Source organism: Perognathus longimembris, chromosome 20 (genome assembly GCF_023159225.1).
Source record: "Perognathus longimembris pacificus isolate PPM17 chromosome 20, ASM2315922v1, whole genome shotgun sequence".
Lineage (NCBI taxonomy): Eukaryota > Metazoa > Chordata > Mammalia > Rodentia > Heteromyidae > Perognathus > Perognathus longimembris.
Genome location: NC_063180.1, coordinates 15,669,072 through 15,810,544, shown reverse-complemented (window position 1 = coordinate 15,810,544; position 141,473 = coordinate 15,669,072). Strand labels below are relative to the sequence as shown.

The window sequence follows — 141,473 nt, the reverse complement described above, 5'->3', positions numbered from 1 at the left end:
AGTTCAACTCAGAGTCCTCCTTGCACACAACATGTGTTCAGACACAGAAATCTTTCTCCTTCAAAATGAATAGAAAGCAAAATTCTGAGATAAGCCTTCCAGGCACACTTACCCAACAACCATACAGGAAAACAAAAAACAAAAACACCCAACAGCACCAAATAAAACTTACCAAACTTTCTCAGACCTATTAACTTAGATCAACAGAGATCTGAATAAATGTTTTAAAAAATGGAATTCCCTTGATACGCTGTGATCACTAAACGTTCATTATGGAAACACAGCAAATATGCATGAAATTTCCCCAGTGATATTCCAGCTACAAGATTAAAAAAAAAAAAAGGCATCTCACACCGCAAGCTGAGTGACAAACACTCTCCTCCTGTCACTGCCTCACAAGGAACGCCTTGCCAAACCTGAGGTCAGACAAGCCAGCTCTCCACTCCCGACTGGAGCCAGGGAAAAGGAGAGCTCATCTTTTTTTTTGTTTTGTCCACTTAGACAACTTATAAATGACTCCTCCCTTCCTCAATGCTGATGGATGCCTTTGTATAAATAATTAATCCTTGACCTTGCTTTAAGAAAGCTTTGTCTATTTAATTTGGGGTCTCTCTCTTTTTTAAATCAATACCTGGGGAACAAAACTTACTCTTGCACAGTCTGATTCTGGGTGAATAAATAAGTTGTGTGTTTCTTGTGTTCCGGGGGCCACTGGGCTGCAGATGGGGGCAGGGGTGTCAGACTGAGATGTGTCTATGTTCAAATGCTGTAAGATCACCAATCATGGAGTTATTGCTCAGTCCCTTTGCTAACTGCATGTTATCATTTCTGTGGCTAAATCCACTGAACATGCTCACATAACCACCCAAAGGTCCCAGCCACAGGTGGAGAGAGAGAGAGAGAGAGAGAGAGAGAGAGAGAGAGAGTATTGACACTGGGGCTTGAACTCAGGGACTGTGCTATCCCTTAGCTTTTTCACTCAAGGCTGGTGCTCCATTACTTGAGCCACACTTTCACTTCTGGTTGGTCAATTGGAGAGAAGAGTCCCAGAAATTTTCCTGCCCCAGGGTGGTTGTGAATGGTGATTCTCCTATCTTAGCCTACTTCATAGCTAGGATTTACAGGCGTGACCCCTGTAGCTCCTTCCTGTGATGGAACTGCCTTCCTTACCTGTGAGATGGAGACTGGGTTAGGAGAGTCCACACTAGGTTGGGGAATTTGAAAGAAGGTTTTGCTACTTCTGCTATGGAGATTTACTCAGCCTTAGGCCTGGACAAGTCAATTCCACACCCACAGGTGAAGGAAGGGTCAAGGTAAAGTCAGAGGTGAGCCTAAAGCAAAGCAGACTTGGAAGTGTGGTTTATGAACATCCTGGGAGATGAAGAAAATCCTCCTGCCCCAGATTCAATCCACTCTACGTTATTCTTGTGTGTGTGTGTGGGGGGGGTGCATGTGCATGTATGCATGCATGCATGCATGTGTGTCAGTCCTGGGTCTTGAACTCATGGCCTGGGAGCTGTCCCTTAGCTTTTGCACTCTATCATTCAAGCCACAAATCCACTCCCAGGTCTTTTTCCTTCCTCCCTTCCTCCCTTCCTCCCTTCCTCCCTTCCTCCCTTCCTTCCTTCCTCTCTTCTTTCGTTTTCTTTTTTTTTTTTTTTGTGGTTCATTGGATATAAGAGTCTCATAGACTTTGCTGCCCTGGCTGCTCTCAAACTGTGATTCTCAGGTCTCAGTTACTCTGAGTAGCTAGGATGATAGGTGTGACCCACCAGCGCCCAACTTTCAACATCTATTCAAGGTCTTATCCATTGCAGAATAACAGAGCCCAGGAAACCTGTCACACTTCGCCGATCTGCACGAAGGAGGCTTCAGAGACTGGGGGTCCCCTCGATTGGACCCCGCTTCTCCAACAGGGCGGCTGATCCTCCGTAGACCAGCAGTGCCCACAGCCCTGGGCGCTGTCCCCGGGAGGTACCAGGGCCTGGAGACCAGATCCACCACTAAAGTTAGGGGCGACGCTGATGCCGTGCCGGTGAAGGTAACGAGGTCATTTCGTGCCCAAACACTACCACCGGCCGGTATAACCAACACCCGGGAAGGCTCACCTCGCCGGTAGACGGGAGCTGGTGAGCGAGCTGCCATCACCAGAGCCGGCTGGGTCCCGCGACAAAGTGGATTCGGTCCCCTCCCTGCCCTCGCTCGCCCCCATTCCACGGACGCATACGGACGCACACACCTTGCACACCCATCCCCGTGCACGCCCTCCCCGGGAGGGCAAAACCAACCGATGCCCCGGGGAGGACGAGACGGGGAGGCGCCTCTGCCAGCGCCGGATGAGCCGCCAGTAACTTCGGCTCCGCCGGCCACCGCCGCACCATCCATCCAAGTGTCAGGTCCGAGCGCCTCGGGGAAACCCTGGAGCCCCCGGCCCCTCTCCAGCTTGGTGGCCCGACCGTGCCCGGCGCTGCCCTGGGGCCCCGCGCCCCTGCCCCGCGCGTCCCAACGCCCAGGAACTGGGGGAAGTGTAAGCACCCTGGGGGACCGAGGGCCACGAGTTCACGGACGCGCGGCCCGGCAGTGGAACCCAAGGAACACCCGAAGTCTAATTAAAGTTCCCGCCCGCCCCCCGTGGGGCCGGCTCCCCGAAGTGTGGTCAGGTCTGAGCACCCCACCCGTTCACGGACACGCAGACACAAGACGCCCCGGATCCCCAGCGCCAGAGGCTTTAAACTCCCGCCCGCGTCGGGAGGGCGCCCGGTGGGCGCGCAGTGCGGCTCCAGGACGGGGAGGGAGCCGGGGTGGGGTTGGGGCGCGGAGGCCACTTACCGGGCGCGGCCAGGGTTCCTCCAGGTTGGGAAGGGCGGGGGGGCGGGGGGGGTCCTCCAGTCTCCGATGTGGACCTCGGCCGGGAGAATCTCCGTCCCTAAACTCAAGGGCCCGGTGTCTTCCTCGGATCGGTGCAGAATCCGAGGCGATCGGCGGGGGCTCGGGGCTCGGAGCGCACGGAGGGAGAAGGGAGAAGGCACCGGGGCGGCGAGGCTGGCGGCCGTGCGGTCGGTACCGCCGGGGTGCGGTGCGTTTTCCCTCCACGGTCCCCTCCGGCCTCTCTCCCTGCGATCGGTTCCCCGTTCTCCTCCACCTGCTCCGGGTCCCCTTCCTTCCCCGCAGTGCCACCCGGATCCGGGCGGGCTCCCGGCGAAGTGCGAGCGGAGAGCCTCCGGCGAGGCTGGAAATAGCGCCGCGCCCGCCCGGCGCCCCGCCCCGTCCCCCGGTCCCCGGCCCCCGGGCCCCGCCCCACGGGCGGAGGACGGTGGGGGAATCTCCGGCCCTCCCCGGAGTTCACGGACACCGCGCCCACGCGCGCGCTGCGGCTCCCGCAGCCCCTGACTTTCTCCTCCCGGGGAGCCGCCGCTGGGCGCGGTCCGGGGAGGCCGGGGCGGGGTGGAAGGCGTGGACGGGGGCGGCGATGATTGTCTCCAGGATCCCTCGGGGACCGCCCGGACTCTCCGGTGAACTGCTGGGCTCCATTCACCCCCCCCCCCCCGCAGCCAGAGAGCTGATGTTGTTTGTTTGAGCGATGCCAACTGAGCGCCGGGCGCTGACCGGGCACCGCCGCCGCTGGGCAGGCCCTGGCCACAGCCCGGGAGGGTTTCGGTGTCTAATCAGGATCCACACGGGGTGGGAGGCACGGGGCTTTGGAAAGGACCGAGAGGCTGGTCCCGGGATTTGACTTCTTGTGGAGTATGGTCAAGGCCTTGCAACTTGTCTCCATGCATCTCCAAATCCCAGGGCCTCTTGACTCTTTGAACAGTGCTCGCTCGAGATGAACCACCCACGTTTTCCTTTGAGAGATTCTTCAGCTCCCCCCCTCTCTCCCCCTCCCCTCCCCAGGTGATGGGCTTGAACTCTAGGCCTGGGTGCTGTCCCTGATCTCTTTTACACAAGGCTAGTGCTTTACCACTTTGAGCCACCGTTCCACTTCTGGTTCTCTGGTGGGTAATTGGAGGTAAGAGTCTCAGGCTTTCCTGTCAGAGCTGGCTTTCAACTGCAACCCTCAGATCTTAGCCTCCCCAGTAGGCTATGAGCCCCAGGAATGAGCCACTAGTGCCCAGCTCGCTCTCTCTCTCCCTCCTACACCCCCCCCCCTCTCATTTCTTCTCCTCCTCCTTGTCCTTTTGTGTTATTTCTGGGGCTTGAATTCAGGGCATCTTCTTTTGCTCAAGACTGGTGCTCTACCATTTGAGCCATGATTCCACTTCTGGATTCTTTGGTGGTATATTGGAGATAAGAGTCTCCCAGACTTCCCTGGCTGGCTGGCTTTGAATTGCAATTCTACAGATGTGAGCCACTGGGTTGCTGGTGGGATTCTTCTTTAAAGTCCCTGTCCTGTCACTAGCTGAGAAATGGACTGGTCACATTCTTCCCCATAGAGAAGCAGAATTACAGTGGTGTAAGTGGTCCACAGCCACACAGCCTGAGGGCAGAGCAGGAACACAGACCCTGGGTTGTGGATGAGAATCAGTAGCCCCAGCCTGGGGTGGGGGTGGGAGAGTATATAAATCATTCTCCATTCACTCTTTGTCTTGAAGGCACATGTAGAAATTTCTGCAGAGGAGCCTTAGTATAATTGTGTGTGTGTGTGTGTGTGTGTGTGTGTGTGTGTTTGCAGGTACTAGGCTTGAACTTAAGGCCTGTCACTTAGCTTTTTCACTTAAGGCTGGCATTCTACCACTTGAGCCATGCCTCTATTTCTGGCTTTTTTTTTTTTTCCCCTTGGTGGTTAATTGGAGATAGGAGTCTCATGGACTTTCCTAACCCAGGTTGTCTTCTAACCTCAATCCTCAGATCTCAGCTTTCTGGAGAAGCTAGGGTGGTAGGCATGAACCACCAGCAGCCAGAAGCTCAGTATAACAGGTTCCTTCTGATTGTATCTGAAGGTTGGCCTGTCTCCAGCCAGCTGACCCAATGAGAGAGAGGAGGTCAGGAACCAAAGTGGATCTGTGGTTCTTGAGTGATCGAGTAGGGACTGGGGGGAGGGCATCCTGGCAGGGAGCAGAGCCACTCCTGGGAAGAGCCAAGGAGCCCCTAGGTGGCTTGGGGGGGAGGGGCTCCTTAATGCCCCCAGGTAAGCTCAGCACATTCTAGTCAGATAAGGAAAGGATAAATCAAAGCATGCCAACCCTATGATGATTTTCCTTTTATTCTTGCAACAGCAAAGTAGATTTCCATTTTTTGGATGAGGAATTGTTGGGATGGACACACGGGGTTGGGGCACCTCTGGAGCGGGCTGAGCAGAGCCAGGTTCACTAGTTCACGACAGTGCTATGATCTAACTCCACCCTCTGGTCATACTAGCAATGGGAACAGAGGGAGTATGTCATTGAAATCACTGCAGCTATAATCCTAGCTACTCAGGAGGCTGAGATCTGAGGATCATGGTTTGAAGCCAGCCTGGTTAGAAAAGGCCATGAGACTCTTATCTCCAATGAACCACCAAAAAGTAGAAGTAGAGTTGTGGCCCAAGTGATAGAGTGCTTCTCTTAAACAAAAAAGCTAAGGGACAATGGCAAGGCCCTGAGTTCAAGTTCCAGGCCTGGTGGCGGGGGAGGGGTGGGGAGGAAGAATTAAAAGATAGGAAAGTGTGTAAACAAGTTTATTTCTGAGAAAAAGAAAAAGAAACAAACTCTCCATAGAGAGAGATCCCAGAGCTGGGAGTTCAAGGATATCCTCTGGGAGGGTAGTTATAATATTTGGCTCCTCCAGTATTTCCTGGCCTGGGCTTCATTCTGGTTGGTTGATGGCTTGTGCATGTACCACCTCAGCTCTTTTCATTGGTTGAGTGGGCAGCAAGGGCATTATGGAAAGAAGAAGCATTTGCATGGGATCCCAGAGCATTATGGGAAGAAGAAACATTTGCAAGGGAACCCAAGGCATTATGGGAATAAGAAGCATTTGAATGGGAACCATTCAAAAATTATCAACTGGAAATATCATAGCAAAAAATAAAAATCAAGATTGTCTTCCACTGAAATCCATTCACAAGACTGAATCTTGTACCCTGGAGCTGGTGGCTCAGGCCTGTAATCCTAGCTACTCAAGAGGCTGGAAACTCCAGGGCATTGTGGAAAGAAAGGTCATGATGGGCCATGTATAATCTGTCATGTGTTACGTCTGCCATTTTTGTTGCTGTTATTGGCCCTGGGGCTTGAACTCAGGGGTTGGATGCTTTCCCTAAACTTTTGTGCTCAAGGCTGGAGCTCTACCACTTTGAGGCACAGCTCCACTTCCGGTTTTCTGGTGGTTCACTGGGGATAAGAGTCTCATGGACTTTCTTGGCTGGGCTAGCTTTGAACCTGGATCCTCAGATCTCAGCCTCCTGAGTAGCTAGGCTTGCCATTTTTCTTTTTCTTATTCCTATCTACCTAATGGAGGAAGCCTAAATGTCCTTCACTTGGAGGGACCCAGGACAAGTATCGCACACAGACACAGATAAACAGACAGACAGACAGACACACACACACACACACACATACACACACACACACACACACACACACACACGGCTGTGGACAGTGTGCTCAGACTTCACAGTTGTCCTCCAGACCAAGACCAGTCAGGCCGCCTCAGCTGCCCTGTGCGTCTGGGTGCAGAAGTCCTTTTGGGAAAAGTGGTTTCTCCATTAGCTTTTCCAACTGTACTTATTAGCACTTATTTGCATCTAATATTCTTGCAGACACCACTCGGAATCAACAATGCAGCCTTGCTTTTTGCCATTCTCCACATTTTCAATTTTTCACTCCGACTTCCTTCTTGTTTTGAGAGATCCTCCAGGGAAAATCCCTAAAGGAGGCCCGGGGCCCCTGGCTCTAACAGGCAATGAGTTTTCCTCCGAGATTTGCCAAGGGCTGTGTGCCCTTTTTTCAAAGTCAGGCTCAGCCTCTGTAGAGAGGGAGGTGGAAGAGCTCTGCAAATCTTTTATAAAGCCCTGTGTGCTTGCTTGCAGATGTGTGTGTGTGTGTGTGTGTGCACACGCGTGGGTGCGTGCGCACACCTCAGTGTTGGTGCTTGAATCCAGGGCTTGGGCACTGTCCCTTAGCTTTTTCCCTCCAGGCTGGTGATCTACCACTTGAGCCACAGCTCTGCTTCTGTTTTTTTTTTTTTGTTGTTACTATTGTTGGTTGTGGGTCTTGAACTCAGGGCCTGGACACTGTCCTTGACTGAGATTTTTCTTCTCTAGGTTAGCACTCTACCTCTTCTTTTTTTTTTTTTTTTTGCCAGTTCTGGGGCTTGGACTCAGGGCCTGAGCACTGTCCCTGGCTTCTTTTTGCTCAAGGCTAGCATTCTGCCACTTCAACCACAGCGCCACTTCTGGCCGTTTTCTGTATATGTGGTGCTAGGGAGTTGAACCCAGGGCTTCATGTATAGGAGGCAAGCACTCTTGCCACTAGGCCATATCCCTAGCCCCAGCACTCTACCTCTTGAGCCACCTCCCCTTCTGGTTTTCTGGTGGTTAATTGGAGATGAGAGTCTCATGGACTTTCTGGCTTCAGCTGGCTCTGAACCACAATCTTCAGATCTCAGCATCCTGAGTAGCTAGGATTACAGGCATAAACCACCAATCTTCAGATCTCAGCATCCTGAGTAGCTAGGATTACAGGCATAAACCACCAATGTCTGGACAGTTCTGGCTTTTTGATTAATTAGAAATTAAAAATCTCACAGACATTCCTTTCTGGGCTGGCTTTGAACTGTGATCCTTAGATCTCACCCTCTTGAGTAGCTAGGATTAGAGGTGTGAGCCACCCCTGACCAGCTAAAGTTTACTTCCTCAATGTCAGCCAATGAGAATGAGAATACGCTTGCCCAAGATCTCACCCCTTCTTCGTATAGGAAGATTTTGATGTCTCACTGCTGGAGTATTTCAAAGTACCTATGTATCCAAATATGAATGAGCTTATTATAAATACTTCTCTCTCTTCATGAAGATAAATTGGCTTGGCTACCTCTCTTTTCTGGCTATATGTTGTTAGTCATTAAGTAGGTGTTTATTACAGTGAGGATCTTATGATACAGTGAATGGTTCTTCCTAATTTGGAGAGCTTGCCAATTCTCCGGAACTCCTTCTGGCTTAACCTAGGTAGGCTGGTATAGGTTGGTGACATTCCAGGGCAGAGTGGCTCAGCTTCATCCAGCTTTCTGTGGGTCCTACGGGGGGGGGGGGTGTGTGTGTGCAGTCTCTGAGATCAAGATTTCTTCCCCCACATCATCAATTTAGAAAGCATTTTCAAAATTCCTCCCACACTGGGCATGGTAATGCATGCCTATAATCCCAGCACTTGGGAGGCTGAGGCAGGAGAATCAGGAGCTCAAGGATAGTCTGAGCTACTCACTGAGTTCCAATAAGACCTTATTTCGATCATATGCGTGCACACACACATACATACACACACAACACACACACACACACACAGAGAACACTTCTTCCACCCTTACCAACCTTTCCATCATGTAATAGGAAAGGGGTGGGGAGATTTAAGTATTTCCTGAATTCCTGAGATAACTAAAAACTTTTTTTCCAATGCAAACTTGAATGGGATTTTAAATTTAATGCTTCGCATTAAGAAGCAAGTTAGAGGTTTTTGAAAAGGAAGGATTGCTTTGAACTGCACAAAAATACTTCCACTGGAGAAATCTAGAAGCATTTCTCAGACTCCATACAGGCCGTGGGCATTGCGACCTCTCTGTTTGAGGCTTTGAATATAGTCTCCAGATAAACAACACACTTAGGACTGCATGTGGCCAAGACAGGAGGACCTCGAATGTCAGGTCCCCACTGACAGAGCCGGAAAGCAAGAGGATTTGCAAACCCAACCAGGAGTCAGGCACTCATGTTCACCCTTGTAATTTTTTTTTTGTTTTTGGTGGGGGGTAGGTCCTGGGGCTGGAACTTGGGGCCTGAGAGCTGTCTCTGAGCTCTTTTGCTCAAAGCTAGCACTCTACCACTTTGAGCCACAGTTCCACTTCCAGTTTTCTGGTGGTTCATTGGAGCTAAGAGTCTCACAGACTTTCCTACCAGAGCTGGCTTTGAACTTCAACCCTCAGATCTCAGCCTCCAGTAGCTAGAATTATACAAGTGAGTCACTGGTGCCCGGCTCACACTTATCATCTTAACTACTCAAGAGGCTAGGACTTGAGGTTCAAAACCAGCCTGGAAAGGAGAGTCCAGGAGACTCTTATGTCCAATGAACCACAAAACAACAACAACAGGAAGTGGCACTGTGGCACAAGAAGAGCAGCCATTGCTGTCCACTAGAGAACAGACTCGTTTAAATTCCTCAGAATGCAGTCCCTTCCTCAGACTTATTTATTGTTTTGGCATAGGCAAGTGGTACCATGAAGCTCGTGGGAATGCACAGGAGCACTGGATGCATTGATACAGGCGCTGCCTAGCTCAGCGCAGGGCTGTGGTCTCCAGTGATCAGTATGTTCATGTTGCCCTCCCAGAGCCCACACAATACCTGGTGCTAGGAATCTATTTCCTCTGAAAACAAAAGGCTGGAAGACACTACCTCCAAGGAAACAAGACCAGGAGGAGTAGGCACCAGTGACTCATGCGGGGAACCTCAGCTATTCAGGAAGCTGAGATCTGAGGATTATGGTTTGAAGACAGCTGGGAGAAGAAAGTTTGTGAGACTCTTGGTACCAATGAATCACCAAAAAAGAAACCCCCAAACTGGAAGTAGAGCTCTGGCTCAAGTGATAGAGCACCAGACCTGGGAGAGTGCCCAAGGCTCTGAGTTCAAGCCCCAGGCTGGTACAAGAAGAAAAAAAAAAGTGGAAAAGCTGAAGTGTGTTTGATTTTTCAGATGGTCTAAAATTATCCACAGTGAAAACAGATATTGTAAAAATTTACCTTCTGCTCCAATGCCCAGCGGGTAGTTGACAGACAGACCAAGAGACAGACTGACCCACAGCCTCCCAGGTGGCCTGGTCCAGATGACGATGATGACGATGACGATTAGTGCTGGTCGTCAGGCTTGAACTCAGGGCCTGAGAGCTGTTCCTGAGCTTCTTTTGTTCAAGGCTAGTGCTCTACCACTTGAGCCACAGTTCCAATTCCAGCTCTCTCTTTTGGTAATTTAGTGGAGATGAGAGTCTCAAAGACTTTCCTGCCCCGGCTGGCTTTGAACCAGGATCCTCACATTTCAGCCTCCTGAGTAGGTAGGATGATAGGCTTGAGCCACCAGCAACTGATCCCTCCTAGTTGTGATGAGTAAATTCTCATTGTTTAGAAGGTGTCTGGACTGACGGCTTTAGGAGCAGGGGCTAGGACCTTGAGGAAGATTTATAGAAGAGGGGTACCTCTGGCTCCCCTCCCCCTTCATTCTTAGGTGCAAATTCCACCTTGGACCTGGGGGATTAAAAAAAAAAAAGAGCCTTTGTTCCTGACAATGGAGGGTAGAAACAGAGCCGATGCATTTGCACTTCATTGCTGAGTGGTCCCAGATCCCAGGAAACTTCATCTTGCCAGGCCTTGTAAGGATGCCCTGGAGTTCAGAGCACTGCCCAGTGGCGTCTTGTCGGTAGCCATGGAAACAGAAAGACAGTTGCCTTCTCTGCTTTCATTCCGGAGACATCTTGCTATCAGTAGTGTTTAAAGTTAGCTCTAGAAAAACAAGACAGCCCACATCTTTCTCTTTTGACATCATACAAAGAGCCTCGTGGTGTGGCGGGAAGGCAGCCATAAAGTTTCCAGGATGGAGGCTGTCACAGGAGCTCACCCTGCCCCCATTCCTATCCAGCTTCCCCTCTGCTCCAATCTTGCAGGAATGCCTTAGGCTGAAATGAATCTTACCTTTTGTGGCTTGTTCCAGCACTGACACCTTCCCTTATTCCAAGCCTCCGGGAGGGTCTGGCTCAGTTGGATGTCAGGTGTGTTAAGATGATGCTCCTTCCCAGGTACCAGCTAGAGTCAGGCTCAGGGTCAGACCTGGCTCCCTGTTTACAGGTGCCCCAGCCACCTGCAGGCCCCCTGCACCCCACCATAGGCTGCCTAGTCAATCCTTTGATGAGAAATACTCAAATCAGAGTAGCAAAGGCCAGGAGATGAACTGCACACCATCAGGAGGAAGGCAGGCAGACAGATAGGCAGACAGACTTCCAAGTAGAAGGCAAGGCAGATCATGATGGAGTTATTCCAAGGGTTGTTGAGTTAGCTATCAGGGATCAGAGGGTACATTTGACTTGACTTCTCACTCATAACAAGAGGTGTACTCACTGAGCACCAAGGACATCACAAATCTGTATGGATCTTGATGAACACAAAGAATGTTCTGGCAGGTACAGGTGAAGGACCCTGTGTGCCTCACGCCTGTCATCCCAGCTACTCAGGAGGCTGAGATCTGAGGATCACGATTCAAAGCCAGCCGTGGGCAGGAAAGTCTGTAAGATTGTTATTTCCATTGAACCCCCCCACTTCCAAAAACAATAACAAAAAGACCTGGAAGTGGAGCTTTGCCTTAAATGGTAGAGCACTAGTTTTGAATGAAAAAGTTCAGGGACAGCTCCCCATCTCTAAATTCAAGCCTCAGGACTAGTGTGCCCACACAAATTAAGCTAACATTATCCCATGTTGAAAAACCATAAAGCAGACAGCACTGTATTAGAGAGGCTTAGGACAGGAAAGACCACTGGGGTCCGAGTAGTGTCTGTTTTGGGGTATTTTCTCCAAAAACAGCTGAGATAAGACCCTGGGTTCAGGCGGCTCCTGAAAGTAGGAAAGGCCCACAGAGAGAAGGAGAGAGGGGCAGGCATTGGAGAATGGAACTGTCAGCTGACCTTGAACTTGGGTGCACTGAAAAGATATGGAAAAGGTCATCAACAGGGTCTGCCAAAGCATAACCAGAACATAACACTCTATGCAAGTGAGCATTTACGTGCACTTTCCCCATTAAATTGGTTCTAATAAAGCATCCATCTGGGCTGGGGATATGGCCTAGTGGCAAGAGTGCTTGCCTCTAATACATGAAGCCCTGGGTTCGATTCCCCAGCACCACATATACAGAAAACTGCCAGAAGTGGCGCTGTGGCTCAAGTGGCAGAGTGCTAGCCTTGAGCAAAAAGAAGCCAGGAACAGTGCTCAGGCCCTGAGTCCAAGGCCCAGGACTGGCAAAAATAATAATAATAATAATAATAATAAATAAAGCATCCATCATCGTGTGTGTGTGTGTGTGTGTGTGTGTGTGTGTGTGTGTGTGTGTATGCTGGTGGTCCTGGGACTTAAACTCCTGGGCGCTGTCCCTGAGCTTTTTTGTTCAAGGCTAGTGCTACAGCTCTACTTCCCATTTTTCTGGTGGTTAATTGGAGATAAAAAGTCTCATAGATTTCCTACCCGAGCTGGCTTTGAACCATGATTCTCAGCCTCCTGAGTAGCAAGGATGACAGGCATGAGCCTCCAGGCCCTGGCTCACATCTATCTTTAAGTGATGCTAAAGTATCAATACTGAAAAACATCCCAGGAGTATTTTTTTTTTGAGAAGATGGTAACAATTGCTAGTGGCATAGTTTGGAGGTGACACTAATGAAAACAGACAGAACAACTAGATAGCAAAATCTAAAACTCCCAGGAAGCACAATAAAACTCCTTACCAGCCAGGTGCCAGTGGCTCACACCTGTCATCATAACTACTCAGGAGGCTGAGATCTGAGGACCATGGTTCAACACCAGCCTGAGCAGGAAAGTCCATGAGCCTTTTATCGCCAATTAACCACCAGAAAACCGGAAGTGGTGCTGTAGCGCAAGACCACTAGCCTTGAACAAAAGAGCTCAGGCCCTGAGTTTAAGCCCCACCACCAGAAGAAAGAAAGGAATTTCTCTACCCAAACACCTAAATATTAGCAGGTAGAGACCTGCCCGTATTGGTGACAAAACCCATATGACATTGGCCCGTGTGAAGAAGGAAGCAAAAAGGAGGAGACAGAGGTTACTCATTCCTGAGGACTGGAACAATCCCAAATAGGCAGGCAGTAGACACTTGCTGCAAACTATTCAATCTCCAGGATCGTGGTGCACACACGCGTGCATGTGTGTACACACACATGCATGCACACATGTGCATGCACATGGAGGAACAAGAGGGAAGGAAACAGAGGGGACCGTTTCCATAAAACCAGGAATTCCAGCAAACAAGCAGCCATGTTTCTTGTTTTGTTTCGTTTGAATACTGCAGCAGAACAACAAAGGAAGGAGCTTTGTGAAGTTGGAAAAAAGTATTGTGGACTCAATCACTTTCTAAAAGTTCAGAAAATTTAATTTTTCCAGTACAAAAACAAGCAACAGGAAAGGACCAAGGTCATCTCCTGTGCAAAGTGATTTTGCGAAAGAAAAAAAAAGTGAGAGAAAATAGTTATTTAACATCTCTATAAATAATGAAAAGCCTACCAGCAAGACAGGCCTACCAAAGCCCATGTCATGCACTGCCATTTCAAAACAGGCACCGTGCCCCATGCCTGTCATCCCTGCTACTCAGGAGGCTGAGATCTGAGGGTTGAGGTTTGAAGTCAGCCAGGGCAGAAAAGCCCTGTGAGACTTTGATTTCCAATTAACCACCCAAAAAGCCAGAAGTGGAGTTGTGACTCAAGTGTTAAGAGCATCAACCTTGAATGAAAAAGCCAAGTGAGAGCACAAGGTCCTGAGTTCTAGACCCAGTAACTGCTCTCTCCTCCCCCCACAGGCATTAAAGAAATAAAGAGATGGGGAAATTGATAGAATATGTGATCAAATGGCATAAATCATAAACCAGAAGGCTCAGAAATGAAATGCCAAATTCAGGAAGAAACCTGTTTAAAGCAAAAAAAATTATAATATTTTCAGAAATGAAACTAGAAGCCTGGTGCAGGTGGCTTGCATCTGTATCCTAGCTACTGAGATCTGAGGATCACAGTTCAAAACCAGCTTAAGCAGGAAAATCTGTGAGACTTTTTTTTTTTTTTTTTGCCAGTCTTGGGGCTTGGACTCAGGGCCTGAACACTGTCCCTGGCTCCCTTTTGCTCAAGGCTAGCACTCTGCCACTTGAGCCACAGTGCCACTTCTGGCCATTTTCTATACATGTGGTGCTGGGGAATTGAACCCAGGGCCTCATGTATACGAGGCAAGTGCTCTTGCCACTAGGCCATATCCCCAGCATTTTTTTTTTTTTTTTTTTTTGCCAGTCCTGGGCCTTGGACTCAGGGCCTGAGCACTGTCCCTGGCTTCTTCCCGCTCAAGGCTAGCACTCTGCCACTTGAGCCACAGCGCCGCTTCTGGCCATTTTCTGTATATGTGGTGCTGGGGAATCGAACCTAGGGCCTCGTGTATCCGAGGCAGGCACTCTTGCCACTAGGCTATATCCCCAGCCCCCCTGTGAGACTCTTAACTCCAATTAACCACCAAAAAACTGGAAGTGGCACTGTGGCTCAAGTGTTAGAACAAAAGAGCTCAGGGACAGTGCCCAGGCCTTGAGTCCATGACTGATCAAAAGAAAGAAAGAAAAAAAAAAAGAAGCTAAAAGAATTCACGAATGAATAAACACAAAGCCAAGGCCTTAAAAGAAGTAAAAGATGACCTGGGTGCAGGTGGCTCACCCCTGTCATCCTAGCTACTCAGGAGGCTGAGATCTGAGGATTGCAGTTCAAAGTCAGTCTGAGCAGAAAAGTCCTTGAGACTTACCTCCAATTAACCACTAGAAAACTGGAAGTGGTGCTGTGGCGCAAGTGGTAGAGCGCCAGCCTTGAGTGGAAGAGCTCAGGGACAGTGTCCAGGCCCTGAGTTCAAGCCTCACAACTGACAAAAAAAAGTAGAAAATGGAAAAATGAAAATGCACAAAAATGAAAGAAAAGAACATGACTCAGTAGATTAAAGAAGACATGGTTGACCTTGAAGCTAGGTCAGAAGGAGTCAACATGCAGAGAATAAAAATCCTCTGGAGGGAAAGACAAAGCAAGGGACAGAAGAAATACTGAAACTATATAGTTGAAGAAAACCTTTCAGAAATAAAAAAAATTATAAAGTTTGAAACTGTGCATTGAAAGATCACACCATGTGACCAAGAATATTTATCCAGACTGGTCAATGCTAAAGCATAATTTCTGTAAAATTACAGAATTTTAATGAAACACAAACACCCCTCCCCCCTGCTTAAAAATTTTTTTTGTAGTACTGGGGTTTGAACTCCAGGGCCTCATACTTACTAGGCAGATGCTCTATTACTAAACCTCTAGCCCTTTTATGTACTGGTTATGTATCAGGGCCTTGCTGTGGTCCCTAAGCTTTTTTGCTCAAGGCTGGTGTTCTACCACTTGAGCCACAGCTTCACTTCAGAACTTTTCTGGTGATTCGTTGAAGGTAAGAGTCTCATGGACTTTCCTATCTGGGCTTGCTTCGAACTACAGTCCTCAGATGTTAGCCTCCTCAGCAGATAGGATGACAGGCATGAGCCATGGGTTCCTGGCTTGTACTATTTTCAATTAGATTCTCACTTCCTGGATCATGATCCATTGATTTTAGGCTTTCCATTGTTGCTGGGATGACAGGCAGTCACTGCCCACCACACCCAGTTTCTTCTGTTGAAGTGGAAACTCATGAACTTCTCTGCCAGGACAGGCTTGGAACCACATCCTACACATCTCAGCATCCCACACAGTAAGGATGACAGGCAGAATCCACTGACATCTGTCCAACTAATAAACAAAAAATACCTCAGGGAATTGTTTCAGTCATGTTTCATCTGTTGGAGAAGATTGAGTGACTGGGCATAGTAGCACATGCATGTAATCCCAGCTATGAGGGAGGCTCTAAGTAGGGAGGATCACAATCTGAGACTGGCCCCCTAGGGGAAGAAAGGGCTAGGAGTATAGCTCAAGTTGTAGAGGTGCCTGTCTAGCAAGCATAAGACCCTGAGTTCAAATTCTATCCCCCTGCCCCAAAGGAGGGAAAACTAAGATATTTCTTGCCTTAAAATTCTTCTTTATATATTGAAACCAATAATATTGATTGAGCCAGATGCTGGTGGCTCACACCTGTCATTCTAGCTATTTAGGAGGCTGAGACCTGAGGATCATTGTTCAAAGCTAGGCCAGGCAGAAAAGTCCGTGAGACTCTTATCTCCAATTAGCCACCAGAAAACCAGAAGTGGCGCTGTGGATCAATTGATAGAATGCTAGCCTGGAGGTAAAGAGCTCAGGGATAGTGCCCAGACCCAGAGTTCAAGCCCCACAACCACCACCACCACCAACAAAAGAATTTATAGCTTTGGTTTTATTGTATAAGTATATTTAGGAGTATTAGAAAATAGAGATAAGGGGAAAAAAGGAAAAAATATCTATAATCTTACCACATAATGGTAATCATTATTAGTGTTACTGTCATGGTGGTATATTAATCAACTTAATTCTGATATAAAGACTAAAAGACAAAAGCATTAAGAATAATTATGACTACAATAAGTTGCTAATAGAGAGAGAATATAAAAAGAAGTAAGCTGTGAAATCAGAAGCATATAACAGGACTGGTACAATAGCACGTGCCTGTAATCCTCAGCTACTTAGGAAGCAGAATTAGCAGGACCACAGTCCTGGGTCTGTTTGGGCAAATGTACAATGTCCTACTTAAAAAATAAGTAGTAAGAGTAAGGGCTTGAGTTTAAATCACAGAACCAAAAAAAAAAAGAAAGAAAAAAGAACTATTCAGGGTGGGGGAGGCTGTCTAATTTAAGTTGTTATCACCTTAAAATAAACTGTTACAACTATAGCATATGGAAAAAAGTTAACTGTTTTCCATAATGATGTTGATTGAGGTTGGAGTCATGTTTTATGCTGAGATGACTGTGTGCGCAATGCGGGGAGAAAGGAACTGAATAATTGTTGATTGTTGAATATTCTAACTCTGTCCATACCTATGTCTTTTTCTTTTCCTTCTTTTCTCTTTTTGTTTGTTGGAGGGGGTGATTATGGTGATAGTGGTCATGTTGGGGCTTGAACTCAAGATACCCTTATTGCTCAAAGCTAGCACTGCCACTGGAGCCACAGTTCCACTTTGGGCATCTTGTTGCTTCATTGGAGATAAGAGTCTCACTTATTTTCCTGCCTGGGCTGGCTTCGAACCATGATCCTCAGATCTCACCCTCCTGAGCAGCTAGGATGAGAGGTGTGTGTGGCCAGTGCCTGCCAAATGTAGCTTTTAAGTGGCTTCTAGTCAGACCCTGTCAGTCACAGTGCTTATAGATCAGCCAGTGGGTTGGACAATGCTTGACAATGCTGGTGAATGGGGATACAGATTTCCTTGTTGAAGGGCAAGGAAAGAGAAAGGAGAATAAAAATCACATTTCTATGCAGGTAACCATGTTGACAGGTTTAAGTACAGTTAACCCATTTTAGAAGCATCCTTGCTGGTGAAGGTGGATCATGCCTGTCATCCTAGCTACTCAGGAGGCTGAGACCTGAGGATCAGGATTCAAAGTCAGCCCAGGCAGGAAAGTCTGTGAGACTCTTATCTCCAATTAACTACAAGAAAACCAGAAGAATCGCTGTGGCTCAAAGTTGTAGTGCTCTAGCCTTGAACCAAAGAGTTCAGGGACAGCGCTCAGGCCCTGAGTTCAAAATAAACAAACAAATAAATAAAAGCATCCTTCATGAAGCATAAACTTACTTCACTGAGTATATAATTCTCCTGCCCCTTTCCTCCCCTGCCCCATGGAAAAACAGTAATGAAGATGCCAAGGACAGGTGCAAATGGAGGGTTTTCCCATCAACAGAACATTCGATTCTAATTAATCTCTTCACAGCCAGCATTGCTGAGTCTTCATGGGGACCCCCGGACTTACCCCACCACCCCATCTCAACATTATCTCTCACAGCCTTGTCTTCCTCACTGCTGCTGTGCTGGAATTTCTCAGAAAACAAAGGAACACACACACACACACACACACACACACACACACACACACACACACACACACACACACACACACACACCCCAAGGCCGCTTCGGCTTCGCTGGGAGTCTCTCTACTTCCATCACTGAATTATTACTGACACCCGAGGCTTTGTCTCGAAGGCCTTCCCTCCATATGTAAATAGTATCCTGCTCCTTATTTATTTCTTTTCTCACCTCTTTCCTCCTCTGCCCCCGAGGTTGGTTGTTTTTTCATTTTCTGAAGATATCAGGAGGGTCACATCTCTCTTTGCTAACCAAGCGCTCTTCACTTCAGCAGCTAAAAAGAAAGAAAGAAAGAAAGAAAGAATTATGGCCAGCCCAGAGCCCCTGCCCTGGCAAGGGTGTATGTCTTGTCTGCCTTCCCCATGCTCCCAGGTGGCCACAATAATTCATGCACCAGTGACAGTTTAAAGGGACCTCTGTGAAGCCATGAGAAAATGCAAAGATTTCACAAACTCCTGATATTCCCCTATCTGATCTATTTTCCTCACTGTTTTCTCCCTTCTGTATTAAACTATGATTATCCTTACCACTGAAAAAATGACATGAGCCTAAGCCAGGTGCCAGCTCCTTAGGCCTGTAAAATCCTAGCTACTCAGGCGGCGGAGATCTGAGAATCACGATTCAAAGCTAGCCAGGACAGGAAAGTCCAGTAAGACTCTCATCTCCAAGGAAACACCAAAAATCAGGAAGGAGAAGTGTGGCGCAAGTGGTAGAGCTCCAGCACTGAGCAAAAAAAGCCAAGCAAGAGAGCTCAAGGCCCGGAATTCAAGATCAGTACTGGCACAGACACAGCAAAGACCGGAAAGCCGGAAAGCAAAGGATATGGATAAGGGATCCAGCAGGTTTCAGAACTAAGTGAATTTGATAAGATCCCTTTCTGCAGGTGTTTCCCCACAAACTGGGGCTTGAACTCAGGGCCTTGGTCCTGTTCCTTAGATTTTTTCCCCCCTTTCGCTCAAGGCTAGTACTCTACCACTTGAGTCACATTTCCATTTCCAGCTTTTTGCTGGTTAAGTGGAGATAAAAGTCTCTCACAAACTTTCCTGTCTGGGCTGTCTTTGAACCTCCATCCTCAGATCTCAACCTTTTGAGTAGCTAGGATTTCAAGTGTGAGCCATGGGCACCTGACTGATTACTGTATTTTATTTCTCAGTTGGTTCAATCAAACGTTGGTGGGAGAGAGGGAGGTATTGTTTATTGCACACCTCCAGTGCCAACAACCCCTTTATCTTCTCTTGTTCATTCACAATAGGCCTGATTTGATGAACCACTGAGCCCATCATTTAGCAACCAAAAACCTGGTTACCCTGTTTTTCTTAAGGATAGGAAGGATTTAATATGCAAACTTTCCCCAGAGGGGAACTTGTATTCTATCTCCTTGATACAATGAAAAAGAACAAAGATCAAATTGTTGGGAGTCTCTGTGAAGACGGCTGGACATTCATATTCTGCTACCAAATGTATACAAATTTTATCTATCTGTCTATCTATCTATCCATCTATCATCTATCTATCTTGTGTTGACACTAGGGTTTGAACTCAGGGCTTGGGTGCTGCCCCTTAACTTATTTTTTTTTCTTAAGGCCGATATGTTATCATTTGAGCCACAGCTCTACTTTCTGGAGATAAAATTCTCATAGATGATTTTTCCCAGTCTTGCTTTGAATCACAAAGCTCTTATATGTATTTAAAAAAAAAAGAATTTTGTTGGTATTAAGGTGTTGTACAGAGGGGTTACCATTTCGTAAGTCAGGTAATGAGTACATTTATTTTTTCGGATAATGTCACCTCTTCCCTTCTTTCCCTCAGTTTCTTTTCATCCCTGCCCACAAGTTACACAGGTAATTTTCCACATAATAGGTTTTTTGCTTGTTTTTGGTTTGGTGCCAGTCCTGGGGCTTGAACTCTGGGCCTGAGCGCTGTCCCTGAGCTGCTTTGGCTCAAGATTAACTCTCTATCACTTGAACCAGGACTCCACTCCCAGCCTTTCCTAGAGTAGTTTATTAGAGATAAGAGTCTCATGGACATTCCTGTCCAGGCTTTCTTCGAACTGCAACCCTCAGATCTCAGCCTCCTGAGTAGCTAGGATTACAAGCATGAGCCACTGGCACCCAGCATTTAGGTATTTCTTAAAAACAAATATAGCCAGGTGTTGGTGGCTCGTGCCTGTAATCCTAGCTACTTGAGAGGCAGACACCGGCAGAAGGAAGTTCAAAGCTAGACCAAAAAGAAAAGTTTGATAGACAAATCTCAGCCAGTGGGTGGGTGTGGTTGAGTTACACCTGTCATCCTAGCTGTGGCAAAAGCTCTATGGGAAAAGTTCTATGGTTCATACCTCTTATCCTTAGAAACATAGGGAAGTACAGTAAACTGATCTCAGCCCAGGCCAACCAGGACATAACATACATCAAGATCCTACTTCAAAAATAATCAATGTGGCTGAGAAGTGGCTTAGTAGTAGAGTGCTTGCCTTGATGCATGAAGCCCTGGGTTTGATTCTTCAGTACCACACAAACAGAAAAAGCTGGAAATGGCGCTGTGGCTCAGGGGTAGAGTGCTAGCCTTGGGCAAAAGAAGCCAGGGACAGTGGGGCAGGCCATGAGTTGAAGCCCCAGAACTGGCAGAAAACAAAAACAACAGAAAATAATGAATGCAAAAAGAGGCTGGAGATATGGCTCAAGTGGTAGAGTACCCGCATAGGGAGTGTGAGGGTGTGAGTTCAATTCCCAGTATTGCCAAGAAGATAAAAAAAAATCTTGTTTTGAGGCTGGGAATATGGCCTAGTGGCAAGAGTGCTTGCCTCGTATACATGAAGCCCTGGGTTTGATTCCTCAGCACCACATAGATAGAAAAGACCAGAAGTGGTGCTGTGGCTCAAGTGGCAGAGTGCTTGAGCAAAAAAGCCAGGGACAGTGCTCAGGCCCTGAGTTCAAGCTCCGGGACTTGGCAAAAAAAAAAAAAATCTTGTTTTAATAGTACTGGATCCTTTTTTTTTTTTTACTTAATAATATCTTGGAGATAATTTCATATACTAATTTATTTTTAATTTAAAAAAACTACTTAAATAAATACTATGGTGATAATTAATTATTTATGAAAAATATTAAATAGATTTCCTTCTCCATTCCATGCACCAAAATAAATTCCAAGTAGTGGTTTAAAGATTTAATTATAGCAAATAGAGAGCTCAGAAAAGAAATATGAGGTCTTCCTCATGGCAGATATTTAGGGGGGAAATGTTTTGGGCTTGACACAAATACAGAAATGATAAAAATCCAAGACTGGCCTGGTGCTCATGGCTCACGCCTGTCCCCCTAGCTACTCAGGAGCTGAGATCTGAGGATTGCAGTTTGACATGCCATATTGGAAAGCAAAGTCCACCAGACTTGTCTCGAATCAAATCAATCACCAGAAAGCAGAAGTGGATCTGCGGCTCAAGGGGTAGAGCACTTGCCTGAGTTAAAAAGCCAGGTGAGAGAATAAGGTCCTGAGTTCAAGCTCCAATGGCAGCACATATGATTTTATTTTATTTTATTTTGCTGGGTGACAGTAGCTCATGCCTATAATCCCAGCCACTCAGGAGGCTAAGATCTGATGATTGTGGTTCAAAGCCAGCCTGGGCAGGAAAATCCATGATACTCTTATCTCCAGTTAACTACTCAGAAAAAGGCCGGGAGTGGAGCTTTGGTTCAAGTAGTAGAGCGCCAACCTTAAGCCAAAGAAGCTCAGGGCAAGACTGGCACAAAAATATTTTTTTCTAAGAACCAAAGGCATCTGTTTATGCTGTCTGAACTGTTCTCTTTCTGTGTGTCTCTGTTTCTATTTGTCTGTCTGGCTCTCTTTTAATTTGTCCGGGTTTGAACTCAGGGCCAGGGCACTGTCCCTGAGATTTTTTGCTTAAGGCTGGTGCTCTACCATTCAAGCCATAGTTCCATTTCCAGCTTTTCTTGTGCTTGATTTGGAGATAAAAGTCTCACAGGCTTTCCTGCTTGGGCTAGCTTTGAACCATGATCCTCAGATCTCAGTAAGTAGGATTAGAGGCATGAGCCTCCAGCTCCACGCCTACAATTGCTTTTAAAGAACATGTCCAGCAAAGAACAATAACAGGCTATGTGAGCAAGAAGGGAGCCCTGGGTCCCCCAGTCATGGCTGGGGTGGGGGTGGGGAATGGATTTAATATCTTCATCCCACATTACAAGTGGGGAAACTGAGGCAGCAGCCCACCAATGTCCTGGGAGCCCCTGAAGGAGGCTGGGGCAGATGACAGAGCTTTTAGATTGCCCCATTGGAGACTGCAGGAGAGGGCAGAGCTGCTCAGAAAGGGGGATGTGGGCACCCACAGAACTGAGGAGGGAGCAGGACTGAAACAGCCAGGCCCAGGGCTGTAAGAGGAGGCTGGGGCTGGGGGTGGGGGGCAGATGAATCTGTGTTGTGGCTACTCCTTATTCTGCCCAACGCTGGGCCAAAGCCGGAATCTCAGGAGGACTTGGCTTTGGGTCTGGTTGCCAGGATACAGCACGGTCATGCCGAAACGTCCCTGGAAAGCCGGTTCTCAGTAACACTACCTCCCCCCTCCCCCTTCCCCCACCAGAGCTGGAACAGAAGGGCCAAGTCTCATTATAGGCTGAACAGACGTTTCTTAACAAATTGTCCTCAAGACAGTTTGACAGACAGGGACGTGCGGGCAGTTCAATAGTCTGAGATCTCAGGAGACCTGGAGGTGCTGGGGGGCCTTATACCCACTGCACCCCAGGTCTCCCCCCCCCCAGCTGGTGTCTTGCCAAGACGGCTCCCAGTATCATCTCCCTCCCCATGACACCCCCAAGGACACTGTCCCTCTCCCCATAGCTCCCCTCTGAGCCTCCAGGGAGCCACATGTTGGGAATTAACATTATGGATTATACCCCAAACTAGGAAGGACAACTAACAACTCAGGCTGAAGCTGTTTTGCAATGGTATTGATTCTGGTGCTGTAGCGCCCGGCTGGAGAGAGCCCGACTCACGACTCAAGTGGCAGAAGGCAAATGAGTTTCCTCTCCCTTCCTTCCTTCCTTCCTTCCTTCCTTCCTTCCTTCCTTCCTTCCTTCCTTCCTTCCTTCCTTTCTTCCTTCCTTCCTTCCTTCTTTCCTTCCTCCCTCCCTCCCTCCCTCCCTCCTTCTTTCCTTGGGCTTCAACTCAGGAACTGGGTGCTGTTCCTGAGCTTTTTTCTCTCTCTCAAGGCTGGAGCTCTACCATTGAGCCATATCTCCACTTTCAGCTTTTTGGTGGTTAATTGGAGACAAGAGTCTCAAAGACTTTTCTGTCTGGGTTGGCTTTGAACCTCGACCCTCAATTCTCTGGTCTCTGTCTCCTGAGTAGTTAGGATTACAAGCATAAACCACCACCGTTGGGCAGCAAAGAAGTTTATACATCACCCCACCATGGATGTCTGGGTGACAATCACAGTACCCCAAAGGCTGTTTTGTTTTGTTTTTACTCATCCATATGTAGCAAGAATAATGTATAATGGAGGGAAGAAATTACTACTTAAACCCACTCTTTTCTGGAAAATGAAAAAAACAATGATTCCAAGGACTTTGTTTTGTTTCCTTTGTGTGTATGTAATGTTTGCAAGTGTGTGCGTGTGTGTGTGTGTGTGCAAGCACACAAGCAAGCATGCATGCGCATGCACACTAGGCACTGCTTCTGTCAACATTCACCTGTGTATGGGACAGGGGCAGGAATTAATGGACCCGGGGAGCAGGTGGGGCTCAGATCTGATGGGATGGGATGGGTGAGTAGGCAGCAGCCCTCTGCAGAGGCTAATAACTCTCTCTTCTCTTGGTTGACTTGGAGAGGAGGATGGTGTAAATCACAGAGGCATACTACAGGCCGAAGGATGGAAACCTAGCAGAGGCAGCGGCCTGGCCACAAGAGCGGGAGAATATAATTCATCGCCACTCTGTCAGACTCAGATCTGCAGGAGCCTCGAGGCAGTGATTAGACTTGCAGTGACATGTGACAGATAGCTAGATATTCCTGGACATCTGGGTTCCACGTATGAGCTTTTAAATACTGTTGTTGTTGTTTAAAGTTTGTTTTTCTTGTTTTGGTCAGTTGTGGGGCTTGAACTCAGCACCTTAGCGCTGTCCCTGAGCATTTCTGCTCAAAGCTAGGGTTCTACCACTTTGAGCCACAGCTCCAATGTTGTTGTTCTTTTGTTTTGTTTTGTTTTTGGTGGGTAATTGGAGATAACAGTCTCATGGACTTTTCTGCCTAGGCTTGCTTCGAGCCACAATCCTTAGATCTCAGCTTCCAGAACAGCTAAGATCACGGATATGAACCTCCAAGCACCCAGTTTGTTTTTGTCTATTTTTAAATGTTGATAGCCAAACAATGCATGTGCATAGCTCAAAAAGTCAAATATGACTAACCAAGAGGGCTGGTGGCTCACGCCTGTCCTCCTACCTACACAGGAGGCTGAACTCTGAGGATTACAGTTGAAAGTAAGTTCTGAAGACTCTTAGCTCCAACTAATCACCAAAAGCCAGAAACAGAAGTATGGCTCGAGTGGTAGAATGCCAACCTTGAGTGGAAAAAGCTAAGGGACAGAGCCCAGGCCATGAGTTCAAGCCCCAGGATAGGCACAAAAACCAAAACCAAAATTAAAAGAACAAAAACAGGTGAATAGTGGGTGCTTCCGGTGGGGAGAAGAACGCAAGCCATTTGGAACCCAGAAAAAGCAGAGGAGCTTCTCCTCCCTTGAATTAAAATACATGTCAACAATTCTCCCATGAGCCAGGAAGGCAGCTCGTTTTCCTCTTCTTTGGTGTTTAATATTGAGTCTCAGCTCAGTTTATGATCACAGCAGCTGTCAAAGGACCTACAGGAAAATCCATTTTTATTGAAGTGGGAAAGGTCAGTTTTCATGGACATCTCTATGGTGAAAATAATAAATGCAAGACATTCATACCCCTATGACATTTAGGCTGTCCAGCTGCAATTACCCCAGGGAAAAAGCGTCTGGGATTTTCATTATGTCTTCCTGACCTGGCACCAGTGGCTCATGCCTGTCCTTTGCTGCTCAGGAGGCTGAAATCTTGAGATCTGAGGATCATGGTTCAAAGCCAGCCCAAGAAGGGAAGTTTGTAAGACTCTTATCTCCAGTGAACCATAGAAAAAGCCAGAAATAGAGATTTTTCTCAAGTGGAATAGCAAAAAAGCTCAAGGGCAGCCCCCAGGCCCTGTTCAAGGCCAAGTACTGGTAGGCACACCATATCTGTGTGCATGCACGCACACACACACACATTATGTTTCCTATTCTTTCACATTATGGTCCTTATGAAAGAGATTGGTAAGGGATGAGCTATTTCTCTCCCTGAGTCACTAGGTAGAGGGCTGCTCAAGAAATTGACCACCCCACTTGGTAGCATCAGGTTCAGCCTGGATGAGAGCTCAGAAAGCATGCTAGCATGCTAGCTTCCTTCCTTCCTTCCTTCCTTCCTTTCTTCCTTCTTTCCTTCCTTCTTTCCTCCCTCTCTCGCTCCCTCCTTCTCTCCCTCTCTCTTTTCTTTTTTTGGTACCAGTCCTGAGGCTACATTCTATCCTGAGCTTTTTTGCACAAGGCAAGCTCTCTACTACTTGAGCCACTATTCCACTGCCAAGTTTTGGGTGGTTATTAGAGAGAAGAGGCTCATGACCTTTCCTGCCTGGGCTGCCTTCAAAGTGTGATCCTCAGATCTCAGGCTCCTGAGTGGCTGGGATGTGGCACTGGCTAAAATTTCCTTTTACTTTCTTTCTTTTTTGGTCTGAGACCAGGACCCAAATTTGGTGTCTGAGGCTTTCACTCACTGGCTCTACCACCTGAGCCACACCTCCAACCCTTAGGTTTTTATTTTTGTTGTTGTTGGTTGTGGAGTTTGAACTCAGGGCCTGGATGTTGTCCATTTGCTTTTTGGCTCAAGGCTGATACTCTATCACTTGAGCCACAGCTCCACTTATGGTATTTTGATGGTTAATTAGAGATAAGCCCTCCCTGCCCATGTTGGTTTTGAACCACAACCCTCAGTTCTCAGTCTCCTAAGCAGGGAGGATTATAGGCATGAGACACAGGCAGCCTCCTGGCTAGTTGTCTTTCTTTATACATCTCATGCCTGACGAACTGAAAAATTTGGCGAGTGATTTTTCTCCCCACGCAATCTTTTTTTTTTTTTTGGCCAGTCCTGGGCCTTGGACTCAGGGCCTGAGCACTGTCCCTGGCTTCTTCCCGCTCAAGGCTAACACTCTGCCATGTGAGCCACAGCGCCGCTTCTGGCCGTTTTTTTCTGTATATGTGGTGCTGGGGAATCGAACCTAGGGCCTCGTGTATCTGAGGCAGGCACTCTTGCCACTAGGCTATATCCCCAGCCCCCACGCAATCTTAATAGGGGACAAAAATCACATTGTATGTGTGATAAGGTTAATGTTTCTAAAGAAGTGTGGAGAGAGAGAGAAAGCTCAGCTTCGCCTGATATGGAGAAATAATGGCACCCACTTCCCAGTTCTACGGCTGAAATTAATTAAAAGAACCAAATCCTAGAACTTCCTTGGGTCTGTATCCAGCTCAGGGAGGTGTTCACTGAGTGATACTTAAGCATTATTTACTCTACTAAAAAAATGACCACTTGTATCCCTGGTCCACCCTGGCCTCCTGGGTAATTTGCTGTGCGCTGGCTCTGAATTCACAGCTGTGCATAGTGTGCCTCAAAAATACAAAAGGCTGAAGGCTGGGATTCTCCTCTTGCCTTAAATTCAAAGCCCTTAGAACTCTGTGTGTGTGTGCGTGTGTGTGTGCATGCGTGTGCGTGTGTGTGTGTGTACCTGCACGTGCATATGCGCACTGGTACTGAGGCTTGAACTCAGGGTCTGGGTACAGAGAGAGAGAGGAAGAGGAGGAGGAAAAAGAAGAAGGAGGAAGAGGAGAAGGAGGAGGAGGAGGAAGAGGGGAAGTGGAAGAGAAGGAGTGCTTGAACTCAGGGCCTAGGCGCTGTCCCTGAGCTTCTTTGGCTCAAGGCTAGGTCTCTACCACTTGAGCCCCAGCTCCACTTCCAGTTTTTCTGAGTAGTTTACTGGAGTTAAGGGCCTCATAGACTTTTTTTGCCTGGGCTAGTTTTAAACCTCCATTCTCAGATCTCAGTATCGTGAGTAGCTAGTATGGCAGGCGTGAGCCACTGGTGTCCGGCTTTGATAACAACTTCTTGTGCCACGATGTCCAGGCACATTGAGGCGGGGCTGTGCCCTGTGTCAGCTGGGCACCCAGGCTCCAGGCATGGCCATGGGGAGGGAGGGCAACCTTGGCGGCTCTGGGACCAGCACGGAAGAGGACAGGAGCAGCACGTCCCCATGCCAGGCCCACCTGTCTCCAGGTAACATTGGGGGAAGCGACAACTGTCTCTGGATCCAGAAACACTAGTCACATTACGCACATGTCCGAGCACCAGCGTGTTCATCTGTACACAAGCGCATGTACGGATATCCACCTGTGCCCTCACCCAGATGTGCATACTGGAACACTCACATCTGTATGCAGATTGTGCGCCTCTATAAAGCACATGCACGGAGACACAGCACTGGGGTGCCTTTCCCATCCATGGGGTTCCTGGGGCCACCCTCTGGGCTGGCTGGCGTCCCTCCCCTTGCTGCTGGTGGGTGAGCCCAGGAGGCCGTCATGCTCCGGCTGATGTCAGCTACCCATTTGCCAACCCACAGCTCCCCAGGCTAGGCCTGGGCTCTTTCAGGAGGCAGTTGTTATTTATTTTCCCATTTTCTTCCTTCACCAGAGAGATCTCAGAAAGCTGAGGCACCTGAGGGCTTGTGCTGTGGACGTGGGCTTCATTTCACAACCTCCAGTTGTGGTGTCAGACTATGTTCATTTCAGAGTGTCAGACTTAATTAAAAAGAAAAACAAGCCAGGCACTGGCGATTCGCGCCTGCCATCCTAGCTAGCTACTCAGGAGACTGAGATCTGAGGGTGTGGTTCTGAGCCAGCCAGGGCAAGGAAGTCTGCGAAACGCTCATCTCCAATGAACCAGCAAAAAAAAAAAAAAAGGCAGAAGTGGAACTGTGACTCAAGTGGTAGAGTGAGTTTAAAAGCTAAAGGACAGAACCCAGGCTCTGAGTTCAAGCTGTAGAATTAGCACAGAAAGAATGAGAGAGAGAGAGAGACAGACAGACAGACAGACAGACACAGAGAGACAGAGAACAAAACAAAAAAATTAAGTGTCTAGATGTGGATTGTTGGATAAGGCACACACAGACACATGCACTCATAAACCAACATACACACAAGTCCTGAAATGTCCAGGAGAACACGTTTATTCCAGCGTACATACACGAGATAGACACATATACACTTGTTCACACAGACCTGCACAGACGCATGCAGAGCACAAACACATCCAAGTGTGTACAACACTCTGTGCAAACACAGAGTATACATACATGCATAGATGCCAACATGTACTGAGACGGGGCCATGCTAGAATCAGGTCTGTTGTCCTTGCAGGTGAAGCCCCAGGCCAGCTTCGGACTCTTCCCACCACATTACACTGTCTGAATTGAGCTATGTTCCTAGAGAGAAGGATCTGTGGAGAGAACACAGCTGGGGGAGGCGTGGGGAGGAGACATGCCACCTCCCAGTTTCATTCATCAGAAAGTGCCTGGCTTTTCTGGGAAGCTCCACTCTTGAAGTAAAAAAGAGGGAAGTGGACTGAGCTGCTCTGTATTCAAATGAGTATGGATTTCAGAGCATTGAATCCCAACTCTGTTGTTATCCAGCTGTGGCCCAGATGAGATTTCTCCTTGGGGGGGGGGGGGGCTATGGGGCTGGGAATATGGCCTAGTGGCAAGAGTGCTTGTCTCCTATACATGAAGCTGTGGGTTCGATTCCCCAGCACCACATATATAGAAAATGGCCAGAAGTGGCGCTGTGGCTCAAGTGGCAAGAGTCCTAGCCTTGAGCAAAAAGAAGCCAGGGACAGTGCTCAGACCTTGAGTCCAACGCCCAGGACTGGCAAAACACACACACACACACACACACACACACACACACACACACAAAAAAAAAAAAAAAAAACCAAACAAAAAAACCCAAAACACCTCATCTCTTAGATGGGGCCTAGCAAGGCTCAGGACAGGGGGGAGAAATAGTCTTGTCTTGATGGTTGAGACAGGAGGATCTCGAGTCTGAGTCTGTTCCCATGAGCTGAGCCAGAGCCCAGGGGCTACCTGCAGATGACAGGCCTCTGCCAACCATATCTGTTATATTCTTTATTTTTAATTTAATTTTATAGTTATGGTGATGTACAGAGGGGTTACAGTTACATACATAAGGTAGTGAGTACATTTCTCGTGAAACTTGTTTCCTCCTCTGTCATATTCTTTTGGTGCCATTACTGGGTCTTGAACTGAGGGCCTCTTGCTTCCACTTGCTTTTATGATCAAGGCTGGTACTCTACCATGTAAGTCACACCTCTACTTCTGGGTGGTTAATTAGATAAGAGTCTCATGGACTTTTTTTTTTTTTTTTTTTTTTTTGCCTGGGCTGGCTTTAAACCTGTATCCTCAGATCTCAGCCTCCTGAGCAGCCAGGATTACAGGTATGAGCCATCATGCCCCAGCTTACCTGTTTGCCATTTATTCTCAAAGAGAAAACTCCCCTCGCTCTTCCTTACCCTCAAGAAGTTCAACCCATTCTCATCTGAGGCTTTGACCTTTTAAAGGCTATTTCAGATATTTTAGCCCTCCCTTTCCACCTTTTATCATTAAGGCAAATTATCAGCTAAAAATGTCCCAGGCCCCGAAACAATGCAATCAGATAACAGGGGCATCTTTGAAGTTTATAAATAACTCCTGTTTTCCCTGTGACTTGTGTGCGGTGCTATATAAACCTTTAAGTGCACGAATGTCGTCCTTCCTAATCTTCTTTTACATGTAATACAACTTTTCTCATTAAAGAAAAAAAAAGCCACAAAACAAAAAAACCAGTCAGCCAATCAGCAGAAGCATCTGGTAGACCCTTGCTGTAGACCTGAAGTATTTGCATTGCAGAACAACTGTAATTTTATTCATGGGTTGGCATAGCCTCAGCCCATCAGTAATTAAGCACGAAGCAGCTGTCACTCTGCAGCATCCGAGGCAGACAGAACAGAATAATGATTCTGTATCGATGGGCTGGGCGGTAGGAGGCTGGCATGGTTGGGGACTGGCCCAGGGATGAGGCTGATGAACCCCTGATGGTCTGAGAGAGGATTCCCTAGGTCTGGACTTCAGGCTGAGCCTGATTTATCCATACTAGACTCTGCAGGAAGAGAGAGGAGGGATAGGAGAAGCAGCTTGATTGTGCACACATTTCCTACAAGCCATGTAGGACCAAATGGGCAGGGGGCAGTCCCAGCTTCTGTCACTTTGTGTGCTGGTGGAAATGGAGCATTTTTTGTGTGTGTGCTAGGAATTGAACTCAGAGCTTTTTTTTTTTTTTTGGCCAGTCCTGGGGCTTGGACTCAAGGCCTGAGCACTGTCCCTGGCTTCTTTTTGCTCAAGGCTAGCACTCTGCCACTTGAGTCACAGCGCCACTTCTGGCCATTTTCTGTATATGTGGTGCTGGGGAATCGAACCCAGGGCCTCATGTATACGAGGCAAGCACTCTTGCCACTAGGCCATATCCCCAGCCCCTGAACTCAGAGCTTTGTACAGGATGAGCAAATGCTTTGGGATAAGCTGCATTCTCCAGCTCCTCAGGGTGTTAATTTTTCCACCACCTTTGGTATTCAAAAGAGAGAAAAGCTAGTTGGGCACCATTGACTCACACCTGTAATCCTAGCTATCCAGGAGGCTGAGATGTAAGAATCGCAGTTCAAAGCCAGCCCAGGCAGTAAAGTCTAAGAGATTTTTCTTTTCTTTCCATTTTTTTTTTTTGCCAGTCCTGGGGCTTAAACTCGGGTCCTGGGCACTGTCCCTGAGCCTCTTTGTGCTCAAGGCTAGGGCTCTACCACTTGAGCCACATCAGCACTTCTTGTTTTTTTTCTGAGTAGTTTACTAGAGATGAATCTCATGGGCTTTTCTTCCCTGGGCTGGCTTCAAACCACCACCCTCAGATCTCAGCTTCCTGAGTAGCTAGATTTACAGGTGTGAGCCACCAGCTCCCAGTTTGACGTTTATTTTCAATGAATCAGCAAAAAGTGGGAAGTGGAGCTGTAGGCTCAAATGGTAGAGTGACAGGCCTTGAGTGAAAAATTCTCCAGCCCCTGAGTTCAAGGCTCACACACCACCACCACCACTACCACAACCACCACCATCAAACTCCAAAGGTAACAATAACAACAACAAAAACAGGGAGAGAGAGAGAGAGAGAGAGAGAGAGAGAGAGAGAGAGAGAGAGAGAGCACACTTGCTTGGAGGTAGGACAAGATTCCCATCACGGTTAGCTCAGAGGAATGTTGGTTTGGGTTCACATCTTGTCTACAGTCCATGATGACACTGTCAGGTTGACAGGCACAAGATCAGATGCTACTCAGTTCCAATATACCATCTCAGGGAACTGGCAGGAGTTGGGAATATTGAGGCACCTGGTAGATTAGAAAAGGGCAAGAAGATGGCCAGAGGAGAAGCCGGGGTCACCCTGGGTGTTTTCCATTGGCGACAGAGAGTCCTTAATATATAGTGGATCCATACACAGTGAAGGTGTGGCCGTTGGCCTCTCTGTCCCCCTCCCCACCCACTGCCCCTTCCCTTTTCAGCCTGTGCTGAGATGGGAGGATCCATGCTGGACCAATGAGCATAACAAACCCACCGAGCTGGACCTCTCAAGCTTTCCTGATGGGAGAAATGAAGACTTACAAAAGTTGTATCAACAGAACTTTTTGGATCTCGGTGACAAAAGGCCAGCTCAAATAGTCTTAAACCAAGATGGGATTTCTTGGCTTGCATAAACAACAACAACAATAACAACAACAACAAACAAAGGTACCCTGAGCTCCAAGCCCCAATATACAAGTACTGTACAAACAGAACTTTCCGTTTTCCACATCTATTTGGCTTTTCTCCATATTGATACCACTCTCCAGCTCCATGTTGGGGCAAGATGGCAGCCAGTGGTTCTGGACTCTCTTCCAGACAAGAGTCAGTCCTTTGGAAAGAGCAGCTGCCACTTCATTGGCTTAGATCTGGGCCATATGATTAGCATTGGACCAGTCATCATGACTGGGAAGGTATAATGTTTTGATTGGCTGATCCTAGAGCTTGTAGCTCAGTCAGCTATTGCAGAAGCAAAAAGATCAGGAGTGAGATGAGGGGTGCCCAAAGATAAATAGTGTGAGCAGAGGCAACCGATTGTATGGGGTGGCAAAGTACAGATACACACCACAAAGACCAGAGTTGGGAAGGTTCTAGAGCCACTGATCATCCTGGCATGCCTGTTCCCCAAAGCTTCACTATGCATGTCCAGAGTCATAGCCGTGCCTCAGCCCCTGGAAACTTACATGAGTCAGTATGACCTCTGCTTGAGATCTGGGGGACATGCAGAGTTCTGGAGACCCCCGCATAGGGGTCCCCCAGCATACATCCCTCACGCTGGGATCCTGAGGGGGAGGGGGAGGGGGGACCCAGTTCAATCGCCACTGAAATTGTGCGACTTGAATATATGGGATGTAATTATTTTTAAAAATATACCCATAAAATTGTCTCTGATTGTTTTAGTCTCAATACAAATAGCCTCAATTAGAGCAGAAATAGGGCACGGGTTTATGGCTCCCATGAATCTGAAAGTAACCTCAGCTCTGAGGAGGAAAAGCTCCCTGCCAGTCCTTGCCATGAATCCTGCAACAAAATGGCTCAGGAGCTTGCAAGGAGGGAGCAGGTGGGAGGAGAGAAGCTCCCTGGGCCACTCCTATAAGGCCTAGACTCCAGCAACTGTCCCACGCCTGCCCAGAGGAGGGAGGTCTCTAGGCCCTCAGGAAGGCTCTAACCCACTCAGAGGTTCATGGTTTCCCCCCTGCATCTCTTTTGTCTTTGTAATGGCCTGAGATTTCTCCCTCCTCCACAAACTCAGAGGGGTCCCTGTTTGGGACAGGATCTCTTTCCTCTTCTCTACTTGGGTCTCTATCTATGATCTGGTCCTCCCAACCCTCTCAGCAAGCTGGGTCTCCAGTCTCCATCTCTCCACAGGAAGATGGGCAACAGAGTTTCAGTCCAGAATCCTAGGGACTCAAGAGACTGAGGTCTTAGTGAGGATTGAGGTTCCAAGCTAGGCCTGGGGACTGGGGCTGGGAAGGTGGCTTAGCGATGGAGTGCTTGCCTAGCATGCATGAAGCCCTGGGTTTGATTCCTCAGTACCATATAAACAGAAAAATCCAGAAGTGACTCTGTGACTTAAATGGTAGAGCACTAGCCTTGAGCACAGAGAGGCTCAGGGACAGTGCTCAGGCCCTGAGTTCAAGCCCCAGGACTGGAAAAAAAATGTAGGCTTGTCAGGAAAGCCCATGAGTCTTTTATCTCCAGTTAGGCAGCAAAAAGCAAGAAGTAGAACTGTTACTTAAGTGGCAGAACACTTCAGGGCCTAGGTGCTGTCCCTTAGCCTTTTCACTCAAGATTGGCACTCTACCACTTGAGCCATACTTCATCTTTCAGGTCTTGGCTGGTTAATTGGAGACAAGTCTCATGGACTTTCCTTCCCTGGGCTAGGTTTGAACTGCAGTCCTCAGATCTCTCAGCCTCCTATATAGCTGGGATTATAGGTGTGAACCTTGGGCTCCAGCAATGTTTTCCTTTCCTTTCCTTTTCTTTCCCCCCCCCCCTCTCTCTCTCTTTCTTCCTTCCTTTCTTTATGGAAAAGAGATAGGAGACTCACAAAATTTTAGATCCCTAGTCCTAGCCTGGGCAGAGGCAGGAAATTTAGGTGTGTGTGTGTGTGTGTGTGTGTGTGTGTGTGTGTGTGTGTGTGTGTGTTAGGTCCTGGGGTTTGAACTCAGGGCCTGGGTGCTTGAACTTCTTTTGCTCAAGGCTATCACTCTACCACTTGAGCCACAGCTCCACTTCCAGTTTTTTGGTAGTTCACTGTCAATAAGAATCTCAGAGACTTTCTTGCCTGGGTTGACTTTGAGCCATGATCCTCAGATCTCAGCCTCCTGAGTAGCTAGCATTACAGGTGTGAGCTTCCAGCACCCAGCTAGAACCTTTGGATTTGATATCTATGAACTAGGACAGCCCTGCACTGCGATTTACTTTAGATGATTGATCATTGATCTAAGGGTTGTGACAAGTACACTCTTCTGGAACTTGACAAAGAGACATTAAATCCAAGAGTCCTCATTTTGTATGAAGCCATTGCCTGTCTTTCCACCTGGTCAATTCTACAGCCCAAGTGTGTCTTTTTATTTTTTGTCCCCTGGAGGGAGTTAGTATATATTCGAATGAACCAGGAAGTTATTTGATTGCTATTCTAAAACCTCTCTGGGCTACCTGGCCTGACATAATGATTACCTGCTTGTGATTTATCTCAAGCAGATTATGAGTGATGATTGGATTTGGGATAATAATTATGTGCATCCAACATCTCTAGTCCTCCCCAGCCATTGGAGCAGCAGCAACCAGAGTGGTTCCTCTGGGTGGGGGTGGGGTCACAGCTGTACATGGCTGCCTGGCTAAGAACCAGCCAGGAGTTTTGCCACCACATCCTATGTGGCCAGTCCATGGGTGTCTCTGTCCAGGTGGGCTTTGGCATAGCCTCGTTGTGAGTCATTGCACAGACAGACACACAACCTAAAGGCTGAGCCTGACTTTTGTTCTTCTAAACAGGCACCAGGGCTTAATGACCAGGCTTTAGTGTCCAGTAGTGTTGGGGAGATGTGTCATTGCTTGGATCAGAAAAGGCCTTGCCCTCCATAGCTGGGGGCAGTGGCAGGGGGTGGGGGCTGAGGGAAGTCCCAGATGAAGTCTGCTTGGCCTAGAATGTTGTGTAGGTAGCATCTCCGAAGAGTGAGGGAGAGAAGAGGAGCAGAATGTCCAGAGAGAGAGAAAGAGAGAGAGAGAGAGGTTGAGAGGGAGAGATTAAGAGGGAGAAAGTGAGAGAGAGAGAATGAGCAAGAAAGGTTCAGGGAGAAAAAGAGATTGAGAAGGAGGGGGAGAGAGGTTGAGAGAGAGATTGAAGAGAGAGAAAGAGAAAGACAGATAGAAAGAAGGTCTGAGGGGGTTGGGGTGGGGGTGGGAACCACAACAGGGCTAGGAATCGGTATGAAGACTGATGCTTGAAAGGCCCTTCAAAAGGTACGGGGGATTTAAAGTTTGGAAATGAGAGCCAAAAGAACCAGTGTGAAAAAGACTAGAGAGCCAGGTCCAAGCAAAAGGTCCTCAAGGGAGGTAGAAAAGGCTAAGGGAAGGCAGTGAGACCTGAGTTGATAGACTGGGATGTAGAGCCCCCTCCTGTTTCAGCCTCTGCCTCTAGACAGCCAGAGATACCCGGCCTCGGCTGGGCCTCATGCCCTGCCCCGAGTGTTCCAGTGACATCTGGCCTGGTGTCACCTCAGAGGCTGTCCTAGTGGTATGATACCACCATGCCCGGGATGCTGGGTTCAGATATGGACATGCAGTACCAATGGTGGCCTGCAGGAGGTGCTGTGGGTCGCTGTCTCCAGTCTCAGAGCTGAGGCTGCAGGAGGGGAGTGGGACAAAGGAAGGGGGTTCTGCCACAGCCAGTATGAATCTCTTTTGGCTGAGTAGACCCTTGGCAGGGGCCGTGCCTTCCCAGGTCTGAACCTTCCAAGAGAAAGGGACAATAACGACCTCTACCATCTCTCCCTCACATCCTCTAAATGGCCCCCAGGGGCCCTAACAAAGCAGGAAAGGTAGTAGTACCCAGTGCCTGCTCTGGAAGGAGCAGCCCTGGGCACATCAACATCACAGAATAGACAATGGACAGCTTCCTTAGCTGCTCCCCAGAGACCTGGGTCTGCCACCGGCATCAGAGCTCTGGAAACCAGGGACACAGGTAGGTTCTTGGCAGGCAGGTCACTGAGCTAGTGATGTCTTTGGCCTTTTCTTTGCACTGTCTTCTCCTAATTTCGTGAATGTCAGAACCCAGAGTGTTGGTTCTGGTCCCAGGATTTGGAACATAAAAGGGGTTGAGGCCAGGGGTGAAGAAAGGACAAGCCTTTTTAGCACTAGGCAGTATGGACAGAATCTCGACCCTTTAGTTTTTGTTGTTGTTTTTAAAATTGTTTTTGCTGGTTCAGGGGCTTGAACTCAGGGCCTGGGTACTGCTCCTCAGCTTTACACTCGAGGCTGGTGCTCTACCACTTGAGTCACACTTTCACTTCTGGCTTCTTCTTCTTCCTCTTCTTCTTTTCCTAATGGTTCAATGAAGAGTCTCATGGACTTTCTTGCTTGGGCTGATTTCAAATCCCAATCCTCAGATCCCAACTTTCTGAGAAGCTAGGACTACAGACATGAGCCACCAGTGTCAGGTTCCTTCATTTTTATCAACATCTTGAAATGGGCATAATAAAGTTATACCAATGAATAGCCCAGCACAACATGGGCAATATAATAAAGATAAAGCAATAAAAGGTAGGGCTGCCAGCCACTCCACATGGGTATAGCTTGTAGAAATAAAAGTAATTATCACCTGTGTAACCTGGGCAGCCCAAGCCAGGTGCTTGGAAGAAAACAATTTCAGAACTTTATTTCCTAGATCGAATGTCGATAATTGGATGTATTTATAAGTCTCCCTGGAAGAAAGCAGTTTGTGATTTCAAGATGAGAAAAACGGTCTTTCAAGCAGTGAAAAACACCATATTCTCCATTTTCACACACAAAAAGAGCTTGTTGGCTGGGTGCTGGTGGCTCATACTGTCATCCTAGCTACTCAGGAGATTGAGATCTCAGGATCACGGTTCAAAGCCAGCCTGGGCAGGAATGACCATGAGACTCTTACTTCCAACGAACCAGCAAACAGCTGAAAGTGGTGTGGGTCAGGTGTTAGGGCACTAGCCTTGAGTGAGAAAGCTAAGGGACAGCATCCAGGCCCTGAGTTCAAGTCTTAGTACTGGTATGTGTGTGCGCATGCACGCATTCCCCGCCCCCGCCCCCCCACATAGAGTTTTCTTTGACGCTTCCTCATCTTGAATGCCTCGCAGACTCTGCTGAAGCACACAACAGGGACCCCTTCATCTGAGGTAATGACAGGGAGCTTTTCAAGGAAGGCCCTTGGCTGATGTCTGCCTCTTTTCTGCAGGAAGATGGATGCCCAGGTGGGCTGGGCTGCAGGAGGAGGGGATGAGGAGCCAGACAGGATGTGGGATTCCTTTGCCATATAGCCCTAGAGACTGGCCTTGGAACTGGGAAAATTATAGCTGTCACAGCCACTGTGTGTGTGTGTGTGTGTGTGTGTGCGCGCGTGCATGCGCGCTTGTGCACGCCTGTGCCAGTATCAGGGCTTGAATGCAGGAGCTGGATGCTGTCCCTTAGTTTTTCCTCTCAAGGCTGGTGCTCTACCACTTGAGCCATAGCTCTCTTTCCAGCTTTTTGGTGGTTAACTGGAGATAAGAGTCTCATGGATTTTCCTACCTGGGCTGGCTTTGAACTGTGACCCTCAGATCTTAGCCCTCTGAGTAGCTAGGATTGCAGGTGTGAGCCACCAAGGGCTCTAAAGTCTTCTCTTTCTCTTCTGTCCTAAGATCCTCTACCACAGGCGCTGGGCTTCGAGAACTCATGCCATACTGAGTCACTCGGTGGCACCATGGGGCACAAAGCTCATGTCCAGGGGGCAGAGCCGGCATCCAGGCCACTTCAATATGGCCCCATAGAACCCTCAGCAGAACAGAGTCCTTGATGAGCAACTGCCAAGAGATGGGCTTATGTCCTCCCTAGCTCTTCTCCCCATGGCTCCAAAGGTGATTCATGAGTCAAAGCAGGGCGGGGCTACTTCCAGATAGCCAGCAGTCACCAGGGTCCAGAGAGGTGGAAGAAAGTGTGGAAGAGAGATGGGAAGGAGGAGCAAGGACAGGTGACACTGCCAACCCAGTTGTCACCATGACAAAGGAGTCTGCCTAGGATGACACTCCTTCCTCAGGTGTCTGGCTGGGGGAGGGGTCCTTCTGGAGACAGTTGATGCTCTGGTTCCTGGGCTGACCCAGCACAGCCCATCTCCCAGTTACCTGTAAGCCATCCCAAGGGCAGACTGCTTCACCAAGGCCCTGCGCTGCCTCAGAGGAAGCAATGTCATAGTATAGAGGAAGCGTGAGTTTGCCGCCTGGCATTTTTTTTTTCCCCTGAGCTGATTTACACACTCCCACTCCAACTCTGTAAAATCAATCTTCTCCCAATTGCCTCCTGGCTCCCAGCAGCGTCCGGGTCTGCCCTGCATGAGTAACTACGTAATCTTCTCCCACACCCTGAGCAGGAGGCTTCTCCCAGATCTTTGCCAGCATCTCTGATAGGCAGAAGAAGGGAAGGGGAGGGACATTCCTGCTGAGTTTCTGATGGGGAGGGCCTGAGGGGGAAGCAGGCATATGAAACTATTGGCAGGCCCTTCAATATTACTCACTGCCCATGGACAAGGTTGTTCCATTCAGTGTGTGCGAGCTCTCCCCCTATTATTTTGTAAATATTGAAGACAACTACATCTTTTACATATTAATAAGCACTCACAGCTGGCAGTTGGCTTAATTTTGACATATTTCACGTCAAAATAAGTAGTAGTGCTGTGATTAGCTGGGGGCAGGTTTTCCTTCCACAAAGTCAAATTATTATTATTATTGTTGTTATTTTAATGCCCCCTAGAGCCAGTCCACTGGTAGCTCATACCTGTAATCCTACTCACCCAGGATGCCAAGTCTGAGGATCTCAGTTCAAAGCCAGCCTGGACAGGAAGTTCTGAACCTTATCTCCAATTAATCATCAAAAAGCAGTTAGTCGGGCCTGGGAATATGGCTTAGCAGTAGAGTGCTTGCCTTGCACGCAAGAAGCCCTGGGTTAGATTCCTCAGCACCACATAAACAGGAAAAGCTGGAAGTGGCGCTGTGGCTCAAGTGGTAGAGTGCTAGTCTTGAGCAAAAAGAGAAGCCAGGGACAGTGTTTAGGCCCTGAATTCCAGCCCCAGTGAGTCTCACAGACTTTCCTGCCTGGGCTGGCTTCGAACTGCCATTCTCAGTTCTCAGCCACCTGAGTACCTGGGATTACAGGTGTGAGCCACGGGTGCCCTTCTGAATTGAGTCTCCTCCTTCTAAGCAGCCATTGCTTAAGGGGCAGAGTGTTGGCCAAGTTCTCAATGACAGAACCACCTGGACCTCTAGGCCTCAGTTTCCCCGTTCGTAAAATGGTCTTAAGGCAGCGTGCTCTCTCCATAGGTAGCTAAGTCCACAGAGACAGGTCTTCAGCCACCTCGTCTGTGCCCCGCCCATGACTTGACCACGGCCCCGCCCTCCGAGCCAGGCCCCGCCCCAAGTGCAGACCAGGCCACGCTTCCGTCTTGAGGTAGGCCCCGCCCACCGCAGGCCCCGCCCCCGCAAGGAACATGGCCTCGCCCCCGCCAGACACAGGCCAGTCCCCGCCCCCTGCACTGTCCCCGCCCCTGCCCCGCCCCCCCGCGCCGCAAGAAGACCCTGCCGGGTTCAGCTGACGCGGCACTTCACGTGACTCGGGTGCTGAGTGAATATGGCGTCCTCCGCGCGGTGAGTGCCTGTTCCTCTCCCTCGCTCCCGCACGCCGGCCGCGAGAAGAGTCGGTCGGTGATCTGGGCTGGTCACGTGGGTGGAAGCTCCAGGCCGCTCGCCGCGAGCCCTGAATCTGAACGCGGGGCAGCGAGCCGTGCTCCAGGCCTGGGCCAGCGCCCGGCGCTCCTCCGCACCGTCCCCGTGGCCCGCAGATCCCGGGGGCTGCCGAGGCCGTGGCCGCGCCTCTGTGGCCTTCCCGCTCAATGGGCGCTCTCTGCTGCGCCCCTCTGGCGGCCAAGCTGTTTGGTTTGACTAGTTCCCGGGCACGTTCTTCCAGGAGGGGAACGGGGTTTGAGTTGGGCGTGGCCCCCCCCCCCCCCCCCACTTTCCCCACTTAGGGCCTCAGTGTCATCTCTTCAGGGCAGCCTTCCCTCATGGCCGTTTTCACAGCTCTTTACCACCTGGTAAACTCGAGTGCTTGCATTTCAACTTGTTGCCTTCTTAGGAAGAAAAGCAGGGCCTGACTCAGGTTCTCAGAGCTCAAGAGTTTTCCGTACAGTAGGTGCCTCACACTTCTACAGAATGAAATGGTGCTAGTGGGCAGGAAGAAGTGAGGACAGATACGGACATGTTGGGAGAATGTCACAGAAGAAGGGAAATCTGAGCCGAGGTTGAGCTGTTTTTATTTTTTAAATTTATTTTTGTGTCAGTTCTGGGTTATGATGACAGTTCAGAGGGTTCTGGGGACAGAGAAGAGTGAGGTACATCTCTGGGTTAGAGTGTATGATGCTCTGGGTGGCCTCTGTGGACTTTCCTGAGAGGCTGGGAGGCTTGCAACTATAGCTCCTCCTGCCTCAACTTCCAAAATGCTTGGATTGCAGCTGTGGGCCATTGGATTACAGATGTGGGCTACAAATGTGGACCTGGCTGGAATCTACATCTGAAAAAGCTTGCTCCCCTGCCCTGTCAGATCAGTGGGAGAAGGTGTGGGCCTGGTGGTGTAGGGTGCTAGGAAGGTCATGGTTGCCAGAGACAGCATTCCAGATGCCAGTTTGGGAAGCAGGATCAATAAAGGGAAACTGGAGGTGGAGAAATGAATCATTTTCAGAGGTGAGGAGAATGGCAGCAAAGTTCTCAATCGGTCCTCAAGGCTGAGAGAGCTTCAGATGTACAAGTCAAACCTCTAGTGAGCACCTACTGTGTTCCAAGAATAGCACCGGGCCTACCCTTAGACCATTGGAGCAGGTGGACACAAAGGTCTCAAGTCTGTCTTGGCATGTGCCAAGGAGGGGCATGTACGCTGAGGTCAGTTAAGTACAGGCTGATCTTTGTGCTTGATGACCTTTAGTACCAACCTTAAGCAGTGAGCCACACTTCATTCAGATAGACAACTGTGTAGATTGAGTCCCAGTAGAATCAGAGTTATGAACCCTGCCTGTGACCCTGTCTAAGAGAGCAGAGAGCTATAGATGCGAGCTGATTTCTGCCTATGGGTCTGTTGGCTCTATCTGGTCTGGCCTGGTAGTCTTAGGGAACTGGAGATACTGTATTTGGGCTTCAGTGTTCCCGGCTTCAGCCTGCCCTCTAGGCCTGCCACTTTCCTATCAGTACAGAGGAGCCAGGCTGGGAACTGGCTGGATGCTGGAAGGAGGGTTCTTGAGGTAGTGCTGATTGTCTGTGTCATCACAGAATGGGTGAGGGGGTAAAACACAGATCTTGGCCACTGTTGGAGGCCTGACAGTATGGGGAGCTTTCAGAGTTAGTTGGTCAGGGTTTCCTAGCCACCATAGGCAAGTGTGAGGTTGCCCTTTAAAAACTCTAGGGGCTTTTATCTTTGTGCCAGTACTGAGACTTGAACTCAGGGCCTGGGTGTTATCCCTTAGTATTGTTTTTGTTCAGGGCTGGCCTTCTACCACTTGAGCCACAGCTCCACTTCCAGCTTTTTGGTAGTTAATTAGAGATGAGCGTCTCATGGACTTTCCTTCTTGGGCTGGTGATCCTCAGATCTCAGCCTTCAGAGTAGAGAGGATTACCGGCCTGAGCCACCAGCTCCTTCTCCCACTCATTACCTAAGTGGTGCTCTGGGAGTTGCAGAGCCAGCAGGGAACAGTGGATGAGCTGCCCTGGGTGTGGTCCATCTGCAGTGCTGAAGTCAGCATTCTGGAGTGAAAGTGTCTGAAAGGAGCCTTGTTCTTGGTCCCACCCAAAAGTGAACCTTGTGTCCCTGAGCAAAGGCCTCATGCTGGCCCTGAGGGGTAGGGGGTGGGATGAGTCTCCTGGAGCCAGGTTGACAACCTGAGTATCTCCTTGCCTGCCTGGGCTTTTCTCTAGGCCTAGTCCTTGCTCCTGGTGTGTGCTTGAACTTATGAGCCTCCTAAGAAGAGAGGGAGATGGGAATGAGGACTGCTGGCCAGGTGCCTTGAGGTCCTTTCTAGCCAGGACGAACTGTCTGGCCTTAGTGCATGGTTTGGTAGCTGGAGCATCTATGCTAAGCTTAATCCTAGGCTGGAGGCCAAAGTTGGGGAAGCCAGAGTGGCTTCATACTGTATACAGTTCAGGGGTCTTATTCCATTTCATGCCATAGATCCCATGAATATCAGTGCAAATCTTCCATGCTATCTCATAGCTTGCTATTGTGGATGGCATCATGTGGCAGTGGCACACGTAGACAAACACTTTGTGTGGAAGAGGGGCCACGTGGCAGGAGGGTCTGTTCAGAAAGCCAAACTATAACAACCCGTTTGCATGGTCACCATTCTGGTCCTGTGATACCTAATCACGCCAATGAGACAAGTATGAATCGTGTGTGTGTGCATGTATACATGTGTGCATACATGTGTACATGCGTGCATGTGTGTATGCACATACCAGTCCTGGGGCTTGAATTCAGGGCTTGGGCACTGTCCCTTAGCTTTTTCCTTCCAGGTTGGCACTTTACCACTTGAGTCACAGCTCCACTTCCAGCTTCCCTCTCCCCCAGTTCCCCCCCCCACCCTTTTCTTTGTTGTTTAGTGAGTGATTGGACTTTTCTGCCCAGGGCTAGCTTTGAACCTTGATCTTCAGGTCTCAGCCTCCTGAGTAGCCAAGATGACAGATGTAAGCCTGGCCCATGGCTTTCTCTGTTGCTGCTTAGAAGGAATAGAATCCCTTGGGCTTGGGTGTTGGAGGCAGGGCCCGGTGTGTGTGTGTGTGTGTGTGTGTGTGTGTGTGTGTGTGTGTGTGTGTGCGCGCGCACGCGTTGCAGTCAGGTCCACAAAGTGTCACCAAGATGAGCCCTTGCAGTCCTCCTGGCTGAACATGGCTGACAGGCTGGTCTGTCCCACTTGATCATCTGACTGCTTGCCCAGCCTTCCAGGAAACACATGTGGCAGGGAGGGACAGCAGGCTGTTGCCTGTGGGTGTGTGGCCCTTCCTGGCTAGAGGGCCTGTGGGTCTGCTTCCTGTCCCATAGGGCTGACATAGCACCTTCTGATGGGCACTTCTGGAAGTGCGGCTTTACATGTCCTGTAAGGGTGTCACACCCAGAAGATATTTATTAAGTGCTTGCTGTATGTTAGGCAGGCTGCCAGCATGAGACACCCACCTAGAAAGCACATCTAGGTTTGTGATTCATGGTGTCCAGTATACCTTCCTGTCCCTCAGGGGTGACAGAAAGATAGTGTAATTGAGGGGCGATGTGCCAACCATGTCCAAGGCCCTCCTGGCAGAGCCAGAGTTGGGGTTGTGGTAGTGTTAATTGGTCTGTATGATGACATTGTTCTTTTGTCTTCATAGCCCTTCCTTTTCCCTGGGGAACGAGACCCTGAAGGTACCATTGGCGCTCTTTGCGCTGAACAGGCAGCGCCTGTGCGAGCGTCTGCGGAAGAATACGGCCGTGCAGGCCGGCTCGGCTGTGCTGCTGCAGGGTGGCGAGGAGATGCAGCGCTACTGTACAGATACCTCCATCGTCTTCCGCCAGGTGAGGCTCTGCCTGCCTCCTTCTGTCCTCGGGTCTGGCTGTGGGGGTCAGGGACTGTCTCTTGGACTCCGGGGAGGCCCCCTGAAGGTAGTGTGGCAGATAGGAAGTCCACACTGAGGGCAGGGGGTGGTCAATACCTTCTCGGCCTTGGCTGCTGGCAGAGCTATTGAGATCTAGAAGGGTAATGGGGCGTAAGCTGGCAAGGCTTTATGGAGGAGGTAGCCTTTGGGCTGGGCCCGGAAAGCCAGCATGAATTCAGAGCTATAGGACGGTGGTATGCATAGGTTGTGGCGTAGGCCATAGGCCAGTGAATACAGGAAGGAGGACTGAGAGGAGGTGTGTGGCACCAGCTGGGGTTGGAGTTCTAGCCTCTGTCTTGCGCCTGTGGCTCTCTCTGAGCCCATGTCCTCCTCTAGGAAGTGCTTCACCACCTTTGTGGTGTGCAGACTGGATGAGGTGACCTTGGCTGAGAATTGTCAGCAGCCCTTGACCCCTGGGAAGCTAGGGAGGAAACTGACAGATGACAAAACTGAGGCCCGCTATAGGAAATGACTTGCCACGAGGCAGAAGCGGGATTAGGACCCCATCTTTTGATCCTATACTTAGTTCTCTTTTTTTGTCCCTGCTGCCTGGTCCAGAGCTCCAGAACCTTCCTTAGGGGTGGGCAGAGCCTAAAGCCATGGCCCTTCAGCATCCACTTCAGCTGGGGATGGGGGTGGGCGGGGATGTGGAGCGGGAGGAGGGGTCTAGCAGAGAGAAGAGGAGGCAAGGGCTGCCCCCCTTGCTGGACCCCATCTGCCTCTGCCGGGCACAGGTGAGCTGGGATCCTGTGCCAGGAGCAGCCCAGTTCTTGGCTGAGAAGACATTGCTGTCAGATGCCCGTGTCCTTAGGAGCCTCGTGCCTATAATCTGGCAGGCAACAGTTTTTTGTTTTGTTTGTTTGTTTTTGCCAGTCCTGGTGCTTGGACTCAGGGCCTGAGCACTGTCCCTGGCTTCTTTTAGCTCAAGGCTAGCACTCTGCCACTTGAACCACAGCGCCACTTCTGGCCGTTTTCTGTATATGTGGTGCTGGGGAATTGAACCCAGGGCTTCATGTATACGAGGCAAGCACTCTTGCCACTAGGCCATATTCCCAACCTGTTTTGTTTGTTTGTTTTTGTGCCAGTACTGGGGCTTGAGCTCAGGGCTTGAGTACCGCCCTTTGGCTTTTTCCACTTAAGGCTGATGCTCTACCACTTGAGCCATGTAGTTCCACTTCTGAGTTTTGCTGACCAATTGGAGATAAGAGACTGCCAGACTTTCGAAAGCCCAGGCTGGCTTTAAACCATGGTCCTCAGATCATAGTCTCCTGAGTGACTAGGATTACTAAGCGTGAGCCACTGGCTTAAGTTTTTGGTTTTTTGTTTGTTTTATTTGTTTTTCTGGCTAGTCTTTATGCTTTTTGAGGTTTGTGTGTTTGTCACTTAAAAACCGATCTCCTAAATTCAGCTGTGGGCTTCCTGACTGACGTTATTCTGGGCTCATCTCGGAAGAGCTCCTCCTCCACTTTGTACCTTGCTGACGCATTTTAGCTTGATTCTTGCTGCTGAACACTGACGTCATCAGCTGCCCCAGGGAATGGGAGGAGGAGTAAGAAGTCCTGGATGGCATAAGGCATCTGGCCTGGTGTCCGAATAGTGCTGGAGCTTGGTGCTCTTGGCTGCTGTGTCCTGGGGGTACCTTGTCGTGTACCTGGCACAGGTACCCATCCCACATCATCAGATGGGAGGGAGATCCAGGATGTAGCTAGATGGGCAGCTCACAGCAGAGAGGTGGGCTGCACAGAGCTGAGGGTGGGGTGGGGGCACTGTTTACAAGGGAAAAAGGTCTGAATACTTACCTGGAAAGAAGATGTCTTTACTCTCACACTGCCTGTTTCTGTCCTGGTCACTGGGTAACAAAGGCTCCCCCCGTTGCTGCCACAGGAGTCCTTCTTTCACTGGGCATTTGGCGTCATCGAGTCAGGCTGCTACGGTGTGATTGATGTGGACAGTGGGAAGTCAACTCTGTTTGTTCCCAGGCTCCCTGACAGCTATGCCACCTGGATGGGAAAGTAAGGAGCAGTTCCTGTGCCATCATTACCAAGGCTGCCAACAGTCACCAGCAGGGTGGGCGGGGTGGTCAGGAGGGATAGAGTAGTGGGATTACTTTAGCTGCAGTGGGGCAGTCCTCCCTGTATGTCCTGAATGGGCATGGTGTAGGGCCTGAAGGTGCCCGTTGGTACATCTGATTGGCGTCAGGGCGGGCAGTGGTGGTGGTGGGGCTTCCTGAGGCTCATCACTAACTTGCAGAGGCACCTCACTGCCTGCCTCTGGCCATAGATGACTCCTCTGTGAGGTAAGGTGGAGGTTCCCCAGTGCCCCGTGACTGTGTGGGCTCAGAAGCTGGGCCTTCCACATCCCCCATGGCACCTGCCAGCTCCCAGGGCCTCTGGGAGCTGTTTCTGCTCACTCACAATATGGAGCCGAAGCTGCGCTTATTCAAGAGGTTTGAGGTGATCAGAGGACCTGCCTTCTAGCCTGTCATTTCTGCCTGGAGAGTGATTATTTCAGGCTAATGTGTAAATTGCAGCCTTCTCTGCCCAGCACCCCCAGAATACTCATTAACAGATAGGCTGGCCTATCTGTGGCTGCTGTGAGTGACAGGTTACCTGCGAGGAGGATGAGGGTCTTTGTGGAGGGTTAGGGCCTCACGGGGCGGGCCCAAACCTCCTCTGCTTGCTGCTCTGCCCGCCCTCCACAAACCCAGTGGTGTAGACGCCACAGCATCTGTGGTGGCAATTCTGCCATCTTGGGTAGGGGTCCAGGCCCACATATTGTTGGCCACATGCTGCTTGGCAGGACTCCGGCGTGTCCCTGGGCCTTTAGATTTGTTGTAAAGACTCAGCTTCAGCCGAGCACTGGTAGTGGTTAATTGTTAGCACTGTAGTCCTAATTGTTCAGGAGACTGAGACAAGGATCATAGTTCAAAACCATCATGGGCACAATAGTCTGTGAGACTCTTATCTCCAGTTAACCAGCAAAAAGTCAGAAGTGGTACTGTGGCTCAAATGGTAGCATGTCAGCTTTGAGTAGAAAAAACAAAGGGAGAGCACAAGGTCCTGAGTTCAAGCCCTAGTTCTAACACACACACCACCACCACCACAAAACCAAACCCTAAACAACCCCCAGCTTCAGGCAAAGTGGCAGCAGAGGAGAGGTGGGCTTTGCTTTTCCTGGAATATCTTGGCTCTCAGGAAGGAGTGTGGTCTGTGGACATCCATCTAGCTGGCCTTTGTGGGTGGGGGAAGGTTGGTACTCCATTGACCCCCCAATCCTTAGGTCTCAGCCTCCTGAGTAACTGGAATTACAGGTGTGAGCTCCTGGTGGCCCCACTCAGGGGCCACCTTTGAACACTGTTGCATTGGGGATCCAGCCTTCAATTTGTGACTCTTTGGGGGACACCCTGATACCTAGTAACCTCAAAACCTTGGAAGAAAATAAGAACTGGTCTTATAAGAAAATTCTCCCAGAATCCTTTCTCCAAAGATGAGTTTCCAAGGGTAGCGCTATCAGTGGAAGGTCTCTAGAGTGGTTGGGAGCCCCGTGCCAAGTGGCCTGGGGCTCTGAATGGCACCTGTGCTTTTGACCTGACTGCTGTTTCTGCCTCATGGCAGCCTTGCCTCCTGGTCATTATGATGTCCCACTGCTCAGAAAGCCAGCTTAGCAGTCAGAGCACATGCCTGTCCAGAGAGGGACAGTGATGCTAGACTATGGCTTCAGGTCAGGTCTGACCAGGGGCCCCACCTGTCTGGAAGGTAGAGGGGATCTGGATGTGTCTCCTGTGCTGCCTTCTTTTTCTTATGAGGTCTTGGTGCAGGCAAGCAATGGGAGCACCTCTCTGAGCGGTGAGGATGGCTGTCACCTGAGGCTATGAGGGGGAGGGTCCTGTCCCTGCCTTGGGGATTTCGCCATTCCAGTGGCTAACCTGAGTGAATGTCACTCCTCCCACATCTGAGGAACCAAATGGCACTTGGCTTGAGTGAGGGTTTAAAACCCAAGGCCTGGTCAGGGAACAGCTGCTAGCAGTTGGTTTTTCTGGAGTGTACTCTTCAATAATACAGTAATAATATTCTGTACCTTGGACACAGCTGGCTTCCACAGAGGCCATTAAAGTGCTCCTTTAGTCTGCCCCTGTTTTGTAGACTTTGTGCAGACACACAGCCTGGGGTGACCTTGAGTTGGTCTCCCTGGTGGGAAGGTCTCATGTGCACGCTGGCAGACCTGACCAGACAGCCTTGGTCCCAAGGGGAATTCTGGTCCCACAGCCAGGATACATGGCAGTCAGCAGGCCTTTTCCTTTCTGGGCTCTGGGGTAGCCCTCTCCTGAATCCCCGTGGACCTGAATCTTTGGGAGAGGAGGCTTCACTGCAGCCCGGTAGTACCAGACAAAGGGGCTGGTTGTCTGGGCTGGAGTTTGGGGAGTGGCTAGATCTGATGTGGGAGCTGCTTCCAGACGCTGTCATAATCAATAGGGCATCAGGAGAGAGGCTTCTGGGATTACCTGGCCTTTGCAATCAAAACCCACCAGACTGAGCATTTGACCTTCAGCTTCTCAGCTTCCTTCTGAGCCTCTATCTGATGGCTTTTGAAAATCCATCTGGCAGATACTACAATCCAGAGTCACCCGGGGAAACAACTCCCCCGCCTGTAGGATCTGCCGCCTCCTGCACGAACCGTCTGTGTTGCTGTTAGGGTAGCAGCCACTGCTGGGAGGGGGGAGGGGGTGTTAGAGCAGGTGGATAGTAGCTTCCAATTCATTTTTGTTTGGAGTCTTTGCTCATAAAAGTGTGAAGCCTTTTTGACACGAGAGTGTTTCCCCATCACGTTCGATCAGAATTGGGTTTAGCTGATGACAGCCTTGACTGTGAGACGTCTGGGGTCCTCAGAGAAGGCAGGAAATTGCCTCTGTGATTCAGAGCTCTGGACAGTGTTGAGCCTGGGGTGGGGAGGGCAGGGAGCAGATTTGGACCAATGCCTGAAGATCCTCTCAGGACCTCTGCTTCAGTTCCTGGCCAAACTGGAATGAGAGACAATGAGCCTGGCCTAGGTTTATAGGGAGGCTCCCTCCCTCTCCCCTCTGGTGCTCAGGCTGTCCAGGAGGAATAGTTAAAGAGATGGTCCCAGGGCTGAGGGCCCCCAGCCTCAGCACTTGCCTCCTTTCAGTGTGTGTGGTGGTCATGTGTGGTGGGATGTACATAGCTGTGGGCATATGGGGTATATGTGACAGGTATGTGATATGTATATGATGTGTGTGTGTATAGTTTTGTTGTTGTTGTTGTTGTGGGTCATGGGGCTTGAACTCTGGGCCTGGGCACTGTCCCTGAGCTCTTCAGCTCAAGGCTAGTGCGCTACCACTTGAGCTGCAGTGCCACTTCTGATTTTCTGGTGGTTAATTGGAGATAAGAATCTCACAGACTTTCCTGCCCAGGCTGGCTTTGAACTGTGATCCTCAGATCTCAGCCTCCTGAGTAGCTAGGATTACAGGTGTGAGCCACTGGTGCCCGGCTTTTGTCTGTAGTTTTGCATGACATTTGCCTCCCAGAATATGCCTTGGATCATGAAGAAGCCCAGGGCTCCCCAGCCTCTCTCTGGCCTCATCCTGGTCCCCAGTATTACCAGGAAGGGCAGGCTTCTGTGAGGGGTACAGCCTTTCTTGAAAGAGGGCTGGCAGGGTTCTTTCAGCTCTTCCTGAGCTGCCTACCTCAGGGAGTCCCCTCCCCCATCCTAGAAACTGCCAGTCTCCAGCCAAGCCCTGTAGAGACAGCACTGATGTGGTCACACGCTAGGAGAGGTCTCCAGGGTCGGGCAGGAGGCGCCCGCGTGGCTCTGGAGAGGACTGCTTCTTTCCCTGACAACCTAATGACATCTTGAAATGGTTACTGACTTCCGCTCTGCTGCGAGAGCCTGCCACGTTCTGCTGCCCGCAAGCAGCATGAAAGGCAGCTGTGTTGTTGGGAGCTGAAGGCAGGCTCAGGCCGCTGGAAATTGATGGTGACTGGTGTAATTTGGGCCTATTACTTATTCATTAACCGTATGCAGGTGGTCAGCTAGTTGTCAAGCCTTGCTCTTTGAAATTTTATTTTCTAGAGGGCCCCGTCATGTCTGCAGCGTAGGACGTTAATTTAACGTCTCCTTCCCACCTGGGGAAGGAGCACAGGGTGTTGGCGCTCACTATACAGGAGCAGGCATCGGTCCTGCCTTCGGGTGCCTGGAACTCCTCCTGCTGGCAGCGCAGGCTGCTTAGATCCTGGGGATGGAGATCCCGTGGATTGAGGGGACTTTTGCCACAGCTGTCCCTTGCATTGGGTGGGCTAAGGTAGGTGAGCTTCCTTCTTGACCCATCTCTCTCGGACTGGTACTTTTTTTCTTTGATCAGTTATGGGAATTGAACTCAGGGCCTGGGCACTGTCCCTAAGGTCTTTTGTTCGAAGCTAGTGCTCTGCCATTTTGAGCCCCAGCTCTACTTTGGATTTTCTGCTGGTTCATTGGAGCTAAGAGTCAGCTCTCAGCGTTCTAAGTTGTTTAGGATTACGATGTGAACTATCAGTGCTCAGCTTAAGCTTTTTTGCTCAAGGCTGGGGCTGGTTCATTGCACATAAGAATCTCACAAGGCTGGGAATATGGCTTAGCGGTAGAGTGCTTGCCTTACATGCACAAAGCCCTTGGGTTCAATTCCTCAGTACCATATACACAGAAAAAGCCGGAAGTGGCGCCGTGGCTCAAGAGGTAGAGTGCTAGCCTTGAGCAAAAGGAGCTCAGGAACAGTGCTTAAGCCCTGAGTCCAAACCCCAGGACTGGCAAAAAAAACCCCAAAACCAAACAAAGAGTCTCACAGACTTTCTTGCCCAGGCTGGCTTGAAACTGTGATTCTCAGAGCTCAGCCTCCCAAATAGCTAGGATTACAGGCATGAGCCAGCGGCACCTCTTGCTTTTCCAGATCGTGCTTTTATGCAGCCTAAGGATCCACTCAGTACTTGGTAGTACTGCCCACGAACAAGGGGTCTTTGAGCTCTCTTTCCTCAGGAGTCCTGGCATGTGGCAGTTTCTATCCAAGCTGCTCCTGACTAGCTGCTAGAGGCTGTGCTAATGGAGGTGTCAGACCTTGGCCATTTAACTTTTGAGTCCTGTCTCAAATACCGAAGCTGAAGTGACTGAATTGTGCAAATTTAATTAATGTTGGGAATTTGATGGCCAGTGATTGCTTAGCAAGGTCGAGAGAGAAGAAATGAGAGGTTGTTGGGCACTGCTGGCTCATGCCTGTAATTCTCATATGACTCGAGGCTGAGTTCTGAGGATTGTGGTTCGAAGCCAGCCTGGGTAGGAAAGTCTGTGAAATTCTTATCTCCAAATAAGCACCAAAAAAAGCCAGAAGTGGAGCTGTGGTTCAAATGGTAGAGTGTTAACCTTGAACAAAAAAGTTCAGGGCTGAGTTTGAACCCCAGGACTGGCACCAAAAACCCCACAAAGAAATAACAGCTATTTTGGGTAGTAGTAAGACCAGAGTTCCTTGGCCCCATTTAGGTTTCCTCCCGGCCTCGTTGGCTCTGTGCAGCTCTGAGCTGTTGCTGCTGGTCCCCAGCCCCCTGCCCTGTGGTCTGTACCTCTGGAGTCAATGTGTGGAGCATTTGAGTGGAGGCCAGAGAGAGCTGTAGGATTCCAGTTCCCGGGCTGTCATTCATGTCACAGAGTCTGAGAGTGGAGTGTAGGCCACAGAACCCTGTCATTCTCTCTCCCTCTCATTGCATCTGAGGTTCCCCAGTGCTTCCTCATCGAAATGCCCGAGGGCCCAGGAAACAGAAAACGTTTGTGTGTTGTCTGAAGACCTCTGTTGGATGGCACACCTGCTGGTGACAGGAGGCCACTGCAGCCCAGGGGGTGGGAAAGGACAGCAGCAACTCCCCTGGTGAGGTGGTAGGGGGTGTACGCTTGGGACACCACAGGATGGTTTGGGTGTGTCATTGGCCTTGGCCAGTGATGGCCTCCCCTGATGTGGTCACTGCCCTTCCCTCTGACTTACCTACCCACCTGGGGCAGGGGTAAAGGCCCGTTGCCCCTGGGAGGGGGGGGGGGGGCATTGAGAGGCCCAGGCCTCCACTCCCACTGTACTGTATCTTTTCCCTACCTGACTTTCCAAGTTGGATGGACTAAACTTGAATTTTTTTTCTCTTACCTTATTGAGTTATATTGCAATGGACATGTCAATTTGTTAGGTTTCCTTGAAAGGGACTCCCTGACAGCCTGGGGGAAGAGGGCTCACTTGTGCCTGAACATGTGGGTCATACTGACTGGCTGCCCGTGGTATCTCCGGCTCTGTGGGTGTAGTGGCACTGGATGACTGGTTGGCTGGCCTGGGTGGGGAGTGGTGGAAGGAGGAGGCAGGTGCAGGTCTGGTGTGACCCGACACTGGGGCAGACCTGCTTGGTGCTAGGCCAGCCTGACAGGAGGGCCTGGGGCTTGGTGGCCTGGGTCCAGGGGGCAGAAAGGGGGTTGTACTGAGTCATTGCCATGCCCTGATCTTGGGTTCCTTGTGCTTTCCTTTGAGGATCCATTCTAAGGAACACTTCAAGGAGAAATATGCTGTGGATGACATCCAGTACGTGGATGAGGTAAGTAGCTGGGTATCTTCTCTCCTCCCATCAGCGCTTCAGCAGCACCCCTGGTTATTCTAATCAGTGGGCAGGCAGGACACGTATCTCAGACCTCCGATCTGAGCAAGCCATTCCTGGCCCAGGTGGCATCTCTAGTGCCTAGGATTGCAGCCGCCGGGGTACAACAAAGGATGTGGCCTGCACACAGATGGACACAGATCTGTCAGTCACTGTGGGCTTGGCCTTGGCCTTGGCCTTCATTGTTAAGCCTCTCAGAGGCCCTGGTCAGCTATGGGTTTGCCGTCAGATGTGTATGAGGCACCTCTGGGTACCTTCCATTTCTGTGCCCATGGTGCTCCATCTTGACTGCCAGAGAGGAGGGACTGCCCCGGAGATCGATGCTCGCCGTGGCCTGCCACAAGGCAGGGGCACTGGTTTGACAGAACTGTACTGTAGTTGTGTGTGCCAGACTTCATTTCAAGCCAGTGACTCAGATTGTTCAGGGTGTACTAATGCGTCTCCCTGGAGAAGGCAGATTGGGGGCTACCAGGCCAGGAAAGGCTTTGCAGTTGTGTTGGTAGCCAGGGTCCACTCAAGCCAATGGGATCAATAAATGACATTGTCCTGCCAGGCTGGCAGACACGCAGCCAGCCCACTGAGTTGGGCCTTGATCTGCCTGTGCACCAGGCAGCATGGCAAGAGCGGCTTTCTCTTGTTATTCCTAACCAGCACGTCCAGAGAGTCATTGTGGAGAGAAAAAGCATCAGCCCGCACATTTGTTATCCGGTTCCCTCTCCCAAGGACAATAGCAGATACAATCCCCAAGTGCCTGCTCGCGCTGCTTCTGCTGCCATAATTGACGGGATCGTTGTGCATTGATGAATGCAGACCCTTCACATCAGTGAAACAACACACTCAGGGCCTGACACTCACAGCTCAGCTCGTTTTCCTGACCCTCCCCCTTCTCCAGGAGGAGCTGGGAGGGGGAGGAAGGGCCTCACCCAGGCTGTTCACAGGCTCAGAGGCTTAGCCATTCTCCAAGCACCAATGGAGTAAATGCGTGCTTGTTTGCTTGCTTGCTTCCCGGCCTTTTTTTTTTTTTTTTTAATCAGTCATGGGGCTTGAACTTAGGGCCCGGGTGCTGTCCCTGAGCTCTTTTGCTCAAGGCTAGTGCTTTACCACTTTGAGCCACAGCTCTATTTCTGGTTTTCTGGTGGTTCATTGGAGATAAGAGTCTCATGGACTTTTTTTTTTTTTTTTTGCCAGTCCTAGGCTGTGAACTCAGGGCCTGAGCACCGTCCCTGGCTTCTTTTTTTTTGCTCAAGGCTAGCACTCTGCCACTTGAGCCACAGCGCCACTTCTGGCCGTTTTCTGTATATGTGGTGCTGAGGAATCGAACCCAGGGCCTCATGTATACGAGGCAAGTACTCTTGCCACTAGGCCATATTCCCAGCCCCTCATGGACTTTTTTTTGCCCAGGCTGGCTGTGAACCACAATCCTCAAATCACAACCTCCTGAGTAGCTAGGATTATAGGCGTGAACCACAAGTGCCTGGCAGTATATGCTTTCTGATCCAACCGCTCAACCGGGTCATCTGTTTGTGTGTGTCTGCACGTGTGCGCATGCACGTGGGTGGGTCAGTGTGTGTCAGTACTGGGGCTTGAACTTGGAATCTGGGCACTATCCCTGAGCTTTTTTGCTCAAGGCTAGCACTCTATCACTTGAGCCATAACTCCACTTCTGGATTTTTGGTGGTTCATTGGAGATAAGAGTCTCATGGACTTTCTTGCTTGGGCTGGCTTCCAACCCGTCCTCAGATTTAAGCCTCCTGAGTGGCTAGGATTATAGGCGTGAGCGACTGGCATCTCGTATGTGTGCTCATTAATAAGTAATGATAGCCTGTTGACTCTTTTGTACTTCGTGGCTGCTCAAAAGTGGGTTTGCTTTCTGCCTTTTCAGATCGCCAGTGTCTTGACGTCACAGAACCCCTCTGTCCTCCTCACCTTGGTAAGTGTCTGGGAGCCAAGAGTGCTTAGCACTGAGGAGGAATTCCAGAGGGGCATTGAGGAGGAACAAGAAAGGAGCTAAGGACAGAGACTCAGTCCAAATGGCTGACCCTTTCTGAGGCAGGAAGTACTGTGTCCTGTCCCTAGGCCACAGCGGGCACTTCCGGCTTTTTGCTTGTTAATTGGAGATAGGAATTTCCCAGACTTTGCTGCCTAGACTGGCTTTGAACCTGATCCTCAGATCTCAGCCTCCTGAGTAGCTGGGATGACAGGCATGAGCCAGGCTATCTCACTGTTTTAAGAAACTAGGTTTTGGTGGTAGAGAAGGGAGGCTTTGTCGGCTGATTGTGGTCAGAGATGGCCCAGTGTGTTTTATTAGGTTGTGCTGGGGCTCCTTTGTCAGGCAAGACAGGAGGGCAGGGGTTGGCCGGTTGGAGTGGGGCTCCCCATTCTTACTGTCCTGAGCCTGGCTGGATGAGACAGGCCCTCCTGGACAGGCTCTGGGGACCCTGCATCTGTTCTCACACACACCCTCTCCCCAGCGTGGTGTCAACACAGACAGTGGCAGTGTCTGCCGAGAGGCATCCTTCGAGGGCATCAGCAGGTGAGTCCGGAGCCCACAGCCATCTCTCCCTCCTCATCTTTACCCCCAGTCTGCACAACCATATCATGTATAGATTTCTAGATTGACTTGATTGGGTGTTTTGTTTTCCTGGTACTGGAGATTGAACAAGTTTTTTGCTTGTGAGGCAAGTGCTCTACTACCTGAGCCATGCCTCCAGCTCCTTTTCACATTGTTTATCTTCAAAGTAGGATCTGACTTTTTCCCAGGCTGACCTGGGCTGCCAACTTCTTACCTGTGCTTCCCTCATCACTGGGGATGACAGGCCCAGCCATTGTGCTTCCCCATAGCTGGGATGCTCAACACTATGCTTAGCCATTGAGTGAGATGAGGTCTCTTGAACTGTCCTCCATTGATGGCCTGTACTGTCCTTGAGCCACTGATTTCTGCCTCCCAAGTCGCTAGGATTATGTGCCCCAGAAGATGAATGTTTTGAGGAAATGTTGAGAAAACTACTTTGCCTGAATTCACCCACTAGTACCTTCTGGAGCAGCGCCTCTAGCACAGGGTTCCTTATCCCCTGCACTGTACAGATTTGCTCCTTAGTCCTGACCTCCTGCCTACCCTGGCCAGCTCTCAGCAGCTTCCCATGTCTCCTGCAAGCAGTAGCTCATTCTTCTTGTTGGCCCTCACTCCCATAACCCTCAGAGAGTGCTGCCTGCCTCCCCCCACTCCCCAGGCTGGCTGGTGACTGGTTCTGGGGGAAGTAGGGAGTCTGTGGACCTGCCTGGAGGGGCTATTCGTGCTGTAGATGAGTCCTCATGGGGAGGCCTCTGCTCCCTGAGGTTGCCAAGGTTGGATGATGGCGATGGCCACCCCAGCCCTGGTCCTCATTCTGGACCCCCGCACCCTCCCCCACCACACGTCCTCTCAGTCGCCGTGTCCTCTGTTGTCTTTGGTGGACTAAGGCAGTGATGGAGGATGCGCCTTATAATTATGTATGAGCGCGTGCTGTGGGACCGTGCATGTGTGCGGTGGAGGGGTGATTAGGAAGGATTATGAGCTGATGAATATGTATCAGCCCCCCTCCCCCATGAGAACAGCTATGGGGGTAGAGGAGCGGGTATTGGCTTTGCTGCTTTGTATCATCCAAATCCCGGCATCCTCTCCAGAGATTGCCCAGAGCCGCCTAGGGGTGATGCGCTCACCACTGCGGAACCTTGTCTCTCCTCAGCGTCCCCATGTTCCCTGGACATACTGCCAGATGTCCACATCGAGGAACTCTGCTCCCCAATCTTGTGCGGCACTGTGGATGTCACCATCAGCTCTCTGAGGCTGGGCCTGCCTCATGGGAAGGGTCTTGCCCTGGGCTGGGGTACTCCAGTGGTCACCACACTGGCTCTGTGACCTTGAACCCCGGGTGTGACATGGTGCTACGGGCCAGGTGGACTCCAGCATGGCTGACTCCCTGGCTGAATGCCCGGTGAAGTGTCATGGAGATTCAGGTGGAGCCCCAAACCGCCCAAGGGTCCTAATCACTGCTGGCAGGGGACAGAAATGGAGACATCTCCCCTGCCCTCACGGGGAGGATTCCCTGCTGAGAACTCTCGCCTTCCTCTCCAATAGGCAGACCCCCTCAGCTTCTGACCGTTGGGGGTCCTAAGACCCCACAGTCATTATCTGAGCTCCAAATGAGCCTATGCCCTGTAAACCTCAGCCCCATCCAGTCAGCACTCAGACATTGCAGGGTGCCACGGACTGCCTGAATCCCACACCAGCTCTCCTGGCTGCACCATCTGCAGCCTGTGGTACAGTCCTGACAGAGGCTGGTCTCAGAGCTCCACAGGCCACAAACTCACTGGGCTGGGCTGGAAGATGCCCTCTGTGTCCAGTGCTGGGTGGACACCATACCACCCCTAGTGGTGGCATGAACCCAGGTCTCTTCCCAAGGGGGAACCCCCACACCCCTCTCTCTGATCTCTGGTCTCCTGGTTGCTTATGGTACTGTCCCTGTTCTCTGCTCCCTGGCAGGCTTGTCCCACCTCTCACATCTCATTGTGTCCACTCTCATGGCTAGTCTCCTGGGACAGGAGCCTTCAACCAGCGTTCTCTACCTTGCAGGCTGTGGATGCTGACTTGGGGGTTCAGCAGGTGCCCCTCAACCACCTCTTCCTTGTACAGCCACATTTCTGGGCTCTGGGTCCAGGTTGACCACTAGCTTCCCACTCACCCAGATGTCCAGCACCTCAATTCTGTCTTCTTCCCCACCCCTGCAGCTCAATGCCACACTCACCTGCCTGCCCAGCATCTCCAGCTGTTTTCTGGGGATAATAATAGCCTGTGTCCTAACCAAGATGTATCTTGCAGATGCCCTGCTTTTTAGTCCTCCACTGCTCTTCTCCAGTCTCCTCTCGCTGCCCCATGAAGCTCCTTATTCCTGCAAGTTTGTCCTTAGCTTCTCAGAGGCACGCCTCCTCCACAAACCGTGGGTGACCTTTGCAGTGTAATGGATGTTCAAGCTTGACCTCTTACCTTGTCCTGGTGGGCCCTTCCGGGATAACTGCAGTCTCATCCGTGCCCAGCCTGTGCTCAGACTTCTGGGGGATGCTACAGAGGCTGAGGACGGCTTGGTCCGGTTGTCTGAGGGAGGGACCGGGCCCATATTTTATGTCAGCTAGTTATTCATTACAAGCCTATTTCTTATCTTTGGTGTTCAGTGAAACTACTTTGCATATTTGAAGACAATTGGTTACAAATTAATTCCCTTTAAATAAGCAGTTAAATATGAAATGCTAGATTTGGGGGGTTGTTAATGCAGGAATATTAATATCTGAAGATGTGAATTTTAAAACCCAGGAAGTAGAGGGACATAATTAAAACAATGATACATGGCAAAATGCCAATTGGTGGTGGTTACTGTTGGGTTGCCTATCAGGTTAATAGTTAATTCAAGTTAATATTTGGTTACAGATTGGATCTGTGGAAATCTTCATTGGGGGGGAGGGGCTCTGTCCCAGCCCTGGAGAAAGCATCAGATGGGGAGATGCCTGCATATTCTCTATCTCTTTCTTTCTCTTTTTGTGCCAAGTAAAGGGTTGGCTCAGGGCCTGGGTGTTGTCCCTTAGCTTTTTTTTTTTTTTTGCTAAAGGCTGGCACACTACCTCTTGGGCCATATTTCTACTTCCATTTTTTTTGGTAGTTAATTGATCCTCAGACTTCAGCCTACCAAACAGCCAGGGTGACAGGTGTGAGCCACCAGCTCTTTTGTTTTGAGACAGGACCTTGCTCTTCATCTCAGGCTGGCCTCCACATTACAGTGCTCCTGTCTCAGCCTCCCAAGTGCTGAGATTACAGGCATGTACTACCCTACTCAGTACACTAGTTTGAGTTAATTTTTGCATGTGGTGTTAGGCAGAGTTCTGACTGTATCCTATTTCCATGTGGCTGACCAATTGTTTCTGCACTGCTTGCTGAAACAACTGCCCTTCAACACCTTTGTCAAATGTGAATTTTTACAAACATTGTATAATTCTACTTATACAAAGTACCTAAAACAGATTCATAGGGACATAAAACAAAGGAGTGGTAACCAACAGGTGGAGAGAAAGAGGAATAGGGAGTTCCTTTTTAATGGACCCAGAGTTCCAGTATGGGTTTGATTCCTTAGTGCCATATAAACAGAAAAGTCTGGAAGTGGCACTGTGGCTCAAGTGGTAGAGTATTAGCCTTGAGAGCTCAAGCCCCATGATCAATCAGTCAATCAGTAATCAATTGATCATAAATGTATGGGCATATATTTTGGATTTTTTGGTTTGTTTTTAAAAATAATAATACTAATAATACATTATTAGTGTTTTGTCGGTCAGGGTGTTTGAACTCAGGACCTGGGTGCTGTCCTAGAGCTCTTTTGCTCTAGTCTAGTGCTCTGCCACTTTGAGCCACAGCTCTACTTTCAGTTTTCTGGTGGTTAATTGGACATAAGAGTCTCAAAGACTTTCCTGCCCAGGCTGGCTTTGAACCATGATCCTCAGATCTCAGCTTTCTGAGTAGCTAGGATTACAGGTATAAGCCACCAGTACCTAGCTATTTTATTTGCTTTATTTTTACTTTTTTAGTTTTCAGTCCAAGACTGAGACTCAAACTCGGTACCTGATGCTTTCGCTCGTAGGCTGGTACTCTACCAACTAAACCAAGCCTCTAGCCCCTATTTTACTTTTTCCTAACTTCAAAAGGTTGTATAACAGGAGTCACAATTTCATGTGTCCTGAGTATCCAGTGCTTCTTCATCAGGGTCAGGCCTCCTGTCATTCTCGCAAATCATGTCTGTTCCCTCCCCCCGTGGGTTTGATTTTGGACTCTTAATTTATTACATTAATAAGTATATCAGTCCTTATGCTACTACTACACTGTCTTCATCACAGCACACCTTACTAAGTTTTGAAGTAGGCAAGTGTTCCTTCTCCAATTTTGTTTCTCCTTTTCAGTATTATTTTTGCTATTTTGCGTCCTTTGGTTTCCATATGAATTTTGGGATTTGCGTGTCAATTTCTATTTTGAAAGTTATTTAGGAAGAGTGCCTTCATCATACCAACATTATACCTTCCAATCTATGATATAGTGTGCTTTTCCACCTATTAAAGCCTTAATTTTTTAAATTTTAATTTATTTTGTTGTTGTTATTGGTCATGAGCTTGAACACAGCTCTTTTGCTCAAGTCTAGCACTTTATCACTTGAGTTATACCTCTGCCTCTGGCTTTTTGGTGGTTAAGAGTCTCATGGGCTTTCCTACTAGCACTAGCTTCAAACTGTCATCCTCAGATCTCAGTCTTTTGAGGAGCTAGGATTACAGGTGTAAGCTACCAGATCCCAGCTTTAAAAAATTTTTAATGGTGTTTTGTAGTTTTTAGTTCCTCAATGTTATTCTTTTTGATGCTGTTGTAGATGGAATTGTCTTAGTTTCATTTCAGGTTATTTTGCTAGTGTATATAAATACAATTGAGGCTGGGAATATGACCTAGTGGTAGAGTGCTTGCCTCGTGTACATGAGGCCCTGGGTTTGATTCCTCAGCACCACATATATAGAAAAAACCAGAAGTGGTGCTGTGGCTCAAGTGGTAGAGTGCTAGCCTTGAGCAAAAAGAAGCCAGGGACAGTGCTCAGGCCCTGAGTTCAAGCCCCAGGACTGGCCAAAAAATACAAAAAACACCGAACCAACAAAAAACTATTGATTGGTGTATATGGATTTCTGTGCTGTCTTTTGTCAGTCTTAAGTTTGATGTGCATCCTCTGTGTGAATCTCTTAAGTTTTTCCTTCTTGGATCTCATGGAGCTTTATGAGATTACATAGAGGGATTTTCCCCCCGCCCCCAAGTTTTCAGCCATTGTCTTTTTTTTTCAGTTTGCATTAAAAATTGTTATTATATTATAAAGCTGATGTATAGAGGGGTTACAGTTACATGAGTAGAGAATACATTTGTTTTATGATAATCTCTCCCTTTTCCTTGCTCTCACTTTTTCTCTCCCATATTCACCCACAAGTTATGTAGTTCAGCCTCAACAAGCCATTGTTGTTGTTTTCTTTTTATTGGTCATGGGGATTAAACTCAGAGTCTGGGCACTGTCCCCGAGCTCTTTTGTTCAAAGCTAGCACTCTACCAATTTGAGCCACAGCTCCACTTCCCGTTTTTGAGTGGTTCGTTGGAGATAAGTCTCACAGGAACTTTTCTGCCTGGGCTGGCTTTGAACTATGCTCCTCAGACCTCAGTCTCCTGAGTAGCTAAGATTACAGGCATGATCCACCGATGCCTCCTGGCCAAGCCATTGTTTTCTAAATGTGATTTCTGTTTCTTCCTCTTCCTCCCTGCTTGCTGGTATGCCCAAATGTATGTTGGTGTGCTTGACAGGACTGTCTGTCTGCCTGGTAGGGGTGCAGGCAGGTACTTTGTACCCACAAAGGTTGCCCTGCCCCTGATAGCACTTGGAGGTGGCAGCCAGGTGGCCAGGTGTGCAGGAAATGAGCGGCATGCCTAATGCAGGTCAAGGGGGTGCTAGGAGGTTAGGGTCATGGTGTGTTTGCTTGGCTGGTACCGCATAGACCATTGAACTAATGGCCTTGGTTTATTCCTCTCTGTAGGTTCAATGTCAACAACACCATTCTTCACCCAGAGATTGTTGAGTGGTGAGTATTGGTCTGTAGCTACTTGGTTGTTAGTCCTGCTCAGCTATAGAGATTGGGGGGTGGGGGGAAACTCTGCTCTTCCTGCCCATTATACTCAAAGGGTCACTTGGGAAACCAGAAATCCATCTCTACAACTTCCTCTCTCAGACTCAGCCTTTTCTGCTTGTTTTTTTTTGTTTGCCTGTTTTGTTTTTGTTTGTGGTTGTTGGCTGTTTTATCCCCCCCCCACATGGCTTAAGTCACTTTAGTTTTTCTTCTCATTTCCTTTTTTCTTCTTTTTTGCTTTGTTTTAAATATAATTTTATTGTTATTAAAGAAGTACTGTACAGAAGGGTTACCATTTCATTTGCACCAAGGACCTCATGTTTACTAGGCAGGCACTCTACCATTTGCACCATGCCCCCAGCCCCTCCTTTATTTCCAGTCTTTCCAAACTCCTACCATAGGCAAGGCCAACACAACTCAAATAGGAAACATCACAAATCTGGTTGCTGGTATGTAGTCCCACAGCTTCTTCCCATTGTGCAAATGTCTTGACAGGTGTGGCGCCTCTTAGGCTTGTTCTTTTGCTGCCTGCCTTTTTCCCTACGGGTGGGTGGCACCTGCAGTGCAGCTGGATTGTGTGAGGTTCTGCAGGGCTAGCCTACTCAGGGTGGGCATGGCCTCTGTGGCCTCCAGAAGTGAGCCACACCAAGTTACTGCTGCTGCTGCTGTTTCTGTATGTGCACGCACGCACGCTGGTACTGGGACTTGAACTCAGGACCTAGGCACTTTCCCTGAGGTTTTCCCCTTAAGACTGCTGCTCCTTCCCTTAAGCCACAGTTCTACTTGTGGATTTTTTTTTTTCTGGTTAATGGAAATAAGAGTGTCATAGACTTTCCTGTTGGGGCTGGCTTCAAACTGTGATCTTCAGAACTCAGCCTTCTGGGATTACAGGTGTGAGCCACCAGCACTAGGTCTTGGTGTCAGTTTTGACTTTGTCTTGAGAACAATGGGAATCATGGAATATCCTTGAAGAGCTGAAAAGGGGATGGTTGTGAGTTCAGGTTTACATTTCCAAATAATTCTGACCTCTGGCTGGAGATTCAGCCATGCGGCAAGTGTGGCTCTGTTTGCTGGTGAGGGGGGGCGGGGGGAGGAGACAGATTTGACAGGACCAGTGAGTAACAGTACCAGGCAAAATTCCCAGCTATGATAGAGTGAAGGTGACTGGGATTTTGTCCTCTGCAGCTGGATGGAGCATTCTTGAGATGGTGACTTGTGGGGGGAGGAGGACAGGGGGAAACCATAGGTGCTTGGTAGTTGTGGGACTTGTGTGTGGGCAGATATGGGGGAAATATGACTGAGTGAAGGTGGAGATCTGAGGACTATCCACAGGCCTTGGTATTGACCTGAGAGAGAGAGAGAGAGAGAGAGAGAGAGAGAGAGAGATCCTTTCTCTGTCTATAGCCACATACTCTGCAAGGACGGGGCCATGTCCTTCAAGTTTATGGCTACTTCTTGTTGGCATCAGGTAACATGGCACAGGTGGGAACAAGTCCTTGGTCTGCAGCCTGCGCCTGGTCCACTGTCTTGCCTCGCTACTTTGCCTGCAGATCGCTTCAGTGAGACATGCTCTGCGGACCTTCGCCGGGTCACAAGCTCTTTCCCCATCTCCCAAGGATGAGCCATTAGATTGTCACTTTGGAGCAAGCCAATGCTTTAATTCCCGTGACATTTCCAAGGCCCTGAAGTGGAGCCTGCGTTTAATAACAATACCGCTCAACTGTTATTAAAAAAAAAAAAAAAGAGCAGCAGGAAGGACTTATTTGGCATTTGATGGCTATAGAAGGATTTCAGAAATGTCACATTGGCCTTACTGCCTCAGGCTTTCCAGTCTCTGTGGTGATCTCGTCACTCTTGGACCCATCACAGCCGCAGTTATTGCCCTGCCCTGTGACTGAAGGGAAGGTTGTAGGTGAACAGTGGGGCAGGCCCTTCACTCCCCAGAGGTGGGGGAAGCTCTTTGATATTAAATTGCAACTCGATGTTGCGTCTTTGCCCCCTGCCCTCTGACCTTACACGCCCTCACTGCTCAGTCCCTCTGGGGGCAGGGCGATGCCCACGTTCTAATCTTATCCCATGTTTCCCTTGCAAGGTCCCTGCATTTTTTTCTGAGCCTCTGCTGCTTTGCCTATAATCCTAGATATGAGGATTGAAGTTCAAAACCAACCCAAGCAGGACAGTCTATGAGACACGAATCTCCAGTGAACCTGCAAAAAGCTGGAAATGGAGCTCAAGTGGTAGGGTACCAGCCTACCATTGGGTACAAAGGGATAACACTCAGGCCCTTGAGAGTTCAAGCTCATTAAAATAAATGAAAACGAATGAATGAATGTGATGATACCTAATAGTAAGGGTGTGAAGATTTGCTAGTTCAGTTTCCTCATCTGCCATGCAGGTGGATGGTATGAGGGATGAAGTTCAAAAGTCACACTAACTATATCCTAGTAATACTGTCCCCTGTTGAGAATTGTGCTAATGAGTACAGAACATTCTTGTTTAAAGAGGGTCTCCTCCCTCCCTCCCTTTCTTCTTTCCTTTCTTTCTTTCTTCCTTCCTTCCTTCCTTCCTTCCTTCCTTCCTTCCTTCCTTCCTTCCTTCCTTCCTTCCTTCTTTCTTTGTCAGTTATAGGGCTTGAACCTCAGGGTCTGGGTGCTGTCCCTAAGCTTTTGTGCTCAAGGCTAATGTTCTCCCACTTTGAGCTACAGCTCCACTTGTGGTTTTCTGGTAGTTAATTGGAAATAAGAATCTCACGGACTTTCCTACCTGTGCTGACTTTGAACCTTGATCCTCAGATCTCAGCCTCCTAAGTAGTTAGGATTATAGGTGTGAGCCACCACCTGCCCATTTTCTTTTTTGTGTGTGCCAGTATTGAGGCTTGAACTCAGGTCCTGGGTGCTGTGTCTTACCTTTTTTTCATTCAAGGCTGGTGCTGTACAATTTGAGCCATACTTCCATCTCCACCATTTTGCTGCTTAATTGGAATAAGAGTCTCACAGACTTTCTCCTGCCTGTGCTGGTTTTGAACCTTGATCCTCAGCTTACAGACTCTTGAGTAGCTAGGATGACAGGCATGATCACTGGTGTCTGGCAGTTGTTTTTTTCTTTTTAAATTAAATTAACTGGATATTCTTTGTTATTCTCCATGTCACAGAGGGAGATACTGAAGCACAGCAAAGGTCATGACTTAGCCAAGGAAAAAACAGTCAAGCCCAACCTGTTGGTTCTAGAATCTTATGCCCCCACCCCCTCTTCAAGGCTCAGAGCACATCCTGGAGGCTGGGGCCTCCCTTAGTGTGGATCTTGGGCTAATGCCATAATATAGGGAGGGCTGGAGAGCAGGGGCTGTGCAGTTAAGCTTCTTTGGTACCCCACATACTCCTCGTTCCCGGCTAGCAGCTGGGCCGGGGCTACAGACATTCCTCCCAGAGCCAGTTTCATAGGAAGCAGCAGCAGCCTCCTCTCCCAAAGCTGATGTGTTCTCAGTTTTGTTTGGGTGTCATTCATTTCCTTCATATGACTGTTTTATTGTTTTCTATTCTCTCGAGCAGAGCCTTTTTGATTTCCTGTAAATTCCTCTGTAATCGTGCTCTTCCCCACAAACATGAGATCATAACGGATCATTTCTTCTCTCATGCTAGGTATTGCAGTTGGAATTGCACAGGTCAAAAGTTGAAACTTAATAAGAGCCGGCATCTTGCTTCCATAATTTAGGCTGTGGTTCTACTTTGCTGCTTTGCAGATGACAGGATTGATCTGAGGGGAGAGTAGGAAACGATAGGAGATGCTTTCATACTATCTAATGGCTCCATGCCTTGGCTTCCGGCTAAGAAAGCATCTGAAAGCATCGGTGAAGAGCTGAGCATATCAGCTATCATTGTGTGCCTCCTTGGGTTTTAAGGGAGACAGTGTTCAACTGAGTCATGCGCTGTTTTTAGAGCTGTTAATTACTCTGGAGTGAAAGTGCCCTGCATGCGTGAAGCAGGCGATGGGAAACAGATTTATTTCTGCTGCCCTGCCTTCTGTGTGCAGGGAGGAAGTGCCTCAGGACCTTGCATCCTGGGGAACACGTCTCAAATTAGAAGGTGCCGAGATGAAGCAGTACAGAGCTGGTGCCCTAGATTCTGTGTGTGTGTGCGTGTGCCAATCCTAGGGTGTGAACTCAGGGCCTAGGTTCTGTCCCTGAGCAACTTTTGCTCTTACCACATGAGCCACAGCTCCACTTCTGGCATTTTTCAAGTAGTTGATTGTATGTAAGAGTCTCATGAACTTTCTTGTTCAAGCTGGCTTTGAACCACAGCCCTTAACCTTGTGAGTAGCTAAGATTTCAGGCATGAGCCACTGGTACCTGGCATTGCCCTAGGTTTTTTTTTTTTTTTTAATCAGTCTTGGGGCTTGAACTCGGGGCCTAGGTGCTGTTCCTGAGCTTTTGTGTAGCAAAAAAGGTAGCACTCTATCACTTGGAGCCACAGCTTTACGTCCAATGTTCTGGTGATGAATTGGAGATAAGAGTCTCATAGACTTTCCTGCCCCAGCTGGCTTTGAACTGTGATCCTCAGATCTCGGCTTCCTAAGTACTGAGGATTACAAACATGAGCCACCAGCACCAGACTCCGCGCCAGGCTTGCCTTAGATTCATGATGTACATGTGAAACGTATTTGCCATTGGTGACTCATTCTGCTTCCCTAATGAAGAGACATGTAGCCATACATTTAGTGATAGAGCCAGATGGAAAGTAGGATACTCAGGAGAATGAGAGAATGTGAGTTTTCATGCATGTAGGGGCCTCAGTATACCCCCAGTCCTAGGCCAGAGGGCTGACTGTGGGATTTCCCAGATTAGGTCCAGCTATTTACCATAGCAATGAAACAGAAAAATAGGAGAGGAAAGTAGAGGAGTTTAATCAGTTTGCCTATATTGAGAAGATTCTCAATATATGGCTTTTTCGCTCAAAGCTGGTGCTTTACCACTTGAGCAACACCTCCACTCCTGGATTTCTGCTGGTTCCTTGGAGAGTAGAGTCTCACCCATTTGTCTGCTTGGGCAGGCTTTGAGCCATAGTTCTTGGATCTCAGCCTCCTGAGTAGGTGGGATTACAGGCATGAGCCACTGGAGCCCAACTGAGGGGTGATTTCAATGTGGGGTGATGCATCTGTGAGATTGGTATTCTTTGATTCCAAGGTGACTACAGGTTTAGGACAACAATAAAAGAGACCTTGAGGTACCTTTGGCATTCGTGTGTGTGTGTGTGTGTGTGTGTGTGTGTGTGTGTGTGTGTGTCTGTGTCTGGAACAGGAAGATGTTGTAAAAGCTAACAGTAAAATAGCTTAGTTACTCTTGTTTTGCTTTTGAGACACTATCTCATTGTGTAGCCCAGACTGGCCTCAAACTCTCCATCCTCTGGCCTCAGCCTCTCCAGATGGAAGGATTATCGGTATACCACCACTAGGCCCAGCTACATGCCTGTTACTTTTGGTGTCTTCAGCCTGAAGGGAATGAGATGGATCAGATTATCACCTGTGTTTTTAAGGCAGAATCCTTAAGTGATTAGCATGCCTGTCTGCAGAGCTGATTAGGAATCTGACCCAAAGTAAAGGAGACATATGTCAGTTTTAGTTAGTTATCCGTGGGGTATTGTTTTAGCAAACACCGTTTCTCCTACAGTAGATGTGGGATAGCACAGCCAGACCCTGGTCAACACATGGGTCCTGTCCACATCTTCCTGTCCCTGCTGTATCTCAGATGGGCTCAGCTGGTGGCGAATATGGCTGTGATGTCACTGGGAAGACTTACTGAGTCTCCTGAGGGCATGTGATTCCATCCAGCCTTTGTCTCTGTTGTCTCGACAGTCTTTTTTTTTTTTTTTCCCGTCAGTCAGTTTGAACTCAGCACCTGAGCACTGTCACTGAGCCTTTTGCTCAAGGCTAGTGTTCTACCTACCACTTTGAACTACAGCTCTTCTTCTGGTTTTCTGGTGGTTCATTGGAGAGAAGAGTCTCACGGATGGACTTTCCTGCCTGGGCTGAGCTGGGCTGGCTTGGAATGGCAATCCTCAGATCTCAGCCTCCTGAGTAACTAGGATTAAAGGGGTGTGTGTGTGTGTGTGTGTGTGTGTGTGTGTGTGTGCGCGCGCGTGCGTGCCTGGGTCTCTATGTGTGTCTGTCCGTGTGTGTATATATATATATGCCAGTCCAGGAACTTGAACTCAATCAAGCCTGGACACTGTCCCTGAGCATTTTTACTCAAGGCTGGCACTCTGCCACTTAAGCCACAGCTCTGCTTCCAGCATTTTTCTGTTATTTGGAGATAAGAGTCTCATGTACTTTCCTGCCTGAGCCGGCTTCAAACTGTGATCCTCAGATCTCAGCCTCCTGAGTAACTAGGATTATAGGCATGAGCCCCCATCACCTGTCTTTCTCCAGTCATTTTTTTTTTTTTTTTTTTTTTGGCCAGTCCTGGGCCTTGGACTCAGGGCCTGGGCACTGTCCCTGGCTTCTTTTTGCTCAAGGCTAGCACTCTGCCACTTGAGCCACAGCGCCACTTCTGGCCGTTTTCTGTATATGTGGTGCTGGGGAATTGAACCCAGGGCCTCATGTACACGAGGCAAGCACTCTTGCCACTAGGCCATATCCCCAGCCCCTCCAGTCATTCTTATCCTGTGTGTCACTCTGACTCTGGGTGGCTGAGGGCCAGGGTCCTAAAATTCTGATTTCTCACCCACCTAGCTCCCACAAAGCCATTCCCTTGCCCATTCATCTCCAGCAGAGATAGATTTCCTAGGCTTTTAAGATGGTAGCAATGTGGATGCTTTGAGACTGATTTGGAAAATGTTTCATCCCTGGTTGCTTCTGTTTTAATCAGTGGAGCATTCAGGCCCCAGTTAATTGATGTCTTAATCCTGAGTTTAATATACCCAGAGGCAGTTTGTGACCTGTGAATATTTAAGGAGAAGAAAAAAAAATATTGCACAAATAAATCTCTTCTTTAGGACAGCTCTGACCATTCCAAGTCTGTAGCTAGAGACTCTGGGCCCAGAGTGAGTCAGGAGCGCTTGTCCCTCTCCCTGCCTAGGTTGTCACCTTTCTCATTCAGCAGCCCCCTCTGTGCTGGGTGCGACTGTGAGGCCACTGCCTCAAATATCACCTGTCACCTCTTTATCCTGCCTGGAAACCCAAGCTGCCTGCTGCCCCTTCTGCTCAGAACCTGTCCTGAGCCTTTGTCGTGCGCACGCACATCACGTGTGCACAGCTCGCGCGTGTGCATGTGTGTGTGTGTGTTAACATTAGAGGCCAACACCTTTGCTGTGTAGATTGTGTTTGTCTGTGGGGCACACCTGGAAGTCAACTAGCTGGCCCCGCCTGTTTCTCAGTCTTGGGGTCGCATGTGGCTAAGATGGCGGTGCGTGCAGCTGCTTTGGTTATAACCCGGAGGCGGTTCTGTGGGCTGTGACACCCTGGCTCTTCCGCCCTTGATGGACAGCTCATGCCTCCCCTTACAGTCCCTAGATAGGTGCACACCCCTCCCCTTCCTGCCGATCTTAGACCTGATTGGCTCCTGTGCCTTATATTAGTGGCACATACTTCCCCAATAAACGAGATCTTGCGCTGACTTGTCTCCTAGGCCGTCTGATTGTCCTCCAGTGAGGGAGGGCTGGGTGCGGGCGACCTGCTGACCCTTTCCTTGCTTGGCTCGTCTGGTTGGGGCATGCCTTCCTCATCTCTCCTGCAGGTCGGGGGAGCACGTGGGGGGCCAGAGACCCTGACATTTGTCTTCTGAAGGCCAGGAAACTGAGGCTCAGGAAGGCAGGATGTGTCTAGATGCAGAGGTGGGCATCTTCCCACCATGCACTGTGGCTTCTGGCTGTTTGTATTGGAAACTGCTTGCTGGGGCTGCAGGTAGTATAAGATGAACACTCTGCTCCCCACGCTTTTCTTCTGGATGGTTCAGAACAGCTCATCCTTCTGGGGGCCTTTGAGATTTCTCCAGTTCTGGTCAGCCATAGGCATGCCCAGTCCCAGGTTCTGCAGGGGCATGTGTGTGTGTGTGTAGAGGGGGGAGGGTCTCCCTAGAAGTGTCAGCCCCTGACAAGAGACCACTGACCCCTTCTACTTTTTTTTCTCTTCCCTGAAGCCGAGTGTTCAAGACAGACATGGAACTGGAGGTTTTGCGCTACACCAATCGGATCTCCAGTGAGGCCCACCAGGAGGTGGGTAGGCCACTGGCTCTGGCTGTCAGAGGGGGACGTAGAGGGATGGGTATAAGGCCCAGCATTGCTGTGGTGTGGCAAGAGGACTGCGGGGCTCAGCTTGACCACTGGAGAGCAGGAAGCAGGGGACAGGACCAGAAGAAGGTGCCAGCTTCAGTGATCCTCGTGGAACTTCCCAAGGCATCCCAGCTTCCCGAATTGGGAGGCTGTCCTGTAATATCTTGGCCCTTCTTAGCTCATTCTATCTATCTATCTATCTATCTATCTATCTATCTATCTATCTATCTATCTATCTATTTATTTATTTTGGCCAGTCCTGGGCCATGAACTCAGGGCCTGAGCACTGTCCCTGGCTTCTTTTTGCTCAAGGCTAGCACTCTGCCATTTGAGCCACAGCGCCACTTCTATATATGCGCCATTTTCTATATATGTGGTGCTGAGGAATCGAACCCAGGGCTTCATGTATACGAGACAAGCACTTTTGCCACTAGGCCATATTCCCAGCCCTCAGCTCATTTTAAAGATTCATTTTCATCTGTAACTGATTCCAACATGCTTATCATCTCCTTTCTGAAAAACATCTTCATAGTGTCATTTGGTAAACATCCCACTTCACAGACTGAATAAAGACAAGGTACCTAGGATAGCCTGGTGCCAACTTAGGGACTATCGCAGCTCAGTGTTAGGAAATGGCAAGGGTGGTTGATAGGCTGTCTAATCTCTTGCACAAATTCATTTTGTTTCTTTTATGAGTTAAACAGAGAAAACCTTGCAGAGATAATCCTTATAGATTGCTTGCTTTCCCTTCCTCCCTCTCTCTCATTCCCTTCCTTCCTTCCTTCCTTCCTTCCTTCCTTCCTTCCTTCCTTCTCTCTCTCTCTCTCTCTCTCTCTCTCTCTCTCTCTTTCTTTCACTGGGCTTCAACTCAGGGCCTCATGCTTTCACTTGGCTTTTTTCATTCCAGCTGGTGCTCTAACACTTGAGCCACACTTCGATTTTCTGCTTTTTGCTACTTAATTGTAGATTAGAGTCTCATGGACTTTTCTAGCATAGGCTGGTTTTGTACCTTGCGTCTCAGATCTCAGCCTCCTGAGGAGCTAGGATTACAGGTGTGAACCACTGGCATCTAGCAGGAGTTTCTTTTGAGTGTTATGCATTATTTATAAGGCTTTGTTGCTTAGCTGTTTAATACAAATGTCTTTATTTAATATCCATCCTCCAGGTAATGAAAGCGGTGAAAGTGGGAATGAAGGAATATGAGATGGAAAGGTAAGCTGTTTCTCTCTGGCTAAATATTAAAATGTAAAAATCACCACCCCCACCCCCAGTAATTTATGTTCTCTGAGCAAGTAATAGATGAGCCTCTGCCACACTGAGTCCCAATCGAGTGGGGATTATGAGCCAGCCTTGGGATCCTGGGCAGATAAGATTTTTCTCCTGATGGTGCCCCCCCCCTTCCCTGCTCTTGGCAGGATGTTGGATGGTACTGGTCTTTGATTACTTTTCAGAGTGGTTTTAGTGCCCCATCATTCCACTCTTGGACTTTTTGTTTCTGTAATCTCTAGGAAACTTTACCAAATAGCAGCTATTGTGAAGTCTTGAAAGCCACTAGTAAAACAGCCTGCTGTTTTTATGTGTAAACATTGTCGTTGCGTCTGCCAAGCTGGGGCAAGGGATGGTTAAGTGGCTCATAAAGTGTGCTGCAGAGCTACCCTGGCCAGTCCGTTCCCCTGTGTCACCTGGCTGTGGTGTACATGGCTGGCCAGCTTATTCTCATTCTGTGACCCAGCATTGGTTTGCTGCTGTCTGTGGCTGAGACTTGACCCAGGTCCCCTGTCAGTGGCTATGCCACCTGAGGAGGAGACATTGAAGAGCTGCTACATTGCGTTTTCCAGCATGGCCTCATGAGAACTTGATTGCTGCTAGTCCTTTCCCAGTTTGTAGGGTCTACATCTACCACAGGCTTCCTCAGGCCACTCCGAGCAGAGCTGGGGGCTAGTCCCACAATGCCCTCTGCCATGGCTAGCATGTAAGGCTTGTCCTTCAAAAGCTCAGGTTGGAAGGTTGGTCTTCAGTGTGTCCATGTGAGTGGCAGTGGGGCCTTTAAGAGGTGGGGCTTTGAGTCATTGGCATACCTGATCTCAGAGAGTTTAAGATAGTTCTTGTGAGATCTTGAGTTAAGTTTCATTTGAGTGAGGGTTGTTATAAAAAAAAAAAAAAAGAGCATGCCTAGCCAGATGCCAGTGGCTCATGCCTGTAATCCTAGCTACTCAGGAGGCTGAGACCTGAAGATCTTGGTTCAAAGCCACCCCAGGCAGGGAAGTCCATGATACTCTTTTTTTTTTTCTCTTTTCTGTTGTGGGTTGCATTTTTAATGTTGTTTTTTTTTTTAAATTAATTAATTTTTTTGGCCAGTCCTGGGCCATGAACTCAGGGCCTGAGCACTGTCCCTGGCTTCCTTTTGCTCAAGGCTAGCTAGCACTCTGCCACTTGAGCCACAGCGCCACTTCTGGCCGTTTTCTACATATGTGGTGCTGGGGAATCGAACCCAGGGCTTCTTGTATAGGAGGCAAGCTCTCTTGCCACTAGGCCATATTCCCAGCCCCCATGATACTCTTATCTCCATTGAACCAACCAAAAAACCAGAAGTAGCACTTTGGCTCACATGGTAGAGCAGTTGCCTTGAGCTGAAGAGCTCAGGGACAGCGCCTAGACCTAGAGCCCCAAGACAAAAAAAAATAAAGAGCAAGCCTGGGCCTTGCCAGCATTCTGACTTCTTGTCTAGGGATGTGATCTCTTCTTCTCAACTTGTGTTCTGCCATAATGCCATCCACCATTGGGTTTCTCTAGGTCAAGCCAATGGGCTGCCTGTCCTTGTCCTGTTACCCCCAAAACTGAGCTGTGTAAACCTCTCCCCCCTTCCCTTTATAAAATAGCCTATCTTGGGTACTTAGTGACAGGAAAAGGGTTTGAATGCCCTCCGGCCTGCCTTGCCCACTGTGTCAGTGGAGGGCAGGGCAGAGGCCTGGCTGGCAGTAGCCAGCATGGACACTCCATTCCCTGTGGCTCTGGCTTTTTTGGTCAGAGTGTAACCCTGGAAGGATTCTCACCAGTGAGTTTCCATGGTTCTTTCCATGGCTTTGCCCTGGGGTGGGCAGTGAGAGTGGGATGTAACAAGTGTCCATCAGAGCCCCAGCTCTGTTACACTGAGGCCGGGGAGGAAGGAGTGCAGAGCTCCCCAGCATCCTCTTCCATGCATTTGTAAAGTCTCTGGTTAGAATTCCAGGATTGTGGTCCCCTTGAGAATCTGAGATCAGTAACAGCACTGTGGGACCACTTCCAAAAAAGGTGGGCTGGGCAGTGAGTCCCTCAGACCGCCACTGCCCCAGAAACCTGCCCCCAATGGAGTGACTCCTAGTGACCCATAACTGTTGCCCCACATAGAAATAAGCAAGATATTGGAACAAGAATAGTTTGTCTCTGCGTGGAGCCCTGCTGTCTGCTTATGCCATAGCCTTGTGCCCTGAGCCCTGGGGGTTCAGCTCTGGAGTCAACTCCTGCAAGGGGCCCTGAACCACCCTCCCATCCTGAGTCCCCAAACCTGTTGCAGCCTGTGGACTGATGCCCCCCCCCCCCCCCCGCCGCCGTGTGCCACACCCACCTGTGGCCCCTAATGGGAGAGCCAGTGGGACCCAAGGTTCTTCCTGAAGGGGGAGGGAAGGTCCAGCGGGTGTAATTCCTTACATGGTCCAGAAGGTAGTGGGGAGGTGGCTATCATCAGATGGCTCCACAGCTTGGGGTGTCCATGACTGGCTAGATTTGAAGAGGGCCTGCCCTGACCCTTGGGGGCCTCTGTCTCCCGGGGCGGTGGGGGGCAGGAGAGCTGACTGCTTCAGTGGAGGGCACAGATTCCTGTCCCCCCGCCTGCTTTGCTGTGTGGAACAGAACGTAGTCCGAATCCATGGGAGCCTGAAGCTGCATCTCCTCCACCCACAGCATCTGACCCACAGCTGGTGTTGGGATATGTGTGGGGGCTGGGTCCACGGGTGGATGGAGGAGAGAAAGGGTCCTGCTCTATGTTGTTTTTGGTTTTTTAAAATCGTGTTCAGTGTCACTTGGGCCTTCAGAACTCTTCTCTTAACTGGGTGGGAACAAAAGTCCTCTAAAGCAGGCAGTGCTAGTTTACAAGGGGAGCAGGACCCTTTGAACCCTGGCTGGACTGGCCCAGGGCAGCCAGAACGCTGTGCAAATCACAGGTGGTAAGGTGAGTTGTTATCTGTGTGTGCTGATGGCACCCTGCACAGGTGCCAGATACCCCATAGTCCCAGCCCCACAAAGTGATGGGGGGGGGGGAAGGAGGAGGAGGAAGGGTAAGGACTGGAGGCAAGGATGGAAAGCCAGGCTTACCACTAGGATAGCTCAGCTCAGAGGTGCTGGCCAGAGACTCCCTTCTAAGCTGTGTGTGTGTCTGTCTGTCTGTGTCTGTCTGTCTGTCTGTCTGTGTCTGTTCAGGGACTGGACTCAGGTCCATGCACTCCTGATTAGCTTTTTCCTTTAAGGTTGGCATTCTACCACTTGAGCAATAGCTGCACTTCTGGATTTTTGTTGGCTAGTTGGAGATAAAGAGTCTCACAGATTTGTCCACCTAGGCTGGTTTTGAACTATAATCCTCAGCCTTTTGAGTAGCCAGGATGACAGGTGTGAACCACCAGCACCTGATTTTTTCCCCCTCTTAATTATCAAAGATTTATGATACAGTCTTGAGGGCCTATTAAAAAAAAGAGCAAGTCAGCTGATGACATTTGGAAGACATCTCCTCTGTGCCGTGCCTTCGAGTTGAGATTTCAGAGGAAATGAAAATCATGTTCCGAAATTGAGGTGTAGTAAATTGTGTTAAACCAATAAGCCGTTAATGTCTGGGTGATTCGTACTCTAACAGCATCTGACTTGCAGGCCCAATCAGGCAGGCTGTTTTAACTGCCTCGTATTATTTAATGTTAGTGGCGTAACCAGCTTGTCGCTGGCTGGCATGGGGCTGGCACCTGAATCAATTACCTGCAAACACTAATTTAGAGCATGCTCAGTTGGCTGTGTAAGCACGTCCTGGTTACATTTGCCATGAAGAGATTAATAACGTGATGCTTTTGACAGCTTGGGACCTTAATTGGAATTAGGCCTTCCTTCCCTCCAGGCTGCACATGGGCCACGTGGCGTCTGTCCTTTCCGTGACAGCTGGGAGGGGAGGTGACAGTCATTTAAAATACAGATCCCGTGGGGATGTGACGGGGTCCCTGGCGCCTTCTCCATGTCCCTTGGCTAGGAATTTTCTTGGCAAATACTCTGGAGACACTTGACAAGGCCTAGGTTTTGTTTTTTCATGACTTCTCTCATCCCACCCAGCATCCTCCTGCTTGTACACATGTAGGGGGATTCCTACTCAGGGCTCTGGCACTGTCCCTTAGCCCTTTTCCCTCAAGGCTAGCACTCTACCACTTGAGCCACAGCTCCACTTCCAGCTTTTTGGTGGCTGATTGGAGATAAAAGTCTTAACCGACTTTCCTACCCAGGTTGGCTTGGAACTGTGCTCCTCAGATCTCAATCTCCTCAGTAGCTAGGATTACAAGTGTGAACCACCAACACCTAGCTTCCTGCTTTTCTTTTAGGCCTTTGTTAGTGAAGAACTGCCCAGCTGTGCTATTTTAATTTTATTTTTTTAATTTAAGGTCTTACTGCTTTTTCTACCCTTTGGACAAATGGAGGGAATTGTGATCATCCTTTGTATTTAGGGGGTTTGGGGAGAGGTTTTGATATCCCAGCACACAACCCCACCCCTGCATACAATACCCTACATCTACACAGCTATGTATACTCCCCCCATATGTATGCGCATGCACACACACACATACACACAGACACACACTTCATCTAAGCCTGTAGATGGGGGATCATACTTGCTTAGGGAGTAGATTGCAAAACTTCAGCCACATTTTTGTTGAACAGACATGTCTTCTTACCTTTACTGCAGTAAGGGCAGTTGGGAGATGGAGTCTGTTCTTGGCTCGCCTTCTGTGCTGTGTGAGGCCCTGTTTGTTTTTCTGTGCCAATACTAGAGCTTGAACCCAGGGCCTGGGTGCTGTCCCTTAGGGTTTGTTTGTTTTTGTCAGTCGTGGGGCTTGAACTCAGGGCCTGGGCACTGTCCTGATCTTTTGTGCTCAAGACTAGTGCTCTGCTGCTTTGAACAGCTCCACTCTTGGTTTCTAGGTGCTTAATTGGAGAAAGAGTCTCATGAGCCGGGTGCCAGTGGCTCAGGCTTGTAATTCTCGCTACTCAGGAGGCTGAGACCTGAGGATCGTGGTTCAAAGCCAGCCTGGGCAGGAAAGTTCACGAGACTCTTATCTCTAATGAAGCACTAGAAAACTGGAAGTAGCACTGTGGCTCAAGTGGTTGAGTGCTGCCTTTAGCTCAGGGACAGCGTCCAGGCCCAGATTTCAAGCCCCATGACGAGCAAGAAAAAAAAAAGTCTCATGACAGGCATGAGCCAGGAGTGCCCATCTCCCTTAACTTTTCTTTTGTTCAAGACTGTACTCCATTACTTGTGCCACACCTCCGCTTCTGGTTTTTTGTTGTTTTTTTTTTTTGCTGTTTAATTGGAGATGAGAGTCTCCTGGACTTTGCTGCCCAGATTGACTTCACACTGTGATCCTCAGCTCTCAGCTGCCTGAGCAGCTAGGATTGCAGGTGTGAGCCACCAGTACCTGTCTAGTTTTGCCTGTTTATAGTGTGCTGAGAAAATACTTGGGAAATCAAAGTAGAGTTACTCAGGGATTGGGGGGGGCAGTGGTGATGGTTACGATCCTCTGAGTCCATGCACAGGAACAATAGCTCACCCTGCCCTTGGGAAGAACTGAACGAAGTCCTGTCAGAGTGCTGGTCAAGGAAGCAGACAGGAGGACTGCACAAATGTGCAGCTTATCCATGCAGGAATAATTAGGGACCTAGGGACAAGGCCATAGATGTCAGCCATGCCTGGGGAGTTGCCTGGAGGCCCCTCCCGCCCAGGCACAGTGCTCCATGCAGGCACGGTACAGATCACAGATCGCCTCCAGTGTTTCATCACTAACCTCCTTCTGCCAATTTCAGATAAATATTTATCATTTGTTTGAGGAAGTAGTGTTTTCTTCCTGGCTTGCCAGGAGATTTTTATCAGGAAAGGATGTGGAATTTTATCAGCTGTCTTTCTAGCATCTGTCTTGGCTTTTTTGGCTCAGTGTTACGCAATTAATAAACTATTTTAGAACAGCCTTAGATCACAGAAAAGTAGTAAAGATACACCGTGCACCCACAGTTCTGTTGTTATCATTGTCATGGAACATTTGTCAGAACCTGATTATTATCTAACCCAGGCTTTACCCCGCTCCCTTCGCTTTTTACCCAGTGCTCTTTTTCTGTTCTAGGGTTCTGTCTGGGAGACACCCAGGTGGCTGTCATGTCTCCTCGGCACCTGGAGGCTATGGCACTTTCTCAGACTTTGTTTTTGATGACCTTGACTTCTTGTGGGGAAGGATGGTACTGGGGTTTGAACTTGGAGCCTTGTACTTGCTAGGCAAGAATCTTTACCCCTTTTTGCTTTAGTTTTCATATAGGATCTCAAATTTGGCGCTGGCCAACCTGGACTGTGATCTTATTTAGGCTCCCTGCATAGATGGGGTGATAGGCGTGCACTGCCAGGCCTGGCTTTTTATATTTTTTATTTTATTTTATTATAAAGGTGATGTACAGAAGGGTTGCAATTACATAACAGTGTTACCCTCCCCTTCCTCATTTTCTCCTACTTTCCCTCCACCTCTGCTGCCCTCCCCTGCTAAGTTGTAAAGTTCATTTGCAACATAGTATCTAGTGAGTATTGCTGTTGCATTGGTTCACCCTTTATCCCACCATTTCTGTGATTCCCCTTCCCTTTCCCAAATCAGATGAATTTAGATACAAGACAAATGATACCGAAATACAGTTGCGGCAGGAATAAACCAGAGGAGGGGGGAAAATGCATGACAAAAGAAATAACGGCGAACAGTACACTACAAAAAGAAAAGAAAAACAAAACAACAACAACAAAAAGTAACCCTCTTGTTCCCACATCATGGAGATCATATCAGCATCATTTTATATGGTCATTTGTACATAGCTATTGGACAGTTATGAACCTCTGCTGGGACTATCCTAGGCATATACTAATTATTACAAATGAGGAAAACCATGGAGCCTATGTTTCTTTGGGTCTGGCTTTCTTCATTTAATGTGATTTTTTCCAAGTCTTTCCATTTCCTTATGAATGGGATGAAGTCATTCTTTCTGATGGAAGCATAGAATTCGATCACATTTTCTTGATTCATTCATTTATTGAGGGGCATCTGGGCTGATTCCATATCTTAGCTTGGAAAATACTGTTGGAATGAATATGGTTGTACTGGTGGCATTAGTGCGGGCTGGCTTGTAGTCATTTGGGTAAGTGCCCACGAGTGGGATTGCTAGGGCATAGGGAAGCTCTATGTTTAGCCTTTTGAGGACCCTCCACACTTCTTTCCAGAGAGGTTGAACCACTTTACATTCCCACCAACAGTGTAGTAGTATTCCCTTTTGGCCACATCCCTGCCATCATCTGTTATTATTTGCTTTCATGATAATGGCCATTCTAACCAGGGTGAGGTGGAACCTCAATGTAGTTTTGATTTACATTTCTTTGATCAAGCCTGGCTTTTTTAATTGGCTGAGATGAATGGTTCCTTGCTCTGGGTTCATCTGTGCATCTTTGCTCCAACCCCCGTAGGCAACCATTTCTCCAAGGAATGCCAGTGCTCCTGATGGAGAACTTTGTGAGATTGGACATGGAGGTAAATTTGATGACCTACCAGACTTCCTGCCATATAGCCAGTGTGGCATCCTGGCATCCGTCCTGTTTTGTCACGGAAGACTACTATCTTAATAAGCTGAAAAGAGGAAGTCAGTGTCACATAGCGATTAGCACACAGTTTGTGGAGATGAGTATCCTGGATTTGGGTCCCAGCTTTGCCACGTACCAGCCATATGACCTGAGTAAACAGATAACATGGTATGTTGGCTTCCTCATCTAAGAAGAGGTTGGGCAACAACACAGCATGGCATGATGGGGAAGAGTCAATGAGCACGCACGCACGCGCACGCACGTGCACACACACACATACACACTGTAGGACAGGCAGGACTGATTTGATGTGCATTTATTGTTCTCTTAGTGACATTTTACAGGCTCTTTCTACTATCTTCAGGATCATGTTTTGGAAAGCTCTCCACATTGTCTTCTCCCCAGTTCTTTGTTGCTTTTCAGGTTTTTCTATGGAGTTGTGTTATTCCAACTCACTCTTTAGAACCAATATAGCTGGGTACCTGTCATCCTAACCGCTCAGGAGGCTGAGATCTGAGGATTTCAGTTCAAAGCCAACCCCAGGCAGGAAAGTCTGTGAGACTTAGATCCCAACGAAAAGCTGTAAGTGGAGCTGTGGCTCAAGTGGTACTGCTCCAGCCTTGAATGACAAAGCTAACAGACAGTTGGTTATAGGCCTTGAGTGTAAGCCCAGTACCTGCAGTGAAAAGGAAAAAAGCAAAAATAGTATGTATTCCTAGAAAATTTTTATTTTTAGCAAGGATTTTAAATGCTGGATTGTTTTCCTTTTTTTATTAATTAAATTTTGCTGACAAGGTGTTGTGCAAAAGGGGTACAGTTACATAATAAGGCAGTGAGTACATTTCTTGTGATATCTTACACCTCGTTTTTCTTTCCCTTCCCTAGATCAGGTAGGCATATATACAATGCCCAGTATACCAAAATCATATACAGTAACCACATAGTGTACGCCAAAGGAAATTCACCTAGAACTTTAAATGTAACGTCAACAATAGAATCCTCCTGTGTCCTTCTCTTGGAGTTATTTTTGCTTATACGTAATATAAAAAATAATAAAAAATAATCTCTCCGGGAAGTGGCATTGTGGTGCAAAGTGGTAGAGTGCTACCCCTGAGCAAAAGAAGCTAAGGGGGGCTGGGGATATGGCCTAGTGGCAAGAGTGCTTGCCTCGTATACATGAGGCCCTGGGTTCAATTCCCCAGCACCACATATACAGAAAACGGCCAGAAGTGGCGCTGTGGCTCAAGTGGCAGAGTGCTAGCCTTGAGCAAAAAGAAGCCAGGGACAGTGCTCAGGCCCTGAGTCCAAGCCCCAGGACTGGCAAAAAAAAAAAAAAAAAAAAAAAAAGCTAAGGGACAGCATCCAGGCCCAGAGTTCAAGACACAGGACTGAATAAAAAACAACTCCTCATGTATCCCTAGTTTTTGTTTCCTTTCTGGATTGGAATTTGTGTTCTTTATCTATTGGATAGCATTGCATGCATTTTATCTGTCTATTGATCTTTTTATAAGGTCTCTTCTTACATCTATTTTCCAGCTATTCAGTTTGTCTAACTTAAAGATTTCCGATGTTATTATTAAGTCCTTTCTCCCTTTCTGAAGCTGGTTTTGAACATCCTTCTTTAAACTTGTTCAGATGAATCTTGGTTCATGTTTTTTTTCACCAGTAGGAAATAGATTTTCCTTTGGCTAATTTGTTTTTGAACACTATCTTGGCCATTCCTAATAAATTTTGATTGATTTGTTTTTTGACCCAAGAAATGAACCAGTTCATTCCAGATTGATGTGGTTAGGGTTATTTGGTTTTTTTCTTGGTTAGCCTTTTGTTATTAGTTAATGGTTATGTCACCATTTGCAGTTAGAAAAATGTCACCCTTGTAAAATTTTTTGTTGTTATTTTTTTTTTTTTTTTTTTTTTTTGGCCAGTCCTGGGCCTTGGACTCAGGGCCTGAGCACTGTCCCTGGCTTCTTCCCGCTCAAGGCTAGCACTCTGCCTCTTGAGCCACAGCGCCGCTTCTGGCCGTTTTCTGTATATGTGGTGCTGGGGAATCGAACCTAGGGCCTCGTGTATCCGAGGCAGGCACTCTTGCCACTAGGCTATATCCCCAGCCCCTTTGTTGTTATTTTGAGGGTTTTTTTTTCTTCTTCTTTTGGCCTCTTTAAAGGTAATTTGTTCAGTATTTTATGGGTTCCTGGAAAGCATTTAGTTGTTACTTTAAAATGTATATTAAGCAGGAATATGTTCCTCTTTCCAGGTGTCATCCTCCTCACTAGTTTTTATGCATTTGTTCTGAGATCAAGAGAGGTGATTTTAATTATTTATATATTTATGTATTCATGTATGTACTCATGTTTGTATGTATTATTCATTTATATATTTATGTATGTGTATGTATTTGTTTATTTTGTGCCAATACCGGGGTTTGACTTCAGGGCCTGGACATTATTCCTGAGCTTTTGTGCTCAAGACTAGTACTTTATCACTTGAGCTGACACAGCTCTATTTCCAGCTTTTTGGCAGTTAATTAGTGATAGGAGTCTCACAGACTTCCCTACCCAGGCTGGCTTCAAGCCTCGATTCTCAGATCTCAACCTCCTGAACAGCTAGGATGACAAGTGTGATCCCCCAGCGCCTGGCATTCGCTTAAGTCACACGGTTCAGATCATGTGGGTTCTGGCTTAATCAGTGAATGACTAGTCAGACAACCAGTCTGACAACTGGGCAGCATAATAACCTGAGAGCGAAAAAAGTCCACTGAGACACTGCTAAAGGTGGCAGAGGAGTTTTATTTAAAACCCAGAACCAGAACAGTCTCCACCTCCAAATAATGGCCTGTGACAACCTTGTCCTGGAATAACTAACTACCAGAACCAACAGCAGCCTTGACCTCTAAACCTCCAAACCTCCAAGGGAGTGAGCTTCTTTCTATTCATCCTTCCCGCATGCCTTGCCTCTCCTCAGGCCTCTTTGCAGGCTTCAAGGCCTTTCAGCAAGTCTTAGGCCTCTCCTCCCCACAGGCCTCTCTCTTCTCCCTCTCCTCCCCCCCCCCCCCCCCCCGTCTCTCTCACGCTCACATACACACCCATACAAGCATGCACCTCCCACCTTGGAACACACGCCCTATATATAGGCTGCCATGCCCTCCCCCCCGCACCCCCCCCTTTCTCCAACAGCTCTGATGCCCCGCCCCTCCCAGTGGCCCAGCCTGCCAGCACAGGACACGACTTCCCACCCCACTGGTTATCACAGGCAGTGTGTGGCATTGGGGACTGTTGGACATAAGCATGGTGGGTCTGGTCACAATGACCAAACCACTCAGCAGTGTCACTTGCTCTCTGTTTCCTGTCTGTGGTCCCACTAGTCACTCCCAGGATAAGCATGCATCTCCGTGAGTTGTGTTATCATAGAGTATCATGTCACCCTGGACGGATTCCACTTCCCATCACTCCATGGCTTCCTTCTCAGTCACGGGAGGTAGCGTGGAGACCCAGTAGAATTAGAAGCCATGAGGATGAGCCTTGGGCTACCCTGAGATTGTCTAGGATCTGCCACTTTCATCTGAGCAGAGACACTGGTCTCTACCTCAGGGCCTACTTTGAAATTCCTGATCTCACACATTGGAAGCTTCTGGATGCTCAGGGGCTGCTGTCTCTCCTTGTACTGTTGTAAAATAGTGACTCTGCTTTAAAAGGAAAAAAAAAAATTTTTATCCTGAGCCAAATAGGAGTGCCCATGGGACAAGAACAGAGATTCAGGTTACCCTGAATGACACATTTCCACCTTCAGGTGAACTTGTCATAGAACCAGAGAACATTCTAAGTCAGTCATTGTCTCATTGACGGGGGCATGAGGTTAGGAAAAGCAAGGAGACAGGGAACCCTCGGCTGAAGGTCTCTGGTGTTCTGTTGTCACAGTGTTAGCTTTAGGGCTGGCAAAGGCTGGGGGTCTGCTAAGCTTAGTGGTCCACGGAGAAGTTCTTCTGTTAGTCAGACACAAAAGTGAAGGTGATTGGGCAGTAAAGGGCTGGAGGTCACCTGAGATAATTTCCATTCTTGCACAACATACCTGCCAGCCAAAGTGATGCCATCTGCAGGAACTTTAGTGCACAACAGGCTTCTGCAGAGAACCCCAGAACCCCCACTTCCACACTCAAGGAAATGTCCTGTAACTCCCATACTTGCTCTGCTGCTTCCATTTTAAAAAATCACATCCGTGTGTGTGTGTGTGTGCGTACACACACGCGCGTGCACCAGTTCTTGAGCTTGAACTCAAGGCCTGGGCATGGTCCCTTACCTTTTCCTCTCAAGGCCGGCACCCTACCACTTGAACCATAGTTCAATGGGAAGTGGGATCCGTCCAGGGTGACATGATACTCTATGATAACACAACTCACGGAGATGCATGCTTATTCTGGGAGTGACTAGTGGGACCACAGACAGGAAACAGAGAGCAAGTGACACTGCTGAGTGGTTTGGTCATTGTGACCAGACCCACCATGCTTATAGTAGCTTTTTGCTACTTTATTGGAGATAAAGCGTATCACTGACTTTCCTGCTTGGGCTGGCTTTGAACCTTGATCCTCAGATCTCAGCCTCCTGAGTAGCTGGGATGACAGGTGTGAGCCGTGGGCACCCAGCAGCAGCTTGCATTTTGTAGCTTGACTCCTTCCTGACTTGGGTTCTTCCTCCATCTTTGGTCATTGCGATTGTGCCCTGTTCCTCAGCCATTGCTTTCCTTTTTTTTTTTTTTTTTTAAACAAAGAGACTCTAGAAGTCAACTTGAAGACAGAGTCTCAGGGTTTGAACACAAGGTAGAGGAATTAGAATACTCAGATAAGGCTAAATAAAATATGAAGGGGATAGGAAAGACCTCTGGGATATCATTAGAAAAACCAAACTATGAATCATGAGTGTAGAAGAAGGAAAAGTGCATTGATAAAGGCATAAAAAGCACATTAAAGGGGCTGAGAATATGGCCTAGTGGCAAGAGTGCTTGACTCATATACATGAAGCCCTGGGTTCAGTTCCCCAGCACCACATATATAGAAAACGGCCAGAAGTGGCACTGTGGCTCAAGTGGCAGAGTGCTAGCCTTGGGCAAAAAGAAGCCAGGGACAGTGCTCAGGCCCTGAGTCCAAGGCCCAGGACTGGCAAAAAAAACCCAGAAAACACATTAAATAAAACACCTGGGCTGGGATGTAGCTCAGTGGCAAAGCGCTTGCCTAGCAAGTGCAACGTCCTGGGTTCGATTCCCCAGTACCAAAAAATAAAATAGACATACTGTGGAGTAGAAAAAAAAAAAAACACCTGCAGAAAATGTCCCAAATCTTGGGCAAGACTTATTCCTGATCATCCAAGGTGCAAAGAGGCTTTTAGGACCCCCTACAGACACTACTAGGGAAGAATCTCCTCCAGTAATATCAGGGTTCACTCATTCAGCATATAGAACAGGAAAGAAAACTGGAGGCTGAGCAGAGCCCAGCTGGAAGCACTCAGATACAGAAGAGGGGGGAAGATTTGGGTTGCTACAGGTGGGCTATAGGTGGGCTGTAGGTGGGCTCTCAAGGACTGAGGGCTGGGCTGTGAGCGGCTCGCGTGGACCAGGCCATGCCCTGTAGAGGCATTCTCTACAACAGGTAGCTGGCCCTTGGCATTATACCCAGTCCCTTGATTCCCTGCCAGCTTAGAAAGACTTCCAATGCCAGTATCTCTATCAGAAGAGAGACCAAAGTGGAGCACTAGGGGATCAGCTCTGTCATCCATGCTACTCAGGAGGCCAAGATCTAAGCATCATAGTTCAAAGCCAGCCTGGGCAGGAAAGTCTGAGAGTCTTATCTCCATTTAACCACCAGAAAACCAGAAGTGGTGCTGTGGGTCAAGTTGATAGAGCCCTAGCCTTGAGTAAAAAGAGCTTCAGGGACAGTGTTCAGGCCCTGAGTTCAAGCCCAATGACCCAGTGATAGGGAGGGAGGACCAAAGAAGGAAAAGAGGTGAGAAGGGTCACGTATTTCAAGAAAAGTGAGAATACAGGGGGGAAAGGCGTTCTTAGGTTTGGTTTGAATGTACCTGGTTGGCTCTGCTCCTGCCTGGAGCCTCCAGGAAATCATGACTGGTAGATACAAAGGGCAGACAGACCCCACACCCCATTTGGCAAGGCTGTGTCCATCTGCCCTGGCCATGGGAGGCAATATGGCTGGCCGTTGGTCGTGCCTGATGAGGAGACTTACCCTGTAGGAAGAAGAACGTTTTTTTCCCTGTGGCTTCTGGAACAGACGAGACAGCCGTGAGGATGCCGCCAGGTTTGGTGCCGGTTTTTCACAAATTCTCATCCAGACCTTTTTGCAGGCTGGGTATAAAAGGAAGTTCCCTGTGGGAGCAATTATTCTGGGCCAGGGGTCCTTTTCCCTTCTAGCTCTGAGTCTGCAGATGTCATGGAGTTGTTTAACCCAGGAACTTTGCAAGGCATTTCCATATCTGCCAGCAGGCACGTCTGGCTTGTGAAACTGGAGGTGACTTACGATGGAATATGGGGGTGGTTCCTCCCCCACCCCACTGTGTAGAGGCCTCATGTCCCAGGGCTGTAGAACCAACCAGGCCGCGTGGCTCAGTCCTGTCCAGCTTTGTGTTACTTCCCTCAGCCCTCGGCATGGAGGGCATATGGTGTGGGCCATTTAGGGGGACACCACCTTGTTGGTCCCAGCCTCCTAATCCACAGAACAGAGGCGAGAGTGCCCAGATTGGGGTGGACACACAGGCCAGAGGCTGGGCGCTTCCATTGGCTTAGCTAGGGTTTGAGGCTCTCACTTCCGGCAGGATTTGAAGGGACTTGGACATTCAGAGTAGCCAGCTGCTGGCTACTCTGGCATGGCTGCCAGCCATGCCTAGTGGTGACACTAAACTAGCATGATCCAGCCCAGCTGGAAGCAACTGCTCTCTCTGTCGAGTGCCTTTTGTCCCAGCACCTGCTGAAGTGTGCCGGGAACATGGCAAGAAAGGGGGCTGGAGTCAGCCAAACTCCAGAGGCAAAGCTCCAATGTCCCCGTGGCCCCCTCTGGTCCTGCCATTACTGTGCAACTGTGTGTTCCCCCGGGCCATCCCCTGTGCCTGGGTACTGGCTCCTCAGGCACATTGCAACAGCACTCTGTGGTCCGCTTGTTGGTGAGTGGTGATATTTGGCTTCTGTGTCTAGGCTCTGGGGCAAGGCGTTCCCCCATGTCACCACTTTGAGCGGCAACACCATGGCCTGTTCCTTTAGCAGTCCAGGTGTATGGTGGTACCTGTCCAGCCTCAGGTGACCAGCACTGCTTAATAGAGGGCTCTGCAGATGGAACTTCCTCCCCACATAGGGCAGATGGTTGGGTACTGGGAGATCCCATCCTGGCTGTGCTTTGTTTTCACTCTGTAATTTTCTTACTGTGTCATCCAAGCAGATGTGGGACTCGATCTCTCCCTGGTCTGGTTGATGTGTATGGAGACAGGCAGCGGTTGGCTCCAGGGACCACAAGCAAGCAGGGGAAGAGGCCACTGTCTGTGTGCCCTTACATCCATGGCTTGTGCCCTTGTGGGCGTCTTGATTCTTTAGAAAAGTGGTACCAGCTGCAGGGTTGGAGAGGAAGTCCCTTCCCCAGTATACAGGGTAGAGTATGGGCACACCCTCCTTTCTGTCAGCCATGGGCTGCTGGCACAGGCCCTGGCCCTCAAGAACATCATGTGAGAGATGGCATGGCACAGACACCTGGTCCAGCGGCAGCTGGGGCAGGCCTCATGGTTTTCCTCCCCCAAGAGAGCATCCAGGTGCCACGGTAACTGGGGCACAGGCAGCCAACACTCTGATCTGTGCTTTTTCTCCCCAGTGGTTGATTTATGCAGAATCAGCTTTTGCAATCCATATATTTTCAGCCTGAGCCCAAATCTTTGAATCATTTATCTCAGCAGCTCTTCTTAAAGCAGGAGAAAGGTAGAAATTCATCTAGGTACTGAGAAAGGAGCCTAGAAGGGAAAAAAATAAGTGTCTGATGGGTGGCATGCCTAGAGATAGTGCTGGGAGCCTGGAGATCAAACAGCTGAGAAATAGTTTTCCCAGGAAGAACCTGGGGAATTCCAAGTAGGTAATGAATAGTGACTTGCTTGTGATTTACAGCAAGACTTAGCGATCAATCTGTAATGCTTTGAAGAGGAAAGAAACCAATCTCTAACAGGCTCAGAGACTGGATGGCTTATAGACCAGCTGCTCTTCCTTGGAGGGTGGGCAGAACCCCAGCTGGACAAGCGGGCTAGGGGTCTGCTTCCCTCCTCTTGGCAGGTTTTGGCTTTGTCCCTGGTGGGATTCAGTTTTTGTATTGGGCTTTTAACTCTGGTCCTAGACTCTGTCCCTTTGCTCTTTTTTGCTCAAGGCTGGTGCTCTACCATTTCATCTTCCAAGTAACTTGAGCCACAGCTCCACTTCTGACAATTAGAGTCTCATGGACTTTCCTGCCCAGGCTAGATTTGAACCTCGTCCTTAACTCTCAGCCTCCCAAGTAGCTAGGACTGTAGGCATGAGCCAGTGGCACCTGCAGGCCTGGTGTTGGTGCCCACAGCTTCCTTGGCAGCCTGGTGTATCGGAACCTGCATCAGTCTGCTCCAGCTGCTTTAACAAAATACCATAGATTTGGGGTGGGGGAGGCTCACAGTAACAGACACGTATTTCTCATGGTTCTGGAAACTAGAGGTCCAAGATCGGGGTGTGGCAGATTTTCTCAACTGGCCTTGTCGCTGTGTGTCCTGTGCGCATCTTGACGTCCCCTGTGTGTTCAGATTTCTTCTCTTGGGGACACTAGCCCAGTTGGGTTAGGACCCTCCCTAGTGGTTGCAGCTTGACGCACCTCATTATTAACGGTGATGAATATGATGATTATGATTTGGAGATGCTAGAATTTGTATTCAGAGCCCATGCTCACCAGGCAAACATTCCACCACTTGAGCCACACCCCCAGCCTTTAAAGCTTTAAAGCTCTTACCTCCAAATATCATAATGTGAGGTACTAGTTTGGGGGCTCCATGTATGCATTTGGAGGCTCACCTGGCATGGTCTGTGGACATTCTACAAAGCTGGGGCACCAGTACCAGACTTGCAGCTGACATCGGAGAAAGGTAGGCAGGCAGGGGCTTTGCATGTTGTCAGGGGGCTTGACAGATTGCCATCCAGAAGGAGATATCCTTTGAGCTGAAGCCAAGACAAGCTAAGAACCGCTAGTCAGCACCTATCACGTAGTGGGCAACCACCTTGGGAAGGGCACCGTGGGTAGGGCCCAGTAGGTCAGAGAAGAGTTCGTAGCAGACATACTCCAGTGAGATACCCCTCAGAGAGAACCATGGTGCCAGCTGACTAGCTGAACCTGTGGCTCTGGGTGGCCCATGTATAAAGGAAACAACAGGGAGGAGGAGGAAGAGGATGGAAGGACCAGGGAGAGGAGGAAGCGAGGGAGGTGGGTGTGGGGGCTGATTCTTAGTACTCAGTAGGGCTGGGTGGGACTGTTTGGATGTTGTCTTGGTGATCTTGACCTGTCCCTGCTGAGAAGGCCGGTCCTGGTGCCAGCTTGCCCCGTCTGCTGACGATGGTCATTATATCTCCTACCAAACCACAGAGGCCATGCCCTCGGGCTGTACTTTTATAAGACTCATGAATTTGGACAGCAGCAGCAGATCCCCAGGGCCCTGGCTCTGCACTTTTAGTCAGGGCCTGGCTCTGTGTGTGTGTGTGTGTGTGTGTGTGTGTGTGTGTGTGTGTGTGTGTGTGTGTGTGTGTGTGTGTGTGTGTGTGTGAGAGAGAGAGAGAGAGAGAGAGAGAGAGAGAGAGAGAGATCCCCCAGAGATCCAGCTCATGTACCGTATGTGCTGCCCTCGTGCTGCGCCTGCCCAACTCCCTCATCCCACTCCACTTTGAGCCCACTCAGCAAGCATTTATTAAACACCTACTGAGTGTTGGACACTGGTCTGCCCCTTAGCAGACCTGGCAGGCAAAGGAATGGCCGGCAGCCCCAGTGCACACAGCCTGAGGCCTGACCATGTGCTAGTGTCTGGTCTGTAGACCTTCACGGGTCTCGAGCTAAATGAGGGGTGTGATCCATTTCATCATCCAAGTGACCCACTGACGGGAGGGACCGTTTCTAGGCTCTTTGTGAGCCTGGAGGGGGAGGTGATCGATGAATAAGTGAAGTTTAGAATATCTCATGTTGACGAAGATGGTGGTAATGAAGGTCGGGAAGGGAGATGGGGGACACCGGGTGATTGGCTGTTCATTTTGAGTAGGCTGGTTTGTAACAGATACCTGAGATAATCAGCTTCTAAAGAGAAAAAGATTATTTTGGCTCAGGATTTTGGAGGTTATAAGCCACGATCAGTTGGTTCCATTGCTTTGAGCTTCTGTCTCAGGTGACACATTGTGGGAGCAGGTGGCTTTCCAAAGCCACTCAACCCCCTGGCTGGGTCGGACTGCAGATAGGAGATTTCTCATTCACCAGGGCTGGGTTTGAACCATGGTTCTCAGATCACAGCCTCCCAAGTCTAGGACTACAGGCCTAAGCCAATAACCGTGCTGCATTCATTTTTCTTGCATGGCTTTGGCTCTGCTGTGACATGGCTATTGCTGGGGAGAACTTGGGCACTGGGACCCATGAGTAATCAAGGGTTTTGGAACCCCGCCTTGTCCAGCTGTAAGATTACTTGGCAGGAAGTGGCAATAAGGAGAACACGTCCTGGGTTTCCTAGGAAGTCAGCATGAGTCATGTCTGGTCGCCTCCACCACCCATAGATTCTCTGAGACATTGTCGCCTGCTCACCTGAGTGGGCGACTCGATGGGATTTATTCCCATGGGCTTCCTGCGCTGGGCAGTGGAGAAAGCTATTAGTCATTGGGCTCGAAAACATCAGATGCCACGACCTAAACGATGATGACAGTGGAGAGTTCAACCACAGTCTGGAGTCTTAGTGTTATTGATGACACCTAGAGGTCTGCTGCCTACAGTGTCCCCTTAATCCAGTCTGAATCCCGAGCATCATCTCCCGGGCCTGCCCTGGGGTCTCCCGGGGCCGTTAATAACAGCTCCTCTAGGCACCCTGTTTGCTGACAGAAAATCCATCTGTGGCTTTGCATCTCATGTGGCTGCTTAAACAAAACAAAACTAAACAAAATGCAGGCACTTCTTTATTGATATAACTAGTTCCTGCCACACACTTGGGGACAAATAAAAGTGGCCAGGCTCAGAGATAAGCAGAGAACCATCCGTGCAGGGGATTACCGAGTGACCGATGTTGGCAGTTTAAACAAGCTATCATTTAAAAGAATCCTGAAAGGAAAAGTTGACTGCTCTGAAGCAGGATGGTTTCGGGCACCTGTGCCCAACACCTTGTCCAGGGCTATAGCCAGATGTTCCAGCCCAGCCTGGCTGCTGTTTCTGTCACACATCTGCTCTTGTGACTTGTTCCTTCTTTCTGGAGACACTGCCCCCTCCACCGGTTCCTGTGGCACGTGGTCCTATTTCCAGTGGCACGTGGCTTCATCCCATGGCACACACAGCACTCTCCTGGTTACAGGAAAGACTGGCCTTTCCCTGGCTGGGGCCCGAGTCTGTCCTGCTGTGGTAATGCTGGCCACAGACCCAATGATGAGGCTGCGGAGGTTTCCAGAATATGGGCAGAGCAGGGCATGATGGTATCTCTGCCAAATCGCCATTGCGTGCCTTTCTGGGATGCAGGATGGGTATATGGGCGCCCCTTGTCCTCACCCTGGAAGTGCTGCTAGCTCTGCGTGTTCCCTGTGGAGCAATCGCTGTGGGCAGATGGAGGCCACAGTAGTCCTGTGATTCTACTTAGGGGCAGGGAGAACTTTCCTGATGGTACCTTCCCCATCCTCTCTGAGGGGCCCCCAGTGCCTCCCCAGTACAGAGGCCCCTGCTGGGGTCTGCCTGGCCAGTCCCCAGGGGCACTCATGATGGCCAGGTATCTGCTCAGCCTGGCTCGCCTGTTTCTGTCTTGGCCATGCAGAAGCATCCTGGCCTGGAGAATGGGGAGACGCTGAGGATGGCTGACCAGTGAGGTGCTTGGGGCCTTGGGGAAGATGTAAGCCCCAATCTCCTCTCCCTCCTCCCCTCTCCCTCCTCTCCTTCCCCTCTTTCTATCTCTCCTTCACACATCTCACCCTTCTCTCTTTTCGTCTTCCCCCAAATCCATGGTAGGAGGCTGCTGTGGTTTTGGTAGCATTCAGAGGTGTTTGTCACTTTAAGAGGGATCAATGCTATTCTCCCCAAAGTGGGTTCTCATTATGGAATAGGGTGAGATCAGTTGCTAGAAACATTGATCTAAAACTTGTCCCTCTTGGGGTTGGGAGTGTGGCTTAGCAGTAGAGTGCTGGCCTAGCACACATGAAACCCTGGGTTCCATTCCTTAGTACCACATACAGAGAAAAAGCCGGAAGTAGCACTGTGGCTCAAGTGGTAGAGCACTAGCTTTGAACAAAAAGAACCCAAGGGACAGTGCTCAGGCCTTGAGTCCAAGCCCTAGGACTGGCAAAAAAATTGTCCCCCTTCCCTTTTTTCTTTTCTTTCTGTCAGTTGTGGGGCATGAACTCAGGGCCTGGGTGTTGTCTCTGAGCCCTTTTGCTCAAGGCTAGTGCTCTACCACTTGGAGCCACAGCTCCATTTCTAGCTTTCTGGTAGTTCGGTGGTTCACTGGAGATAAGACTCTCACAGACTTTCCTGCCTGGGCGGGCTTTGAATTATATTCCTCAGATCTCAGCCTCCTGAGCAGCTAGGATGACAGGCGTGAGCCTCCAGTTTGCTTTTTTGCACTCTGCCACTCACTGCTGGCATCTGCTCCCACTCTTGCCTCTGCAGTGTGACAATGTGCAATGAAGTCTTCCCCAGATCTTCTTGGACTTCCAGAACTGCGCAGGGGTGGCGCAGTGGGGATTAACCTTCTCTTTCTATAAATAAATTGTCTGTTTGCGGGCATTTTGTTACAGCAACAAAACCCAAACTGAGACGGCAGAGCCATCAGAGGGAGCCCTGGGCTGGCTTAACTCCTCCCATCCCCTCATTCCCTGGCCGTCCCATCCTTCTCGTCTGGCCTCTGCCCTAGAGGCAGCCTTCCTTCCTCTCCCGTCCTGCTACCTCTTGCCCTGCAGTTTGTGGAGTGTTCAGCGGTGAGCACCAGAGAGAAACCCACCCACTAGCCTACCTTACTGCACACTGGAGCGTCTCACGGGGCTGGCCCTGTGGGAATGTGGTTGGTGCATACTGCCAGGGCGGGTCCAAGGGCAGCCATCTGCCCTCATGGCAAGGACGCTAGCCATACATGTAACCGCTGACACGTCACAGCCCCGCCTGTGGAGGGATATATGTTCAGCAGCATGGCCATTCCCATTTCAGTTTACCAGTCGTGGTAAACTGAGGCTCCTGAGGTGCCCTATGAGACCCAAGGCCCCATTGCTAGGCCTGCACCGAGCACTCCTGCCCCCCCAGGCAGACCACGGCCCCAGGATAACTTGTGCAGGATGTGGCCGGGGTGAGGCCTTGCCACCCCACCCCACTCCCCACCTGTCTATTCCGAGGGTCCCGGGAGAGGCCTGTTGAGCCAACCTCCCGGAGGCCCCCACTTGGCCTCCAGATTGTATTTTCCATCCTGCTAATTGCATTTCTTGTTCATCAACGGCTTCTGGGGCCTCAACTTTCCAGGCCCCCAGGCTGGCACAGCTGAGACTCCTTTGCATGGGCTCACCCAGCCTCTTTTGTGGTTTTGAGCAGGGATCAGACGTTGGCACAGCCCTGGGGCCTTGGAGTGTAGAAATAAAAACCAAAGGGTTCTTTAGACTGTGGCTTCCGGGTGAGCACTCCTCTCTCTGCCTCCCTTCCCCTCCACTCCTCTCCTCTCTGGCTGAAGGAAGGAGGGTGGGCTCAGCTCTTTCTGCAGCTCATCTTCTTTGGAACCCCAGCTTTGATCTCTCCTGGATGCCCTTCTTCAGAGGCTGTTTGCCTCCCTTCCTTTTTCCCAGGCTGGTCACAACTTCCCTAGTGCTGTTTGTCTGTCTGCCCCTTGGTCCACAAAGCAGGGAGAGCTCAGGCTGCAGCAGGCCTTGAGAGTGCTAGACTTCATCCTGCACTTACCAGGCTTCCCACTGCTCTGCCTGGCTGGATCCCTGCCCTGCCCCAAGGCCCAATGTCATCATGGGCACAGCCTTGCCCGGCCGCTAGTGGACAGCCTGAATCTCTCTCTCTCTCTCTCTCTCTGAGACCCTCTATGATCATGGCTTCTGTGTCTATAAAGTCCATTCTTCCCACCTCCACCCCAGCCTGGGAGGCTCAGCCCCTAGGTTTCTAATAGAGCTGGGCTTTCCTGCCAGGGGTGCTGGAGCCATCACTGAACAATAAGCCAGTGTCTGAGCTTCCCCAGGTCTGGCCCACGCCGTCCTGCTGGGAGCACTGCCCTCCCCACCCCCACCCGCTCACTCTACCAAAGAAGCCCCAGCTACTCACAAAGCAAGACAGATGCCAAATCAGAGAAACAGGGCTCAACATGTGTCACCCTGCGCACATACAAAGTTCTCAAACAGGCAGCGCTTTGGGCATGAGGAGCAGGGTGGCAGCCAAGCTCCTGGGAGGCTATCTGGGTCTTCTTAGGTCTCTAGCTATAGGTACATTCATGAAATTTCCTCAGCCTGGACATCTGAGATGTATATATGTTACATTTCAGAATAGGTTTGGAAGAGAGTGAGAGAGAGAGAGTGTGTTAAGATAAAGCAAGGTTAAAGCACTTGGTTTAAAGGTTAAAGTGTAGACAGAACTAGGCACTAGTGGCTCATGCCTACTATTTTGGCTTCTTGGGAGGCTGAGTTCAGGAGAATCGCACGCAATTCAAGGCCAGCTAGGACAAAAAGTTCCCCAAGACCCTCTTCTCAGCCATTAGCTAGGTACAGTGGTGTTTTGTACCTGCATCCCAGCTATTTGCGAGGCTGAGGTCAGGAGGATTTTGCTTGCAGGCCAGCTCAGGTGGAAGAATGCCTGAGACTCCATCTCAACAGAAAGAAACGGGGTGTAGTGGCATTTAGCTGTTATCTCAGCTGTGGCAGGAAGAAAAAAAGAGGATTTCTGTCTAGGCATTCACCTAGGCAGAAAGTGAGACTCTTATCTAGTGGGGTAGGGGGAAGGTGGATAATTATTCTATTGGCCAGTGATGAGAGAAAATGTCACATTAAATTCTACCACAGGAAGCACCTCCTGGGCTGTCTAGTAAAGCCAGGGCTTTGAATATTGAGTCTATTAGAAGCAATTACAGAAGGGACAGCATTTCTAATGTTTCTCATTTGACAAGAAGGTTTTTAAATATGGGACATTAGTTAATAAAAAAAAAGTCCCCAGAAGCCCATTGTAATATATTACCTAATTCCTAACAGTTCATAGCCACTGGAATAGGTAAAATAGGATGTAGAATTAATATATAGTTATTATTAAAATTGCCTTATAAATTAGTTAGGATCCCGGAGGCATAAAGTGGGCATCGTTATTCTCAGAGTGTCTCAAGGGCTTTGCTGTGCCCTGTGTTTGTGGAGGAGGATGCCCCCTTTGCTTGGCTCTGTGATTTGGAGATAAAACAACTGCCAGGCCCCAGTGGCTTATGCCCCTATCATCCTAGCTACTCAGCAAGCTGAGAGCTCAAAGGATTGTGGTTTTGAAGCCAGATCAGGCAGAAAAGTCTATGAGACTCTTATCTCCAGTTAGCCACCAAAATGCCGGAAGTAGAGCTGTGCTTCAAGTGGTAGAGCACCAGCCTTGAGTAGAAAAGCTAAGAGACAGTGATCAGGCCCTAAATTCAAGCCCTTGTACCAGTATATTCTCTCTCTCTCTCTCTCTCTCTCTCTCTCTCTTTCTCTCTCTCTCTCTCTCTCTCTCTCTCTCTCTCTCTCTCTCTCTCTCTCTCTCTCTCTCTCTCTCTCCCTCCCTCCCTCCCTCCCTCTCCCCCTCCATAAGTAAATTTAAAGGCCCGGCCCTGGTGGCTCACACCTGTCATCCTAGCTCCTCTGGAGGCTGAGACCTGAGGATCTCGATTCAAAGTCAGCCCAGGCAGGAAAGTCCTGAGATGCTTATCTCCAGTTAATCACTGAGAAAGCCTGGAGTGATGCTGTAGTTCAACTAGCCTTGAGCAAAAAGTAACTCAGGGACAATACTCAAGCCCAGAGTTTGAGCCCCGGGACTGGCAATAAGTACATAAAGAAAGAGAAGATATTTGCTCCAAGGCAGGAGGAGGGGAAGCTTCGGGCAGTGCAGACAGGAGCCTCTACCTGTGCCATGGAGCTCTCTGGTGGGGCTGAGGCTTTAGACCATCACCCAGCATTGTGTGTCACAAAAGACAGCCCTGCCTACACAGGTTCGAATCCGTTCAGCACCACATTGTGGATGTTTATGTAGCTCCCAGAGCCTGAAGACCACCTGTGTTTCCCAGGCCTGGTGGGGTAGAAACAATTCTGATTTTTCCTTAAGTGAACAGCTAGGGCAGGCAGGAAGATGAGAGAGGCCTGTGGCTGTGAGCAGCCAGCACATCTGAAGAAGGAAGAGCCCTCAGTGTCTCCAAAAGGTGTGAGCGTGTGTGTGTGTGAGTGTGAGTGTGTCTGAGTGTGGACTCAGACCACAGCACGGCCACTGTCTTTGGCCCATGCATGCTGGGAGCCCTAGGGCCACAGACCTCTGCCCTGCCCCAGCCCATGAAACCAGGCCAATAGTTGATGGGTCTAGAAGCCATGGCCCTGTGGCAAGTTCATTTCTTGGGGTTTTACAGTGCTCCTAGGCAGAGGGCCTTCTTGTTCCCAGGGATCCCTGGGGTTTCCTGGCAACAGTTCCAGAGGCACCATGGCGATTTGCTTCTGCCTGCCCTGGCCCTCCACAGGTCAGTGGAAGCTAGTGCTGCCCCAGGTCCCTGGAAAGTGGGCTCTTATGAAAAAGGAGGGAAAGAAAGAAAAGAGGAGGAAGGGAGGGAGAGAAGGAGGGAGGAACAGACAGACAAGAAATAACCAATCTTTGGGGCTAGAGATGTGGTTGGTAGAGTACCAGCCAATGAGCAAAAGTATAGGGTACTGAGTTCAAGTCCCAGCCTTGGACCAAAGATAAATAAAAGGACAGGGTTGGGTGAGGTGTGTCTTGGTAGAGTACCTACCTAGCAGAGAAAGCAGACGGCGCTGCTTTTCTGTTCTTCCTTCTTCCTTTCTTCCCTCCCTCCCTCCCTCCGTGTGTGTGTGTGTATGCTGGTAGCAGTATGGGGACTTGAACTCAAGGCCTGGGACCTGAGCTTTTACCAAGGCTGGTGCTCTACCACTTGTGCCACAATTCCACTTCTGCCTTCTTTTCATTGGAGATAAGAATCCCACAGATTTTCCTACCCAGGCTATCTGGCTTCCTCCTGAGTAGCCAGGTCTACAGGCATGAGCCACTGGCACCTGGCATAGTTGGCCTATTTACTTATAACTTGCTCACACAGTGGTGTAGACAATAGATCCACCAGTGTGGTTCCTGTAGCCTGGGCAGGTTTGTCAAGGTGCTCCCAGCAGGTGGCAGACGGTGTGCACGAGCGACCCCTGGTGGCAGCCTTACTGAGTCAGTGCAGAGCACCACTGTGCTCAAAGGAGTTGATCAAGGGGAGCTGGTCTTTGATAAGGAGCTCTCATCTCTTCCCCAAAGCAAGTGAAAATAGCTACACACACACACACACACACACACACACACACACACACACACACACACTACACCAATGGGACCTCCAGTCCATACAGAACATTCTAAACAAGAGAGGAGGGGTTGGAGCTCAGTGATGGAATGCTTGCCTAGTAAGCATAAGGCTCTGAACTCCATCCCCAACATTGCAAAAAAAGAAAAAAGAAAAAAGTCCCACAGTGCAGAGACCCCCACCCACCCGTGTTGCTCCAGCTAATACGCTCCGTAACTGTCCACAGTCCCAGACTTTGGAGTGTTGGATCTTGCTGGGGTTTCCCTATGTGCAGTGGAAACCTGTTTCAGGGGGCTGGGGGTGCTCCACCTCAATGCACTTACCCAACCCTCCACCCTTCAGCCGGGTAGATTCTCTCTTCCCAGGGGGACTGACGCTGGGGCTGATCAGCCTTCAGCATCATTTTGGGTCTCTTGTTGACCAGTTTCTGCAGATAGAGTGCTGGTGTCCAGCTTCCTCTCAGCTGGGTCTGGCACCCGTGTTCTCTGAGCAGACACTCTGTGCTTCCTGGGGATCTGTCCAGTTCATCCAGTATGGGCTGTTGGAGAAGCCTCTGCTGTGTAGACACAGGCTGAGAGGACATAAAAACTTTCTTAATACCCTGAAGCAGTCTCAGGAGGTCCACCATGGCAAATGGGACCTCAGCTTCCACAGATGTGGCCAGATGTTGTCCAACGCCTCAATAGGTGTGTGTAGATTCTGTTTTTAAAATGTGGTGAGGGATTTGGTGGCACACAGGGGTTGCCCTGGTGAGAGAATGCAGGGCATGTACAGAGCAGGGAGTGGAGGCATCCTGGACTTCCTGTCTCCTCACCTAACTGTCCTGCCTCAGAGCCAGCTGCGATGGGGGCCAGAGGCCAGGAGAGACTTACCAGCGTGGTGGTTCCAGACTTTCTGCCAGGTCGAGGCATGGATCTCCCAGTGCCCCAGTTGCCCCACAGATGGCAGAAATGGATTCTACATATGGTAGGAAACCTACCACTGAGCTGGATACCAGCGGCTCACACCTGTCATCCCAGCTCCTCAGGAGGCTGAGATCTGAGGATGGAGGTTCAAAGCCAGCCTGGTTAGGAAAGTCTGGGAGATTCTTTTATCTCTAATAACCACAGCAGAAGACCAGAAATGGAGGGAATAGCCCAAGTGGTAGAGTGCCTGCCTTGAGCGAAAAAGCTGAGGGACAGCTCCCAGTTCTGAGTTTAAGCCTCAGTGTACACACACACACACACACACACACACACACACACACACACACTCACGAGATAAAAAAGAATAGTAACTTTGCATTGGTAGGTGAGGAATCATTAAAATATAATTAAAAGCATGAGTTCTTCTAATTATTGGCTTTGCATACTGTGTATTTTAAAAAACAAAACAAATTGGGCGAAAGCTTCCTCTTGAATACGTCCAGAAATGAGAGGGTATAGCATTTTAATTAAAAATGGATTATTTCAAAAACAGTTTAATCTTCCCGTCATCAAAGGACTGAGCCTTATTAATTAGCTATTGATAAATAGGTTTTCAGTGACCAGAAGTGTAAATTTGTGGGGATTGTGCCTGGAACCCCACCCCTCCAGTTGGGGGGTGCTCTTTGGACCCTCTCTGTGTTTGGAGGGTGTCAGCCAGAGAAGTGACGAGGGCACGCGGATCTGTGTGTTCCTCTCATCCTCTATGGACCCAGAGTCCACATCCTGGTGCAGGTGGGGGACACACAGGGGCCCTGTGGCCATCCCTCCCCGCCCCACCCCGTCTCTCACTCTGCTTAGTGGGAGTGGGTGCCCGCGCCCTGGATGCAACACTTGCTGCCCAAGCAGGCCTTCCCCCCCCCCCAACACACACACCTTTTTTTTTTTTTTTTTTTGCGCCAGTCCTGGGCCTTGGACTCAGGGCCTGAGCACTGTCCCTGGTTTGCTTTTTGCTCAAGGCTAGCACTTTGCCACTTGAGCCACAGCGCCACTTCTGGCCGTTTTCTATATATGTGGTGCTGGGGAATCGAACCCAGGGCTTCATGTATACGAGGCAAGCTCTCTACCACTAGGCCATATTCCCAGCCCCCACCCTTTTTTTTTTGTGCCAGTACTTGGACTTGAACTCCAGGCCTGGATGCTCTACCACTTGAGCCACAGCTCCACTTCTGGGTTTTTGATGGTTCATTGCAGATAAGAGTCTCATGGACTTTCCTGTCCCAGGCTGGCTTCGATCCTTGATTCTCAAATCTCAGCCTCATTAGTAGCCAGGATGACAGGCAAGAGCCACCTGTGCCTGATTCACCCTTCGCTTCTGACCTGGGGTTCAGATGCTCCGGCCAGGCACATTCCGGACCCTACCCCCACGCTGCCAGCCGTAGCTCCTCGTTTCTGGGCTGATCTTTCTATAGGGGCAGCTTGAGAAAAAAAAAAAAAACCATTTATCATCATAAGTGGATAGAGACTTTGAAAGTGATAAATGGTGTTCACATCGCTCCTTCTGCCTGGAGAGGTTTTGAGCAGGCATGGGAAAGCTTGTTAGAAGACGGGCTCCTGGCACTCACCGCTCACGGACTGCCCACTACTGTGGAATGAAGCCACATGCTGGGCAAGAGGAGCTCTTGCCACCTAGGCCCCATTGAGGCCCCACCCTCCCTGCTGCCATCCTGGCCTCCCTCTGCAGGCCTGGTGCCTTCCATCTTGGGCTTTGTGCCTTCTGCATGCTTAGAAGGTTCTAAGCTTTTTAGCCAGGTACTTAGGGGTGGCTCATACTTGTATTCCTTGAGTGAAAAAGCCAAAGGACTGGGCTGGGACTGTGGCTTAGTGGTAGAATGCTTGCCTAGCATGCATAAAGCCCTGGGTTCGATTCCTCAGCACCATATAGATGAAAAAGCCAGAAGTGGCGCTGTGGCTCAAGTGGTAGAGTGCTAGCCTTGAGCAAAAAGAAGCCAGGGACAGTGCTCAGGCCCTGAGTCCAAGCCCCAGGACTGGCAAGAAAAAAAAAAGCCAAAGGAAAATGTCCAGAGTTCAAGACCCCTAAGCTTCTCAAAGGTACACTGGGGTCTGACCCTGCCTAGGCTGCCATTGCTCCTGTTCCTGCTAGGGACAGAGCTCTTCGGGCATTTTTTCCTTTTTCCTCGAGGAAACCTTAAAGTGGAATTTCCCAGCGTCAGCCATTCACACGGTACTGCTATGATTTCAGCTAGATCTTTAACCCACATCTGCTATTATGTGCTTACTATTTTTCCTTAAATTGAGTCCTTCTCCCTGCCTTCCTTTACATACACTTTAAAAGAAAGCTTTTCATCCCTGGCATGAGGGAAACCTGAAGTATAATTTGCCGGTATAAATGGAAGGTAAACTACCAAATCAATACTTAACACATGAAGTAAACACAATTATCTGTGTACACATCATCTCAGCCATTCAGCCTGCAGGAAACATTGCCTCAGAGGAAGCCCTTCCCTCCCTCTTCCCTCCTTTGCCCACGTCACTTCCCCAGGGGCTCTTCGTGCCTGGCTGTTCTCCTGGGAAGGGAAGAAAAGGTATAGATATCTTAGAGGGGAAGAAATTGTTTCTGATTAAACTAAAGTCATCTCCATCTTTCATGCTGAGCCTTTTTGCTCTGTGTGTGTGTGTGTGCGTACGTGGGCATAGGTACACATGCATGCACCCTTACTGGGGCTTGAACTTAAGGCCTGTTTCCTGTCTTTTAGCTTTTTCACTAAAGGCTGGTATTCTGCCACATGAGCCATAGATCTACTTCTGTGAGTTTTTGGCTGGTTCATTGGAGATAAGAGTCTCACTCATATTCCTGCCCATGATTCGAACTGCAGTCCTCAGATCTTAGCCTCCTGAGTGGCTAGGTTGATAGACTGAGCTGCCAGCGCTTGGCAGAGATTCATCTTTGAACCAGACAGTGCTCTGGCCAGTGAGGGAGGGACATTTTATAAAAGAAAACAAAGCAGAGCTCTGCCTGGGGCTGCGTCACAATACAAGAGATAGGGAAAGGCTTCTTGAATATAGCACCAGAGGAAGAAGCCATAAAGCAACAATAGAAAAGAAACATACCTAACCAATAAAAATGTAAATTGTCTGTCCAGAAATGCTATTTGAAAGATTAAAGAGGAAAGAGAGAAACTTTTTACATAGCCAATAACCCACACCACTGCCTAGGGTCCTTCATATATAAATCCTATAAGGATCAGCAAGAAAAAGATGGACACGCAGAATTTTCAAACGGGAACAAGCTATTCAGAAAGGAAATAAGGAATGAGCATGCTCAGACATGCCAGTTCATCACTGAAACTGAAATACCTGGTCTCTGGCCCTGTGGATACACGAGCCCCACAGTACACAGTTTCCAACCCTGAAATTCCTTAGGAGTATCCAGCCCTGAGGATGAAAAAATGTGCACCTTCCACTTGTCAGCCTTCAGTCTAACAGGGAAAAGGCATGTGGCCACGAGTGTCCATCACAACAGAGGTGGATGTCACCCAGCATCTGACAGCGTGAAGCTAGTTAAGGAAATTACAGGCCGTGACACTGCCACCTGTACTTATTCAAAGTTAGGCTGTCAGCCACTTCGCGAAAATGTACTGAGAATCATCTGCATGTCAATATTAATCAGAGCTCTGAGGAATACTACAAACAGATAAAACCCCAGCCAAATGGCAGACAGAGGAGATGGATGGATAGATGGATGGATGGACGGACGGTTGGACAGTTGGGCAGTGGATAGGTGGATGGGTAGCTAAATGATAGGAAGATGCAGAGATAGAGATGGATGGATAAATGTATATATGGGTACGTAGATAAATGTATGGATAGTTAGGATGGTAGGTAGATAGATGATAGATAGAAGATAGATAGATAGATAGATAGATAGATAGATAGATAGATAGATAGATAGATAGATGAGAGGGATACAGAGATAGGTGAGGGAGGAAGAAAGAGCAAGAGTAAGATGACGGAGAGAGGGACACACACACGTAGCCACATACCTTTTTCCTGTCAGGCGAAAGACCTACAAGTGGAGTATGCACATTTTTTTAGTCAGGGCCTGTTCCAGATACTCCTAAGGATTTTCAGGGTTCAGAGCATGGTACCTTGGAGTCTGTCTGCCCACAGGTCTGCGGATAGCCCAGTCCTTTTGAAATTTTGGTGTATAATAATGCATTTTAAAGATACTCGGGTGTTCAACACGATATAGCTGGATGATAGGATGGGTGATTTTTTTTCTGTGTGTAATTTCTAAGAATTTCCAAGCTGTCATATATATAATTAGCAGTCTGTCCTGGCCAGCACTTTGCTTTGTTGTTGTTGTTGTTGTTCAGGTACGAGGGCATAAACTCAGGGCCTGGGCGCAGTCCCTTAGGCTGGTATACTCTACCACTTGAGCCACAGCAAGGATTACAGGCATGAACCACCAGCCTCCAGCCTCTGGCTAGGACTTTTGACAACTAAAGAATTATCCTCCCCCTCCCACACTTACCCCCCAATAATTGATACTGAAGAAGTCCAGCATTCAGCCTAATCAAGCATGTCACAAATAAAGGGGAAGATTTGTTAATTGAATGTCATGTTATGTCCTCAGTTATGCTTAATATGAGATAGGCAATTTAGAATTCCCAATTATCCAATTAAAATGCTAATTACCTCGTACCTTGATAAGGCCTTTCTTGGAGAGAGGTGAACCGTGTCTCTCAGCTGCTTCTGTCTCCTAGCCAGTCTTTGCCGCTGCCCTTGGCTTTGGTTGGTGGTTCTCCCCTTTGGGGAGCCCTGGGTCCCAGTGGCTTCTCCAAAGCAGGTTGCTTACCCAAGCCCACACAGGACCCCCCTCCCCCCCCCCAGGCTGGGCAGAGTTTGTTGTCCTCAGAGCCTCATTTTGGCTTAGCTTGGTCCCCTTGTCCGGCTGGGAGGTCAGGAGTCTGTACCACGTTGGCCATATTTAGCTTTGCCACCAGGATGTACAGCTCTCCTTCAGCCCTGACTGCAAGGCCATAGGTGTAGGCATCATTCCAGACGCAAGGCTCACGAGACAAGCTGAGCCCTTGCTTAGGAATGGCAAGGGGGCAGGGGTGTGTGTGTGAATCAAATGAGATGCTGAGGGCCACGAACAGCTTGTCTGGACCTGTGCCCTGCCCCCAAAGACTGGCATGTCCTGAAGATGATCAAATTTGCCAGGCACCGGTGGCTCACGCTTGGCAATCCTAGCTACTCAGGAGGCTGAGATCTGTGGATGGTGGTTCGAAGCCAGCCAGGGCAGGAAAGTTCATGAGATTCTGATCTCCAATTAACTACCCCAAAAAAGCTGGGAGGGGAGATATTATGGTCCAAGTGGTAGAGTGCTAGCCTTGAACAAAACAGCTCCTGGGACAGTGCCCAGACCCCTGGGACCAAAACCAAAAACTAAAGACTAGAAGCCTTGCACAAGCACATTGCTGTTCTACATGGTTCTCTCACTGGTGAAGGAGGAAAGAAATTCACTTCATCCCAAGGGTCGTTGTACATGCCTGACGCTTCCACAGGTAGCTGTTTGCTTTTTCTCATTGGTGGGATGGTGACGCTTGCCTATAAACTCCGTGTGGCTGGCAGCAGGGCCTGGCACAGTCTGCAGGAATCCTGAGCCTGTGTTCACCCATTCCCTGCCCCTGGGCAGACAGTGGGGCTCAGAGCCGTGTGAGCTGGTTCGTGAGGGCCTCACATGCCCAGCCCCACATACCTAGTCGCTGAGCTGGCAGGACCTTTGGGAGATGTACACGAGAAGCTGTTACCCTGGACAGGCAGTTCCCAGGCCAAAGACCAGAGCTGAGAAGTTGGGGGAGGGGGAGCTGCTGAACTACAGCCATCACAGATGACCTATGTCCCCAAGAAAGCCACATGGGGAACAGGCAGCCCTGTGCTGGCCCCCCCTTGTATTAATAATGTGTGGCTGAGCCAGGCACCCTCTGAGGTTTTGCATGCTCAGCTGGGCTCTGGGTCCAAGGGCGTTCCACACATACTGGCTGGATTTGTAGGTCCTCCCCTCAGGGGATGCCCTGTGATGGCATTCTTGAATATGTTTCTGAAGATGCAGACCTGGCCCTGTGCTGTGTTCTTGTCCCATTCTCTCAGTCACCTCCAGGCATCAAATAGGTGCCTCTGCCCCAGCCAGGCTATTAGAGGGAAGAAATGAAGGAGCCTAGAGCAGCAGGGTTGTAGGATGCTGCTGGCTGGAACTTGGACACGTCCCTTCCCCCTCTGCTACTGAAGGAAGTGCCCCCAGTACCAGGTCACTGCCCCCCAGCCCCCCTTCTTTCCAGAAAGCCCAAGGAGACAGGGGCGAGCAATTCTGTCAGAATCATGTGTGAATCACAGTATATAGAAAGAGCAGGTGTGTGGAAGTGACCACAGGACATTGTGACTATTCTGCCTGCCGCTGTCAGCTGTCCTCTGATGGAGAAACTTGTTTCCAGAAGTTTTAGAAGGTTCAAAGTCAGTCTCAGGCTGTGAGACTCTTAGCTCCAGTGAACCATCAGAAAACCAGAAGTGGAGCTGGAGCTGTGGCTAAGGAGCATGCGCCTTGAGCATAAAAAAGCTCCTGGACAGGGCTGGTGATATGGCCTAGTGGCAAGAGTGCTTGAAGAGTACATGGAGCCCTGGGTTCGATTCCCCAGCACCACATATACAGAAAACGGCCAGAAGTGGCGCTGTGGCTCAAGTGGCAGAATGCTAGCCTTGAGCAAAAAGAAGCCAGGACAATGCTCAGGCCCTGAGTCCAAGGCCCAGGACTGGCCAAAAAAAAAAAAAAAAAGCTCCTGGACAGGCCCTGAGTTCAAGTCCCATAACCCACAAATAACAGTCTCTGCTGAGGGGAATCTTTAACAGGGACACATGCTGCAGGCCAGGGCGCCAAGCCCACCCAGGCCCTGCCTTTGTGGGACATGTTTGTCGTGCACGTGCCAGTGGCATGGCTGTTATTGAAGTCAGCCAGTCGCAGCGCAGCTCGTGGTCACCTGTCACTCACCTGCCCCATCTCCTGGCTCATGGCTAGGTGGCCCTCACAGATTTGGTTCCATGGGGCAAGACTTGCTATCTCTGAGGAGTGACTTGGGGACCGATTCCAAAGCTGCCTGGGGGCCACTGGCCTCTGCCCACCAAACTCAGGGCTATGACTGGGGTCTTTTGTTTCCCGATTCTGCCTGTTCTTTGAACACAGGAGCTGAGGGGGTGGGGCGGAGGTGGGGGGACTCCTCACCTCCTGGAAACTCCTGAAGTCCTTTGCGTTGAGGAAACACTTCCCTCCCAGACACCCAATTATCCTGTAAGGTTTCTAAGGCAAGTCTGAAAGTTGATTGAATCTGGCAGGCCCGCTTCTGCATAACAACTACTTAATACCCAATCATCACAATTACACATAATTTGTGTTTACGGTGCCTGGAAGATTAAACTCCTCCGCACAAACATTCTCCAATGTAGGCCTACAATGCACAGGGCAGGCATGCCCGTGGCTGCTTTTGGTGCTCTGTGCATGGCTTGCCCTGGTGCCAGGGGTGGCTAGAGGGAGGAGTCTTGGGGAGGGGCCCTTTACCAGCTGAGTGCTGCCAAAGCCCGGCATCCGGGGTGCAGCGGGGGCCCCTCACTCACACCTCAGAGCTTGTGCAAATCCAAGGTCCTGTGGCCACAAGGCATAGGGTAAGGAGGCCGCTCCAAAGCTCTGGACAGTGCAGTCTTTCTGGGGTTCAGCACCCTGATGTGACCAGCTCGTCAGATCCTGGAGCCACCGTAGACCTGGCCTGCCTGCTCAGGGTGGGAGCGTAGCCAGGGGCCAGACTGGCTTGTGACCTCACCGGCTTCATCTGCAGAGGGTCAGCCCAGGGCCACACTGGACCTGGATGGGGGCTGTGTTCTTGCTAAGGCAAGGTAGTGGGTGATGGAGACAGAGGAAAGTCCTCCTACCCTGCAGACCCATGGAGCCCTGGCTCCAACCTGTCCCCCAGAGCCAGGGCTCCACAGGGCAGGGGGTTAGGACACCCCTGGGGCAGCCCGGGTGCTGAGCTCCCTGGCATGCTGTGTCCCGGCTCTTAGAGCTGGGGAGCGGGGCCCTCCTGGAAGCACAGCAGAGCCAGACCTGAGCTGCGGGCTTGGACATGGGGGCCCTGCGCCTCTGGGGACTTCCTGACCTATGTCTCCCCCTGCAGCCTGTTCCAGCACTACTGCTACTCTCGGGGTGGCATGCGGCACACCTCCTACACTTGCATCTGCTGTAGGTAAGTGCACCCATGTGTTTTGGGGGAGGGGTGAAGGGCCAAGGGCATCAAGCTGACTCACCCACACCAGTGCCTGGCACCCAAACCTGGAAGTCACGCTTCCCCCTAAGATCCTAGGCCTAGGCCGCCCCTGTGCCAGGCAAAGTGGGGAGTTCAGCTTACTTCTGAGGCTCCTGGGGGCCCAATGGGAGCTTGTGATTAGGCTGTGTGTGTAATGGTGATGGGGTATGGGGACTAAGGTAGTGTATCCTTGTGTGTTTGTGTGTGTGTGTGAGAGAGAGAGAGAGACTCTGGTGTGGCTGCACAAGGACCATTGTGTCGCTAACTGTGCAGGCGGCTGGCTCCCTGTGGCTGTGGGGATTCTGCGTGGGTTTGGGTGTCACCTGCACATGACCCTGACTGTCGCGGTCCCCTGTGGGGTTTGCACAGCTGTGCAGGTGCCTGGTGGCTTGTGTCACTGCACAGGAACCTCCATGGCCTCTGGAATTCACCCCAGCTATCCTGGTCCCCGTGCTCTCACAGGCTCCTGCCCAGCTCGGAAGGAGCTGGACAACGCTTGCTGATGGATGCGTCCTCCCGCATAAATAGTACATCTAAACACTGCAGTTCTTGGAAATGCACTTCTCTGGTGGATAGCGAGGGGGGAAAATCATTATTTCTACCTTTATAGTTCCCAAGACTCCCGAATAAGGCCATAAATATTATACCCAGGTGTTTGGGTTTTTTCCTCTTCCTTTGGACACTCAATAGTTCTTTTTTTCTCAAAGATATCACTCCATGCCAGGCACTGGTGGCTCACACCTGTAATCCTAGCTACTCAGGAGGCTGAGATCTGAGGATTACTGTTCAAAACCAACCGAGGCAGAAAGTCTGTGAGAATTATCTCCAGTGAACCACCAGAAAACCAGAAGTGGTGCTTTGGTCAAAGTGATAGAGTGCTAGCCTTGAGTGAAAAAGCTCAAGGACAGCAACCAGGCTCTGAGTTCAAGCGCCAAGACTGACCAAAAAGAAAGAAGAAAAGATACTGCTCTGTGGTGCAGCTCCATAGATCATAGGGTCAAATCACCACCAGCTTCCTGCCCTCCAGGCCAGCCAACCAAGGACCATCCTAGGGAGCCCCTCACCCTTCAGGAGGGGTCTCCTTAGGGCCATTTTTCAAGCCCACGAACTGCTATTCCCCGTGTCTGTGCTTTGCATGTGGTGCAGAGGGCAGCTCCCCAAGCAGTGCCCGGGTTGAGCTGCAGGGGGTGCTGCGGTGAGCCGAGGTGCTGCTGCCTCCATCTGTGGCTGGCCGGATCTGGGCGCCCCCCCCACCCCCACTGCTGTGGGCCTCAGCCGGCTGCCCTCGCTAGCCTCTGCTGGCAAGCGGGTGTCCTTGACTGCCCTCTGGCTCTTCACAGTGGTGAGAATGCCGCCGTGCTCCACTACGGACACGCTGGAGCCCCCAATGACCGCACGATTCAGGACGGAGACATGTGGTAAGTCAAGGCAGGCTGCTGCTCAGCTCTGCTGTGTATGGGAACGGACGGCCCAGCCAAGGTCAGCCACGAAACCTCCACATCCCCCAGGGAAATCAGCTGCCCTTCCCCTCCCCCATCTGCCCCCCCAGGGGTCCTCACTCCACAAGATGCCAGTCTTGCATTCTCGGGGGCCCTGGAGGATGGGGGGGTCTATGGGAGGATGGGAGATTCTGTGTACACAGGTGCCGTGGCTGCGGCCCAGGTGGGCGCACGTGGCACCTGTGTCTCCCAGTGCAGCTGTAAGTAGCAATGATTCAAGGAAGCCCACTGGTGCTCATGCCAAACTCAAATTGGTGATTTTGTTTTTCTAGTGTAACTTTGAAATGTAGCCAGTAGAATAATTATGAGTTTATTATAGTCAATTTATTATGCAGCATTTAGAACAACATGTTTTGTTGATTACTGCTACTGCCAGATTGCTGGCGGCATTTATAATCCATTGTTTTATTGAAATTGATCTGCTGAGCGCCCTACTGCGTTCAGTAAATAATAAATCACTCCACTATCCCAACATAAAAGGCCCAACATTTCACCGTAAGGTATGAAACCAGGATACAGTATCACGTGGAGTTACCTCCCAGGGCTTGATTAGTTAAAAATGCTTGAGAGATTTTTTTATTTGTTTATTTATTTTTATCTTATGTTACCAGTCCTGGGGCTTGGACTCAGGGCCTCTTGAGCAACAGGGTCACTTCGGGCTTTTTCTGTTTATGTGGTGCTGAGGAATTGAACCCAGGGCTTCATGCAAGCTAAGCAAGCACTCCACCACTAGGCCACATTCCCAGCCCCGCCCCAGAGGGATTTTACGTTTGTAATACAGCTATTTTAGCATCAGAGTTGGTTCAGAGCATCCTGAAAAGGGGGGCAGGCTGCTAAGGGACAGCCAGGCCTTCTCCATCTCTCCCAAATCTCAGGTGTGGCTAGGGTTGTGAGGCTTTGTTGTTGTTTTGTGCTGGTCCTGAGATTTGAACTCAGGGGCTGGGTGTTTTTCCTCAGCTTTTTTACTCAAAGCTGGTTCTCTACCACTTGAGCCACAGCTTCACTTCTGACTTTTTTTGGTGTGCTTAATTGGAGATGAGTCTCATGGACTTTGCTTCCTGGGCTGGCTTTAAACCATGATCTTCAGATCTCAGCCTCCAGAATAGATAGGATGACAGACAGGAGCCACCAGTATCTGGCTAAGGGTTGTGGTCTAAGTGGTAGAGTCCCTGCCTGGCAAACATAAGGCCCTGAGTTCAAATCCCAATTCCACTGAAATCTCATATATGGTCGGCCCTTCCACCTCAGTGCACAAACACACACAGAGATAGCTGAGCTCAGAGGGCGCCCTCCATAGCTGAATGCCCACCCTTCCTGGGTTGTAGACCACCCAGCTCCAGAGGGACTTGGGGGTACCAAGTACAAAATAGCAAAGCCAGGCTGCCTTTAAACACTCTGACTCCTCCTGCCTCAGCCTCCCACCTGCTGCGATTGCAGGCATGCATGGCCATACCCTCTCACAGACATTGTAGCCTTGGCAGGGATGCTGGGTGGGACTTGAAGATGGCCGTGCCCCCTCTCCCACCTTCACCTTCAGAGCTGCTGGGCAGGGCCACCTCTCTGCTCCTCTGTCAGCATTTATAGGCCACTGTCCTCATCCACAAGGTCCTGGTCATTGGACATACTGGCCCCTACTGCAGGTTAAGAACACAGTATTTCAAGGCCATCCCTCGCCCTACGCTGATGGCCTCCGGGTCCCTCCCTGCTTGCCAGGGCCTGAGCCCAGCCCCAGGGGGCAGCAGGACCCAGTGTGGTTCAGAGCCCCATGGCCCACCCTCAGCTCCGCAGAACTGTGAGACCTTCTGCAGGGCCTATGATCTTGATGGGGGCGGGGGGAGTTCTCTTGACTTCCAGAAGCTTTCTGTTTTGTTCTGGAGTTGCCCCATGAAGCCCACAGGCAGGTCACTGTCCTCAGGCAAGCATCAGCTGCTTTGCATTTTCCTTTTTATTAAGGCAAGCATGGCAGGGTGTCTCAAACGGGGTTCCCAAGTGTGGGGCTCTCGCTCAAATGCCTCCCATGTGCTCACTCAAAGGATGGGGTCTGTCAAGGTCACTGGAGGCCCCAGAAGACCCATCCCCCTGAAGCAAGCCTCAAACAGGGTGGGGGGTCCCCCCACCAGATCATCTTTGAGATCCCATGGGTGCGTAGAGGCGCTGAAGACTGGCAAGCTGGACTAGGCAACCAGGGAATGCCAGCACCCATATCTAAATCCTGGGAATCAGGGCACCCAGGACAGGACACAATGTGCCCCCTGAGCCCTGTGGAGGCTCCCCTTTGCCGGATAGGAATTGGGAATCAGGGTACCCAGGACGGGACACTGTGTGCCCCCTGAGCCCTGGGCAGGCTCCCCTTTGTGGGACAGGAATTGGGGGAGGGGTTAGGGGAGGACCAAGATGTGACCTCAGCGAGCTCTGACTGGGGGCACCCCTCTTCACCAGCTTGCTTCCTGTCTCTTCCACCACAGATCAGCTGTCATAGCTGGGGATCGTGACACACATCCTCACCTCTGAAACTTCTAGAACACAGGTCCAAGGAGGCCCCAGGCCTGGGTTGCCCAAGCTGTAGGCTAAGGTAACTAGTGTGGTCATGAGCTGACTATTTCAGCGCTGGCCAGGAGAGGGCAGTGTTGTCTCAAGACGTGGCCTGGCCTCCCGGTAGTGGTGGGTGTGGGGCGCCCTGCCCCCACCCTGGGAGGACTGGCCAGCCACCTGGGAGTCCTCTCCTCTCCCTTCCTGCCGTGTGGCTCCAGCTGCTCAGCTCCAGCCGTGTCTGCCTGACCTGCGGGGATGGAGCTCCTGTGTGCTTCCTTTTCTTTCTTTCTTTCTTTTTTTTTTTGGTGCCAGTACTGGGGCTTTAACTTAAGACCTGGCCCTTACTTTTTCCACTCAAGGCATGTGCCTCTACCTTGTAAGCGACAGCTCCATTTCTGACTTTTTAACTGCTTATTTAGAGATAAGTCTCACATTCACTGCCCTCCCTCCCCCCACCCCACCCCTGTCCCAGCTGGCTTCAAACTTGGATCCTCAGATCTCAGCCTCCTGAGTGGATAGGGTTCACATGAGCCGGGGGCACCTGGTGAATTTTGTCGTCCTCAGGACTTGCCAGCCTTTGGGGCAGGGCACAGGCCCTGGTTAGCTCTGCCCAGACATGCTGTCTGTGGCCTTTAGCATCTCATTTCACTCACCTCCCTTGCCCTTCCTAAGCTTGTCCACAGGCCCTGGCCACCCTGGGCTCCCTCGCTTCCCCACGGGTTTTTTCTTCCTGTGCACTGGGCCACACCCGCTCAGTGGCCATCTCGAGTCACAGTTTTGAGAAGTGCTTGTCTAGACAGCCTGGGTACTCCCGGACATCACAAGACCCTGGTCACCAGAGAAGTGAACTGGGGCATGTGACTCCCCCCGCCACCCACCCACCCAGGGCAACCACAGCCCTGGTGCCCAGCCTGGGCCACAGCGCCTTAGAGGTGACAGGCTCCCGGGAGCAGCAGCATCTGGGGGCCACCTCTCTGGCCAGGGTTGCAATGCCTGGGGTATTCTTCCTGGCACCTGGCCCCCAGCTCAGTGGCATTCCATGACATTGGTAAAGCTGATTCTCTCTAGAAATCGGAGGCCCTAGCACGTGACTGTCCTTATCAGCTGGACAGGAAGCTACTGGGGGGGTGGGGGGAGAGGGGGGAATGGACTATTCCTGTCTCCCCGGGCCTCACAGGATCTAGGCAGGTCCTGGGGAGGGGTTCACCTGATTAGGGTCAGTCCACTGCGGTCAACAAATACAGATTACGCTGGTGTGCTCCTTTCTATCTCCTGCTGAGATCTGGGAGAAGTCAGAAAACCCAGGCCTGGCCTGGAACACCAGTGAATGTCTGCACTAAACAGTTTTGCATTGCTTCTGTTATTCCAGACACACGCGTGTGTGAGATGTCAGTGTTGGGTGAGAAGCGGCTGAGAGTCAACGGCACTCACTCAGTTGGTTAAAACAAAGCTACAAGCCAGAGGACAAAGCAGCCCTTGTATTGGGGGGGGGGGGGGGGGAGGAATGGCAGCATTTCCCTGGGAGGCCTTCTGCCTGTGGGCTGGCCAGTCCCTGCAGGGGGTGATCAGTGCTGAGGGGTGGAGAGGGGGAGACCCAGGGAGGGTCTGGGTGGGCCAATCGTGGCAGGTAGCCCAGTCCTAAAGCTTCCCGGAAGAGCCTGTCATCCCAGCCAGAAATACAGTTTGTAGGAACACATGTGGGGGGCGGGAGGACCAAGACTCCGGCATCTTGCTGGGCGACGTGTGAGCCTCCTCCCCAGATGTCTCAAATTATGACACACATCCTCTCAGCCAGCGATGGGTAGTGTCCCTGTTGGGTGTCCCAGGCAGCCAGAAAAGAAGGGATCTGCATTTTTCACTGAGCCAAGCATGATGGAATTCTCCATTGTCACTCTGCTTCCCCAGGATGGTTGGAGCCAGTAGACAGGAGTGCAGGGAGATGATTTATAAACACCATGGCTTTTGTCCCTAGATTCCAAGTGGCCTGAATCAGAATCACTTATGTGTGAAGAAACTCTGAGGGAGATTTCAAACAAGACAGAAAAAGATAGGGAACTGAGAACCCAAAAATAGACTCACGCCCTTGCCCGAGTGTCACCGAGCCAGGATGAAGCTAGCTGAGCGGGGTGCATGCTTCCTTCTCCAGAACATGGATGATTTTTTACAAACAACAAAATGCAACTGAAGCTGGGTGCGAGTGGCTCTCTCCTGTGATCCTGACTATTCTGGAGGCTGAGATCTGGGGATCAGTTTGAAGCCAGCCAGGGAAGCAAAGTCCTTAAGACCTTTATCTCCAATTAATTAGCCAAAAGCTGAAAGTGGAGCTCAAGCAACAGCGCTAGCCATGAGCACAAAAGCTCAGGGACAGCATCCAGGCCCTGAGTTCAAGCCTTAGGACAGAGAGAGAGAGAGAGAGAGAGAGAGAGAGATGAAATCTTGGAGGTGAGGCTTAGAAAACCCAAGCAAGCACTACCCACCCCACATTTTCTTTCTGATAAAGGCTTGAAGAACTTGGGTCAGTCTGATCTGTATTGACGTGTGTCTTACTTTGTGCTCTTCTAGATGATTCCAATATTTGGTGTGCTCTGTGGGCTTCCTGATTTTTAAAAAAAAGTTCAATTTCTGTTCTTTTAGACTAGTATAGTGCAATAAAACTTTGTGCTCCCAAAGAGTTGTTACAGGAATCTGTATCTCTCTCTCCTCTCTCTCTCTCTCTCTCTCTCTCTCTCTGTCCTGGCTCTGTCCTGTCTGCCATTCTTGGATGTTCTAAACCATCAAACCACAGAGAATTTTCCTTTGTTGACTCTAGGGAGCCCAAATGAGAATGTTGTGCTTTCCCAGGCAAAACTAGGCCAGGACCTCTTAGTGCCGCGCTGCCTCGCTGCTGCCTAGCCCTGAGCGCACAGACCAGCAGCAAAGGACAATGCCCCCATTTGAAAGATGGCAAAGCTGAGCCCCATGAGCACAGAAGGCCAAGGACCGGAATCCAGGATGAGAGCTCACTGTTGGGCCCTGAGTGGCTTCCCTTTCCTGCAGCTGTAGGCATTGCCAGATCTCCGCTCAGAGCCTCGATTTCCCTTCATCTCCATGCTTAGCTATGCCCCACCCTCTGGACAGCTTTGGGGGGCTCATGCCCCAGGCAGGTCACCGGCCCTGTGCTTGGAGTCGGTCTCCTTTATAACTGAGCTGTGGTTGAGTCGAGTCACCCTCCACTGAGGCACAGGTTCCCTGGATCTGCTTCAAATCCGGTCTCCCCTGCTCCCTCGAAGACTTTGACCCAACCCCAGCCTCACTGTCCCACTAGTGGGGGCCCTGCCCCGACCCGGGAGTCACCTGAGGCGTTATCTGTGCACTGTTGACACTGCCAGTGGTATTTTGCAATCAGAAAAGACAGGAGATTAAAAGTGCCCCACGGAGGACTTTGGAGTTCAGCAAAGTGGGGAGCCTCTCCACCCGCGCTCCACCTTTCCAACCTGCTGCTCTGGGGCTGCTGCTAGCTGGCCACGTGGCCCAGCACCCCATTCCACACGCCGCCCCCCCCCATCCCACCCCTTGCCCCAGAGGCCAGCACACAGGCAGCTTCTGGAATGCCTGTGGTTTCCCCTGCAGTTGGATTTGGGTGAGAGGCCCTTGTAAAAGAAGCCACAGCGGTGCCCAGGGGTTCAGCTTGGCCAGGATATGTGGCTGCACAGGGACCCCAGGGGAACCCCAAGCCAGAGCCGGACTCCAAGCAGAGCAGGGGCTCAGCCAGTACGAGATGGCAGGTCCCACCTCGTGTCTGCCTGAGCATGTCAGTGGGGAGAGGCAGGACCATGGTGCCCGGCCAGCTCTGTCCCATCCGTGTCATGATGACCATGTCCCATCCAAGGGCTGGGTGGGCTGCGTAGGGCCCTCTCCCCCGTGCTTGCTGAGATGGGTCAGGGCTGCACCCAGGTTCCACCCTGGCCTCTTTGGGGACCCCATACAGCCCTAGGTCCCATCTCGCTCTGCCACAGGGTGAGCAGGGCAAGATTCTCCATCTGAAGCTAGGCACAGGGAATTGTTAGCTACTCCAGAGGCTGAGATCTGAGAATCAAGGTTCAAAGCCAGCCCGGGCCAAAAAGGCAGTAAGAATCTTATCTCCAGTAAAGCAGGAAAAAAAAAAATCCCCCAAACCCAGAGGTAGAGTTGTGGTTCAAGTGGTAGAGCAACAGCATTGAGCAAAAGGGAAAAAAAAAAAAAAAGCTAATAGATAGCTCCCCAGTCCTGAGTTTAAACCCTAGCACTGGCATAAAAGGGGGCTCTTTTATTTGAAATTTTTATATTTTTACTGTATTCTAATCACCTTTAGAATAACAATAAAAGATAAAAAGAAAATTGGGGGAAAAATAAAGGTGATGTACAGTTACATAGGTCAGAAAGTGAGTACATTTTTTGGACGGTCACCCTTTCCCTTGCTATCTCCCAGTTTTTCCCTCTCATCGCTACCCACATAAGTAAATAAATACAGGGATCCTTATCTGCCCTTGACCAGAGGCCCCGCCAGCCTCGGCTGTCCCTGGGGAGTCCAGTGTGTGACGCCGAGGTCCTGGCTGACTTCCCACTGCCCTGCCTCTGCTGGCTCCTGGGCCTCTCCCGTCCTCCCTCCCGCCACGTGTGCTCCCTGCTCCCGTGCTCCCTCCCACTATGCATGCTCCTGTGCTCCCTCCCACCACAGGTGCTCCCCGTGCTCCCTGCCTGAGCTGCCAGGTGCGTGGGGCGAAGGGTCAGATGGCAGAACTGTCCAGCCAGGCCCTGGCAAAGCCGTTACTGGGTCTGAGGCAGCCCTTCCTCAGGCTGCTCACCTTAGGGAGAGGTGCCAGGCCACCCCAAGGGACCCTAAGCTAATCAGCAGCAGAGGTGCCAGCCAGATGCTCTAGGTGTGTGGGCAGTGGGTATTGCTGCTCAGTCCATGGGCCTGGACTGGGCACTGGGCCCTCTCCCCAGGCTCCTGGCAGCTCCTCCCTCCTCCCCTCTTGTCTGTGAGCACCGCCTCTGCCTGGCCAGGTGCACGGCACACCTGGAGGGTGCGTCAGGTCTGGCCATCGCCATCGTCATGTACAGGCAGGGCCCGTCGGCCCTCCCTAATTCTCCGAATGAGGCCTTGCAGAAGGGCTACTGAGGCCAGGCCCGGCCAGGCCAGGCCGGGGAAGGCAGCCCCAGCCCCCTTGATCTACCCCTGGACTGGCAGGAGCCTGTGCCACCTTCACTCCTGAGGTTGGATGGGGGTCCCTCAGGATGCCCCCACCGGGCCCCCTGGGGTTGAACTGCCTTCGCTCTTCACATCTCCAGGCGGGGTGGCCTCCGCTCCCTGCCCTGTCATAGGCCAGGAAGGCTGCCCCTGTGTGTGAGGCGGGCAGGAAGTGGGAGGGTGGGCCCTACCTGAGTGCCCCTCCCCGCCCCCACTCCCTGCTCTCTTTCCCACAGCTTGTTTGACATGGGCGGAGAGTATTACTGCTTCGCTTCGGACATCACCTGTTCCTTCCCAGCCAATGGCAAGTTCACTGAAGACCAGAAGGCCATCTACAATGCGGTGCTACGGAGCTGCCGGGCTGTCATGAGTACCATGAAGCCAGGTGAGGGGTGGGTGAGTGGGCCAGCTGGGTCCTACCCGGCTAGAGGAAGCATGAAGGCACCGTGGCTGCTCCAAGTGGTCCTGCCTTCTCTGGTGCCCATATCTTCCCCCATCATGGACCCAGTGAGAGCCCTGATGGCTTCAGATCCTCTAGGTCACCCCTAGAACTGCAGGGCTGGCTCCCACTTAAGTGAGGTGCCTGAACTAGGCACCAGTGGCTCACGCCTGTCATATGTGCACGTGTGCGCGCATACACACACACACACACACACACACAGTGCCTGGGACCTTCCTGCTTAACCCCATGTCATATCTGGCCATTTCTGTCTGAGCACACCCCTCCACCCACACTGATCACCAGGACATTGGCGTGTCCCCAGCCCTGTCCCAAAGCACAGTCCACCTCGGGGAAGGCCTAGCCAGCTTGGGATGCTGGCAGCTGGCCAGACTCCAGGCAGGACATTTGTGCCCTGGGTGTCTCTTTTCCTTGTCGGTATGCAGCCTGGGGGAGCTGAGCAGAGGGACACTGGCACTTTAGTCCTCTGTCGTGGTCATTGGTCCAGCCTCCCTGGTGGTGTCAAGTCTCGGCCGAGGCCAAACTCTCTCCCAGCAGGCAGCCAGGAGTCTGGTTGTTGCTTGACCCTCTGGCCTTTAGTGTATGCCCTCCCCCCAGCCTGCAGACGCACGCATGCATGCACACACACACACAACTGTCCCACCAAGGCATGACCCTTGGATGCTGTCACTGATCCATAGAGGTAGGAAAGGATGGCCAGGCAGGGCCAGAGCAGAGGCAGTCTGAGATTTAGGGTTCACCCGAGCTAGGGGAGGAAGCGCCTTTCTTCCTGGGATCATCTGGCTAGGGTCAAGCAGGTCCGCACCACACTCTTCTGCCCAGAACCTATCAAAAGTTTGAGAGCCGGGAGCAGCTGGTGAGGACTCCGGTCACACCTCCCCCAGCCCTTACTTCCTGTCTTCCCTGGACCAAAGGCAGGCTGGGGGAGGCCATATAGGGGTCTCTGCTTCTGAAGAGAGGGCACCACGGGGCCCCAAAGTGGAGGGGCCCTCAGTCCAGACAGCCCTGGGCCTGGCTCGGCTCAGCTGCCAGCCAGCATGCCTCTCTCGGGCCCTTCACTCTCCTCGTGTCCCCAACTGGCCCAAAGCCCAGGGCCATGCCAGGAGGGCTCCGCGAGCCCTGTCCCTGTTATCTGCCCTTTGCTTAAAGGCCAGCACAGCACTGGCTGTGGCCAAGTGTCACTTCATGTCCTGGGGTCCCCTTGGGGCCCTGGCCTGAAGGCTGGACATGGGGTTCTTAAGTGGGGAGGCTGTGGTGGCTCTGTGGAACCTTGATTTTAAAAAAGAAGATCGTGAGCCCCAGGGCTGTAAAGCCCCAGGATGTGGCCTCTGGCCTCCAGAACTTGCTGGCTCAGCACTTGACCGCGCAGCCGCAGGCGCAGGAGGTGGCACAGCGCGGGCAGGCTTTCATGTGTGGCCCTGGCTTCATCCCCAGGTCCCCCCCACAGCAGCTACAAGCTGGCGCTGGGGGTGGGGGGGTGGGGCGGGCATAGCATACAGCCCCAGGATCAGAGCTTGCCGGACAGGCAAGCTCAAGAACAGGAACTCAGACCTGCCCCGAAGGGAAGATAAAAGAGGAAGTCCTGAGATGAAGCCCTCCTGAGGGGATCCGGCCCTTGTCCTGCCCCTGGGCAGTGGCTGCAGAGCAGCATCCTGGGTGGGTCGCTCTCTTCAAAGTGGCAGTGCAGGGCTGGGAATGTGGTAGAGTGCTTGCCTAGCATGCACAAAGCCCTGGGTTCGATTCCTCAACACCACATACCCAGAAAAAGCCAGAAGTGGCGCCGTGGCTCAAGTGGTAGAGTGCTAGCCTTGAGCACAGAGAGGCTCAGGGACAGTGCTCAGGCCCTGAGTTCAAGCCCTAGGACTGGCAAAAAAAAAATAGTGGCAGTGCAGCTGGGTGTGGTGATGCACGCCTATAATCTTAGCTTCTCAGGAGGCTTAACCCTGAGAATTGTGGTTGGCAGAAGAGTCTGTGAGCAGGAAAAACAGCTGGGAGTGAGAGCTATGGCTCAAGTGGTAAAGCACCAAACTTGAGGGTAAAATCTAAGGGATGGCACCCAAGCCCTGAGTTCAAGCCCCAGGACTGGCACAAGATGGGGGGGGGGGCGGGAGCAAGCAAGCAAAGCAGTAGCATAGTGTTTACAGGAGCCATCCCCCGGACATGCAGCTGGGACAACAGCCCTCACAGGTGGGCACAGCCCCGGTCAGCCGCCCCGTGCACAAGAGAGCAGAGCCAGAACCTGCAAGTGCTGCTCTGAAGAACGTGCCAGAGGACGACAGAGCAGGACCATGTACACTGCATCAGGGACCTTTGCATTTGTTCTTAACTTTATTTTGTGCCTGTCCTGGGGCTTGAACTCAGGGCCTGAATGCTGTTCCTGAGCTTATCTGCTCAAGGCTATAGCACTCTTATCACTTGAGCTATGGCTCCACTTCTAACTTTTTGGTGGTTCTCATAGGCTTTCCTGCCCGGGCTGGCTTTGAGCCATGATCCTCAAAGTAGCTATGCTAACAGGTGAGAGCCACCAGGGCACAGCTCACAGGTGCATTCTGGAGGGAAGTTCAGCAGCCAGCTTTGGGAAGATGGCATCTCCTGGTCCTCTGCTTGTTGCAGAGTGCCAGGCTTTAGTGACTGGCCCTGCACTGGGACCGGGGCAAGAGCTCCATGGTGCCTCTGTGTAGTTAGTGTCCTGGCTGGCACAAAGGCCCTGCCCAGCAACCCCCAGTTCTAACATAGCCAGAAAGCAGCTGGGCCCATAGGCCAGTCCCATGGTCCCCTCTGCATGGACGAAGACTGAGAGTGGCGTGCTGGCACCCACCAGGTCCCCCGACTCTGGGGACAGCATTAGTCCTAACTAGTGACAGCCAAGCTCAAATGAGCCAATCCTTGCAGGCCATCCAGGGTGCCGTCTGCATCCCTCTCTCCCTGCTTGCGGGCTTCTCTGCTTAGAGCAGACCCCCGCCCAGGGGAGCCTGTTGCTGGAGCCTTGATGCTTCTTCTAAGGAGTGGCAGGGGGGAGGGGAAAAGAGCCCCCTTCTGTACCCCACACTGGCCAACCTGTGCTGCCAAAGCATGGCCTATGGACGGTCCCCAAGAGCACAGCCAGACTCCCATCTGATCACAGGGTTGGGGGGCTGGAGGCCTACACCCACAGCTGTTGTCCAGCTGTAGGGGTCCTTTTGTGACCCCTTAGCACAGAGGTGGCTATGGCCAGCAACCCCTTACCCATCATCTTGGACACTACCCCCTCCCGTTTGTGGGCCCAGCAACGAGGCCAAGATAAATACCCCACTAAGACTGCCAGGCTGCTCCCTGTGACCCTCCAGGGAAATGTAAATAAAAGCAAGCAGGAAGTCATAGCAGCACCCAGGGGAGAGGCAGAAATGAAAATGATCATCACAAGGGGGGGGGGGAATAGAGGAATGCAGACTTGGGGGCCAGGGGTGGGGGGGCGGGGTCTGTCCTTCCTGTTGTGCTGAGCCTGGCCACATGGGGCACTGGTGAGCAGGGAGGCAGGCCAGCCGAGGCCACAACTCCCCCCCCCCCCCCCCCGCCCACCACCCCAGGTCATGCTGCTTTAGTGTCAGGGGGACCATGCCACCCCATGAAGCCTGAAGCCAGTCCAGCAGAGTGGTACAAGCCCATGTCTGAGCCAGCCGTGGCTGTGCCACCGCCATCCCTAAAAGCCCTGCCACTGTCCTGCCCGCACTGAGGTCCCCACATGCCACCTGCAAACACTCAAGCCTCGCAGCCTCCCCTCGGCCCTCGGTCCTCCCTGCTTCCCTGCCGCTACACAGGTCACCATGCCATGTAGGTTTTGGGTTGTTTTTTTTTCCTTTTTTGTGTGGGTCCTGGGGCTTGAACTCGGGGCCTAAGCACTGTCCCTGAGGTTTTTGTTAAGGCACAGCTCCACTTTTGGCTTTTGGTGGTTAAATGGAGGTAAGAGTTCACAGACTTTCCTGCCCAGGCTGGATTCGAGCCTCCATCCTCAGATCTCAGCCTCCTGAATAGCTAAAATGGCAGGGGGGAGCCACCAGTGCCCTGCTACCCAAGTAGTTTTGTGTACCATTCAGCACCTCTAGGTGTCCATGTGAAGTCAGAGGAAGGGACCCCAGTATTGGCGTGTTGGGGGGTTGGGGCAGCAACGCATGTCGTCTGTGGACTGGGCGGGTGGTGACCCAGGCAGGAGAGCCTGCTGCATTTCCCGCTGTCTGTCCCTGCTAAGCATCGGCGAGGAACATGGCAAGCTGGGTGGCACTCCACGCAGAGAAAGGAGCTGGTGCCCGCTGTGGCAGAGCCAGCACAGAGAGGACCCCGCATGGAGGCAAAGGACCCCAGCCTCCCTGCCCCACATGCTGCTCAGGGCTCCCTGCCAGGGGTGTGGGGAGAGGTTTGCCATGAGCTGTCCACAGTGCGATGGCCACTACTTCCTGCTCTCCTGCACAGGGGACTGGAGGTCCTCAAGGCCCTGGCAGCAGACAGGGCAGGGTGGCTGAGCTGCAGGCCCCGGGCTCCACCCCAGCTGGGCCTGCCAAGAACTTTCCTGCAGCCCCTGGGACCCAGGCCCTGGTCCACCCCTCCTGAACCCCCTCCCAAGCCTGGCTCGCAGTCTTCCCTCCCCAGCGTGCACAGATGAAGTGAGTTCTTTGTCTGGAAGTGGCTGCGGGGGCCTCTCCTGCCTTCCCAGCTTGGCTGTGGCCTGGGAGCCCCCTGGGGCTGTCACGCTCTGGGCAGGAGGCCTCAGGGCTGTGATGGACTAGGCGGAGGCTGGAGCTGGCCAGCCCCTCGCCCACAGCAGAAGCACTGCCGGGGGCACTCATGGGCACCCGACAGCCGCGGGGGCTCATGTGGCTCCATGCCTGCAGGTGAATCGCGGTGCCCAACCCCCCCATCCAGAGCAAGACCTCACTCCCCATGAGGGGAAGAGGAGGGGGCTGGAGATGGAGGCTACCGAGGACCCGAGACATTGCCCTCGGCCATCTGTGCCATATTCCCAAGTGGGCCCGGGCTTGAGAGAAGTACCCAGGAAGCTGGTCGGGTTGCCGGAGGGGCAGAGTGGCCAAGGCCCAGGTTCTTTCCTTTTTTTCTTTTTTTGGTGCCAGTCCTGGGGTTTGAACTCAGGGCCTGGGCGCTGTCCCTGAGCTTCTGCTGCTCAAGGCCAGCCCTCTACCACTTGAGCCACTTCCGACTTTTTCTGAGTAGCTTAGTAGAGATAAGAGTCTCACAGACTTTTCTATCCCAGTTGGCTTTGAACTGAGGTCCTTAGATCTCGGCCTCCTGGGCAGCTCAGGATGACAGGTGTGAACCACTGGTATGCGTGCGGCACACGGCCCCACGTGGCCTTCATCCCCATGGGCAGTGCAGGTCCTGCCAGGATATCAGAATCCAAGACCTCCGCTCCCGAGATGGAAGCTAGGGGGTGTGGGGAGGCTCCAGCCTGTGCCCACCAACAGCCCAAGCTCAAGGACAGTGACCTTCACACGCTCACGTGACCTGCCCAGCCGTGGGTGTTGCAACCACCACCCGAGCCAGAGGCTGAGGCCAAGTTGCTGGAGATTTAATGGCAGCCACAACCCTAACCACACACAGGCAGCAGCTCCGCTCCCAGCCAAGAGCCGCACGGGGCCTCCCCGAGGGTCCACAGAGGGGGGTTAGAGGCGCCGTGGGGGCTGCTAGGGCGGCACATCCGGGCAGGCCCTGTGACAGCCCCCTTGAGGGCCACTGCCGTGTGATTTATACCTGACTCCTCCCCTCTGCTGATGCCCAGCCAAGGTCTCAGCCCCCCACTATGAAAATGAAGTAGGCTGCATTTCCTGGGGCTCCCCTTTTAGTGATTCCAGAAGGCCCCCTGCTCAGCCTAAGTATGAAGCTGGGAGTTATTTTGGGGCGTGTGGGATCCGTAGGACCTGAGCCCCTGAACGAGAGAAGACCTGAGAGGTACTCACTTTATGAGGCTAAAATTGGGGGTGCCTGGGGGGCACTGGTTATCTTGGGGTGGGTGAGACAGGAGAAATAAGTGGGCAGGGCTGTGTAGGAGGCTGAGAGATTAGGAGAAGCAAGACAGCAGGGACAGTGCAGCCTCTCCAAGGAGAGGGCCACTTCCATGCTGAGACCAGAGAATAAGGTGTCTCGGGCCATGGCACAGGTTGACATGGAAGCTTCAAGAACATAAAGGTCACCTGGCCGGGCTCTGGTGGCTCAGGCCTGTCATCCTAGCTACTCAAAAGGCTATGAGCTAAGGATCAGGGTTCAAAGCCAGCCTGGGCAGGAAAGTCCTGAGACTTAGGATCTCCAATGAACCACCAGAAAAGCAGAAGTGGCATTATGGCTCAAGTGGTGGAATGCTGGCCTTGAGCAAAGCAGCTCAGGGACCGCGCCCAGGCCAGAGTTCAAGCCCCACAACCAAAGAAGAAAGGTGCTCTGGTCCTGGGACCGGACCCTCCGGATGAAGCCTGTACCCCCAGGCATTCCCGGGAAAGTGTAGCAAACATAACTCTGGTGGTCACAACAATTGCCCAGTACCAACTAGTACCAACAATTGGGGGTGCTGCCCTCATCCCGCTATGATGTTTGATTTTGTGTTTTGTTTTGTTTTGTTTTTTGTCATCCTGGGGCTTGAACTCAGGGCCTGAGCACTGTCCCTGGCTTCTTTTTGCTCAAGACTAGCACTCTACCACTTGAGCCACAGCGCCACTTCCGGCTTTTTCTATATATGTGGTGCTAAGGAATCGAACCCAGGGCTTCATGTATATGAGGCAAGCACTCTACCACCAGGCCATATTCCCAGTCCCCTATGATCTGTTTGACTCAGGCAGCACCAGAGGCTGGGAGGCCAGGAAACAGCAGCCACCATCAGAGAAAGCCCCACGCTGGCTCCTAGAGTACAGATCAGGCCAGCCAAGGTGTGTCCCCAGAATGGCCCAGGGGGAGCCGGCGTAGCTGGAGGCACCCCAGGCCTGTGCAGTAGGGGCTCCTAGGAAAGCTATCTGACCTAAGCCCCTGCAGGCTGGGGTGGGCACCCAGGACTGTGGGCACCCAGGGCTGCAGCTGGCTGCGTGGATAGATTGGGGTGTCTCCCTGGGCCCCAGGGTTCAGGGTCGACACCACCTGGGAACTGACTCAGTGACAGCCCTTCCCCCTCACCTGCACCTCCAGATAGCTGGGGGCCCATCTTAGAGCATGGTGCAGCCGTGGAGGTTTTGGCCTCGCACATAGGACACGGGGTCTCCAGCCTTCACTGCCGGCCTGGCTAGTGGATTGCGCCATGAGACAGCTTGACAAGGAGGTGTCGTGGGGATTGCCACTGCCTGCCACCTGCTGGTACACCGCACCCCAGCTTTGTCTGATGCTCAGAAAGGGTCCTGGGTAGCCCCCCACACCTTGTTCCTGTGCTTGAAAGGCTGTCCACAGTGACCTTTGCCCCAGAAATGTGGGGCAAAGATGAGCTTGATTCGCAGCGTGGGCCCGGCCAGCCAGGCTACTCTGGAGATAGTTCCAGACCCCTGCCTGACTGTGGGTGACACTGTGCCAGCTGGACCTTCACCCCAGAAGCCTTTGCGCTCCCCACAGGGGCTCCTCAGATGACTAAGCCATTGTGTGGTATGCAGGGGTGACCCTCCCTCAACTAGGCCCCCTTGCCCCACAAAGTGGGGGGAACACGGCTTCTGTCTCCCCACCCCTACCCCCCGCCCCACAAGCACTACGTCAAGCAGCCATGGCCTGGGCTGAACCCTTTAAACAGAATGGGCAGACAGAGGGGTCCCAGGCCCTGGGGCGCGTGATGCTCCTGTGCACCCCTGCCCACCGCAGCCTCCCTCTGAACCCCAGGTGTCTGGTGGCCTGACATGCACCGCCTCGCCGACCGCATCCACCTGGAGGAGCTGGCCCGCCTCGGCGTCCTGAGAGGCAGTGTGGACGCCATGCTCCAGGTCCACCTGGGAGCCGTGTTCATGCCCCACGGGCTCGGCCACTTCCTTGGCCTGGATGTGCACGACGTGGGCGGTTACCCCGAGGTCAGTGCGGGCACATCTGCAGAGCGGGGCTTGCGGGAGGCGCAGGGGAGTGCTTGGGACAGGCACGGGGCACAGTGCAGCGCGCCAAAGCCAGCATTAAGTGACAGAGCTGCACGGTGTCCCTCAGCGAGTCATCCACACTTGCATGGACCCTCATGGCCAGCAGCCATGCCTCCTTCCTGCCCCTGGCCATGGTGCCCTCTGCCCCAGACAGCACCTGCAGCCGGCTTACGCCCAGCTTTGCTCAGGATCCCCCAGACACAGCTCCCACCCTCCTACCCCCAGCCCTCCGGACCACCCAGAGGGGCCCTAGGACCCCCCTCCCAGGCCCTGCCGGGCAGGTAGTGGCAACCCCTCTGGGCCCTGTGGCAGAGGAGGGGGTGTGGAGCCGTCCTCACTGTTTGGCCCGGTGCCCACCGTGCAGGGGGCTGATTGTGCAATCAGCACACACCCTGGGACCCACCAGCCAGTTAGCCAAGACTAGGCTTGGCCTCCTGGCTTCGGGGTATTTTGAAAGCATGAAGAATGATTTTTTTGGGGAGGGGGAGGGCATTGCTCAAGAGAAACATTATTATTCAATTATTTTTTTCCTCAAGTGTAAACAGTTAAATTTGAAGAAACAAAATCAGTTTTAATTTCCTAATTTCTCCCCCTCACCCATCCATTGTGCCGGAGAGCCAAGAGGCCTCCAGACATTGTTAGCTGACGTTCGGGATTCATTAGTCGCCAAAGTACTTTTTTTTTTTTTCCACCAAAGAAAATTGGCAGCAAAGTGTTTTCATCTTTTCCAGTAAGCAGCTCTTTGTGCTCAGAGTCTATTCTTCTGACAGATAAACACTGGGGGAAGAAAATATGACTTTTCCTATAAAAGTCATTTGTTTTACTTCAGGCCTTCAGACACATCTGGGTCTCCTCTGCTCAGAGTCCAGTAAAAGTCATAGAGTTCTCTGCCCAGGCAGAGGCAGGCATGGGCACCCCCAGGAAGGCTGGCATTCTTGGGCCTGTACCCCACTTCCAGCCCTTCTCCGTCCTCGGCTCTACACACTGGACTGGGGTGGTGGGGACAGGAGTGGGGGGGTGTCGGCCAGTCTGACTCCCTATGCACAGGGCCATCTTGGCATGCCCCTGCTGACAGCTATGGGTGGAAAGGAGCATGAGACCCTTAGATGCAACATAAAGAAAAGGGGCAGGGATGGGTAGGCAGACCGTGTAACAGAGCCCAGGAGCTGCTTGTGGACAGGAAACAGTCCTGCCTTTGCCATAAGCACCGGCCGCCCTCCCGGCCAGGTGCCTCTGCCTGCTGCCCAGCCTCAGCCCCGCCACCCGGGGCGCTCTGAGCAGCCAAGCATCTGTCCAGTGTGACCCACTAAGGTCCCCTCACTGTCCCCAGCCTGTTCACACCAGGTCAGGGTGGCTGTCCCGCCCCGGTGGAGGCTCAGCCCAGCCTTCCCCCAGAGGCTGAGCCAGCCTGGTCTGTTACCTTACATGAACCACTAATTGAAGTCTGATGTTCTTGGCCCCCAAACAGTCAGAAGTGACAGCCCCGTCTCCCTGCAGCTGGGGTTCCTGGGGAGCTGCAAGTGAGGCAGAGCAAGCTCAGATCCTTGCGCGCTGCCCGCTCACTTCGAGGCCCTGGCTGGAGGCTGGAGGGGTGCAGGGACACAGCTCCTCCACAGGGCCAGCCCACCAGGCTGTGCCTACGCGGGTCCTCAGCCTGCTCGTGCTGCCAGGCCTCCCCTGCTGGCAGCACTGCTCCTCTTGCTGGAGACTCACGTGGAAAACGCGGGGGGGCCGGGGGTGGGGCCAGGAGTGGGGCTGGGAGCGGCACTGGCACTTCTGGGCCCAGTTTCCACTGCTGAAAGGGAAGATGCGCTTGGGAGGCCCCGCAGCCTCCTTAAGAGCTTTTTTGGCTTGTCTGCTTTGGCTGCCACTATTCCTCCGGCCTGGTGAGGGGCCTCGGCAAGGACAGCTGGGGGCCCTGCCAGCCCACGGGCCATCTGGGCAGCCTGTCCTGCACTGCACCTCGGAGGGCTCAGGAAGGCAGCCCACAAGTAACCAGAAACTCACAAGTCAGAGATGTGTGCGAGCAGATGGGCCTTAGCAGAAGGACCTGTGGACTGGGGAAGTGCTTACACCTGTATTCCCAACAACTTGGGAGTAAGAACAGGAGGATCTCAGTTCAGTACCAGCCTGGGCAAAGGTGAGACCCCCCCCATCTTGATCAATAAGCTAGATGTGCAGGTAATCCATGTACACATGAGGTACAGGTAGGAAGATGGCGGGCCAAGGCCAGTTCCAGGCAAAACATGAGGAGTGTATTTGAAAACAAGAAAAATGGGCTGGACAAGTGGCTCAAGCAACAGGACAGCAGTCCAGCAAGTGTGAAGCTGAGCTCGAATCCACAGGGCGTGGAGCGCATCGATGAGCCAGGCCTGCGGAGTCTGCGCACTGCGCGGCACCTGCAGGCGGGCATGGTGCTCACCGTGGAGCCGGGCATCTATTTCATCGACCACCTTCTAGACCAGGCCCTGGCAGACCCGGCACAAGCCTGCTTCTTCAACCAGGAGGTGCTGCAGCGCTTTCGCCGTTTTGGCGGGGTGAGTACCTGTGAGCCCTGCATTCTTGCACCCACAACATGCCAAGCAGAGGAGCGACACTCTCCCCCTGGCATGTCCCTTCAGGTGTGCAGTAGAGCGGGACAGATCCTTCAGATTCCCTGCCCACGCAGGGAAGGGGGCATCCATTGCGCGTGTCTCACTCTGACCCAGGTCCGCATTGAGGAGGATGTTGCCGTGACGAACACGGGTGTGGAGCTGCTCACCTGCGTGCCCCGCACCGTGGAGGAAATCGAAGCGTGCATGGCAGACTCTGGCAAGGCCTCAAGGCCCTTCTCCGGCCCCAAGTAGAGGGAGACTGAGGCCAAGCCTGGCCTTGCAGTCTCCCCTGCCTTCCCTCCCTCCAGGCAGCCTGCTGGTTGGCCCTGCAAGGGGGAGACGTGGTGCTCAGAAATCACGTCTTGGCATCGTCACATGATCTGCCAAATCCTGCTGCTCCTTCTGCAGAACCCACCCTTCATCTCCGTGTGCTCTGCCTAAATGACAGCATCTTAAAATGCTGACAGAAATTAATACTGTTCTGTAGTAGCAATTAAACTTCAGCTTGCTGCCACTTGTATTTCTGTTCTCCAGGAAGATACATTTCCAGTGTTTTCTCTCCAAAATCAATGTGCAGAATGGAATTTGCAATAAAAGGTTTTTCAAACACAAAAACAGCCCTCTGTGCCTGGCTCCCTCTTCATCCTTTCTGCAGATGAGCATGTTGTGTGGACATAGGACCCTGAGATCGTTCACAGAAATGACTCTGGGGGTACAGGCTTTTGCCTTGGCTGGCAGGCTGAACAGAGAAGCCACCCCCAAGTCTGCTTGAGCTCTAGGGACTTGGCTGGGCTGCAGAGCCCCCTCTGCCAGGTTCCCCAGCAGGCACCAGAGGCACGGGAACACGCGGAAAGGGCCCCCAGACCACAACAAGGCCAGTGCATCAGACACTCCACCTAAAGCAGCCACATGGCCGGGGGCCTTGCTCACCCTTCCGTCTCGGCCTGCCCACGTGGGAGCCCACTGGGGGAGCTGCACTCACAACCTGTCCTAAGGCCTGGTCCCAGCCACAGGTGTCTATTTGCCCCCGCAGAACTGCCCATCCCCAGAGCTGGCTTCGAGAATTCTGAGCCATGGGGAAGGATGAGCAGGAGGAAAGGATACCAGGGATGGAGCCATGATAGGGCAAAAAACAGCCCAAGCTAGGGTCTTTCTGAGGAGTTACTACCCCAAGTTTCTGAGGAGGCTGCCTCTAAAGGTCTCCAACCTCAGCCAAAGTTTAAACAGCTTCAAAAATGCCTTGGAGACCTTCCAGAAGCTCCACGGTGCCCAAGCCCTCTCTGGCAGGACCAGCATTCATTCATTGACTTAACATCTGCTTAGTGCCAGTACGACACAGTCACCATCTCTTCATCACGCCCACCCCGCCTAACGGGCTTCCCTGGAACACTGCACAGAGGTACAATGAAAAGTGCCTGGAAGGGCAGGAGCAGGACTGGCCTGGCCCAGACAGCTAGGAGGCAGGGGACTGACACACAAAGGGTTTGAAGTGAGGAGCTAAACATGGCACATTTGAAACCAAAGACCAAAGAAATGGCAGGAGGAATGGGGATAGTGGGCAAGATTGGGTCTTGCGTGTTCAAGAGACCATCCTCTGTCTGGGAAGACCCATGAGGAAGCTGGTCAGAGTCCAGGCAGGAGAGGATGGCTCTGCACACTTTCTCCTGCGTCACAGACGCAGTTAGGAAGGACTTGAGTTTGGACTGCACTGGAAGAGGGCTTGAGGTCTGTGTCCTTCAAGTGTCTGTCAAATGCATGTGAACTCTTGGGCAGTGAAAGGTTCAACTAAACGTGTTTTTATTAAAAGATCTGAGACCTTCATAAAGAACCTATAAAATTCTTGATGGGAGAGGTGGCTCTCTCCCGTAGTCTCAGCTACTCAGGAGACAGAGATTGGAAGTAGAGAGATGAGGATTTGAGGCTAGCCTGGGCAACAAAAATGAAACCCAAGACGCCATTTTGACCAGTAAGGCTGGAACAGTGTGGCAGGTGCTTATCATCCTAGCCATGTAGGAGGCCACAGGTAATCCTGACACTGAAGCTGGCCAGGCAAAACCCTCACAAGACTCTACCTGAAAAATGAAAAGCAAAAAGGACTGTAAGGTGCGGCTCCTATCTAGCAAGTTCAAATTCCAGTACAACAACAATAAAAATTCTAAGTTATTGGACTCTTAATTCATACAAATGAAATGGGATATACAAAGGGGAAAATAATTGTTCTACAGACACAAAGCATCATAGAAGGAAAGTATGGAAATGGCCTTTTCCTCTGAAACACACTTCTCAGACTCATATGAGTAAACTCATCTCTAGTCTGACATCTGGCATTGAGATGGTGAAGACTATGAAATAGTATTGACAGGGAAAAGCTTTTTGTCTACTTCAAACTTAAGACTGTCTCCATCAAAACTGTCTCCACAGCCAGGGCCTTGCGCCTGTCATCCTAGCTACTCAGGAGGGTGAGATCTGAGGCCTGGGCAGGAAAGTCCATGAGACTATCATCTCCAACAAACCACCTAAAACCAGAAGTGGAGCTGTGGCTCAAAGTGGTAGAGCACTAGCCTTGAGCAAAAAGTTCAGGGACAGTGCCCAAGCCCCGAGTTCAAGCCCCATGACCAACCCCCTCCCCCCCCCAAAAAAGTCCCACTGTCGAGACCTGCACTGAGATGTAGGTAATTAGGCAGAACCCATGGGTCCTTTGTGACAGAATATGTTCTACTAAGACTATAACTAGGGGCTGGGGATATAGCCTAGTGGCAAGAGTGCCTGCCTCGGATACACGAGGCCCTAGGTTCGATTCCCCAGCACCACATATACAGAAAACGGCCAGAAGCGGTGCTGTGGCTCAAGTGGCAGAGTGCTAGCCTTGAGCGGGAAGAAGCCAGGGACAGTGCTCAGGCCCTGAGTCCAAGGCCCAGGACTGGCCAAAAAAAAAAAAAGACTATAACTAAAGATGTGCTCTGTCTACAGAAAACCGTATCTCACCCACTGAAGGGCAAGGCGGGTTTGGAGGAGGCTGTGCACCCCACCACCCTGGCTGGGAAGGGCTGGGACAAGGCCAGCCAGGCACCACAGGCTCCTCCCAGCTCGTTGTATGTGAACTGCATTTTTGTGTCTAATATAAAAGAAACCCACAGTGAAACAGTCATTGTTCAAAGGTTTTTTTTTATTTTTAAATTTGTTGAAAGAAATAAAATTATATTTAAAAAAATAGAGTAATCTCACAAACTGAAAACCAGGAACAAAAAGAACAAGTTAGTACTTTTTTCCTGAGAGGCAGATCTGTCTGATGGAATTAACTATCTTGCGAACTTGTTCTTCGCTAGTTTGTCAACAAGAACAGAACCATTTCTCCTATTTCTAAGGCATCAGAAAGCACTGGGAGTGCTAAAATGGGTTGTTCGGGTACACGAACTCCCTTAGTGTCCAATTGTATATGTTGGCTTTACAGAAGCTTTAGAATCACACACTCCTGACCTGAATTTCTAACATCTGGTCATATTTTAGGAAAATCTTGCTACTACTTAGTAAAAATGTCCCAAATATCTGTAGCTGGTACCCCAGTAGCCTGGCCAGGGAGAGTAGCTCTGACCCTGCACAGGAAGCCCTGCCAGTGAGCACCTCTCCCAGCTTCACACAGAGTGCTAAGCTTCCACACTCCAGCTTCCCCCTAAACTGCTGAGCTGGCTACACAACAGAGAGAATGCTAATAGTTCAAAGGTTACAAAACTCACCCCCCTCCCCACTCCTGCTTCCCCTCAACATTACCCTGACACATCTACCACTAACCACTTTCCCCTAAGATGATTCCCGGCCTAGGCACTGTTATTGGCCTGTGCTAGCAGGAGGTCAACAAGAAAGCTCGCTCTTTCTACAAGCTCTGGTCTTCTCTCCTGAGCACTCCCTCCTGATAATGAGCCCCCCACCCACCACACACTTTCTCCAATATACTTCATTCCCATGCCTGCTTAATCCCATGAGGGCATCGTTTCAGAAAGATATTCAGGGTGTCTATTAACACCTATTAGAGGTGTTTAAAGATTCAAGGGGCCTAACTGCATGTCCAATTAAGCTAATGACATAACATCCCTCAGCAGTTAAAAGATTCAGGAGGATTCTGTGGGTTCATCCTGGCTAAGTTATTTAAAACATCTATCAACCTTTATGAGAAGATCAATATTCCAGCTGAAGTAAACAAACTGGTGTTGGGTCCTAATTTTTTTTTTAAAAAGTTTTTTAAAAAAGCCAGAGCTTGTTGGCTGGTGGGGAGTTCCAAGCCTTCCTGGGAAGTGTCTCAAGGAACAGCACTGGGCTCCTGACTGCAGTGTTGGCTGTGGGGAGCTGTAAGACCTGGCAGGAGAGTGGCAGTCAGCACTCCCGTGTCAACCCAGTGGGGGAGTCCACTTCCTGGCTGCCTCCATCACCTCTAGTCCTAGGTGGGGGCTAGAAGTGGCGAGGCTCAAGTGAAGTGTTGGCAACTGGGACTCCAGTCACACAGGCCTCGAGTCTCCTCACCAAATACACAGAAGCCAATGGGAGCTAGGATTTTGCTTTAAAAAAAAAAAGGAAAAAGTTGAGGACAATTATAAACTATCAACACTGAAATAAGGCAGACTCTAGAGATGTCCTTACATTAATGACTGACATCTTTAAATCAACAAAAATATCAATATCCTGAGTGTTATCACTATTTTCTTTCGAAAATAATTTATGGAACATAAAAGCACCCAAGTGGATAAACAAGAGGCAGGCTATGTTCAGTCTAGAAGAAAAGCCAACTAGAAAACAAAACTGTCACAAGGAAACAATATAAAAAGACATCTTTAAGGGAAATAAATTAAAGGTTAAAACCTTGGACTTTCAAGTTTCCTTAAGAGTATTCTTTTGGGATGGCACAAGGTTGATCCATTTCTCAAATCATTTGGTTACAACCAAATGTCCCTTCACCAGATGGTTTTTGCCTTTAAAAAATATCTTGACTGTTTATTCACCAGAAAAATTTTTACATAACAAAAATTGCGGCCCAGGTGCCCGTGGCTCACGCCTATAATCCTAGCTACTCAGGAGGCTAAGATTTGAAGATCAAGGTTCAAAGCCAACCTGGGCAGGAAAGTCCATGAAACTGTTACTTCCAATGAGCCACCAGAAAACTGGAAGTGGTGCTATGGCTCAAGTGGTAGAGCCTCAGCCTTAAGCCAAGCAGCTCAGGGACAGTACCTGGGCCCTGAGTTCAAGACCCAGCACTAGCGTGCAAGCACACACACACAAAATTGTGGCCCTAGGCAGTTATTTTGTGCACGGAAGACACTCCCAGTTGCACTAGTATTACCAATCCTAATCAGTAGCTTATGCCACCAAGCTGCTAAGCCATTTTATTTACTAACTTGGCTGTCAAAATGGAATCCAAATTAAAAAGCTTTACTTCACTAGCATCTACAGAAGCTAATATTTTGGGACACATATATATCTCACAAAATAATGCCACTCAGTAACCCAAAGGTATCCCAAAAGCATGATTCTAATATGTCTTTTATTTTTTAAGTCTTTCTGCTTCCTAAGTGTTCTATTTTTTGCGGTGTGATGTGGCTTCTTTACGTGAGCTGACATCACAGTTCAGAAACTTACTACAGTGGGGAGGAGGGAGACAACAGTACCAATAATATTTTTTAAAGGCATATGCTATACATAAAATTGGGCCCAATTACAAAGTGATTAGTTTCTACAGTCCCAGGATTATAATAGACAATTTAATCACAAATAGATTAACATAGATGGCAGTTTCATTTAATCTAACTGATTGTTTCTGTTAAAACCGAGAACTACCTTCATGATCTGCCAATTTTCCATACTTTCTGTCACCTAAAAGGAGCCTATTTCTGACAAAGTCAGGACTTAAGAACATCAAGGGTTGTTTTTTTTAACCATATACCTTAGCATTCTTTTGACCCCCATATTTTAAGATCGATATGTAAATTCCCTGGCTGATCGACTCTTTAGTGGTGATCCTAGAAAACAACCTCCAATGGATGTTTGAACAGAGAAGGCGCAAGACACCACCCAGCCATCTGAGGAGTGCACATGGTCGCCCCTTAGCCCCAAGTCATCAAGTCTGGGAAGAGTGATGTCTACTGTCCTGTGCTCTCTGAATTTGTCGTAGTAGTTTCAGTGCTAAGGGGTTGCACATTGTCTGCAAGGTTGTGCGCATGCTCCAGAAACAAGTCTTTCAGTACGCTTAATTCCTTTGTGAGTAGTTTAATTTTGGCTTCCAAGCGTTCATTCTCTTCTTTGAGCTGGTTCACCCTCTGCAGGGTATCTTGGGCTTTCTGCTTGCTTTTCAAACGGCTCTTTTTCACAGCCATGTTGTTCCGTTCTCGGCGCTGCCGGTATTCGTCGCTGTTCCGATCCATGGGGGAACTCTTTTTGCTTTGCTTGCTGGCAGACACAGCTTTGCCACCTCCCCCAGGGCCAGCAGGCGCCAGCTGAGGGACCTGCTGCAAGCCACTGGCATGGGCCTGGCTGTGAATGACACTGGCCCCGTTCACTCCTGCGGCACCGTTTGGCTGCGATATCTTGCTCATCTGGACACACTCCCTTGCCAACGTAGGGGGACAGGTAGAAATTTCTGAGCACAAGGCGATCAATGGGGTTGGCACGCTAAACTGCCCCCAAAATCTCCAGGTATATCTAGTTAAAAAAGAAATGGCATTAAAATACTTGAAATGGCAGGCTCAGATGAGATTCAACTTGCATAGCCCCCACGCAGCAGGCCACTGTTCACTGATGATGCTGAGACAAGCCTGAGCCAAGAAGGGTCCCAACACTTCAGAAGTCTGAAACTTTCCAGTTAAAGGTAATCTGGTACAGAGGCACCCTAAGGCAGGGCCCAGCCCACCTGAACCCCCAAGGGCCCTGGCTCGATGGTTATCAAGACAGGGAGGAAAAACAAAAGAAGACGCTAATTAGAGTAGTTCCTATGAATTGGCAGCCCTTGACAATCTGCCAGGGAGATGTTTGAGGTGTTTGGTTAATTATGGTTAGAAGATACCTGCAACCAAAGGGGAACACCATCTTCACTGCAGGTAGAGCCTACACCAAGAGGAATAGCACGCGGGGAGGCCCAGGCTCTCGATTCTCACAGACACGCCAGGCAGCCAGGACTGACTCTTGCCAGCACCCTTTATAGGGTATCTTTGAAAAGGCTTTAGCCTGCTGTGCTTTCTCAAAGGTACCTAGCGAGTTTCTTGGACTGAGGAACCAGAGACACCTGACAAGGCCCCCAGGCTTCTCATGCCATTTTTCCTCTATGTAATTACAAAACCAAAAAGAAATATGAAATCACAAAGAGAGGAAGTCCAAGCACTGGGACTCGCAGGGCAGCGGTGGTACTGCCTACGGAAATGGAGGGTCAAAGCCAAGCACCGGTGGCTCCCACCTGTCTTCCTAGCTACTGAGAAGGCTGAGATTTTACGGATCACGGTTCAAAGCCAGCTGTTCATGAGACTCTTTATCTCTAATTAACAACAAAAAGCCAGAAGTGGAGCCATGGCTCAAGTGGTAGAGCACAAGCCTTGAGCACAAAAGCTCAGGGACAGCACTGAGGCCCAGAGTGCAAGCCCCAGAACCAGGAGGGGGAAAAAAAAAGAAATGAGAGTACTAGGTTCAACTATGGAAATGGATGGAACTACAAAATAGTCCATTTCTTTTTTCACAAAACTGCTAAAACTAAATCAGTGGGAAAACTCTGGAGTGTACCCCACAATTAATTATGAAAAGTTCACTTAGTAAACACCCGTAGTTTTGGCCAAACTTGAGCCAGCACTGCTGTAAACACTGTTACTGGTCTTCTCTTTTCAAGCCCGTGCATCATTACTATGAGCCAGCCCAGAGCTAGTGTTCATCTGTCCCCACCCAGTATGAAGGCAAGACAGGGCACTTCCTTCTAAACCATGACCGAGTTATACTCCAAGCCCAGGTGCAGTCATGCACCTGGGCTGAAGATCTGTGAAGTCACCTCATTTTTCTGCTGCTTAGAGTGACTGTTGAATACTATTGAGACACTAGTGCTTACCTTGTTGTGGAAATTCAATTTAACTGTTTCACTCAATTTTAAAAAACTTATTTCAATAATTCTCCTGGAACTATCTTTGCAACCACAATCATATTCATCTTAATTATCTACCTGAAATTTTTTTAATATACCAATTACTATCTTATTCTCTAATCTCTATAGTAAATGTGGCCAAGCTCAGAGTAGACAAGAAAAGCAGGTCAACTCTAAACTTGGCTCTGTCTCCCAGGGGATTTCAATCTCACTCTTCTCCTCCTCCTCCTCCTCTTCTCCCATCCCCCACTGCACACAAGGGACATATGTAGAAATGGTTGACTACAGGCCACAAACTCAGCCACTGACTCTCATCATTGGAGACTCCAAATTCAGTGTTCATACATGCTTCTGAACCAAAGATACCAGCATGGGGAGGGGCTCTTCTATCTCAATCTGACTCACCCTGCCAAGGTACTAGACAGAGCAAAGAAGGAAAGGTTAAGGTGGTAAGATTTGAAAGAGTGCCTCTTTGGGCTGGAAAAACAACAGCATTCAACGAACCCTACCAACTGGCAGGAAAAAAAAAAAAAAGAGAGAAAAAGTTGAGATTAAAAAAAAACCTTCAGGGGCTGGGAACATTGCCTCCTATACATGAAGCCCTGGGTTTGATTCCCCAGCACCACATATATAGAAAACAGCCAGAAGTGGCGCTGTGGCTCAAATGGTAGAGTGCTAGCCTTGAGCAAAAAGAAGCCAGGAACAGTGCTCAGGCCCTGAGTCTAAGCCCCAGGACTGGGAAAACAAGACAAAACAAACAAACAAACAAACAAAAACCTTCATAAGTGTTTTTAAAAATTCTTCAAGAAAGATGTTAGGGGCTGGGGATATGGCCTAGTGGCGAGAGAGCTTGCCTCGTATACATGAGGCCCTGGGTTCGATTCCCCAGCACCACATATACAGAAAACGACCAGAAGTGGCGCTGTGGCTCAGGTGGCAGAGTGCTAGCCTTGAGCAAAAAGAAGCCAGGGACTCAGGCCCTGAGTCCAAGGCCCAGGACTGGCAAAAAAAAAAAAAAAAATGTTAAAGTGAAGGAAAAAAAAATGAACCAAGTAACAGATCAAAGAGATATGTAAACTAAAGGAGTACTTTACTTTGGCATTATACTTCTGTTCCTTCCACAAACATTTACTGAGCACCTACAACAGACTAACAAAAGTTTATTTCAAATCTGGCTAGTTAAAACTAAATACAGGCCTAGCTCCTGTGGACAACACTGTTCCGAAGTTCAGAGTACAGGAAGAGGGGTGGTGCCCCTTTCCTTGCAAGTGACTCCCACGAGGAGGGGCAGGAAAGCAGAGGAGCACATCTCCAGTGTGGCCCTGGACCCGGAGCCAGCCAGCCACTGAGGTAGAGCTAAGGGGCCTTGTAGAATCCAAGTCCCAGTGACTCAGCCACACTCAAGTGTGGGACCTCCAGCTGCTGTAGGTAAACAATGGAGCTTGATAGTCCAGCAAAGCAGGTTACTGTTGGCTCACACCTGTAATGCTAGCAATCAGGAGGCTGAGATCTGAGGATTGAGGTTTAATACCAGACCTGGTAGGAAAATCTGAGATTCTAAACCCTAACCACCAAAAAGTCAGAAGTGGAGTTGTGGCTCAAGCAGCAGAGCAGCAGCCTTAAATGGAAAAAGGTTCAGCAACAGCACCTAGGCCCTGAGGTCGAGGCCCAGTAACACCACAAATGCATAAAAGCTTAATGAGTAACACATTTCTTGCAACTCAGATTTCTTAATTTAAGTCATGTTCATTCATATCCATTAACACAATGAAAGCCTGGAATGTTAGAATAAGAAAAATAAAACTGAATTTTCCTCCATTTTCTCTTCGGAAAACAAACTAGTCACTAACTTTCCTAGCCCTTTTTGTCACTTGTTTTCTTCATATGCTTAGAACCTGTTGTTCCCTCTTCTTCCCCTCAAAATAAAATTTCTCTCCATTCCTCTTAACTCTACAAAATCTATTCAATCATTGGCAACTCTGACCATTGTTCCTAAGACAAAGGGAAACAGAAGAAAACACCTCCATCTCATCTCCCATTCCCCTTCATTCCAGTGCCACCGAAATTACCTCAGGCTGACATCATCTCTCAGGGGACCCAGTCTCTGGCTGAGCCCAGTTCCCCAAAGCCATAGAACACTCCAACCTGCCTGAGTCACACCCTCCTGCTGACATGGGGTGTGTGGCTCCAGCCCGCAGGACTTACACCCAAGGTCCCGGATCTCCAGTGCAGGATCCCTTGCACTGGCCACCGCAACACCTGGCCACTGGAGGCCTGAATGGCCGTGCCTTCCTGCCACTCCTCATCCAATGGCTACCCCAGCGCTGCTGTCCCAGCCTCCAGCTCTAGTGCATCTCCCCGCAGCTAAGCTGGGGACAGGGCTCAGTCCACCTTCCCTTGCCCAGCAGCTCCAATGGGGTTCAAGATGGGGTATGAGAAAAAAAAATGTAGCTGAGCTCTAGTGGCTCATGCCTGTAATCTCAGCTACTCATCAGAGTGAGATGAGGATCCAGTTGGAAGCCAGCCTGGGCAAGAAAGCCTGTAAGACTTATCTCCAATGAATGGCCAAAAAGCAAAAAGTTCACATGGTACAGTGCTGGCCTTGACTGAAAAAGCTCAGGGACAGCACTGAGGCCCTGAGTTCAAGCCCCATGACTGGCACCAAGAAAAAAAAAAATGTATCATCTTTTAAACCGATGGGCAGTGGGATGTGCAACATTCAAAACAGAGTATACATTTACTATGAACTCATGCTCAACCTTTTTTTCTGTTTTTACTGACAGAGCTGGGCAGCCAGAAAAGGAGATCAATGTACCTATCAGTACACAAACCCATGCAGACGTCCCTCCCAAGGATAAGCCTACAATTGTGGCTAGCTAGAGTTATCATTAGTGTGGCCACTTCTCAAAGGCAAAGCGACTTCAGACCATAATCAGTCACACAGTCTTACATGTTTTTCTCAGGAGGCCACCTAGAGCTGTTTAATTCCCCAAGGATGAAGCCATCTCTCCAAGATCACATAGCCTTTCTGACAATTGTGATGTGCTCCTGAAATTTTAATTTAATAATCAAGTTTTGTTTAAATTTTTGTTGACATTTCAATTAAATTTTATAAGTGAAGTTTTGTTCCCAGTGTGTGTGTGTGTGTGTTTGTACTGGGACTTGAACTCAGGGCTTGGGCACTATTCCTTAGCTTTTTCACTCAAGACTAGCACTCTACCATTTGAGCCACACCTCCACTTCTCTTTGGTGGTTTATATCACAGAGAAAATCTGGCTTTGCAATCCTCAGATCTCAGCCTCCACAGCAGCTGGGATTACAGGTGTGTGCCACCAGCATCCAGCTCCCACCTTTTTTTTTTTTGTTTTAAGGCTGGCACTAAAAATAACTGAACCAGGCAAGTGTGCCCACCAGAAGTAGAAAACAAGATGCTGAAATCCTCAGCATCCCATAATTAGTTACCCTGTTTACAGGTTTTTCCAGAGACAGAAAACTACCTTGAAGAATAATTAGCTTACCCTAAATACTACTGAAGCTGTAATACCTAACCAGTTCTTTAAATACCAAGAACTTACTTGGACATGCAGTTTCAAAAAAAAAAACAAACCGCTTACATTATCTCATTTGAAAATTTTCTTTTTCTTTGACAGTTGCCTAGCTTTGAGAGACAGATCTACATAAAATAATTAATATAGTCAAGTAAGGATTCAAGTGCGTGCAGCCTGAGTCAGAACTTGCAAATTTGTTGTGTAGCCCATCAACTCTATTAGAAAACCTTTCCAAGAGGTACACAGGTTATGATGTAGGCTCTCAGGAAAGAAAGAAGAGAAAGTGAGAAAGAAAAGGAGGAAGGAGAGAGAGGGAGGGAGGGGAGAGGAGATTCTAACTCATCAACCTTCTAAAAAGCAGAAACACAATGGGAGGGGCATCCTTTCCTCTTCCCCCCCACCCCCACACACACCTGGGACACCTGTGTGGCGGGCTAGTTGCTGGGGCTCCCACCAACCTCCCCCCTATACACTCACTACTTGCCTTACTCTCTTTGCATTTAACTTTGGTGCCAGCACTATGCTATGTCCTATAGACAGTGACCTGCAGGATATGCAAATATCTCCACAGACCAGCCCCTCAAAAAAAAAAAAAAAATCCTGGATGTAAGGTTCTGCGCTGGGAAAAACAAAAACAACACAACCACATTAACAAAACCAAACCAATGGCTACAAACCATTCTTTTCGACCGACCCAGCCCAGCTGCGGCTGGGAGCGACAGGAAATGTCCTGTGTGGCATGAAACTAAAAGATACGGTCCACCTTCGGCTGTTCTGGGCACAGCCCGCATCCCCAGGGGCCACCGCGCGCCTGGCCGGTCACCCTGCGCGAGGGAGGGCAGGGGGGGAGGGGGACACACCTCGCCCCCTCCCCCACGCCGTCAGCTGGGGGTGGGGGGGTGTCCGCGATGGCGCCCGGCTCGGCCCGCCCGGCTCGGCTTGGCCCCGCCGGCGCGGCGAGCTCTGCCCCGCGGGGTCGGGTGTTGCCCGCAGGTTGCATCAGACGCCGAGGTGCGGGGGGTGAGGAGGGAGGCGGGGGGGGGGGGGGCGAGCCCGCGTCGGGAACCACCCGGGGCCTTCCCGACCCGGGGAGCCGCCGCCAGCCAGCCGGGCTAGGTCTCTCCTCGGGCCGGGCTCGCGCCCACGCAAGCGGCCGGCTTCACTCGCGGCCTGCACCCCGCCTCCTCCCCGGGGTGGTGACCGCCCCGCGGCCGCCTTACCTGCGTTTCCAGCCCGCCCGCCTGCCCTCAGGCGGTCTCCACTCTACGCGAGGGCCCCGAGTGGCCACAAGCTCGACTCCGACCCAGGCCAGGAAGCCCCGCGAGTCAGCCCCGAGGAGCGACGGTTACGAAACCGGCCGCCTCCGCCCGTTCCGCCGCCGCCGCCGCCGCCACACGGCCACCGGTTTCCCTCTCCCCCCCACCCCCACCCCCTCGCCGCCACCACCTCACCCCACCCCCTCCTCACTGGGGAGGGGGGGCCGCGCGCACCGCCGCCACCAATAAGAATGCCAGGCTGTGAGTGACGTGCCCGCCTCTCGAGACGGGCAGCGCTTCCAGCCAATCATCAGCTGTCTAGCTGAGGGAGGCGGGCCCGAGGCGGGGCGGGGCCGGCGGGCGTGGTGGGTGTGGCGGGGTAAACAGGCCTGTGGCGGCGGCCTGGGCTCCCTCGCTGCTGCGGGTCGCTGGGGTGATGGCGGGGGCCTCTGGAGCTGTGTGGGTGACCGCGGTAAGTAGAGTTGTTCGAGTTGGAGATTTGAGGAAACTCCCTCTTGGGAGGGCCACACCTGCTCACGAGTGCTCCCCGGATGGACTTCTCCAGTTCACCGCCGGCTTCGGGGACCCCCGCACCGAATGTCGGGGACACCACCCGGCCTGCCCTCCGGGGAGGACCAGCGGGGTCCGAACCCCTTACCCTCCGGCCTCTACGACGACAGCATTTGAAAACACAAGAAAGAAAAGGGGACGCGGTGGGGCGGGGGGCGGGAGGGGGAGCGTCTATCCTAGCCGTGCGCGGCGGTTCACGCCTTTAATCCCATCCAGCCCGGGGAGGCAAAGTCTTCCGGACTCCTGCCACCGAGGAACCGGCAAAAGGCCAGAAGTGGAGGTGTGGCCCAAGTGGCAGAGCGCCAACCTGGAGTGAAAAAGCTCAGGAAAAACCAGGAAACTGCCTGGAGCGGAGGGCAGCACTCAGCCCGGCCCAGTGGGGTGGATGGCTTTACAGTTCTGATCGTTCAGAAAATGGACATTTTAAAAGAGAGGAGAAAGACCAGATCTCAGTGCAAAAGGTGTTTAGGGGAATCACTAAGAAATGATCAAGTACCAGAGAGAGGAAGCGGGGAAGAAGGGAAGGGAGGGAGGAAGGGATAAAAAGGGGGAGAAAGCCAGGACAATAACAGCAAGAAGACGCTAATCCTGCCCACCCTTGGGAGAGCAACCCAATGTCACTATAGTTTCCCTCCAGATCTCTTTGGCTCTCCACGTCCCAGCCTAAATTTCTCTACAGTTTTAGCCCTGAGCCAGCTCTGGTGGCCCAGGCCTGTCATCCCAGCTACTCAGGAGGCTGAGATCTGAAGACCACAATTCAAAGCCAAGCCTGGGCAGGAATATCCATGAGACTCTACTCTCCAATAAAACTGCAAAAGGCCAGAAGTAGAGCTATGGCTCAAGTGGTAGAGTGCCAGCCTTGAGTGAAAAGGCTAAGGGCCAGTGCCCAGGCCTTAAGTTGAAGCCCCAGTACCAGCATACAACACACACACACACACACACACACACACACACACAGATTTTAGCACTATTCGGCTGGGGATATAGCCTAGTGGCAAGAGCGCTTGCCACCTATACATGAAGCCCTGGGTTCGATTCCCCAGCACCACATATACAGAAAATGGCCAGAAGTGGCGCTGTGACTCAAGTGGCAGAGTGCTAGCCTTGAGCGGGAAGAAGCCAGGGACAGTGCTCAGGCCCTGAGTCCAAGGCCCAAGACTGGCAAAAAAAAAAAAAAAAGATTTTAGCACTATTCAAATTGGATTGTTTTGTTGTTCACAAAGCCTTGATTGTACCCTAACATTTCCTAGTCACCTAAGACTGACCTACGGAAAGAAAACCTTGGCGTGTGGCCTCTGATGGGCGCTAAGCCCTGGGTGGGCTGCTCCAGCAGTTGGGCAGTGCTGTGTCTGGGCAAGCCTTCCACACCCACTTCTAGTCAACAGCCATGGCGGGGGAAACCCCACTGTTTCCTTTTCAGCTAATAGCTGGTCATTCTCACTTTACAAGTATTTATTTGGTGCTAAGCTAGAACTCCATGACGAAAAGGAGAAACACAGTCCTTGCCCTCATGGAATGTACAGGTAGAATGCCGAAGAAAATCATTTCGCAATTACCATTTTTCTCCTACCATTTTCATAGATACTAGATGAAAAATTCAAGATCCTGGGGAAAGATTATAAAAAAGGCCAGGCACCTGTGGCTCACACCTGTAATCCTAGCTACTCTGGAGGCTGAGATCTGAGGATCAAGGTTCAAAGCCAACCCAGGCAAGAAAGACCATGACACTCTTATCTCCAATGAGCCACCAGAAAACTGGAAGTGGTGCTGTGGCTTAAAGAAAGGTTTGGTTAAGTGGCCAAGATGAAACACGGAACGCCAGTCAAAGGGAATGTCTTGTCTGTGAGCCCTGTGACGTGAGAGATTAAGGTTGCCATGGCTGAAGCAGAGAGCTAGAGGAGTTTGCTGAGGTGGGCAGGACCAAGCAGGCCTAAAAGCGATTCTGATTTGGGGGAGGAAAAGTGTTGTCATAGGACATGAGAGATCTGGGCACTGGTGGCTCACGCCTGTCATCTTAGCTCCTCAGGAGGCTGAAATCTGTGGATCAAAGTTCATAGGCAACCCAGGCAGAAACTGTGAGACTCTTTTCTTTTTTCTTTTTTTTTTTTTTTTTGCCAGTCCTGGGGCTTGGACTCAGGGCCTGAGCACTGTCCCTGGCTTCTTTTTGCTCAAGGCTAGCACCCTGCCACTTGAGCCACAGTGCCACTTCTGGCCATTTTCTATATATATGGTGCTGGGGAATCGAACCCAGGGCTTCATGTATACGAGACAAGCACTCTTGCCAGTAGGCCATATCTCCAGCCTGTGAGACTCTTTTCTGTAATTAGCCACCAAAAAGCTGGAAGTGGAGCTGTGACTGGAGTAGCAGAGCACTACTCTTGAGCAAAATCGCTCGGGGACAGCGCCCAGGC

The 141,473-nt window shown here is 50.5% G+C and overlaps 2 protein-coding genes across 3 annotated transcripts; one reads left to right on the top strand and one right to left on the bottom strand.

Moving 5' to 3' along the window:
- Window positions 1-39,569: 39,569 nt before the first annotated feature.
- Window positions 39,570-126,206, top strand: Pepd (peptidase D). The gene is made up of 15 exons (XM_048330088.1): window positions 39,570-39,657; window positions 43,414-43,597; window positions 45,562-45,689; window positions 52,220-52,283; window positions 54,226-54,273; window positions 54,815-54,876; window positions 60,969-61,013; window positions 69,187-69,262; window positions 70,485-70,531; window positions 105,093-105,161; window positions 106,562-106,639; window positions 114,698-114,846; window positions 122,749-122,933; window positions 125,339-125,530; window positions 125,702-126,206. Exons 1-15 carry the CDS (start codon window positions 39,641-39,643, stop codon window positions 125,837-125,839), a joined length of 1,482 nt encoding a protein of 493 aa, XP_048186045.1. The 5' UTR covers window positions 39,570-39,640; the 3' UTR covers window positions 125,840-126,206.
- Window positions 126,207-130,825: 4,619 nt separating this feature from the next.
- Window positions 130,826-138,635, bottom strand: Cebpg (CCAAT enhancer binding protein gamma). 2 transcript variants are annotated; one of them, XM_048330091.1, is made up of 3 exons: window positions 138,457-138,635; window positions 136,639-136,736; window positions 130,826-132,271 (listed from the first exon to the last, which is right to left on the bottom strand). In XM_048330091.1, exon 3 carries the CDS (start codon window positions 132,163-132,165, stop codon window positions 131,713-131,715), a length of 453 nt encoding a protein of 150 aa, XP_048186048.1. In that variant the 5' UTR covers window positions 132,166-132,271; window positions 136,639-136,736; window positions 138,457-138,635; the 3' UTR covers window positions 130,826-131,712. The 2 variants fall into 2 exon arrangements, with proteins under 2 accessions (XP_048186048.1, XP_048186047.1); XM_048330090.1 differs by lacking the exon at window positions 136,639-136,736.
- Between the last annotated feature and the right edge of the window lie 2,838 nt (window positions 138,636-141,473).

What these genes read in the sequence shown, in the direction of transcription:
- Pepd (XM_048330088.1), top strand. An exon ending in TACACTTGCATCTGCTGTAG is followed by an intron (nt 105,162 to 106,561) that starts GTAAGTGCACCC and finishes GGCTCTTCACAG; the next exon opens with TGGTGAGAATGCCGCCGTGC. An exon ending in CATGAGTACCATGAAGCCAG is followed by an intron (nt 114,847 to 122,748) that starts GTGAGGGGTGGG and finishes TCTGAACCCCAG; the next exon opens with GTGTCTGGTGGCCTGACATG.
- Cebpg (XM_048330091.1), bottom strand. Translation starts at nt 132,165, where the DNA reads ATGAGCAAGATATCGCAGCCAAACGGTGCCGCAGGAGTGAACGGGGCC.